The following is a 144,179-nucleotide window of genomic DNA, read 5'->3' on the forward strand; positions in this document are numbered from 1 at the left end:
TAGCTTGCATCACGGATTTACCCACCTGCCTAGACTTTCAGCTCAGCACACAATTCATTGCTTATATCCTGGCTTATATCCCCGCAACAAGTTTTTATCATCCATAGAGGGGCCTTCACTTTACTCCCTGACCACTGCCGGAAAGCACAAGGTACTTGACTTCAGTTTAAAGGTGTAGATGGGCCAGGTTGATTATTGTCTACCATTTTCACCATTCTTACTATTTGATCTTGATGCTATTGCAGCATGTGACCGACTTATCCTTGCATGTTACTGTGCTCAGAATTATTACTGTATTGACTGGCTCTAGCAGCTGGCCCCCAACTCCAATTACGTTGGCTTACCTGTTGGTCTGGCCACCTATCGGAATTGTATCTACATATTTTTGACTGCTGGAAGTTGGGATTATTGTTCCCTATGACGTCTCCGCGTCCCTTCCTGTTACCACCTTGTTGGTTGTTGTCGTATCCGTTCACATTTGGATTGTGATATGCAACAATATTTTTGGTTGCCTATAACCACCACTGCCATTTTTACTATTGTTGTTACGGTAATCGTTCCTCTTTTTCAATTCCCATTACAATCACTATTTATTTTATTATTTCCCACGTGTGGCGGAGAATTGTGTTATTCTTCTTTCAATCTTCCTGTTTAAGATCGAGAGAATCTACAGTGGCTAGAAATGTTTCTAAATCGTCTTCAGAGACGTTTACCAGCCCACTGGGATAAGTAGTTTCCGTTTAAGGATACGCAATACTTCTTTTGTGGCCATGGGTTCATCCCAATAACGAGTTTTGCTGATGTAGTTTTCAATGAGTTTATAAATGCTACAGTTTTGAGTTATACAATGTGGGATTGTACACCTCCTGGCTCTATCGTTCTTGGATGTGCGGGCTTCAACATTTGGCTAAGAATACATTCTCAAACTGTTCTAGGGTTGAACAGCTATCTGTCGTCTCTATAGCCCACAGTGCCACTTCATAGACATTGTGCAAAGTTACAAACTGTACCTTCTGACGTTCTGTCCAGACTTTGGGCAGAATATGTCTAAAACTCTTGAAAAAAGTAACGGGATGCGTAGTCTTTTTCTCACTGAGAAGGTCTGAAGTTGCCTATGTTTGATAATGCTTCATGTAATTTGATCTGTGTAGTTGGTTTTTGTTCCTTAGCGACAACTACTTCCCTCTCGGGAGCCGGACTGAAGTTCTTTCGATCCAGGAAAGTTATCGGCTTATAACAGCTTCAGTTCCCTTATCTTTTACGATCTTGCATCATATTTTGATCACTATCCTGCACACTATATTCCTTTCGTTCTAGACGTGCATTACGTCCTTTAATTTCATTTTTCCACTATGGAAGTTCCTCATCTAACGTTTGTTGGACCTGGTTTAATTCGGTTCTTAATTCGGTTGTAGATTCACCACTACTGAACGTAGCTTCAATTGTGACTCTTTGTATTACCGCTTGTACTTCAGTGGTCACGTGTTCTCTAATCTTAATCAACGTCTTTCTTTACTAACCACTGACTTATTTCAGTTCTTATTTTCTCAGTTTGAGCTTTCATGTGCTCTCCTACCTGCTGTGTTTGCTGTAGAGAAAACTAGTTTAATCTGCCAGTGATCTCCTCTGCTTCAGTATCCAGGACATTTAGTGCTTCCTGACACTTTTGTACCTCATTCATCACCTTGATTACTGCATTACATAGCCCACGATAGGTTCCTTCATAGCAGTCACCTCAGTTGATATGGTTCCTGGCTGTTCATCCAGCTTTTGTAATAAAGCTTCATTTAATTGACAGGTGGTGTTTTCATTTTGTAATTTTTCTCTAGCCCCCCTAACTTCGCATCACATTCTTTTTCATTCAGAGCTAATCTCTCTTCTCATTCCCTCTCCTCAAGGGCTAACGTTTCATTCATTTGCTTATCGCAATGCTCTATGTGTTGACTTAACTTCGCTAAAAGAGCTTCTTCACGTTCCTTTTCTCTGAGTTCTAATTTCCGAAAAAATAGTGTGAAGAAATCATCACCCTGCATTCGTGCCAGTGGTAGTTTAACTATTATTGGATTTAACGTTGCTTTCTCAGAAGTTGATGCTACTGATTTAGTATCATCCGCTAACGTATTGGATTCGGACTCGCTGCTCCGATTGCATTCCTATCATGTTTTCTTGGAAAAAGTGTTCGGATAATTCACTGCTCTTACTGTGTAATCCTCGTAAATTACCTAAAGATTCGGAATCAGACATTTCTATATCCTTTCTCGATTGCTGACGTGATCTAACACGCTTCAAAATGCTAAGATATACAAAATGTATCATGTAGCGTGTAAATCCATAGTCAGTTGTCGAGTCATCTGTCATTTGACTGCGAGCGAGAATAGCTACTTTTGCAGGGGAAATGTAACTCAGGCTTACACAGTTACAGTCTATTGCTGTTATACCCTCAAGGTACATACACTACTGGCCATTAAAATGGCTACACAAAGAAGAAATGCAGATCATATACGGGTATTCTTTGGACAAATATATTATACTAGAACTGATGTGTGATTACATTTTCACACAATTTGGGTGCATCTCGAGAAATCAATACCCAGAACAACCACCTCTGGCCGTAATAACGGCCTTGATACGCCTGTGCATTAAGTCAACCACAGCTTGGATGGCATGTACAGGTACAGCTGCCCATGCAGTTTCAACACGGTACCACAGTTCATCAAGAGTAGTGACTGGCGTATTGTGACGAGCCAGTTGCTTCGGCCACCGTTGACCAGACGTTTTCAATTGGTGAGAGATCTGGAGAATGTGCTGGCCAGGGCAGCAGTCGAACATTTCTGTATCCCGAAAGGCCCGTACAGGACCTGCAACATGCGGTCGTGCATTATCCTGCTGCAATGTAGGGTTTCGCAGTGATCGAATGGAGGGTAGAGCCACGTGTCGTAATACAGCTGAAATGTAACGGCCACTGTTCAAAGTGCCGTCAATGTGAACAAGAGGTGACTGAGACGTGTAACCAATGGCACCCCATACCATCACACCAGCTGATACGTCAGTATAGCGATGACGAATACATGCTTCCAATGTGCGTTCACTGTGATGTCGCCAAACACAGATGCGACCATCATGATGCTGTAAACAGAACCTGGATTAATCCGAAAAAATGACTTTTTGCGATTCATGCACCCAGGTTCGTCGTTGAGTACACCATCGCAGGCGCTCCTGTCTGTGATGCAGCGTCAAGGGTAACCGCAGCCATGGTCTCTGAGCTGATAATCCATGCTGCTGCGAACGTTGTCGAACTGTTCATGCAGATGGTTGTTGTCTTGCAAACGTCCCCATCTGTTGACTTAGGGATCGAGACATGGCTGACCGATCCGTTACAGCCATGCGGATAAGATGCCAGTCATCTCGACTGCTGGTGATATGAGGCCGTTGGGATCCAGCACGGCGTTCCGTATTACCCTCCTGAACCCACCGATTCCATATTCTGCTAACAGTCATTGGATCTCGACCAACATGAGCAGCAATGTCTCGATACGATAAATCGCAATCGCGATAGGCTACAATGCGACCTTTATCAAAGTCGGAGACGTGATGGTACGCATTTTTCCTCCTTACACGAAGCATCACAACAATGTTTCACCAGGTAACGCCGGTCAAAAAAATGGCTCTGAGGACTATGGGACTTAACTGCTGTGGTCATCAGTCCCCTAGAACTTAGAACTACTTATGCCTAACTAACCTAAGGACATCACACACAGCCATGCCCGAGGCAGGATTCGAACCTGCGACCATAGCGGTCGCACGGTTCCAGACTGTAGCGCCTAGAACCGCTCGGCCACGCTGGCCGGCCAACGCCGGTCAACTGCTGCTTGTGTATGCGAAATCGTTTGGAAACTTTCCCCATGTCGGCACGTTGTAGGTGTCGCCACCGGCGCCAAGCTTGTGTGAATGCTCTGAAAAGCTAACCATTTGCATATCACAGCATCTTCTTCCTGTCAGTTAAATTTCGCATCTGTAGCACGTCATCTTCGTGGTGTAGCAATTTTAATGGCCAGTAGTGTACATACAATAAATGAAAATATACCATGGGCTATCACAGTAACTTTCTGCAATATCACCACAATAACCATAGGAACATCCCCTAGTGCCTTACCTCCTTTAAATGCAGCAATAGGTCCTGGTTGTTTGTAATTTAGTCTTGTCCAGTAACATTTAGTTCCTTGTGGTACAACTTCCCTCATCAGTGCAAGGAAGGCTTCTCATTAGTTTTCCATCCAAGCATAAGTCCATGAGCATATGTAAAAAATATGCACAAATTAATTTCAACTACAATACAATGCAATAAATCAACATATTTTCTTTTCTGTTCTTTCTATTGGGCCATGCATTGGACGCCAATTATCATGAATTATACTTCTATTTTTTGTTTAAAATATTTATACTAAATAGAAAATATGAAATGTTCTGCTTTTATTAAAAATTAATTTATTACTATTTATTGAAAATAAATAGACTTAGCTAAGAAAGATTTTAAAGCTCCACTGTTTTACATGCTTGTGCAGCTGCGAAGCAAGTTTTCCTTTGTTCTCTTCCAACAAATCAAACAACAAAGGTGTGTTATTACTACTTTGTCCAGTGAGGAAAAACCATCTGATTGTTGTAACTTTAGTAGTGGGCAATATATTGTTGTTGTTGTTGAAAAATAAAATTCCTTTCAAGTGAGATGAGACAGAAGAATATACCGAATGCTCTGTCTCCTGTGCAAAATGTGCTGGTTGGGTAGCAAGTAAGAGCAGTAACACTATAATACTCCATGAAGAAGGTTACACTCAGTGCTGTGTTTCTGAGGGTATTCTCAGGGATGCATCTCCTTTAACTTCTTGAATACTCAGAGGAAGAAAGAGTTACATTCTATCATATTAAAGGTTACAAAAATTATACGCCAATTACATTATTAGCAAAAGCAGGCAATGATATTAGATTTCATCTATGTTTGGGTCATTCATAAATTGTACATTGGTATTCCTTTTACATGTCCCCACAATTAATCTTACAGCTTTTTCGTAATGTGATTGGAATGTCGACCTGTACGATATTACTGAATTCGTTTCACATGTGAATGTTAAGAGCCACAGAAATAAATAATACTCAAAAATTCGTCAGATTTTAAAATACCTTTTGTGGACTGCTTTTGTTGTTATGCAGTGATGTTTAATGTCGTTTGTTCACTTCTGTATTTGGTGTTGTAAATGTTAAGGGAAAGTGTGAAATTCTATTAGAGTTTCAGTGTCTAAACTAATCGTACACTTACAAAAATATTAAGTTATTTGAGGGTGATGATGAAAATGACAGAAGTAAAGCAGGTAAGGAAAAGAGTGGAAACGAAACTGCATGTGCTGAACACGTGACATTCACATGGAGCCCTACTAATGTAAATAGTGTTGATTGTGATCATCATGACAGTTGGACTACAGAACAAAAAGATTTCTGTAAGAAAATGAGTTGTTGATAGTAAAAAACAATAAACTGTGGTACAAAAATTGTAAGAAAGTTGAGAGACTAGGGCCAGAAAGCAGTAAATAAGAAATGAATACTTCACACCAGTGGTCGGCAATGTCGGTGTCATGATTTGGAGAAAGTAAAATAGACCAGATGGCATCTCTCTGAAAGAAAATCTTTTAACACAAAGGATATTCATCGCATAAAGTTGCTTTTAAAATATTATTTAAAGTGAGTGAAAAATCTCTGGAATTTTCCTGTGTTAAAACACTAGTTAATGACAAGTCAGTAACAGCTAATGTTTTCAGAATGGTCTACAGAGTTGCCAAAGGGAGTGAATCATTAAACGATTCTGAGTCAGAAAGTGACGTTCAGAAATTAAATGGAGTGGGCATGGGTCATATTTTTCATTCCAGAAAGGAAGGAAGATTAGGGTTGATATCAAAGTAATTAGAGACTATCTTTATTCCAAGTTCGCTTATGCCAACATATTAAGTCATACTGCAGCAGAAGCGAAAGCCATATTCATCAAGAATATAACTGAGTCACATAGCAAAATTCCCTTGGTACTTTTTGGAAGTTCAATAACCAGCCAATTATCTTCATTGATTACTTATGTTCTAAGAATGATACCTGGAACAATGGTTCAAGCTAATATTTACCTTGATTTCCTTAAAATAGAATACATGGCAGCTGAAGGTATGGATGATTTAAACACAAAAGGTTTCCACCAAGAGTTTTTGAATGAAAATTTAATTTATGTTGCTGATGGAGCATCAGTTATATTGGGGAAAAAGGAAGGCACAGCTGCATTGCAGAAACATGCTTTCTAACAAATTTTAAGTTGGCACAGTACCAATCATAAGCTAGAGCTATCTGTTGGTGATAGCAAAAGGAAAGGATTTCCTTAAGAAATCAATCATTCTAGCTCTTTCCTTGATAAGCTGTACACCCTCCACCATCATTTGACCAAACATGACAGAGAACTAAGAAGACATACAGGAAAATTTGAAATTCAAATTCTTAAAACTGGCTTAGTCTTGGATCCTCTGTGTGTTGCCTGCAGCGTTAGAAGTGTACAGCAATTTGGAGAAATTATGAGACCTATTTAAATTGTTTTATTGATGCTAAGAGTGTTATGATCAGAGACAACACTGACAGAAAACTTCATGAAGGACTTCTAAACAAAATAACAAGTATTGACTTCATGTAGGATCTGGGTTTAATGTGTCATGCACTACAGGAGTTGTCTGATGTCAGTTTAGAGCTCCAGGGTCTTGATATCACTCTTTGTATTCTACCAAAAATAAAATAAAATAATAAATAAAAACACAGCTCAGAGTGTTTGAAGAGAGAAAGGTAAACAGAGGTCCATATTATTATAAAGCTCTCAAATCAAAGGAACTTTCACAGTTCAAGGAGCTTTCTCTTCAGAAAGGAAATAAAAAGAGGTGTAATGCTCTAGCCCTAGTTCCATTGACCCAACTTCATTTTATGAAAGGTTATGCAAACAAAAAGAAGATATTTTTAAGTGATGAAGATGATATTTCTCCATGTGCTAGAGTACTTGGTACTTCTTACTGGTCTGACAATCTTGCAGTAACTATTAGTAAGTAAGAAATAAAACAATAAAAATAATATCAAAGGTTCAGATTAACTAGAAGAAAACAAATGCCCAGCTTCTCTACTGCCTCTGATAAACACAACTAGCTACATATCAACATCCTTAAGTAAATGTGAGAGGAAATCTTCTCAAATGAACCTAGTTTTAACCCCATGAAGAGCGTCACCATATCTCAATACTGTTGGCAAATTGATGTTCATCAAATTAGTAGGACCTCCATTATAGCTGTTCAACCCAACTCTTTATGCAGAAGTCTGTTTCCTGAAAGGAAGACACCAGGCTACAGATAGCAAAAGTAAGGAGTGAAAACAGGAGAAATGTGATAGTTACATTCTGATGCCAATCTGAAACCTGTTTCAAACTTCCAAGTTCATCTGCTAGGTACCCTTTTCAACCTTGCTTTTAGATATTATGTGTAAATCTGAAACATTTGCTTACTTTGAGGTAATATTAAAAGTATGTTATAATTTTTTACAGCAGTGCTCTGAAAACGTTAGGTATCCACAATGAATCTCTTAGAGAACAACCTAACTTTTTTCTAGAAAACAGAAATAGCAAAAAGGCATTACAAAGTCAGGTGTGAGGGAAGTATGCAAGCATTATGAAGAAACTGGCCCAACCAAAACCGATGAGTGGTCAGTGACTTGGAAAGTAAAATTTTGTCAACTGATCTGACTGAAAGCCCTAAGAGGTTTTGGTCTTACATAAAATCAGCAAGCAAATCGAATCCATATATTCGGTCACAAAGTGACCATACAGGCACCAAAACGGAAGATAACTGATACAAGGCCGAAAACTGAATTCGTTCTTCTGAAAGTTTTCATTGTGGAACATCGTGATGCAGTCCTTCCTTTCAACCTTCGTATGGACGTCGAAATGGCAGATATGGGATAACCGACCACAGAACAGTAAAGTAACTACAATCCGTATGGACCAGACGAGATACCTGTAAGATTCTACAATGACTATGACTATGCAAAAGAACTTGCTCCCGCTCTAGCAGCAGTTCGTCGTAGTTCGCTGGAGCAACGAAGGCTACCTAGAGGCCATTTTCAAGGATTGTACCACAGATGCACATAATTATAAGCCTGTATCGCTGATTTCAATCTGTTGTAGAGTTGTGGAACATGTTTTATGCTCAAGAATTATGACGTTTTTAGAGAATGAAAATCTCCTCTATAAAAATGAGCGTGGACTTCTATAACAGAGATCTTGCGAAACTCAGCTCGCTCTGTTCCTCCATAAGATCCATAGCACTAAAGACAACAGCGCTCATGTTTATGCCGTGTTGCTTGACTTCAGGAAGGCATATGACACCATTCTTCCCTGCTGTCTAGTGAAAAAAATACGAACTTTGCAAGTATCGGACCAGTCTTCCTTGCAGATGGAACTCAACACATCGCTCTTAGCAGAACAAAATCTACAAATGCTAAGGTAATTTCCAGAGTACCCTAAGGAAGTGTGATAGGACCATTACTGTTCACAATATATATATATATATATATATATATATATATATATATATATATATATATAAAAATGATCTACCAGAAAGCTCTTTAAGAATGCTCACAGATGATGTGGTTGTCTATAAGAAAGTAGCAGTGGTAGAAGGCAGTGTCTATTTGAAAATGACCTACAGAATATTGATGAATGGTACAGTCTCTTGAATGTAAATAAATGTAACATATTGCACCTACATAGGAAAATGGGGGGAGGGGGTTGTTTGGGTGGACGAGACCAAGCAGGGAAGTCATCAATCTCATCGGATAAGGGAAGGATGGGGAAGGAAGTCGGCCTTGCCCTTTCAAAGGAACCATCCTGGCCTTTGCCTGGAGCGATTTAGGGAAATCACGGAAAACCTAAATCAGGATGGCCGGTCGCGGGATTGAACAGTCGTCCTCCCGAATGCGAGTCCAGTGTGCTAACCACTGCGCCACCTCAGGAAGATAAAGCCGCTTTTGTACAACTACAGTATTGGTGAGTAACTGCTGGAAACATATATACGATAAAATATCTACGCATAACCATGCAGAGCGATCTTAAGTGGAATGACAACACAAAATAAATAGCAGGAAAAGCAGACGCCAGACTGAGATTCTTAGGAGCGATCTCAAGGAAATGGTACTGATCTGCGAAAGAAGTGGGTTACAAGGCGCTTGTTCACCTTATTCTTGAGTACTATTCATCAATATGGGGCCCTTAGCAGGTACAACTGATAGAAGAGATAGAAAGATAGAAAAGATCTAGCGAAGAGCGGCGTGTTTCGTCACAGGGTCGTTTAATGGGCGCGCGAGCGTTACAGAGATGTTCAACGATGTACAGTGGCGGTCGCTACAAGAGACACATTGTGCTTTATGGAGAGTTTTAGTTTTGTAATTTCGAGAGTGTACTTTCCAGATAGAGTCGGACAACATATTACTTCCTCCCACATACATCTCGCGAAATGACCACGATGAAAAAATTCTAGAAATGAGAGCTAATACAGAGGCTTACAGAAAATCATTCTGTCCACGCGCCATTCAAGGAAGGAGACATCAGTTAGTGGTAACAAAAGTATTCTCCGCCACATACCGTCTGTTGGCTTGTAGAATTTGATGTAGATAAAGATTCCAAGAGCCAGTAGAAAAACAGTATTGACTGACTAAGAGAGTTGTAGAAACTGCAGCTGCCTTTATCTGTAAGATCGTGGTGTGCCACAAAAGATGTAAATGGCATCTTGAAAACTTCAGGTGACGAAGTTTCTGATCGAAGGATTAGGTAAGAACTTTCTGAAACTGGCTTGTTAGCGAAGACTCCGAGAAGGAATAAGATGCAGAGGCAGAAATGCATGTAACAGGCATTTGCACTCTACTAGACTGAGCTAGAATAATTTGGCATGGCAACTAAGAACTTTACGGTCGCGCTTGAGAAATCATGGTTTCACGACAGAATCCGAGTAACAAGAGGCAACTTCAAGAGGCCGCCTTCAATTCATGGTTCAGAGTGATCAAATCAGAAGAGGTCTGGCTTCTGGTAGACTTAATGCTACACAGAATCGAGGCAGTGATTAAATCGAATAGATAGCCCATGAAGTACTTAGAAACATCCCGGTATCTTTTGTACCATATAATTTTTAACTTTCTAAAACTGTAGGATGGTAGGTATTTTCTTTGGTTTTTAGTCATATTTAAATAAATTTTTATATTTTAACTCAAATTTTCAAACAATAGATATTAGGATACGTTCCCTGAAAATTTGTAATGAATTGTAATGTATAATTCAACTAAAACAAAGTCCTGAATGAAATACTCAGTGAATCTATGCAAAGTCCTCGATATTAAATGCCATTGCTATGTAGTTTATTTTATTTATTTGTTTATTCATCCACAGACAGATTTCTTTGTATCAATATCATCACCACACATGCACATTATATATATATATAATGTGTGTGTGTGTGTGTGTGTGTACATACATATATAACTTATCGCTGAATTAAATAATACAGCAAGAGCCTGCTTCAAACAAGAGAAATATATCATAAGACTCCTCTGTTAATACACCTTGGATTGTGTGGAATAAATTACAAACTACAGTGTGTTGTGTTGCTTAAAGCATACTCCATCCTCTTTGTCTACTTTATAATTGGTCAGCCTCGTTATTTATTTGTAATTATTTTATGTTTTGTGAGATCTTTAATGGAGAAAAGACTATTTTTAGTAAATATTCTTTAAGCCATGTTTTCAATTTAAGGAGTGTTTTATGTTTTCCATCTCTTTTGGAAGTTTATATATATCTTGACTCGTTAGTAAAACATAGTGATCTCATTCTTTACACTATTCATTCATCTAGGTACAATTGATTGCTGTATCTGGTTTCATGATCAAGTATGGGTCTGTTTTCTGCATATTGCTCAATGTTTTTTCGGTATTAAAACTGCAGTCTGAAATATGTATTCACTTAAAACTGTCACAATACCTCATTTTATGAATAGCACAATGCAGTGGGCACTTTTGTGACTGTTGTTTATTATTCTGATGACTCGTTTTTGAAATTTGAACACATTTTCCCCATTCTGAGCGTTTGCACCCCAGAATACTAACCCATAAGTGATGATAGAATGTATGTGTGCATAGTATGTTGCTTTCAGGCATGAGATAGTACACATTGTGGTTGATATTCGTAAGGCAGAGTTTTTTGTACTAATTCTTTTTTTAAGTACTTTGAAACATACATTCCATTTTAATTGCTGATGAACACACATACCTAAAAATTTTGTGCCAGCAACACACTCTATGGTTTGTATTGTATTGTATTGGATTTTTTTATTTATGTGGAAGTTCATGTTATTAATCTTTTCCACATTACGAATTATTTTGTTATTATTTGACCATTTGCTGCTCACCACAAGTGCCTTTCCAGCTATTACTTTCAACAATTTTGTGTCCTATCTCTAATCATTATATTGTTGTCATTGGCAAACAACAAATGGTTCAAATGGCTCTGAGCACTATGGGACTCAACTGCTGAGGTCATTAGTCCCCTAGAACTTAGAACTAGTTAAACCTAACTAACCTAAGGACATCACAAACATCCATGCCCGAGGCAGGATTCGAACCTGCAACTGTAGCAGTCTTGCGGTTCCAGACTGCAGCGCCTTTAACCGCACGGCCACTTCGGCCGGCGGCAAACAACACATTTCATCCTTGCTTGACCTACATTGGGAAGTCATCGATGTAATTGAGAATCAGTATTGGAAATAACATATTCCCTTGAGAGACTCCAATGTTCAAATATTCTTGTTCTGAAAAATGTCTCACTGATTGAGGTGGCGGAATGGTTAGCACACTGGACTAGCATTCGGGAGGACAATGGTTCAAACCTGCCTCCAGTGACCCTGATTTTGGTTTTCTGTGATTTCCCTAAATCGATTAATGCAAGTTCCTGTATGGTTCGTTTGAAAGGGCACAGTCAACTTCCTTCCCCATCCTTCCATAATCTGAAGAGATCGATGTCCTTGCTGTTCCGTCCCCTCCCCCACCCCAATCAACCAACCAAAAATGTTTCATCATATAATTTGACTCACTGAAATTTGGGATATATCTACCTCTTCACTCCATCTTCTAGGTAAGACCTAGACCATTGACTTGCCACCCCCCTATTCCCAGTGCTTCAAGTTTATCTAGAAGTATTTCGTGATCAACTGTGTGAAATGCTTTATTGAGTTCTAGGAAAATGCCTGTTACTTATACTCGTTTATATAGAGGTCCTAAAATTACTTTTGTAAATGTTACTGTAGTAGTTTCTTTTCCTTTTCGGACCCAAAACCATACTGTTCTTTGTACTGAAGTTGGTACTCATCTAAATAATCCAAGTCTGCTCTTCATAAGAGTTTCTGTTATATTTGAAAAGGAAGGCAATAATACCACTAGTCTGCAATCCTCTGTGCTTTCTATATCACCTTTTCTATGTATGGAAAGAACTTTTATACAATTTAGGTAACCAAGGAAGCAACCTGATGAGAATGACTCATTTATAGTGTCAGTTAGGGGTGCTCTTATGCTGCTAATGCAGTCATTTAGTAGTCACATTTAAATTCAACTAGACCTATTGACTGTTTACTCTTTAATTCATGTACACTCCTACTATTAGATTATATGTAGCGTCCTTTTCCTTCCAATAGATATAGATACTGACGAGATCCTTCACGATGTACGACAAGTCGGAAAAACAATAATGAACAATAAATATTTACAATAAAAACAAATATCCTCATTTACCTTCCACAGATCCCAAGTAAAATGGCCTTGTGGATGTCCTGCAACTCAAGAAAAAGGTCTTAATACATATTTTCATTTAAAAGGTAAGAAATAACTCGTCTCAAAACATGTAAATGTTAAACAAATTCAGGTTCGTGTCATGATTCATGCATTATCAAATGAAAAAAAATCAATTTACAACACCATTTCGAAAACGAAGCCCTGTACAAGCACTGTTGCCACTACTGTAGAGGTCACTGATGACAGATTGTTCAGCAATAATTAATGTTGACCAAAGAGATACTATTGACAGTCGAGTCAGAGAGGTATAAACTGGTAAACAAAAGTTTCAAATACAAAACAAAAAAGTGCTCCAGAAAGCGCGAATAGTGATGACGAAAGTTTCAAATACAAAACAATGCTCCAGAAGGCGCGAATAGTGCCTGATAATTTAAGTCTGGATGAAATGTGGTTTTTTGCAATGTGAGTGCATGTCAGAACTGTGTAATTTCACGTCTATAGCATTAAAATTTCCATAAATGTATGATATCTCCCTATGTACATTTTATAACCCAAGCTGATTTCCAATTGTATTTGTCAAATCTCTGGTGGTGTGTTTAACCTTGTTATGTTCAAATTGCTCTGGTCTACGTATTCTCGATGTTTAACTGGATATAGATTAAAAACTGGAGAATGTATGTGACAGAATTGACGTTTATTTGCTAAAGCGTTTTTACGTACCGTACAATTGGTATACGTCTTCAGTATAAGATATTGCAGTGATGGTAAGTTATTTTTGCGCGGACAGTTTTCCATGCTATCATAGTAAATGTAAGAGTTTTTACCGTTTTGCGCATTATATGAAGGTGAAACATACCTATTCACAGACGTACTCGATACTGGAGTTGTTATGTTGATAAGGATGCATTCGAAATGTGAACTCTTGTCAAAAAACATTGTTTCAGAGCTAACTCTTTTTTTTTTTCTCCCAGGACTGACTATGCTGACGTTGGTGTAGTATCTTGAATGATGCTAAGATCCTCATTATGATACCACTTGGATCAAATCCGAACAGTGCCCAAAATGGGTCGGGCAATCAGTCTACGCCAGCACCAGTCAGCAAATCCGGTAGTGCCACCACGAAGACGGGGTCATCTGTAAGGCCAAATTACGCCCTCAAATTTACATTGGCAGGACACACAAAAGCTGTTTCGTCAGTGAAATTTAGTCCGAATGGTGAATGGCTTGCCAGCTCATCTGCTGACAAATTAATAAAAATTTGGGGAGCGTATGATGGGAAGTTTGAAAAAACTGTTTCCGGTCACAAGCTTGGAATTTCAGATGTTTCATGGTCAAGTGACAGTCGTTTGCTAGTAAGTGCCTCTGATGATAAAACTTTAAAAATTTGGGAATTAAGTTCTGGAAAATGTTTGAAGACTCTTAAGGGACATAGCAATTATGTGTTTTGCTGCAATTTCAATCCACAGTCTAATTTGATAGTTTCTGGCTCATTTGATGAAAGTGTTCGTATTTGGGATGTAAGGACTGGGAAATGTCTGAAAACACTGCCTGCCCATTCTGACCCTGTTAGTGCTGTACATTTCAACAGGGATGGTTCTCTAATTGTATCAAGTAGCTATGATGGCCTCTGTCGCATCTGGGATACAGCCTCAGGACAGTGCTTAAAGACACTAATTGATGATGATAACCCTCCTGTTTCATTTGTCAAATTTTCACCAAATGGTAAATATATTCTTGCTGCAACATTGGACAGTACGCTTAAGCTTTGGGACTATAGCAAAGGAAAATGTCTTAAGACATACACAGGACATAAAAATGAGAAGTACTGTATATTTGCAAATTTTTCTGTTACTGGTGGCAAATGGATTGTGTCTGGCTCTGAAGATAATATGGTCTACATCTGGAATCTCCAGACAAAAGAAATTGTCCAGAAGCTCCAGGGTCATACAGACATAGTTTTGTGCACAGGTTGCCATCCTACAGAGAACATTATAGCTTCTGCTGCTTTGGAGAATGATAAAACAATAAAACTGTGGAAAAGTGATTCATAGTGTAAAGTCTTCCCATGCTTTATCATCACTTTTGGACATTAAAATGTACTTGTATTATTTTTACAACTAGACAATTAAAAGTTATTGAGAAGATAGCTTGTAGAATTAATGTGTTATTTGTATACCCTTTACTGTGCTGCTCTCCCCCTTTTTCTCTCCTAAACCATTCTTTAAAGTGTACAGCTTATTTACTCTTCATATTGATTCATTAGTTTGTGGATGTAAGCAAATTTGTGTATTGTCACTGTCTTCATTTCCTCATAACTTTTTCTCATACAGAAGTACTCTTCATTATGTGGTTGTAGAAGATATTACTGACTGTGCAAGTTGCGACACTGAATTATTTCTTCCAATAGGAAAGTTATAGGCTGTGACACTTTCTGTAAGGTTGTATGCATTAACACATTACTTGCTAATCAATGTGATTCAAAGGGGTAAGAGGCTTAACATTCTATTATTTATTTTTTGAAAACTTCATGAATAGTAATATTTTGTATTAGATTTTAAGTTATATATTTAAATCATTTTTGTGATCAGCTGTAATGTTGCAACACGTATGTTGTACGACACTGGTACATTGAATAAAAGGTACATTTCTAATTAGAACCATAGTCAGACCTTACTTTTTCAGTCAGTTGCAACATGTAGATTAAATATGTTGGAAAGAAAAATTGGCATACTGAAAATAACCAATTAATGTTGTATGTACAGGGATTTAGCCTGTGATTTTAGAGAAATTATTTTGCTACCTTCATGGTTCTTCTTTTATCTTGTTGACAGATTTTAGTTTTCAAATTTTTGTTGTTGCTTTATGTTTTTATTTCCTTTCTTTCTCCATTTTATGTATTTAAATAACATGTGTTGTTTCTTTTTCATCGTTACACACTTGTTACCGTCAGTATTACTGTTTCTATCCTGTTTATGCTCTATCTACATTCAATTTCCATTGGGATATTTTACGTTTGCGACTATGTTTGTCTTTGTAATTAGCTGTTCATTCTGTAGCCGCTGTCACTTTTAGTGCATGTTTGTTTGCTGCAGAATAAATTGTTCTGCAGTTATGTTCAGTATTTCAGTCTCCTGAAGACAAATACATTAAAACTGCAATGAGTCAAAATGAAAGCTTCAAACACAAGGAGAGAATTTTATTTTTGCTGTAGGTTTGTTGCACGTCTTTATGTTTGTGCGCTTGCTAAGAGTCATGTTCTAGGGGGTTCTGTCTTGTGGAACAATTGTCAGTGAAGAGTTTCTCTTGTATCCCAAGGTGTTGGCCTTCTGCATCATTCTTTGTTCTCTCCTCCTCCAATTCTGCCAGATCTTGTGGACACTGATTTAAAATGTAGGCTGCTACGTACCACTGTAACCTCTTTCTGTTCTTGATCATTTCCCCTGATTGTCAGTTCTGATAAGTACTTATCCATTATCCACAGAGGATATACACGTCCCTCTCTCTCTTTCTCTGTCTCTCTCCCTGGATGCCAATAGCAATCCAGTGTGATTACAACTGGTATCTGGTGGGGTCAGATTTCAGTGTTCGAGAAACCTGAACTCATAGAATCTAAATATGTCTTTAGGAGTTGCTAGATGAGTATCAGTGTAAATTATCCCCTGAAAATCATCAGATATTCAAAATGCTCAGAGTTCAACATTTCTGAAATTGCCCTCTGTAAATTTTCAAAACTTCTTGAGGATGAGGTTCAGCAGAATAAGGTGAGAGCATCTCATTTCTGAATTACTGCAAGTAATGACGTCTGCAAATACAGGATCTGGCAAAATGACCTCCCATATTTCAAATGGGACTAACAAACAAAAAAGATGCAGGCAAAAAAACTTTTTTGTGAACAACAAATAGATCAATTTTCGTTCATTGGTTTTAGAAATTATATCCGTAAGTGGTGTCCTCCATTGTTGAGACTCTGAAAAAGCCTTTCCCAGAAGTTATCCATAGTTAGTTATGTCATTTCCAATAGAATGGTAGCCACTTCCTGGGTGATACCTCCTTAACTGCTTGCAGGTTTGCGGGGTGATATTTGTACACTTGGACCTGTAAGTGTCCCCTAAGAAAAAAGTCAACAGGTGATCAATCATGTAACCTTGGTGACCAGGCACCATCTTGTCACGAAGAGAGAACACATCCAAGAAACAAATGGCTCTAAATTTATAGAGAATGTGAAGAAGTGTGAATTGTCACTATGTCTTGTTGGAACCAGACTCGTCCCTCTTCGTGGGCCCCAACGAACTGGTTCAACTTAGGCCAGAGGAAGATCTCTATCCTGTGACAGTAGCGATTTGAATTACCTGTCACCATTACACCATCATCTTAAAAAAAAAATAGGCCTCTCATACCAGATTCACCAGTGACACGCCAAGCCATCACATGGTGACTATGAACGGGTCTTTGTTGAAGTACCTGATGGATTCCTGCTGCCAAATAGGGGTAATTTTGTAAGTTTACAGTACATGACAAGTGGAAATGGGCCTCATCAGAAGAAACTGAAACAGCACCAGGGAGAATGTTCTGAAGAATTTCCTCATACACAGCTCTGCGAGTTTCAAAATATCTCTCACTTAGTTATTGGGTAACCATCATTTGGTATGGGTGCACGTGAAGATCTTTGTGCAGGATTCTTCTTACACTCCTCTCAAATAATCCCCAGGGCAGCTGCATGTTTAAGTGCTGAATGCTTTGGAGATTGCTTGCTGGTTGCTCTTAACATGGCCCGCACTTTCTGACGTTGTTACAGTTCGAGGTCGGCCATTAGATTTTCTTTGGTGCAGAACCTGGTGCTCGTGATACCCAAATTCAAATAGTTTTTCTTTTTTTTTTCTATCAGAAACAGAATCATGTCAGTCACGTTCAAACGGAATATAAAATGCTTGCTGAGTAGCAATTCTCAGAACCACCATTATGAAAATACTCCTCTACAAAAACACACGATCCTCACCTAGCCAAGTGATTGCACCTACTGAAAATGGCATGTACATTGCTATCGATCAATACACCCCTATACCTGAGTACCTCCACTACAACTCAAACAGCACCCTCTCCAAATATGGAAGGGATTTTTGCTGGACCCTGCACTTGGAGAACAATGGTATATTGTGTTGACAATATGTCATAGAATTCTTAGCTACTAGAAAAGCCAAGCTAGAGAATATAGTTAGAGACACCCCTAACCAACATAATGTCCAGTCTGAAGCTCATGACACATATCTCATCTGTTCAAAATTAAGACAGGGGTAAGACAAGGCAAAGAGGGAGAGAGAATTTGAAACTCAGAACTGAAGAGTCAGATAATAAATGTACTTGGCATTGGAAGCAAGTTGGGAGGAATTATAGTCAAGTGCCTGGCATTTGTTGCTAATATTGCAGTATTATCAGAAAACCGTGTAAAAAAGTACCAGTCACCCTCTTAGAAAAGAATGGATTCCAAACAGTATGCAAGACCTCAGTTGAAAATAACCAAATTTATCTCATACAAGTACTAAAGTTACTTGAAACAGAGATTAGACAGTGAAACGTTCAAGAGGTTTAAGAACCTTTGGGAGACTATACAAGGGACTGGATTTGATGAGGTAGCTGTTGAGGATCAAATTGTAGAAGTTGAAAGGGCATACAGATTGATCAAAAATCTACTATACATAGGTCATCTTCAGAAGCGTCAAAATTAAGCACTACAGTACCATCGTCAAAACAATCTCTGTTTGCCAATAAATGCCTCTTGATGAACTATGGCCTGTAGGAGATATAGGTTTCTAAGAAAGAAAGTAGGTGCAAACTGGGGTGAAGTTGGTTAGAAATTGCGAAAAAAGAGTCCATCGGAATGTGGAAAATATTGGAGATGATGCAGAGATTGCAGACACCTGTACAGAATGAATGAAAATGGATATACAACTATTTCTGGAAGGAAGAGACATGCTATATGGAAGTTGGTAAAATTTACAAAAGTGTGGTTGGCTAGGGTGAATTTTATTGTGCCTCTTTGTAGAGCCAGTTCACTATTACGTAAATTGCTACAGTTCCTGACAACTATGAGTTAATCTCACTTGTTCGTACATAGTTTGTAGTGCACGCGCACACACACACACACACACACACACACACACACACACACACACAAAATGTGTCTGTGTTTAACCCTGCTGCTTTCCTAGGTCTTCTTCCTCTCTGCAGTCATATTGCCACTGTAGTCAATTGCTTCTGAAAATATTACTTTCTACTACTATGCTTGTATCGCATAATATTCTGTAATTAAAGGACCAAACATGTTCAAAAGAGGGTCAATGATGTTGGTGTAAGGAATGTGGTGATAAATGAAGCAGCCAATTTTGAAAACATCACCATGTACAGTTTGCTGCATCTAGTTATTGTCTTTGCTTTTAGAAATTAGTGTGTGAATAGGAACCCAGTATATCGACAGCCATAAGGAGTGAACCGTTACAGCAGGAATAAGTTGCATCACATTTTCTACTTACAGCTTACAAAAATAGTCCTTGCTATGTATAGTGAGCTTCTATTTTCAAAGGAGTGGGATGTAATACCTGCACTCGAACAGGAGCTGCTTCCTCACTCACTCAACCAATAAGAAACTGAAAAAGTGCATCATTATGAGAAATCAGTATTCAGACTTAGGAAACAGAGATCTGAAGAAATGGTTCTCATGCTGTGGAAGATAATATTGAACCGATGAAAGGAATTTGGAATGATCTACCTGTTTGTTGAGGTGAAATGAAATAATCACATAGGTTTAGACGTACGTAAAGCAGAGAGAAGACTTACGCTCATTGTTAGTATGCTGGGGAAATGCAGTATGTCTATAACCCATTCTAAAATATTATTCACATATATGGGACTAACACCAAATACTATTAACTTGGGACACTGAACATATTGAAAGAAGGGCAGCACAAGTAGTGATGTGTTTGTTTAACCCACGGACATGATGAAAATACTGAACTGGCAGATGCTTGAATATAAATGTTAATTATCCTGCGAAAGGCTGCTTACAACGTTACTATGAGTCAGGAATCTACAACTGCTCTACAACCCTTTACATATTGCTGCAGCAGGGACTGTAAAGACAATATTAAGAGTAATTATGACATGTACAAATGTATTCAAGCAGTCATTCTTCCTGTGCTCCATACACAAATGGAATGAGAAGCAGCTCTAATAAGTGGCACAATAGGAAATGGGCTCCGCTCTGCACCCCACAAGTTATTTGTGGCATATTCTTAAGTTATTGATTAACTTAACGTAACCTATTATCTTCTCCATAGGGTTTCATTTCATTCCCATTTAGCTTCAGTTCCTTCTGTACCTTATTTTTATTTTGACAAAACATTCAGTGGTGCCCATATGATAGGTGTTTTTTTTTTTGGGGGGGGGGGGGGGGGGGCTGTTTGTGGAATATTTTGGAAGATGAATGATGACTTGTAAGTAGCCATAACAAAGTTCCAGTTCCAACTCTGTTAAAAGCCTGCGCAATACTGCCTTTTAAAGCATTTTCTTGAAAGAAAAACACCTGTCTACACTTTTTTTTTTTTCCTTTCCCTGAGAGCCATATCCCTTGCCGACAGGTATGGGCACCCTTGAAAACTCTGGCAAGTATTAAAGTGGTATTATTTTCAGATGTATCAGGATTAATATTAACCATAAGTATGGCATATGGTAACTTTAAAATATGATCACACTGATATGGTTATAGTTTTCTATTTTATATTTTAAAAGATTCCAGCTTCTAATAATCTAGTTTTTGCTTAATATTAATTGTATTATTATTATATTGAGTTGTTACTGTTTTTAACCCTGGGGTGATTTTATTAGTAAACTAGTGGAGAAACTTGACGTTGCCAAGGTATTACTCTATGGGTACAGTTGTGTGTCCACACTTGTACGCGACACCTTCTGGCCTTGTGCTTAATGTGTATGACATCTTATCTTGTGAACTAAGTGTTGTGCAATATTACGTTGTAGGTACATTCAGCAGTGTATGCGGCTAATACTGTCTGCAAAATAAGTTGCAAAATGGAGTTAGTAGCAACATAGTAATAAATTTAATGTCGTGCTTGATTCACGAGTTTTTTACCCATCGCGTTCCTTACGAAATATCTCCAACTATGTGACACACAATGATGTAATTTTGCACTTACATTCAGTGGTACATGCACACACAGTCTATAAAAGTGTTGTAATGCAGATAGTAATAAAAAAGTAAAAATTATGTCATGCCACATACAGTGCTTTCGCTGCATGAATGCGGAAAAGTAGTAAGCAATAAACATGTTTCCTTTCATCATGTTGTAGGGGCTGTCGGTGAGATTTTTCTTTGTCTTTTCTTAAGGTTTGAAATCACGTGCATGTTGCTAAGTGCTCTCATTCCTAGATACTGGATGAATAAAGTCTGGGAACATACACGTCATGGACTACACTTCTTTTTCACCCATATCCCACCCCTTTGATAAGTAGGTGGTTTTTATACCTACAGTGATTGTTGCCTGACAGTAAGGTATATTTATACGAAGTTTGGTTGAAATGGGTCCAGGGGTTTAGGTGGTGGTGTGAAAAAACACACACACACACACACACACATCCATTTCTATAAGATGTATGGTTGTTGGACAAAAGAAGCTGTAATGTCACCGTAAAAGACCATTTTTGCTTTTACAACATTTCTGGTGTTTTGACGCATTTGGAAAAGTACTTTCATGAGATATCCAAATAACAGTAACTCCAAAGCAACATTTACTCTTGCAGAAGCCTTTTAAAACTGTGTTACATGGTGATGCACACATTTTAAGGATGTTTTTGTCACATAAAGATCGTTCTACATTACTCTTCAAGTTCAGCATCTTGTGGGGAGGGGGGGGGGGTTCCAATTTTGGTCAGTCATGGCTCATTTAACTCTGTGGACATGTCGATTAATGGATAAGTTAAAGGCACTTGTTAGCACACGAAACACTGGAACTGACATTCTCAAACACAGTATAGAATGATTAAAAAATAAATCAGTTACACTGTGCATTTAATATAGACATATATAATTTATTTATTTTAATCTGATATAGTTTACATTCAGGTAAATTCATGTGTTGCTACAATAAAATGTATACAAATATTTCAGGTTTAACTTTAACACGTATAAAATAATAGTTTCAATACAATAACTGCTACATTGTATTTCATAGATTCTTTGTATCTGAGTGACACTTTAATGAATATATATGTTCTTCAATGAAATATATATATGCATTCTTTATGATATGAACTTGTACAAAATAGTAAATTAATCAGACTCATTTTCACAATTTATACGTTCCTCTGCTGCCTCCTCCTGCTCCTCCTCCTCCTCTTCTTCCTCTTCCTCTTCTTCTTCTTCCTCCTCTTCATCATCACTTGTAAGATCAGGATCATTAGCTTGTGCCTCACATTTACTGCAATAGCAGATAAATAGATAGTGTTCCCTGTATAAAAAGAGAAGTTATTGTTTATCTCAGATTCTGAACTAGCATGTAGATTGCTTAGTGATGGTATATCCTGCAACTTTAATATCTTGGGCTGTCAATTCAGGTATAAATAAAACCTTTTAGAGATTTTTTTTTGTTCAATCCCCTTAGCAGTGATAAATAACACATAAAATAGATATAGATAATTGGTTCTAAAATTTGCCCCAGTACACGACTAAAATGTTTTGTATGATATTTACTAAAAAAGACATTTAGGGACCCACTATTTACCGTCTTTGAATCCTCAGTTTTTAGTATAAAAATATTGTATTTTGGATAAGGCATAAAAGTTGAGGGACCGGAAAAGTAAGATTGAAGAAGCTGCCAATAACCATGATACACTTAAAGTACACATTCTAGCAATTATGTATTAGGGCATCACCATTTATGTGAAATTAATCTAGGATTTTAATGGGAGTGTTACCAACAATACGATTTCATCACTCCTGGAAATTCATTACATTCTTTTCAATGTAGCTAACATGTACAATTATGCAGACTCACAAATATATCAAAAACTTACTGTAGATAATAAAACTACTAAAGAGGTACAATTGTCACAAGAGGCTCTTATAATTCAACCTACAAACTGTAACATTTTCATACTGTCAAGTATCATACAATATAGTCTCCTGGCATGTATTTTCTGTTTCATTTCACTTTAATAATCAAACTGTATTATTCTTATGACTTGTTACTCAATGCTTCCTCTACATGACGAGGGGTTGTTTCCCTTCATGTTGTTGTTTTTATTGCACATATAAATGGCAGTCATAGATAAAACCCACAAAGACAGTACGCTTTTTTCAGAGTTAGCTGAATACCATATCTATGTCCCTATGTTCTGAATGGAAGCCTGTGAGCATTCTTTGGAGAGAAAAAATTCCACTTTCTAACAAATAAAATGTTTTGTCTCATGCACCTATGTATTATGCATCTTATCACACGCAATTTTGCTACTCAGTTACACTGATATGTCCACCGGTGCAAAATGGCTATTTTTTTTATTTTTCCACAGTGTTACTTCAAATACTGAACTCCAATTAAAGTTGTATCCGTGAACGTCATCATAATATGCAGTAGGGCCTAGTTACAAAATTATAACACCTGTTGGTTTAGAAATGCATATTTTTCACGGAGGATACTTATATTCACCAAATACAGAATTGGCAAAAAGTAAATGCAGCACAATCATACGACAGTTGTTGCTACATAGGCCTGTTAACTGTTCAGGTATGCAAGTGTAATTTATCTAAGTTTTGTATGAGTTTATCAAAAGCTGATAGCGTTGCATTTTGCCAAATGATTTTTCAGAAGTAGAACTTTAATTTTTTTTGTTCTTGTCTGTGTATATGAAGTATGGCTTTTTTTCAGTTCCTTTAGTTGATGATGGTTGAAAACACCAAAACCAGCTGAATTAAAATAATTTATACAGTTGATTGGCAAATAAAAATGTTTTTCTATAAATATTTCATTGCTCTAGCCATAGCCTACATAAATTCTAAATATTTTAGTTTTCTTGAGAGTTTCCTCCTTTCATTATCTTTTATAATATTTTGAATGTTCTAGTGCTGTAATTCTTTAGCTAAAGTTGCTGATTCTCAGTTTCAGTGTCACACTCTTCTCCTCTGATATGCAACTCTTCCCTCTTATATTTAGATATTAATCACCATTTACAGAACAACAAATTTTGCAACACAATGGATAATTCTGTATCACTCATTAACTGCTATTAGAGCAACATGCAGGAATTAATCTCTAGATATAAAAGGCAATGTCCTGACTGACTGACTGCCACCCAGCCCAAATCACTAATGAGAGAAACTTGAAATTTGGAGAAGGTGTGGATCTTATACAGTGTCATTTAAGAAGGGATTTTTCAAAAATCCCACCTTAAGGGGTTAAATAGGAGATGAAAGGTTTTTTTGGAAAAATTTTGCTATGAGGCAGTTTTAAAGCTAGAACTATGAAAATTGGTGGTATTTATCTTCTTGGCCAGAAAAAAAAAATTGGGTGAAAGTTTTATATATATATATATATATATATATATATATATATATATATATATATATATATATATATATATAAAAACAAAGATGATGTGACTTACCAAATGAAAGTGCTGGCAGGTCGACAGACACACAAACAAATACAAACATACACACAAAATTCAAGCTTTCGCAACAAACTGTTGCCTCATCAGGAAAGAGGGAAGGAGAGGGAAAGACGAAAGTATGTGGGTTTTAAGGGAGAGGGAAAAACGAAAGGATGTGGGTTTTAAGGGAAATTTTGTGTGTATGTTTGTGTCTGTCGACCTGCCAGCACTTTCATTTGGTAAGTCACATCATCTTCGTTTTTAGATATATTTTCCCTACGTGGAATGTTTCCCTCTATTATAACCACATCATGTATATACAATTATTAAAGAACTATTAACATATTTTTAAAGGTATATATGTGAACAATGGTATTTGAATGCTTGGTTAAAAATAAAAAAAAAAATACGTGTTTCATTGTTTTTGGAATTGAACCCCTAAGGGGGTGAAATAGGGAATGAGATTTTTTACGAAAATATTTTATTATGAAAGCATTTTTAAAGTTAAATTTATGAAAATCTGAATTTGGCTTCTCAGTTAGAAATAAAAAATATGATTCACTGTTTTTGGAAATTCAACTCCTATGGTGGTGAAATGGGGAGGAAAGTTTTTATGGAAATATTTCATTGTCCAAACATTTTTAAGCAGAATCTATGAAAATTTGTATTTTTGCTCCCTGTTAGAAATAAAACATACACGTAACAGTTGTTAGAAATTCAACCCCTAAGGGGGGTGAAATGTTTTATGAAAATATTTCATTGCGGAGGCATTTTAAAACTCAATCTTTGAAAACAGTGTTTGGTTTCTCTGTTAGAGATGAAGAAATACGTGTTTCACTGTTTGTGGAAATTCAACCTAGGGTCACCCAGCCCAAACTGCTAAGTATAGAAACTTGGAAGTTTGGAGAGTGTGTGGATCTTATACTGTAGGCATTGTTTAAGAAGGGACTGTCTGAAAATTCCACTCTTAAGGGGGGTGAAATTGGGGTGAATGGCTTTTTTAAAGTACATTGCTACTAAGAAAATTTTGAAGCTAGAACTACAAAAACTTGGATTTGGTCGCCCACTTGGCGAAAGTGTTTCAGCATTTTTGGAAATTCAACCACTAGGGAGGTAAAATAGTGGGTGACAGTTTCTTTGAAAATAAGTAATTACTAAAGAACTACTGAAGGTTTTTAAGGTTACATCTATGGCAATTGGCATTTGACTTCTTGATTAGAAATAAAAAAAAGAGTGTTTATTTCATTGTTTCTGGAATCAACCCATAAGGGAGTGCCATAGGAAAGGAAACCTATTAAGAAAATATTTTGTTACATTAAAAAGAATTTGAAGCTAAATTTATGAACATTGGTATTTCACTTCTCAGTTAGATACAAAGAAATATTTGTTAGGGAATGAAAGTTGCTATGGAAATATCTCCACAAGAATGCAAAAAGCATTACTAACAAAAACTTTGGACTTCAGCAGCCATAATCGCTTTTTGGTCAGAAATACATTCAGAAAAGTCCATGCTTATATGATCTTTATTACAATGTAAAGCTTAGAAGGTGTTGCAATTAGTGGAACAACATAAAAATTCGATTAAATAAAAACAAAAATCTCTGCAGGCCATACAGTCAATGTGAGCGAAGCAGTGGGTGCTGACTAGTTCTGATATAATAATTATGCCGCAGTGGTGTTTTAAGTAAATAACTTAGTTTGTTGCTACTATATTTTATAATTACAGTTCTAATTATGTTATTCTTTGCCAATCTCATTGTGTTCCTCAGCCAGAAGTCTACCTTCCAATTGCTCTAGTTCATGAATTCTTTCCACCTTACTTACTTCATACTATAAACTAATTTAACTTCAGATGGTGCTTCTAAATTCAATCAAAAGACTGTACCAGAGGCTATTTTCTGGTCACTAAAACACACACTATTTCCCTTCAGTTGCTAGTTTAATTACCTATGCTAGAAGTCTTACATTAATTCTGTTGCATGTGCTGAGAATGAAGCTGACTTAAGTTTTATCTTTTTTCAGACCCTAACTAGGTGCTATAATCTCATGATTCACCCAAAAAAAAAAATCTTCCTTTGTTGTAGTGTTTCTTAAACTTTTTCTTCAGCTGAGTAGGTAAGTCGTAAATGTAACACACAAAATTGAATGACTTACTATTCATTTACTACATTTCAATTTCTGTTATAGTGTGATTTTCTTATGGGCATTAATACTTGCCGGTAGACAAGAATGAAATACAGCTGTTCACATAACATTGGTGAGGCAAAAATAATGGCAAGTGAAAATTTTCAAGCACATGACTGACAATTCTCATCCTATTGCAAACTTCATTGACTCAAACAAAACAGTAATTCTTCATTGCCCAATATGCACAACTTTCCTGCTGTTGGGCATTTATTTTGTTTATGAGGAGTATGGTAGCCTGATGTGAAACAAGTTTTTCATCTATCAGAATTCTGCCACAGTTTATAAAGTAGTGGGTGTTAATAAAATCATCCAAACTTTTTGCCCTTGCTTTTTTTTCTGGACTGTATGTGCAAGGTTTCAGAAATTAACACTAGCACAGAACCATTATTTGATGTGAGACCACAGAATATCTTAAGAAAAGATTATATTTTAGTTGTTTCAACATATCAAGAGTGAGTTCATTTTTGATGAGGGTAGAGGAAGGAATCAGTTGGGCCTTGTCAAAGACATTCTACGTCTGCTTGCATACTCCGAAAGCAGCTGTATTGTGGGCGGTGGAGGGAATCTTGTGCCACTAATCAGTCATTTTCTTTCCTGTTCCACTTCCCAATAGACTGAGGGTGAAGAAAAGACTGTCTCTGTACAAGTTCCAGTTTTCTTATCTTTGTGGTCCTTATGTGAAATGTACATTGATGGCAGGAGAATCATTCTGCAGTCTGCTTCAAATGCCAGTTCTCTAAATTTTCTCAATAGCGTTCCATGAAACGAACGTTGTTTTCCCCTCCAGGAGTTCCCACTCGAGTTCACAAAGCACCTCTGTAACACTCGCATGTTGATAGAGTCTACTGGTGACAACAACAGCAATCACCAAGTCATTCATCGATATTATAATAAAATGTGTGTTAATCAGTCATGGCATTTCATTTAGGTACATGTCCTCATTGGCACCACTGAACCATTGGGGTACAAAAAATTATACAAGTAAAACCAGATGTGGAATACTATGTCTTCATAGAAAAATACTACCCCAATCATCGTTTATTGATTGTGCTTGGTCCTAAATGAGACAAAGTTAAGTTTTATCACACAAAGTCATATCATAAAAACAAACTATTAAGAGTATAGCAGTTGACTCTGGGATGAAGCTCTTTTAGTTATCACAATCTCTGTTACCACATAGAAAACATGTTAATTTACCTGAGAATACGATGTCTGGTGTGCCTGCTCCTGTCCAGCACACATTCTTCCAAATAACTAACACATATTTCTTCACCTGGAGCAATATCTTCCAGGGCACACATTGCCAATTCAAAATTGCTGTATGGGAATGTTGGTTGTGCATTAGGTGTGCAGCTATGATTACAAGCACTCTGGAGAGTATAAAGTGCAGATCCTTCATTGTTTAGAAAACCACCACATTCTGCAATTATACAGAATATTACAGCCACACTACACTAAAAGCAAGTAGATTTAAAATGATGTCATACTGTGGTACCAACATTTTCCTGCTTGCATAAGTTTATGCTAGACAATGTGTTGTTATTCTGCTGTTTTCCTCTGTTAAAGAACAGAAATGGCAGAAGGAAAAATTGTTTATTACTATTTAATCTGCTCTTCTGTGTTAGTAAATAACTTGTAGGAACCTGAGGAAAACATTAAGACAAAACATTACACTTAATCACTTTACATCCAGGGCTTCAGTCTCTTTTACTAAGTATTTAGTCTTAGTTTCATATGTTCAGAATGACAAGTTTTATCTGTTTCTAACACACAGCTCTGCTCTGCTGTTTCTTATATTAGATTTCATCGTCATCCACAAGCATATGGCCTTTATGGTTACTAAAGAAACTCAGAACTCATGACATTAATGAACAATATGTTTGCAAGGGTAATTTACCCTGACAAACTGATTATTGTTCTCTAGTGGAAACAGTTATTTCCATCTGAACTAGATAATCCAGGAAATCACTGCACTACAGGGGTACAACATAATAGAGAATTGAAACCACACTTTATACTAGTTTATCCATTCATATGATCATCACATTTTGTAGATCCCATATCGAAGGTGGTGTGGAATGAGTCAAGGTAGCTATGAAGACAGTAAAGTATCTTTTAAAAGCTTCATTAATGATGCCATGTAGGCCACCCTATTTCAGCCATCATCAGGCAGCAAAATAACTGATGATGGCCAAAGTAGAGAGAATATAAAACACAAACTGGAATTACCAAGAAAAGCATTTCTCAAAAAGAGAAAATTGTTAATATCAAATATAAATTATATATCAGGAAGGTTTTTCTTAACTTGTTGGTCTGGTGTGTAGCCTTGTACGGAAGTGAAACACAGATGATAGTCCAGGCAAGAAGAGAACAGAAGTTTTTGAGATGAGACATAGAAGAATGATGAAGATTAGATTTGTAGGCGCACGCACGCGCGCGCACACACACACACACATACACACACACACACACACACACACACACACACACACACACACACCACCTCCCCATGCTGCACCTGTCAGTTTCATCAGGCTCATGACAGTTGGCCACCAGTCAGAGCTGCTGGCAGTAGCGGTCACGAGTGCTTGAGGTGTGCTTCCTTGTGTAAATGCGTGTGTTTGTTTTCGTTACTGAAGAAGCCTTTTGCCTAAAGCTATAAAGCTTTTGTTGTGCCAGTCTGCAACTCAACTGGTCATCTTTATGATGAGCAGCAATTTATCCTTTCCCTAATACTGTTGATATTCCAACCTGGAGTTTCCATTGTTTGAGAGGAGAAAGGCTGACAGACACATCCTGAGGCATCAAGAAAGAATCCACTTGGTAAATAAAGTTAAGTGTATGGGGAAAAACTTCAGTAGGACACCAAGAGTGGAAGCATGTTAAAATGGCAGTAGTTATGCAGACATGACAAGACTTGCACAGGATGTACCAGCATGGGAGGGCTGTATGAAACCGGTTTCTGGACTGAAAATTACTGCTGCTACAGTAACTGCAACATCAGCATTTCTTTAACCTTTGGCAATGATTTTTGAACACGGAAAATGTCAAGTTGCACCGTGTTCAAAATCCATGTTAAAACTGTACTCTATAACTGGCTGGTTAAGTTAACTCATGGGTCAGTGGAAGATAAGTGCATAAATATTGCAGTAGGACTATGTCTAGGACACTGGTTGAAGGCAGTTCTACCATAAAGAAAGTTGTTCTATCATTCAGTTAAGAAAAATAAAAGGCTTATGTCAGTATTAATTAAATTCACAGGTGCATACTGGCATCATGGGACAAGAATTAAAGGCTGCCCAGGAAGTTCAAAACTTAATGCTTTGTCATCTATTCCTCTGATAAATTACCTGAACAATAGCAATGTGGCAATGACAGTAGCCATTCATTCATCCATCAGTCCATCTTTTATAGACATACTGTGAAGGAGAATCGTCAGGGAAGCAGAATGAATCAGTAATATATTAAAAGTGGCTGCTAGAAGTGGTAAAAATTCCAAATCTTTGAAGAGATGTCTGCAAGATGAGCTATGATCTTTACGTAGTATCCTACTGCTGAATATTATGTAATGGGTACTCTTTCTTCACTAAACTTCCACAGAAAATAGTCCTTAATATGAAATGTAGGATCTTTATCAAATATCATAGAAACACCAAGTGAGATAAACAATAGCAAATCATTATTATTGGGAAAATAATTGCTTTTTCCATAATAGTATCTTTCAGGCTAACTGACCAGGATACCTGTAAAGATAACATTAAGCATATGTATAAATATGCTCCTCAGAAGTGATATAAGCAAGCAGACTATTATTAATGACAACAGTTAATGCATTTTGCAAGAACAGTTGGTAAGTGATGATTCAGTTAGGTAAAAACCCACATTGACCTTTTTGTTAACAGCCTGACAACTTAAAATCGTATGATAAACAATACCAACTTTTCAAACAATGGAAAATCCAACAAAAAGACTGTCACAAATAGAGCTTTAGGCCTGTAATGCCTTTGTCAAAAATACACACACACACACACACACACACACACACACACACACACACACAAAACTGCAGTCTCAGGCGACTATAGTGTGGCTACAGTTGCTTGAGACTGCAGTCATTTGTGTGTGTGAGTACGGAAGGAAAACGTGTAATAGATAAGAATTGTTATGAACTAAAACATGTTTTGATTAAAACTTTATTTAGCATGTTAAAGAACATTGCATTAAGGTGTGTCCTAAGATTTATCATTTGCTGTATTATTTGTAGCATTAATTCATTGGGTACAATGATGCATTAATTCAATGTGTACAATATTGTTCCCAATATGTATGTAATTGTACTGCTTGAAAAAAAAGAAGAAAGAAAGAAAAAAACTTATGACAAGCATTTGACAATATGTACATGTACTATGAGTATCTCAAACAAATCCCAGAAATACTGTTGTACATATACAGTGTAGTTACTTTTATTTTTTCTTAGAGGTCTTGAAAATAGAGCACTCTCATTTGTTGGCACACATAACAAGAGAAGAAAGAACTCAACAGTTGTATAGTTAAAAAAACCTCATTAGTTCAGACTTCATTAAACCACACTGGCTACTTTTTGGTCCTTTGAAATTTGGTTAAACGACATTCCACTGTACGCAAGATTATGTTCCATGGAATGAAAGTGACTGTGCTGAAGGTTGCAAATGGGAAATATGTCCAGTTGATAGAAAAATGTATTGCAACAATAACTATTAGTAGCAATACACAGCCCTTCAAATTTGTCATTTTACTAAAATGTAGCCAAAATGTTACTCTCAGTTGGAACTTCTTTTAAGGTATCATAAGTGGTCATAGACAGGAGAAAATCAGAGAGCTCCATATTGACGAAGCTATTCCAGTAAAGACACTCACAATGAAGAGTGCTCTGGACATTTGTCTGCCATTGAAGACACTGTTATCATACTGTCACCAATGAGATGAGTTCTAGTCGTCAATCTAGACAGTCACACTTAAACCTCTAGATGTCAGACACTCGGATCAGTACGGAACGTTTTATGTTGATAGTGTGTCAATCAAAACACCAATTTAGTTCATGCTATGTCCTGCCATCTAGTAGAACATGCATAAACAGTAATTAAAAGTAACACCAGAACTATGGAGGACAGGAAAATCTTATCCGTGAGTGTTTGTATTGTAGATGTCAGTGTGAGTGAGTTGGTAGAGCATGTATGTTGTTGTACGTAAGGTCCAGTGTTTTAATCTTACTAATGAAATTTTTTTTTAACTGTTGACATGTGAAACAGTTACCAACATTTTTCTGTCATGTAAAATGACTTTTCAGAGTTAAAAGACCTGTTTGGAGTGTACATCACTGTTCTTTTGGCAATCTGCTTTCGCTTTGTTAGTTGAAAGTAGCAAACCTGTAGAGAACATTTGTATAGGTATGTGAGGTGTTCTGTCAGACATGTGAGACAGAACAGACACTACTCATGATGAAGCAGTTAGTGCATTTGTAGTTTCACGGAATAAACATAAAAAATCAGAACAGTAGAACAAAGAAACAATTGCAGCATACTTCCGCACATGTGATGCAATTGTTTCCTTATTTTTCCGTTCTGACTGCATATTCTATAAAACTACAAATGTAATCTACAGGTTTACTACTTTCAAAGAAAGCAAAAGCAGACAGCCAAGAGGAGATTCCTGTAAATTCCAAACAGCACTTTTATATGTCGTAAACATGATGTCCCATGTAACACTTTCATGCACAATGCAGCGAGAAAAAGTTGTCATTATTTGGGTTTGAACCCAGGACTTTTGGTACAGTGATCTAATGCTCTACCAACTTCCCCACAGACATTATATACAATACGTCCTCACAGATACAGTTTCCACGTGCTCCGTAGTTATGGTGTTACTTTTAATTAACATTTACACACATTCTGTAGGATGACAGTACATAGTATGAACTAAATCAGAGCTTTGGTTCATACTGTATTGACATGCACCGTTTGGTACTGACCTGAGTGTCTGAAATCTGGAGATTTGGGTATCAGTTAAACTATGAAGCTTTTGTTGATTGCCAGAAGGATCTCTCCCAACCAAGGAACAATATTGTCAAGTATTAGCCATTCTGCACTAATTGTTGGATACTTTCAAATCCAGATTGGAGAAGAGGTTGTCTGACTGAACAGCACATAATTTTGGAAGAAGTGGAGAAAATGCTGCAGGTCATCACTGAATCTCCAGAGTGTGCTCTGTTCTCTCCTGTAGTCCTTGTGAAGGAGGAGGACAGCACGTGGCATTTCTGTATCAACTATTGATGACTAAATAAAATCACAAAAAAATGTGTCTAGATGTCTAATCATTATCACGTATTGAGGACATCCCAGACTTCTTAAAAGGAATGAAGTATATACCAGCTGTGGACCTGCACACACGCTGCTGGCAAATCCAGGGTGACCAGGAAGAGACTACTTCGTAACACCTAACGGGCTCTACGATTTCCATGTTAGGCTGTTTGGACTATGTAATGCTCCAAACATCTTAGACAGTACGATGGAAAACTTGCTTTGACACCTTAAATAGATTATATATATTTGCTATTTGGATGACAGTGCCATTTTTTGAAGGTAACTAAAGAACATCTAAGCCATTTGACAACCATGTGAACTGTGATCAGACTACAGGCTTGCACCTGAACCCAAGAAGTACCTCTTTGTCACCAAAGAAATAAAAATTGCGGGGCATCTAGTAAATGATGATGGCGTCAGTTCCGATTCAGAGAAAGTAAGAGCAATCACTGATTTTCTGATTAATTGGCACATTTGTGATGTGAGAAGTTTTCTCATATGTGCTCGTACTACTGGTGACTCAAAAAGGACTCTACACCAAGGTACAGCCCCTGCGAGAACTGTTGCAGGAAGTCATGACATTTTCCTGGAGCAAGGTGCAACAAAGATCTTTCTTCGTCCTTAAGGAGGTAGTAACATCTTCTCCAGTCCTAGCATTGTGTGACAAGAATCCCAAGACAGAACTCCACACTGATGCTGGCAGTTATGGGATAGGTGCAGTTCTAGTGCAAATTCAGGAAGGTGCTGAAAAGATGATTGCTTATGCTTCCAGAGTACTCATAAGTCCCAGATGACTTACTCCACAAAATAAGAAAGAGTTCTTTGCAGTTGTTTGGGCCATCAACAAGTTCCGACTGTGCTTATTTGGTAAACCATTCATCACACTCTATGCTGGTTTGATTATCCCTAACGACGTATTGGACCGACTGGTGAGATGGGCACTGAGGATTCGGGAGTATGTCACAGTGGTATACAAAATTCGATGCAAACTCAAGAACACTGACTGCCTAACAAGGGATCTTTTGGCAGAACACAGCAGCATGGATGACGTTTTAGTCATTGCTGCAATAAAAAAAATTCCAGCTGCACAGCAGAAAGATGGGTTGTTGTGCACTGGACTGTTTAAAGTATTTGTATTATGAGTGTCTTTTCATAACTGACAGTATCGTTTTATTGATGGCAACAAGTAAGGAAATTAATGCAAAAGTGAGAAATATGTGACTTTCAAAGATGACATGAAACATTAACATCCAGCAAGGGTCAGTCCCATCTCCGATACCCATGAGATTGGGCTCTTCATCAAGGTCTAGTGGTAGCTCAAAGGCAGGACCGATTTAAAAAATAATCCAAGAAATTACAGCTGAAAAAATCATTAGTTGAAATAACCAGTATCAGTCAGCCAAAGCAAGAGAGTATCTCAGCGGTTTGTACCCAACAATGAGCAGTAAAACTAGCAATATAAGTGAACCTCCACATAAATATGCTGTCCCAGAGCTGTACACAACTCTATGCTTGGCAAATTAAATCTGTAAAAGTCTCAGTTCTGTTTGTATGTTGGTACTTATAATACATGTACTTTCAGTGTTAACTGTTGTAAATCACTGATGACCCTTTCGAACATGGACTTGATTGTGTTTACTATGTCAAAATATGAACGTTTACTATGTCACAATATGAACAATATTTACGATAGAAGATGATCAGCTTACCAACCACTAAAGGAACAAATAATTAGAACACAGTGGCAACACAAACAAATTAATTATAAAATAAAGGTTGGACACGTAGGTTTCAGGTTTTTTTAATGTCCTTTCAACGGGATAAAGGGGAGGATAGAGAACAAGAGAAGATAGGTTTGTGTGTGCAACACATATCTTGATCGATAATTTCAAAATCTTTTCTTTTTCTCATACAATAATACATTTTGTCAGCCCATTTCTTATCTTTCCCTTTGTCTTCAAAAATAAATTTTCATACTTTCCACTACTGGTGATTCACCACATTTGTAATTGTGCGTTTTCAATAGTTAGAAAATGATCACAAATTTAAAAAATGAAAGGCAAGTCATATATTCTCGTATAAAATCCCATAAAAATATGGGAAAAGGTGCAACCAATTATCGTTTTTCTCTTAAATATCTTTTTCTGACTATATTATCTGTTCTGTTACAAATTTATGATGAAAACCTGCATTCTGCTGCTTCCTTTACAGTAAAGTTAATATAATGGTAACATTTACAACGATAGTCACAGGTCTAGTTATAAATTGCGAAATATTTATTCACAAACACATTAATTCACCATTTTGTGAAAGACCATATTCCTTTTATTGCTTTTCTATTTTACTACGTACAAGGGTTGAACGAAAAGTAACTTCTCCACCTTCATTAATTGTGTTTGGATGGGAATATTTTAATAAATCAAATGCAGAAATAATCCTTAGAATGTGATCTTCAATTACCAATATTTACTTTTCCACATAATCACCAGACAATTGGATATGTTTCTGCCAACGATGAACAAGTTTTCTGAAGCTATCACGGAAGAAGTCGACACACTGTTTCCGCAACCACAGTCTCACAGTTCTCTCAACATCTCCATCAGAAGCATAATGATGTCCCCGCAGATTGTCTTTCATTATTGGGAATGGATGGAAGTCAGATGGTACTAAATCTGGACTGTATGGAGGATGCCGTACAGTGGTGAGATTCAGTCTCTTAAGTTCTGCTGTGGTGGCACGTGAAGTGTATGGTTTGGCATTGTCATGCTGCAGGAAAACATTTCCCTTTTACTTTTGGACCCTTGTTAGCCATTGTTTCACAGTTCGCAGTGTTGTGATGCCACACTCTGAATTTATTGTCGTTCCACGATCAAGGAAATCAACATAGGTAACACCACCTGTGCCCCAGAATGCTGTGGCCATGATTTTTTGAGGGCTGCGTCTTGAATTTCTTTTTCTGGGTTGAGTGTTTGTGTCGATATTCCATAGACTGAGGTTTTGTCTCTGGGTCGTAATGGTATACCGACGTTTCATCTCCTGTTACAATTGAATGGAGGCAGACGTCACCTTCATTCTCGTAATGCGAGAAAAGTTCCTGGCAAATTTAGTCTGTGCACTTTCATTTCAGGAGTCAGCATCTGGAGTACCCATTGTACATAGATCTTCCGATAGCCAAGCAAAGCAATAATGTGATCCACACATTCTTGTGAAATGCCAATTGTGCTTGAAATTTCTCTCTGAGTGATACGACGATCATCCTGAATCAATCTGTCAACGTTTTGCTTGTGGAACTCAGTGGCTGCTGTCACAGGACGTCAAACTGTTTGTTTGTCATTCAGGTCTGATGTTCCCGCCTCAACATCTTTAAACTTACTTGCCCAATGACGCACAGTACTCACATCAACACAATCACCATAAACTGCTTTCATTTTCTGATGAGTCTCCTTTCGGGTGACACTTTCTGCTGTCAAGAATTCTATGACTGCATGTTGCTTAAATCGCATTGGCCGCCCGCCTGCGCAGGGTTCTATACTTTACACTGAAACAACACAACTGTTCAATGCTAGGGCTTCCCGCCAACTGGAGCTGTAGAGAAGAGGCTACGGAACAAGCCAGTACCTACCACATACCAATGCTGCCAACTTTGAAGAGTTACGAAGGTGGAGACGTTACTTTTCAGTCAACCCTTGTAATTAAAAACAGAGGTAGAAAGAGTAAGTCTGGATTCCTCCTTTCTGTTTTGTAACATTAATAACAACAGAGAAAGCAATTAGTTTGAATCATGTCCTGGCACCAGTTTTTTGATCGCCTTTACAGCTGTAACATCCTCTCTTACTTTAAACAGTTGGTCTTCCAAGGCAGAGAACACTTCTGGCTGTACCACTGAACTGAAAACATCTGACAAATTCAACGAATTTAGGCTTGCCTTTTCAAAACTGTTATTAGCATGATTACTGACTGAAAACTAAGGAGGAGTATTTACAACTGCAATTACGTGTTCTCACTCCTTCCTTATGCAGTAGAAACTACTTCATTGTAATGTTCTCACAGAATATCCGTATCTCTCAGGCCGTGCTTGTCTTTCCAGTCTGATACCTGTTCCTTTCATATAAGAACGCCGAAAGGTTACAATTGAGTTAAAATTTGTCCACCTTTCCCATATTTTACCAGATAAGCACCAGGTATTTCCTGAATACATTAATTATAACATTCTTCCACTGGAAAGAAACAAGGACAGGCTCACACAAATTACACTGATGTGCAAAATGTAAGGACAAAACTAACTATAGCGCAGATCGATTAAACTTGGGCCATGCATAGACCGAGTTGCTACAGTTTAGTACACTAGACAACTGAAACAGGTATGCAATCAGCCTAACAGAAATGACACTTTTATTCTAAGACAACATGTACACTAAAGCCATTGTGATTTATGTTCGTCCTGTGGACTTTACAAAAGATGGGACATGGTTCTTAATTGGGTATGTGATAACCATGGACAGCAATACATGCTCTGCAACGTACTCCCATGCTGGTCACAAGATTGGTGAGCAGTTCAAACAATGATAGGGAATTCCATTTCTCGACCAGTGTGTTTGACAAGTGCTGGCGGCTGTTGGTTCATATGGGCTTGCTGCAGTACATCTTTCCATTGCGTCCCACATATGCTCAATTGGATTTAAGATGGGGAAACCGACAGGCGAGTCCATTCACTGAATATCCTCTCCTTCCAAGAGCTGCTTTACCTGCACTGATTGATGCAGTTGTACACTGTCATCCATAAAAATGAAGCCAGGGCCAAAAGCACCCCTGGAGAGATGCATATGGGGAAGAAATACAGTGTCACAATAAAACTGACAGGAGAGTGTACCATGTTCAAAGATATGGAGATCACTATGCCTACGCAACATCGTTTATCTACACACCATAATACCTGGACCACCACAACAATTGTGTTCGACAGTGTTCCTGGGTTCATTAAATGTTACCACTTCTCACCATATGAGGGTACATAATGCATCCAGGTGTTATGATGAGGGGAGGGCATGCATGTGCATACTGATCCCCAAATCTTAGAGAATGACTGTATCGTAAAGTGCAGGTGGAGCAGCTCTTGGAACTAGAGGATACATGGCAATTGGACTGGCTTGCTCATTTCCTGACTTAAATCCCATTAAGCACATGTGGGTGCACTGGGGAGACATACTGTAGCATGTCCAGATGCACCTTTGTAATGTCTAGGGAGTCATCATAAATAGGAATGACTTCTATGTAGTTATTGTCTTTGAATGAAAGTGTCTTTTCTGTTCATCTTAGTGTGTATTTATTTCAGTTACCTTCTGTGCTACAGTGTAGCAGTTCTTTCTATGCATGGTTGAAGTTTCATTAATCTATGCTACTTGGCATCATGTGAATGTTACTTCTGTCCTTAAGATTTGCACAGCAGTCTACTTATTAGAACAGAAATCTTTACAAGAGCAGAGTGGACATTCATTTCAGCCATATACTACATTGATTTCTAATATTCCAGTGCCAAAAACAGAAATAAGAAAATGAACCTTGGAAATCAGCCAGTTTGAAGATATAATTACCATAATGTGATTTTGCACCACAATTTTTAGTAATTATAAGAAAGGTCTGCAGACATAACACTATTAATCTCTCTGATGGTCTTTTACAGACAGTAGCCCCTTCATTTTGACTGTCAGAAATTGGTCTTAGAATCTCTATCTCAAAAATAATTCACACTTTGTCAGTGATACAAGAAAAGTACGTGTACATGTACGTCTTGGACAGTTTCCAGCCTCTGGTCAGGTCTGTATGGAACATAGGCCTCTCCATTGTCTTCTGTCTTGCCACCATCTCTCCATCTTCACCTTGATCCAGTCTTCGCCTTTCTTCTGGATGCATTCCTCTACTCCTATCAGCCATTTGTCTCTCGGTCTTCCTCTTGGTCTCTTTCCTTCCAGTTTCATCTCGTGTATCCTCCTTGGTACCCTCTTCTCCTCTATTCTCTTAATGTGTCCATACCATCTCAGCCTTGATTTCTCTCCCCCCTCCTGTAATGGTTCCACCTTCATTAACTCTCTGATCCTATCATTTCTTAACCTGTCTATCTTTGTCACTCCAATACTGTTTCTCAAGAATTTCATCTCACTAGCCTGTACTTTGCTTTTCTCTTTTCCTTTTATAACCCAAGTTTCTGATGCATTTGTCAGGATCTGGACATAGTATGACCGGTATATAACCTTTTTACTGATTTGGGGTACATCCTTGCTCCATATCAGGCTTCTGATGCTCTCTGAAATGCTCCTTCTTTTCTCCCCTGCTTGTTTATTTCTCTGTCGTTTTTTCCATCTTTCTGTATCAGGCTTCCTAGGTACTTGAAACTCTCCCCTTTCCTCAATCTTCCACCACCATACCAAAAGTACTAGTACCGAAAGAAAATTTATGTCACATTTGTAGGAACTGAATAGAACAATTCTTGAATCGATTGCAGCACCATTTTGCATGACAATTTAGATATTATAAAGTAATGTGCCTGCGGATATTGCATTCACTGACAGAGTAAGGAAGCTGTGCAAGTGGATTGCTGTTGATTCATGCTTGAAAAATCGAATGGGGCATACAGTAAGGAAACACAGGATACAATGGCTGGTGGCAAGATGTAATAATACAACTATGAAACCGAAAACAAATGACAATACATTTTTTTGTTGCTGCTTCAATGAAAGCTCACTTTATTCTTCATTAAGACTGGTCATCGCTTCCTCTTGACAGTAAATGCTTAGTAACCACTGAACGCTTTGTAAAACCCAATACGCCTATTGTAATTCTTTCTTGGAATTTAAAGTAACTGAAACCAAGTATAAGTCATTTCATTTTGAGTTGTGACAACACACCACATCACATACCAATGAACTGTCAATATTTTGTGAATGGGAAATGTGAGAGTGCTGGTTCATTCACTTCATTACTTGACCTTGTATTCCGTGGCTTCTTGTTGTCTTAAGAACAAAGGAAACATATAATGGCACCATTTATATTGTATAAAAATGTAGCAACCTGCATCACTGTTTTGAATGGGGTTCTCTGAATGTAAGTGTCTACTAGTGCACTCCATACAACTCACAGTTTGAGAGAACAGCAGTTATTTAATAGCATCAATAGTGCCACAAGAAAGTCCATATGTCATATTTTCTCAATGCACAGTTTGAAACATCATGTTCTTTTTCATCTTCTGCTACAGTTCTGTGCGACAGAGAAGAAATGAGTGGGAGTGATGACTCTATTGTATCTTGCATGCTCCTTGATGAAGAGAAAGAAAAGGAAAAAAACTAACATAAAAGATTTTGGGTTTGCAACACCCACAGCAAAAGATATGGTCACTCCCTGCCTCCTCGACAATACAGGCAACATTATTTGCTGGTTGGCTTGGATGGTGTGGCCTAGCACACACATCCTCATTGTAAACACTGCAGAGAATGTGATTTTTTCGACTGCCCTAGTGAATGCATCCTTAAGAAAGGGGAGAGTAACATCTTTTGCAAGTGGTTCTAAGGAATGGAAAAGTGTATTTGTGCCCATAGGCATATTGGTAACTGTAATTTCTAATCATTGCAAAAATTCATTATAATTATAATTGATATTACAAAAACTTACATGGTCTATAAGATTTTTTACTACCTCAAGTTAATGTGTAATGTTAAATCTGGCAGTTTGTTGTTGTTTTCAAAGCCTTAATGTTTCTCACCTATCCTGGCACAGCATAGTATCATAGTTTTGATTTCTTATATGAGCAGGCCTGTAAACACAAGCATATTTGGGGTCTCCCTTAGCCAATAAAACACAGCACTAATAAATTTGAAGTGCTGCAGGCTAATAAATATGATGTAGTGCAGGCAATAAAAACCAAGTTCTGAAAGGATCACTTTCACTACCACAACAATCAAAAGGTATACTAGAGAAGTGAAATTATAGAGCATCAATAATTATGGCACTAAGCAATATCTTAATAAGAAATCTTGAAAGAAATTACCCAATTATAATACTGAGCTGTGTTCTAAAATTATTAAAATTAAAAATGCTTACCATCATCAAGATTTGTATAGAGTTCATCAATGAAAGTATCAAGGTTGTCCCTTTCTTCTTCAGAAATATCCAGCATGCCAGTATTCTTAACCCATTCAGTAAGAGGACTTGTACCAACTCCCTGGCTGTTTGTCCCCACAAGTGCAAACAATGATCGAAAGCCTTCTGGTGTAAACCACTGTGGTGCATGAAAAGACGAACTGATTTCAGTATTTAATTTTTGTTCTTAATGACATCTGTGTAAATATGAAACATACAAGGAAAGGAACAACTGTTATTTAGTTAATATTCTTCATAATGACACTGCATACATTACCATGTACTTTGAAGGAGAAAGAGGTTTACTCATGGATTTTCAATTTTAAACATTGAAATCAAGTTTTACACACATGTACAATACGGAAAGTTCTGGCCGCTAGTCACCATACAGAGGAGGCATTGAGTTGCAGATAGGCACAATGGAAAAGAATACTAGAAATATTTCAGCTTTCAGGCAAGTCATTCTTCAGAAAAACACACACACACACACACACACACACACACACACAGAGCAACTGCCTCCAGGTGCTAAGGCCCAGCTGCACAGCTGCATTCTTTTTCATTGTGCCTGTCTGTGACTTGATGTCTCTTCTTTGTGGGGAGTAACAATCTATCCTTTCCGTATTGTTGTTATTCTCTTCTGGACTTTTAGATTTAAAAATAAAATAATCAAAAGTGCATCTGAATATTATTTGAGGCTGCAGAGGAATACCCAATTACTCATTGGCAAATCAAGCAACCAAAACAAGTAGTAAAGCAATCCCAACAAGTAGTAACAAATAAATTTCTAGTTTCCAGCTTACAGATCTGTAAAAATAGTTCCCTAACCCTTTCCCTCCACATTTTTACTCATACCTCTAGTTTCTGTGTAGACTATCTTTTCTGTTATTAATTTACTGATTGCCTATAGCACAACCTAACTACTTCAAAGGTGAATTTTAGCTGTTTGAGGCTTGGAAACACGAATTTGCATTCAACAAACTTACATATAAAATGTTTTTCCACATTTTCCAGCCATTAGACTAGTTTTCATAAGTTTTTCTAATGGAATGAATCCACAACAATGGGGAGTGCCCAGTGATGTACGCCCATTAACAAATATAATTTTGACAACAACAATCATACGAAATGTAGTTGTGTAAGAAATGAGTGAAGTTTTGTACACTCTAATGGGAAAAAAGACGCACCATGAAGAATTATCCAAACAGGATGGAAATCAGTAGGTGTGATGTACAAGTACAGACAAACAAATGATTACAGTTTCAGAAAAATTAGGTGATTTATTCAAGAGAATCAACTTCACAAACTGAGCAAGTCAGTAACACATTGGTTCACTTTTCGCCCCTATGCAAACTTGGCTTGGCTCTGATCAATAGAGTTGTTGCAAATCCTCTTGAGGGACACTGTGCCAACTTCTGTCCAATGGGCACATTAGATCATTAAAATCCCGAGCTGGCTGGAGGGCCCTGCTGCCCATAATCCTCCACAGGTCTCATTTGAGGAGAAATCTGGTGACCTTACTGGCCAAAATAGGATTTGGCAAGTCTGAAGACAAACAGTAGAATCTCTCACTGTCTGCATTATCTTGCTGAAATGTAAGCCCAGGATGGCTTGCCATGAAGGGCAAGAAAAAGGGGCATAGAATACATTGATGAACTACTGTGCTGTAAGGGTGCTTGAACTACAACTGACAGTCAGGTCCGTATCCCACTGCTGTATGGGACATCTCCAGATGTGTTCGCTAGTCACTGGAACTCAGTTCAAAATGGGACTCATCACTGAAGACAACTGTCAATGATATTCCAGGCTGAATGTGTCCAACACTGGCAAATGGGCTTGTTGGCGTACAGTGGCAAATGGTAGATGGCACAAGGGGTGCTATGAGCTTAGCCCCCCTTTCTGTGAACCACCTATTAAGGGACCTTGTGGTCACTGAAGCACAAGTTGCACATCCAATCAGTGGTAATGACAAATCCGTGGCTCTGAGTGCCTCTATGACAACTCCTCAGTCCTCGTACTGTGTTGTCTCTGTAGGTTGATGGCTTCCTTCTTGATGTTGTGTTCGGCTATGGTTCACACATTCCTGCCAAAACTGTAGAATAGAGGCATTTATCCTGTTCAAATGTTGAGCGAATTGCCAGTTACTCCAACCAGCTTCTTTGACCCCAATTACATCACGTCCCTCTCAAATCCTGACGTCTGGGTATATTGCTCATGTGTCTATTTGCAAGGTGCAGTTACTGTCCAACTGTGTATATGAAATGAAATTAGCAAAGACTTTATGCCCTGATATCAATATGTCCACTGTTTACTATCCTTAGCTGCTATGCGCTAAAACTGCACTTTAGCATCACGCATTCATCCATCAGCCAACAAAGTACAGAATTTTGCATTTTCCGTTGATATGTTTATAAATAACAATTTGTTGCCACTTTGCATAGCTCCTTTGTGGTGCATCTTTCTTTTGTCTTATAGTGTATTAGAATCTATTAAAATGGTGACCTATCAAATCTCAATGAAATATTGTAAGTAAAGAAACAAGATTTACAATGCACACATGAATGTAAACATTTGAAGGAATGTACTCTCAAAAAGGTGTGTTTTGAGGCAACAGTTTGTTTGGTGGCATGTCACAGAAGGGACACCATTCATGTCAGTGTGTTGCGCCATTAACATTAGCATCATGGGCGCTATAGTTTTGACTTTATGCACTAGGAGTGCATAAAGGGACGAGCCGGCCTGCAAGTTAAGTAAGTATATTAATCAGGCCCGCAGGTCACCAAAGAATGCCCATGCCTGTCCTAAAGAATCAAACTCCCATGTACAAGACAGCCTCAAATGTCTTATTACTTTACGTATGAGTTAATATGTGAGAAAAAGCTCACAAAGGGTCTGAAATTATTCTTGAAGTTTGCTGAAAGTGGCTAAATGTTCTCAATATGAAACACTGGATGAATATATTCTGGGTAATTTTCACTCTATTTTAAGCGAAAGCTAATTTTTTTACACACCTCAATGTTTACGACATAATCTCTCCTGAACGATATATCATAGAATGCTATAATTTTGCAGCGACATTCAGTGGTATTGAGGACACTGTTTGCAGACTATGTCACACCTAAAATTGGTAGTAAAGAAATAATAAACTGCTGTATATCTGATGCTGAAGTTTTACTGCATGAACAGCAAAAATATAGTAAGGGGTAAATTTACTTCTTTCATCACTTTCTGAGCAGTGTCAGTGAGAAAAAGTTTCATAAAGGTTTGAGATTGTGTGCAAAATTTGCTGGAAGTTGCCAAGTGCTCTCACCCTCAAATGTGAGATGAATAAAATCTGGCCATTTGCGTTCCATCAGTTATGCTGCCTGAAGACAAACAAACAGTTTCTAAGTGTAATATTAGCCTTATTGTGTTAAACTTTTAACGTAACAGTATGATCAGAGTATATAAGAACTCTAAATTTGGTCAAAATTATGTGAATTATTGAAAATAAAATTTTCATTGCCCCTGGAAGGCATTAAATACACAAACTGAAACAGTTAAGAAACATTAGCTGTTTCCACTCCAGTGTTGGATATCACCTAAAATAATGATTTTCCACTGTGGCTCCAATACCTGTTAATATCCAACATGCTCTATTTGTTCCTTTTTCACCCAGGCAGTTCAACACATTTGATCACACAGTACTGACAGAACAGATAAAAAATCTACTCACCAAGCGACAGCAGGACATGCACGTAGGTTACACTTATGAAAGCTTTTGGAGCCAGTGGCTCCTTCTTCCAGCAGAAGGGGAAGGAATAGGGGTGAAGGAAAAGGACTGGAGAGATTTACCAAAGGGGTAGATTTCAGAAAAGTCACTCAGAACTGTGGGGCAGGGGAGACTTACCGGACGGGATAAGGAGGAAAGATTGATTGTTGGGGAGAAGGCTCCAGACACGATTTGGAAACCTCTGAACTTTTAAGGTAGAAGATGATGTAATATGCAAGAAAGACATTACTGTCAAAACATCGTGCACAAATTAACACGAGTCAAAAGTTAAGTGCATTGCACATAACAGATGTGGGAAGGGGACAGCAAAAAAAGACAGGTCAGAAAATGAAAGATGTAGAAAACTAACCCACCTCACCTTAATTTACATTAATTTTTGACTCTCTGCATTTCTTCACAGTAACTACTCCATTTTAGCTTCTTCATCTTTCATTTTCTGACCTGTCTATTTTTCACCATCCCCTCCCACCTTTGTTAAGCACAATGAACTTAACTTTTGAGTCTTATTAATTCATGCACAGTGTTTCAGCAGTAATCTCTGTCTTGCATATTATCCTGTCTTCCACTTTTTAACTCTCAGGTTTTCAAATCTCGTACGGTGCAGCCCCCAACAATCAGTCTTTCCATCTCATCCCGTCTGCTAAGTCTCCCATGATCCGTGGTTCTGGGTGACTTTTCCGAAATCAACCTATTTTCCTAAACCTCTCCAGTCCTTTTCCTTCACCCCTCTTCCTTCCCCTTCTGCTGGAAGAAGGAGCCACTGGCTCCAAAAGCTCACATAAGTGTAACTTTCTTTTATGTGCATAATCTTCCACCGCTTGCTTGTTGAGTAAATTTTTTTATCTATCCAATTACATAGTATTGAGTGAACAATGGATACAACAAGTAGTCAGCTCTGTTTAGAAAAGGTACATACTTACAACTGTCCAAGAGATCGTGCCCTTTTCACACAGTTTTTACTTGTGTGAAGATGGCAAGCAGAAGGAGTATAAATTAGAATGGTACTTTGGAGTGGCTCCTGGAGTATACAGGGAATGAAGGAGAGTTTACTGATGAAAAGTAGTAACAAGAATTCCTTCCTCTATGCAGTGATAAAAGAGTCCCAGTGACTCTGAAGTTGCTGCAGCTGAACAAAGTAAAAATAATGTACTGTCTATTGCATATAGCTGGTAGCTTTATCATGATGGTGACAGTCTGACAACTGGAATCCACAGTTCTTTTCCATTCTTGCTTTATTTGTGAAATTGTGACTGCAACAAATGTGTACAAGGCAGAAAAAAATCAGAAGGTGACTTCACTACTATCATCGTCATCATCATCTACAGTTTCCAGCTGCTGGCCAGGTCTGTTTGGAACATAAGCTTCTCACTGGTTTTCTATCTTCTCACCATCTCTCTGTCTCCAGCTTGATCCAGTCTTCTCCTTCCTTTTGCAAGCAGTCCATCTCTATTTCAGCTACATGTCCTTGGTCTTCCTCTTGGTCTTTTCTCCATTCTCTTTAATTTATCCTCCTGGTGATCATTTCTCATCCATTTACTCCCTGTCCACTTCATGGGAGACAGGCAATAGTTGAGGTAACAGACTGTAGAGTGGCAGTACAGTGCCTGTGCTCTGGGATCACTATAGGAGATGTGAAGGTCCTGCAGGAACTCTGAAAAGTGATGGCCAATGGAATTCTCTGATGAAGCTACGATAGGCCCAGCAAGCCAGTACTGGATAATCTCTTTTTTTTCAGAAACAGAAGGCGAGTTCACTATCAAAATATACAATATGGTACTCATAACAATGTGAGCCATGAGATTAAAGCATTTCTAGGTGTAACACAGAATCTGACTAAATTCAAAGATGAAATTAGGATGGCTATTCTACCAATGATTGGTTAGACAGAATCCCCATTCTTTGAGGGCGTTCTCTCTCATTTCTGATTTTTCCAAACATTCTAGAGGCTGTATTTGTTCTCACCAGTCAAATCCCAAGGTAACGTATGCACAAGATGCAGCAAAGTGAAGATTGTTAGTGAATATATTGATAATATATATAAAGAATTTTTGCATCACATAGAATGTGGCTACCGATATGAGCACAGAAGATTTCATTTATAGGTTTTGGTTAAAGTTAAAGAAGCCTCTGATTCATAAAACAGCTGGCATTTTCTCATATTCTATATTATGGTAAGATGAAAATTTGTCCTGATTTGCATTTATGTCTCTAATACGAATTCATTTGGCACAAACTCTGCAAGCTTGCACTGGTGATTCAGGCTTTTACATCTACACTGGCTGGTTCCATACAATCTCTCAGTTTAGGGAACTGCATAAAACAAAAAGACATAGGCAGCAACAATTATGCCACAGACGAAAGATTTTCTAACTGATTTGAAAAAGAAGAAACTTAAGCAATATGAACTGTGCGCAAATAAGTCTAATGTGTAAATGGCATGTCTATCTTTCCATCCAAAATGTTCATGACAGTGCTATGTACACTCTATTGTTCTCAACACAGTTGATCACTGATTGTGAAAGGAAACAGCCAGTTCAGTTTGAAAAGCAAACAAGGTTTGTGAAAGGATTTAAACTGAGTTCATAAGATCATGAAAAAATAGTTTTTCTGGTTTACTGAAGTTGTCATTACAAACAGCTACAATCTTTTTTCATTTGATAGGAAGGAAGAGGAAGCATGTAAGCAATGATATGAACAGAAATTCAAGAAAAAGGAGCAAATTATAACAAAGTGGATTGGTGGTTAGCAGCTTCCACTGTGAGTCATGTAAGGTCAACTTCATCCTGCTTCAAGAAGTAACACATGGGAAGTAATTATAAACAAAACTGGACAAAAACAGTTATTACTGTATGTACCCCATAGCAAACAATAAAATATTAGGATGAGCTCATATTTGTGCCTTTCTTATTTAAAACTACCCGTTCTTTACAGGTGATCAGTAACTCTATTTCTCAGCCAAAATAAATATCCGCAGAGGAGAACACTCTTGACAGCATAACTAGGAGTGGAAAGCATTAACAAACTGGAGCAAAGGATACCTCCAACTGATTGGCAATAACATCCCAAGCAAAATATTGTAGCAGTACATATCAGTGAGAGACAGGCGCAAGGGCCCATCAACAGACTCAATATTGCATTAAATGTCAGGGCTAAGTTTTACATGCATAACACCAATTTACAAGATACACACCTGCTCACAACACGGATCATACAAAGCTTCAGTGAACATCCCTCGCAAGGTTTCCAGTTGCTCTTTATACTCATCACCAAGTAACTTGTGAGCAATTTCCTCTTCATCATTCACTGTGCGATGGCAAAACTGAAAATAAATATTGATATATAATTAAGCTAAAAAAGTATAAAATGTATGTTTCTTTGACTGCAGACACTACAAGTTAATCATTATTCAAGGTCTCATTTTAGCAATGTCAAAAAGACAATTTAAACAATTACTGACAACAAACTGATTTGTGTATGTTTTATTCCTTCATCATAACTGAGGTTTATGTTTCTCATGAAGCAAGTGTTTGATACTTTGATGGGACATATGTTTTTATTTTACCACAGATCTGGCAAACTTCCACATTGAAATCACTGAAAGTTTTGCAAGTAATTCTTGTCTGTTGCTACATTCTTGTATGAAATTAAGATATGACTTTATATAACAGTTGATTAATGAGTGTTGAGAGAATTCTGGGAAAATTTGGTAATATAGTCTCATTTATGACAAAAGAGGCTACATATTTTACTATATACCCCATTCACAATGAATACTAAATAATAGAAAGACTAGGCATGTCTGCTGTGGTTTCTTAGATCTTTCCTGCACCCACCTACAGTAGTTTGACAAAATAAAAACTAATTCAGGGTCCTAGGGAGTCCTACAGAAACCTCTGCTTGCAACTGAGAATGCAATCCAGTATTGTGTCACCAATTCCCTCTATAACAATAGTAGAAACTCCTCAATAGAGCAACATGTAAAATAAGGGAAAGACAACCACTCACCTACAGCGGATTGATTTGTGGCACGTAGAAAAACATAACAGAAAGCAATACTCACACTAGCTTTGAGCCTTTGCTATTTTTTCTAAAACACACACACACACACACACACACACACACACACACACACACACACACAGAGAGAGAGAGAGAGAGAGAGAGAGAGAGAGAGAGAGAGAGAGAGAGAGAGGAGGGGGGGGGGAGATGAGGCAGTAGGAAACAGGTTAGTGTTTAAACCAGGGGGATTGTGAGAGTGCAGGATATGCTGGAGAGGATTCCCACCTACTTAGTACAGAGAAAGGTGCTGGAAATGAGTAACCAAATGGTCAATATAGTAAAGCAACTGTTGAAATTGTATGTGTTGTGGTATACAACATTTTCAGCAAATGGATGGTCAAGTCTGCTGTTTGCCACAGTTTGGCAGTGGCCATTCATGTGATGGCCAGATGGTTATCTCTCTCTCTCTCTCTCTCTCTCTCTCTCTCTCTCTCTCTCTTTCCCCTCCCTGTCTCCTTCTTAATTTCCACCTTCCTCTTCTTTCTCCCCTCCTTCTCTCGATATCTCTTACATGTTCTACTATCTGTACTCTTTTCACTTTGTTGTGCAGTTGTTGAGTCATCTGTCTACAGATCTGCCTCACATTATCCAGCTATCCCCCCCCCCCCCCCCCCTCCTTGCTTCACACATCCTCCCCTAACCCTCCCCAACTCCTTCTGCCTGGACAACTGCTCTCAGCAATCGATTATCAATTATCAGTTTTACCGCAAGAGTATGCATTTGGGTGTCTGTGTGGCAGTGTGTGCGAATGTGTGCACTTTTAGCAGATAAAGGGCAAGAGCTTGAAAGCTAGAGTGAATACTGTTTTCTGTTACTTGTTTCTATGCAACATACATCAGAGTTGATGTATAATTACATACACACTATACTGCTTTTACCACTGCACAACTGCCACTTCTGACAAATTTCACAGATTGTAAACATTTTTAAAGAGATCTCACCTGCAAGAAGAGATTTAGAGCACCTTCCTTATCCTTTGCTTGACGCACAGTAGCCACCATTTGAGCAAGAAGCATTATAGATGCTGTCTCTGGAGGATAGTGATACTGCCTGAAGAAGATAAATACTCATTAAAACAAATAATTATCACATGGGTTTTAATAACATGCATATTTAAAAATCAGGTTATTATATCAGCTTGTTCTGTACACAAATAGTATGGATTGTTAACAAAGATTCTAAATGGCACATTGTTATTCTCCATTATTTGACAATTTCACCTCATTTTGTGTGCAGAGACATTTACAACATACATCCTCAAAAACCAACAGGCATCGTGCAAGATGCTACTCATCTCGTGTCCCCTTTTTTTAGGATGGTGCCTAAAACTTACTTTCTCTAAATGTATCTTTCTCCACACAAATAGTATAACACACTTCCAAGTATGTAGGATGATCTTCTCCAATTATTTTATCATCTTGAGAAAATAAAATTTCACTTTTGTATAGCTGCTATTTCCTGAAGTCTATGCAGTTTATTTAGAAGTACTCGAGTAAAGATCTGTTTTCTGCAAGGTATTTGATGATGTTCCCTACCAGGGTATTTGGCACATTATATCCACATCTTTCACAATAAAGTCTTATGAAGTGAGACAACATTATCGTTTGTTGAGAAAAGCAGTGGAATATGAAAAAATCATAAGGCACCCTCTGTTTTACAGTACCTCAGCTGGGTTCAAATTTGTTTCCTCTTTGTCAAAACTGGAGATATAGTAGTATTATTAACAAAATTTTTCCTTTACTTTACTTAGAAAATGATTATTGTCTGAGAGTTTACTTTGAAACACTTATGTTGCACACATTAATAATATGTCATATAGTGGCTGCACCTTCGCCACTGTATTACTGAAATGTGGTCTCATCATGTAGTTCACATTTCGGAAACTTGTTTACTAATGTGTTTCATGTTACTGATCATATTAGCACTCACAAATATTTTTCACTGTTAATAAATCAATTATGTTGAGGGGCAACATTTATGACAGGCCTTTGAACAGAAGCAAAATATCTGCCTATGACAGAGTTACTCTCTCAGTTCTAAACCTCTCATCCAGATCCCTCTCTCCTCCAGAGACATCTGATCTACCAAAAGGCTTAACCTTTAGCCCTACGCCTAAATTCAACCACACTGCCCTGGTTAAAGATCTCCTCTCATTCACCCGGAACCTCAACTGGAAATATCACTTCACTACCCAAACACAGCCCCCAAATACTAGACCCAGTGTTGAATCCTGTCTAGAACAGTTCCGACCACCTTCTCAAAAGGATCCTCCTCCCCTCCCCCAAAACCATCCCTTGCAGACATTTCAGGAATTCCTCACATCCAGTGTTGCCTCCCAGTCCTTCTTGAAGAACATCCCGACAACCCCCAACATCACCCCAGCTGAATCCCGTGCCATTAAGGAGCTGAAAACAGACCGCTCTATTGTCATCCTTCCAGCGGATAAAGGCTCCACAACTGTGGTACTTGACCGTGTGGAGTATGTGGCAGAAGGACTGCATCAACTCTCCGACACCTCAACCTACAAAGCTGTTACCCAGGATCCCATTCCCTCCATCCAGACTGAGCTGCAGAAAATCCTAATAATCCAAGCTCCCTCACAAGGCCTCACAAAGGCTTCCATAGACTTACTCACTCCACCTGAGCCACGTACCCCTAACTTCCACCTCTTACCCAAGATCCACAAATAGAACCATCCTGGCTGTCCCATTGTAGCAGGCTTCAAAGCCCCAATGGAACGTATCTCAGCTCTGGTAGACCAACACCTCCAACCTACCACCCGCAGACTCCCATCCTACATCAAAGACACAAACCACTTCCTAGAACACCTCAAATCCATTCCCACTCCTCTCCCACCTAAAACCTTTCTTGTCTCCATAGATGCTACATCCCTTTACACAAACATCCCACATACCCATGGTCTCTCTGCCCTTGAGCACTACCTCTCCCAACACCCACCCGAAGATCTTCCAAAAACCTCGTTCCTTATCACACTTACCAACTTCATCCTCACCCATAATTACTTCTCTTTTGAAGGCCAGACCTACAAACAAATCAGGGGAACGGCCATGGGAACCAGGATGGCTCTGTCCTGTGCCAACCTCTTCATGGGCTGCATGGAGGAGGCTTACCTGAAGACCCAACAGCTCCTTCCCCTGGCCTGGTATAGGTTTATAGATGACATCTTTGTGGTTTGGACTCATGGTGAAGAAACACTCCTTAATTTCCTCCATAACCTCAACTCCTTTTCGAATCTGAATTTCACCTGGTCCTTCTCCAAAACCCAAGCCACCTTCCTGGATGTTGACCTACATCTTGTTGAAGCTCACATCCACACCTCTGTCCATATCAAATCCACAAACAAACAACAGTACCTTCACTTTGATAGCTGCCATCCATTCCACATCAAACGCTCCCTTCCCTACAGCCTAGGTATTCGTGGCAAACGTATCTGCTCCAGTGACGAATCCCTCAACAATTACACCAATAACCTGACCAGTGCTTTCCTCTCCCGCAACTATCCTGCAGACCTTGTCCACAAACAGATCTCCCGAGCAATACATTCCTCCCCGTCCAACAACAATGTTCCTACCCCCAGACCACACAGAAGCATCCCCCTTGTCACCCAATATTATCCTGGCCTCGAATACATCAACAAATTACTCCGCCAGGGATATGACTTTCTCAAGTCAACCCCTGAAATGAGATCATCCCTTGACAAAATTTTCCCCACACCACCCAGAGTTGCCTTTCGTCGCCCCCCTAACCTCCATAACATCCTTGTTAAACCCTACAATATTCCCAGACTACCTTCTCTACCCAGTGGTTCCTACCCCTGTAACTGACCCCGCTGCAAAACCTGCCCCATGCATCCCCCCACAACCACCTACTCCAGCCCCGCTACTGGTAAAACATACACAATTCAAGGCAGGGCCACGTGTGAAACTACACATGTCATTTATCAGCTGACATGCCTGCACTGCACAGCCTTTTACATTGGTAGGACAACAACTAAACTGGCTGAGTGCATGAACGGACACAGACGAGCTGTCCGCCTAGGAGATGTCCAATACCCAGTAGCGGAGCATGCCCTCCAGCATAATTCTAGGGACCTAGGAACCTGCTACACTGTATGTGCCATTTGGCTTGTCCCACCCAACACCAGTCCCTCTGAACTGCGGAGATGGGAACTTGCACTCCAACACATCCTTTCATCCCGCCATCCCCCTGGGCTGAACCTACGTTAAACAACCTCACTCCCATTTACTCTTCAGTCTTCTCCTCTTTCCCTTTCCTCTTTAGCCTTTCACGCATCTTTTCATCCTACATAATTGTGTTTATCTTTATACTATATACCTCTTTACTTCTGTATGCATCCTCTTTGGTTTGAAGCTGGCACAGTACTTACAGTAGAATATCTTTGGCTTCCCTCTGACAACCATGCCTCCATCCTTGCTACCCTCCCTGTTTTCCTTTCCCTGTTGCTTCATAACCTGGGTTGTGAGTAACTGAATCCATTTTCCCTTCTTCCCTTTCTTTCCCCTCTCTCCTCCCTGATGAAGGAACATTTGTTCCGAAAGCTAGGAACGTAAATTTTTGGTTCTGTTTTTTGTGTATCTATCGGCCGTACTGAGCTGAGGTAAGTACTGGCCAGCCCCTCTATCTCTTTCTTAGTATTTGTTTCACATCTTTATATGAGATTTTCCATTAATCATTTTGATTGAAGGGTAGTTCACATAGGGCTTGTGGCTGTAAGCTAACCAATTTTTTTGTGTTCATGATAATTTTTTTACTGAATGTTAATGTTGTGCACATTGCAATATGACTCCAGTGGGAGTTCATGATGCATCCATCATAAAAGACAGGCGTATCAGGAAGAGGGTGAGCTGATACAACAGCCTCTACAAACCCAGCCTTTACTCTGGAGAAGGATGGTTTCTTTAAATCAGTCAACTGCAGTGAGTCTCCAGGTTTATTTGAACATATTAGGAATTTGTTGAAGTTTATTGCCAACAATGCTTGATTGTGCATAAAATGTTCATACAGAATTGTCAATCCCAAGAAATGGTACCATGAAAAAAGATGAAGAGAACCTGTGATCTTTGAATGGAAAATCATGAGAAAGATCTTTGGACCAATCCACGAAGAGAACACAATGAGATGTAGGAAGAACCAGGAACTGTACGACATAATAAAGCAACTGGACCTCATGCAGAAAAAGAAAATGGAGAGAATAAGCCTGACATGGCACATTGACAGGAGACCAGGAATGTGGCATGCTAAAGCTGTGCTTATGGGAAAACTTGATAGAACTCATCCAATAGGAAGACTGAAGAAGCAGTGGGAGGATGAACTGCATATGTACTATCAGCAGTTGGGTGTCCATGAGAAATGAATCCAAAGTGCACAAGATCACCATCTATGGAGGAACAAAGTAAGGTCGGCACATCTTCAGGGCCTGTGATCACCGATACGTATGTATGTATGTAGTACGCATGCAAGAAATGGAGTAATTCATCTACTGTTGCGGCAATCAGAACTGAGAAAAAGCTTCCACTCAGTCTTGAGATGGATGGATTTCATACAAGTTTTCACTTCCATTGCCCCAAAGACACATTTTGATGGGATAATTACTAAGCCATGTTCTCACAGTTGAATGGACAGTTCCTATAGGTGAGCTAGATACCCTGGCACACTGGACATCATTAGAAACAAGCCATTAATGGGGAACTAACAGAACTCGGCCTCTAGTCATCTCATCTATGAAGCATGGAAAGCCAGTCCATGAAGCATTGGAAAGCCTCAGCAGCATTGTACAGTACAAATGCCATTTGAAGAAATTTGTACAGTCCAAATGGGAGTGCAAACAGTGGTTTTGAGTATATCATCTGCTGCAATTCATATACAATAGAAAGAACAGATGAGGTTGATTAGGGAGAAAATTGACTTGCTTTGAATATGTACAGCAAAATTTCAATAGGTCGCACAGGTTAATGATCAAGTATCATACTGGCGTTGAGCCCGTTGCTCTTCTTAGATGTAATATGGAGTGGCGAGGCCCAGCTACCTAAAGGGGGACTGATTCCAGGTATTAACATAACAGAGAGCCCTTTGGGGACAGACAATGAGGTAGGGCATGAACTGGTGGTTCTGGCATGGCGACAGTGTGATTTTCTGTTGAGAGTTTTACCAGTGTTTGAGTAGACAATGGACAACTGACTTCAGGAAGTTGACAAAGCAAGTCATCATATGATTAATCAATAGTGATCACTTTGTTTTCAGCATGGTTGGCAGAGTGCAGGAGTCCGTGAGTAAACAACTGTGTTACAGAGTTAAGCAGGAGTCTGTGGTGAAGATATGGGAAGAGGCTGCAAGCTGTGAAGAAATCTGCTTCAGCAGGTTGGTTGATGCTGTCAAGATGCAGCTCCAAATTTTCTATGATACCAGCAGATAATCTCCTTTGTGGGCAAATGCTTGTTTCTACTGAAAGAGTGTCATCGTTGTGACATGCACGTGGAGTCATTTGTGGGACTTTGACTTGTTTAGATAGATCATCTACTTTCATTTGCAGAGCTCTATATTTAGACTTTCTAGCAGTCAGTTCTAAATGCTGACTGTATTCTCTCCAAATAAACAAGGTATGTTAACTTTAGCCAGAACTTCCATATTATTAAAAATAGAACACATTATCACAAATACTTAATGCATGATTTAGGTTTCTGCAATGCCCTGTATTTCAGAATCATAATGGTAACTTATTACTTCGTGATGTAAAAAGCGATTTTCTGCAAGCACATGGTAAGTGAAACCCAACACTACAAATAAAGATTGTTAATTTTTTAGTCAACATCATGCTGTTTCTAGATAATGTTTTATTTATCTACGATAATAATGTAGGCCAAAGCAGTGAATTAAAATTTGTACTATCACTCAAATTCGAACCCAGGTCCCTTGCTTACTATGCAGCAGCAATGGACTGAGACATGAGTTGTAATTTGCATCACGGTGGGAGATGTAATCTGTGCAGCAGTGTTAGCCGCAGTAGTGTGCTTACATCTGCCTAGTAAGCAGGAGACCCAGGTTCAAATCTCGGTGTTTCTACAAATTTTAATCCATTGCTTTGGTCTACATTACTATCATAGATGAAAATGAGTATCAATATGTCTCAGGAACATCAACTATATATGATTAATAGTTTTATTTATCAAAATACAACCAATTTTGTCTGTTCACAACAAATGTAGGGAAAAATGCCTTGTGCAGTGAAGGCTCAGTTGGCACACCCAGATTTGACTTGCACTATAACCTTTTCATTTCTTACAATCTAGCTGAAGAGCTGCCTCTCATCTTCAAAACTTCTAACCTATATATTTAGCTCTTTTGTTAGCCCCATGCATTGTATATTCCTCATTATTACGATGTCAAAGAAGGCATGTTGTTTATTTTCCACTCTATTCTGTAACCTGTATCCTAGAGTGGATGTTTAGTTGTCTGAATAACAAACTGTAGGTCAACAGGCTGCTGAATCATGTCCTCTTTCAAGAAAAAAATTAACTATATTTAACTAAATTCCCGCGATAACACTTTTTTGTTGTTAGTAGGTTTAATATGAAATAGGTAATTACCAGAAAGTGGCATAACAAGACTGCCAATATTCTGAAGGAGTACATCAGTGATGACTTGCATCAAGTCTTTTATAAATAATAGAACTATGTTACAACTCGTCACACTATCAAAAAGATAACTAAAGGTGCTTCAAAGCAGTTTATAAAAGCTTAATACCTGTCTCATTTATGTAGTGTATGACCTTACTGGCATACCCTGCTTCTATATATTAGGTAATTCATAAAGCTTTAGTGCCTTGGTCTGAGCTGGAAAAAAAATATTCTGCATGGCTTTAGGAGGGGGGAGAGACACGGAGTGAGCACTGCTGTGAAACTTCCTGACAGGTTAAAGTGGTGTGCCAATCGGAGACTCAGAGCACTGCCTGGGAAAGGCAAAGATAGAAAATCAAGTGTGGTACACCAGTATGAGTCATGGATCTGTCTTTACAGTTTTATTCATCAGTATGTCTTGTAATACTTCATTTCTAAAGCAGCTGTGAAAGAGAAGCTGCCACCCTCTCTTTTGAAAGTTAAAGCACAAATATCAAAATTAATCAGCCAATGAAATATATTAATTGCAAACTGCCAGAGCAGCTAGTCAACTCACGAAAGACTTTGGCTTTTAAAAAGGGCACCAACTTTGGCCATTAGGAAGTTGAATATTGTACAGTCCCATAAATATGGCACCAATTGCCTCAAACATGAAACCCCTCCGCTGCCTTTGGCACTATACAGCCACATTTTGCCACCTGTGGGAGATGCCTACCATTGGCCTGGGCTGGTTAGAGTTGGGAGTGGTTCTTTCAGGTCACCCCCAACTTGTATTGGTATTTGGAGCTTGGAGCAGGCTGACTCAGCAGAAACCCTTGAAAGGAAAGTCTATAAATCTGCCAGCATGCCATTCTTCTCTCCCAGCTTTTTGCAGTCCTTAACTGAGCAATGTGGCTGTCCATGATCTCTCTCCATTGCTGCCAATGCATTGACATGAGACCTGCCTCCATGAAGTGAGCCATCCCACCATTAATCTCCCTTGCAATACATGTGCATGTGTTAGTGCATACATGCATTCTCATTTGCACTGTTTCATTTAATTTTGGAGTGTACCCTGTCCACTGCTAGGTGTTAACTTAAAATACTCAACATGGTTTTGGTTGTCCAACAATGTACTCTTTGCTAAAGTCCATAATAAACTTCAGCTACTTGGTTTTCAATGACAAATATATCTTATTTTGTGTAATGGTGGTAGGGATGAGTTACTTAATCCCTTACATGACATGATCACTATCAGCAAAATTACAGGACATGAACATCTGCAAGTAGGAAAAGAAATCTGCATTGCCCGTATGAGGCATAAATTATTCAGCCAGATCAGTTTCATGTAATTAATTTCACTTACACAACAAGATGTTCACCAGAAGCAGCATCTAATCAACACTTTCACCCCCAATAATACAGCAATGTTGGTGACCATGACAGTACCACCCCTCTCTCCAAATTTCACAAAAGCTCTTACGCATACCTTAATCGACTAACACTTCTGGAAGAAAGGTTTGGCTAAGCAAATTTCTGTATGATTCTTTTTGCCCCCTCCCTCCTTCCATGGGTGTTAGTTCAGAAAGGTATGCAGAAGAGCTTTGAGAAGTTTTGAAGTTATGAGAGTTACTGAATGAACTGAAGTTGTGAAGATACATCACAGTCCTCTGCGGATAGCTTACTCTGTAACGGCATTCACTGCACAAGTCGAGGGTCCTGGTTCAAGTTTCAGTTCAGCGTACATTTTTAATATACCATTTGTAACAGGAAGTACTTTAGCTTACTTCAATTAACACTTGTTCCATTACTAAAAGAGGTGTAAAATTTGTAGGAGTGGCTATACTATCCAAATTTTAATGTGAAGAAGAATGCGTGCTTACCAGTCACCCAAGCAGAAGTAAAAGAAACTGGGCTTGCATACACTTGAATTAAAAACTGATTGAATTTTTATTATGCAGAACATGTTTTATTAGGTTATGTCATGAAGATAAAGGGTGAGAGAAGAAATAGGGAGAGAAAGAACTGTACAAGTACTGGAGGGCAGGAAAATACTCCACCCACTGAATTGAGAGAAAGAGACGGGGCATAGGAAGGGGAGGGGAGGGGGAGGGGGGAGGGAGGGAGGGAGGGAGGGAGGGAGGGAGGGAGAGAGAGAGAGAGAGAGAGAGAGAGAGAGAGAAGGTGCAAGAAAGGCTACAATGCAATACCTCCAACATTAGTAATGAACTGTCATTAATAACCAGTTAAAAAACATAGGTTACAAATGGAAACAAAAAGCGGACAAATGGCAGAAAAAGATGGAAAAGAGAGTATAAGACGAGAAAAGAAAGAAAAGAGGTAAATGTTTACTGACTGAAAGAAAGTAGCATGTAAATACAAAATGACAGGAAAAAATGCTACGGAAGAGAGTAGAAAAAACAAAAGTGCAAGAAAAATTAAGCAAGGTGATAAACTGGATACGAAACTTAACTTACATTTGAGAGAATTGGGAATAAAATTGCTGTCAACATCCAGATTTAGGTTTTACAAGGTTCTTTAAATCATTTAGTCAAACAAAGAGATTATTTCTTTAAAAAGAAAGTGGCTGGTTTTCCTTCTCAGCGTTGTCAGATCCGAGACTGTCATCTGATTCAGATTAAATCAGGGACAGGACATTACTATCATTTCTTTTTTAGGAGTGAGGAAGTGGAAGTACCCTACATTGAAACCTGGAGGATTTTGGGAGCTGTGAGAGTGTTCGATAGTTACTGTAGCAACTACTTGCTGAGTTCAGAAGCATTCAAACTATTGATTTAAGTGGAGCGAGAAACACACACAAGGTGCTGATGGGAATTGTAGAATTAATAGAAATAAAATGACATCAACCAGTACTGAATTTGCTCACTGAGCCCAACCAACTTATGCTAGCAGACAACACTGTGTTTAGTGTATCTATGTCTATGAAAGCCAAAAGTGACATTGAATTAATGACCACTGAAATGATATATCCTCAAACTTGGAATTCCTTTTTCTATTTATGTGGTAGACGCATTAAACAGCTGTGAGGCATTAGGATTTGGTATTGGCAGGTTGCACAATACAGACTTTTCAATAGGGACATTCATGTGACTAAGAACTTTGTGGGGTGACAATGTTCAAGAGTGCCATAGGCCCTCACACACACTGCTTTTTAATGATTATATGACTGGTAATAAGTCAACCTGGAAGGTGAGGGAAGGGATTTTCAAGAAGTTTCAGTACATAACTGAAGGAAATTATACCTGTGGTCTAGCATCTCCTCATTACCAAATTATAGTACAGGATGTCTAGTGCAATAATACTTCTTTCCTATTTTTAGTAGGGTGTCATTCAGATTGGATGTGGTATTAATGGCTCACGCAGTTATTTATTTGCACTTGTGTTCATTAAGACGCAAAAACATTTAAGACTGTATGTCTATTCAGTCAGTGTTTCAGCATCATAATGGATCAACCCCCTACATGACAAACAGATTGTATAGTAACTGATCAGTAATGAGTGACATTTGTAAAATTAAGGACAATGGTGTATATACCTCCATGCAAGCCCTAACTTCTCTTATCTCCATGGTCTTTATGGGAAATGAACATTGGCAACAGTAGAATTGTCCTATAGTCAGATTCAGATGCCGGTTCTAAATTTTCTCAACAGTATTCCTCGAGAAGGAAGGCCCTTTTCCCCAGGAATTCCCATTTGAGTTCCTGAAGCATCTCTATAATACTTGCGTGTTGATCAAACCTACTAGTAACAAATCTAGCAGCTCACCTCTTAATTGTTTCAGTGCCTTCTTTTAAATCTGATCTGGTGGTCGAGCAGTAATCAATAATGTCGGACTTTTTTTATTATGGAAACTTGAGTTTAGGCTTCAATTGCAAGCAAATGAATAGGCCTTCACGAAAGAGTTATACCAATATTTTTCTAGTTTTATTCTGCATTAGGCTAATGGAGCTTTGTGGTTTTAATGTTCAATACATATTTTTTTATTTTAGATTGTAGTATGTATTGTCCGGTTTTGAGCGTCTTTGCTAGGAACTGTTCATTTTAAAACAATACAGCTTGAAATGTATTTGTTTGATGGTAATAAAATCTTAATATGCTATAGGCACATACAGTATATTGGTAGTGGAAATCTCAAGTTAAAGAACTTTTCAGTCACCCATAAAAAAGTTCTTATGATTTTTCTAAAGTAACTTTTTCTCAACCCACAATAAACATGTAACAGAAAGTGTGGGTTTATTTTGAAGGTCTCTTTTGTGGTTGTAAGAATTTACAACCACTGTGACTGTACAGTGAGAGGCGGATTTTATATAGAGAGTTGTTTAAAAATTCTGACTGGGAGTATCACCTCTGCCTTAGAGAATTTTCCAAAACAGTCAACTCCAGGTGCAGTGACTTATTCTTTGGTGCTATCCAAGATATGATATCACCTTTCAGTCATGACATGCTCAACTGATCGACTATTGTATGGCATAGCACTTGATCTATAAAAACAACTAACCTGAGCCAAGTTAATTTGGTCGTGGTTCCTTCTTTATTTCTGATGTGTAAAATTATGATGTATTTCCAAGCTGCAGATGGTGTTTTGAACCCTCTGCACCATTCATAAATTTGTTGACTGTATCCTCGGTATTGATTATAGTTGCCAAAACTGTTTTCTAAAGATTCAAGCACATTTTCTTGCCACACATACATCATTGTGTGATTCTGTCCACACCAGGTCTGTTCTGTAAACATCTTGTAGCCCTATGTTTGTAGCTCTCATTCTTCTAAATAAGGTATTTTGGCATGCAGCAGCCATCACAGCCTTCATTAGCAGTGGTTTTCTGTTAAGTTTTTTGAAACATAATCTCAAGTTTTTAAACACCTACAGAAGGGCAGAGATTAAAATATTGGGAAAATTTGCCACATTTTCTATCAGTTTCAGGTGGAGGTTTTTAACTGATGAGGAATACTTTAACCATGAAAAATTATGAATAGTTCTTCAAACTGTGCATAAAGTAAAATGTTGAGCTGGATTTTCGGATGCCCTGGACAAAGACATTGTTGCATAAAGTAAAATGTTGAGTTGGATTTTCGGATGCCCTGGACAGAGACATTGTTTCTTTCTTGACCTGGGTGACATATTCATTATTCTCTTTTGACTTCATCGACAAAAATTATATTCCATGACAGGGTGCCACTTTCTGATACAAAGAAACACATTGTCACCAACTTTTACACCCTCAATTCGAGAGAAATAAGCAGCATTTTCTGCTATTGCAAGTTCATCTGCTGACAGCAGTGACCTCGAAGGTATCATTGTACGATGGAGACAATCGGATAATAAACACAGCATTCCAGATAATAACAATAGCATCCTGTTTCCCAACCGTCTGGAGGAAGGTGAGGGCACACAGCAATGCTGCACTCAATTTCACAGCTGTGTATGCTGCTAATCGCACACAACCACTCTTCTGTATTATTCTTTACCAAATCCATATCACCATACCTGCATGTTCTTATAATCACAAAAGAGACCCTCGAAACAAACCCTCACTTTGTGTTATATGTTAAATCCTGGGCTGAAAAAAGTTGTTTTGGAAAAATCATAAAATCTTTTTTATGGGTGGCTGAAAAATTCTGAGACTTGAGATTTTCACTACCAGTATATGTGCCTAAAACATATTAAAATTTCATTAAGATTGAGCAAATATATTTCAAGGTATATAGTTTTACATTGAACAGTTCATAGTGAATACCCCAAAGTCAGACAACCCTTACTACAATCTATAACGAAAATATATACTTATCTAACAACCAAATCGCTCCATACAGCCTAGTGCAAAATAAAACAAGAAAAATATTGGTATAAGTCATATTGTGAAAGGTCTATTGGTTTGCCTGTAATTACAGTCTAAACTTAAGTCTCATAATAAAGTTGTGAAAGGATACGAGGGTGGTTTGAAAAGTTCACGGAATCACAATGAGAGGTCAGCGCTAACACGAGTTGTTCACATGATTTTCATAGGACTGTTGCGTGTAAACACAGGCCATGTCAGTGCTCTTGGAAGAAAGCTGTGGTGGTGACGTGGCTCTGTTGTTGTTCTCGTGTAGTTATTTGCGAAGGTGGAAAAAAAATTGAGATTCCAGCAGTGATCAAGTACTTTATAAAGAAAAGTATGAAAACAAGGGACATCATGCCAATTTCCAGAATACACTGGGGGACTCTGCTCCTTTACATTAAACTGTTCCCAAGTGGACAAATGAATTTAAATTTGGTCGGGAGAGATTAGATGATGACCCTTGCAGTGGTCGGCCAAGATGTGTCACTATTCCAGAAATCATTGCAAAAGTTCACAAAATGGTCATGGAGGATCGTCAATCGAAAGTGCATGAAATTGCTTGCACTTGTCAGATGCCATCTGAAAGGGCATATCACATTTTAACTGAAGAATTAGAAATGAAAAAATTATCTGCAAGATGGGTGCCGCGACTCTTGACGCTGGATCAAAAATGCACGAGAATGGACATATTGGAACAATGTTTGACCCATTTTAGGAGAAACGAACAAGGTTTTTTGCACTGGTTTGTGACCACAGTTGAAACTTGTGTGCACTACTATACCCCAGAGACAAAACAACAGTCAGAGCAGTGGAAACATGCTGATTCTCCACCACCAAAGAAAGCAAAGACAATTCCTTTGACAGGAAAGGTCATGGCATCAGTGTTCTGGGATGCAAAGGGGATTCTGTTTGTAGATTATCTCCCCACTGGGCAAACAATTACTGGAGAATACTATGCTAACCTCCTGGTCAAATCGCAACAAAATATACACGAAAAAAGGCCATGTTTAGCAAAGAAGAAATTCATCATCCAAGACAATGCACGCCCGTACACATGTGCTGTTGCCATGGCAAAATTGCATGAACTAAGGTATGAATTGCTGCCACGCCCACCTTATTCACCTGATATGGCTCCATCAGACTTCCATCTCTTCCCAAAACTGAAAATTTTTCTTGGTGGATGAAGATTCACTTCAAACGAAGAATTGGTAGCCACAGTTGACAACTATTTTGCAGGCCTGGAGAAAACTCATTTTCTAGATGAGATCAAGGCACTGGAACATCACTGGACCAAGTGCATTAACCTACAAGGAGACTACATTGAAAAATAAAAAAGTTTCAGTGACGTAAGTACTCTTTTTCTATTCCATTCTGAGAACTTTTCAAACCACTCTCGTAAAAAGGATGGCAGGTCTTTCAGACGCCAGAATGAGAGCGACCCATCCAAGTGACCTATCCTCTGTTTTATTCTTCCACCAATAACCCTTCTCTTTCCCTGAAGAAGGAACTACTAGTTCCAGGAGCTAGGATATTGTACGTACTCTCATACTTGTGTGTCAGTAGTACTGAAATTTCATCTCCAGAAGGCAATGTTGGCTCATAATTTTATAGTTGTCTCAAGTGAATTTTCCTTTTGATAAGATTAATTATGTCAAGTTCATGAAGAGATCACACAACAAAGATGTCACTGTCAACCTAAACCAGACTAATGACTGTGACTCCTTAGGCTTGCTTGGTGCAATCTCTTGAAAGTCTCTTCAGGTTTGCTGCCAGGTACTAAAATCAACTTGATTCAATATTTCAGTGATCCAACTGTTCACCATCTTCAGGAGAACGCTGCTTCTGCTGCTGAGTCCTGCTGAGAACTGATGTTCCAGTTCAGTGGGACTCAGCAGCAGAAGTAGCATTCTCCTGAAGGTGGTGAAAAGTTAGATTGCTGAAATATTTAATCAAGTTGATTTTAGTACCTGGTAGCAAACCCTAAGAGACTTTCCATACTAATGGCTGTCTCACCAGAAATGTAGAAAGCCTTCACCCTCTCTATACCTCTAGGCAACATGTTGCTAAGGGAGGAACCATTATACTGAAACCCTCTAATCTTCTCAGAGTTTTGTTCTTCGTGAGTTTACTACAATTATTAGTGAAAATTTAATAAAAAGATAAAGAATGATTTCTTTGGATTTCCCATGGAAATTTTGTGCTTAGCACTGATCAGGCACTGTACATGGGGGACAGAGGTAAACAGTGATGCGACATCAATGGTAACCAGTGGGATGTTCAGCTGGAGTAGAGAAGCTACTGATTTTAGGCAGTACTGAAACTGGCAAACCAAGCAGGTTCTTTCTACTGAGGGAAGCACCTCTGTGGTGCAACAGGATATCAACCTGTTCACAAAGCAGTTGTACTGAAACTTCTGTAGCTTTCGATTGTGGAAGGTTCTATTTAAGTTGATGAAAAAATTAAATTTTATTCAAAATTAACCACAAATTACCTGATACTGGTCGTTGATGCCTGAATCCCAACATATGAAAATTTCCAACATATGTTTTGCAGACAATTAATGTATATGCCACAATATCACCAGACAAGAAACAGAAGATTGTGTCTGCTAAAACTTACACAGCACCAATAATTCTATTACTTTACTCTCACTGAAACCAAACTAAATGTTTAAAATTTAGGTTGCTGTCTTGCTCTGTTGCCACAAACTTTCAGACCAAGTTAGATAACAAATCTCATCTCATCTATTCATCATCTGAAACATTTGAATTACTATAAAGAAGTGATTAGAAACTGTGTTTTGTGGTAATGCAGAGACAAAATAAATAGAATATAAGTACTTTTCTAGAGAGGCAAGAAAAGAAAATGGTATGAGAAGAATATAAATCAGAACTTTCATTGAAACTAATGCACCATTAACCATTTACTTACTTCCATGTTTCATTCATAACATCCAAAGGATTTGATGATCCAGGAACAAAGCATAAAATCTGGTGGTATTGCTCCCAAGCTTGTTCTTTGCATGCAGTGCTACAATATTTCATCTGCAACAAATGGTCCAAAAATGAGTTTCACAAGTATTAAAAAACACCAAACAAACAGCTGATGTACTTTCCCAACAGTATTAAATATGCAAAGCTAACAATTAGTAAAAAGAGAAAACAGGTCATTACTCACATTTCACACGAACTGCTACGCTGATGGTCACACCGAGTAAGATTGTAGGAGGAGAACCAGAGCATGTGGGGCAGTGACAAGGGTGGGAGGGGGGGGGGGGGGGGGGGAGTGGTGGCACTCCGGGTACAGGCTTTTTATTCATTACAGAGTTCTCATGAACATTTCAGTAATAACTGTCTGCAATTCTGCTAGACAATAGATTCAATATTATGAAGCATGACGGGATATTTTGTGGCTTTAGTCATTATTATCTAACTTAGGTTTGTTTAGTTCTCATGCTGTTCACAAGATATTATACTATTTCTTTCGTGTGGTGGCAGTTTCAACTCTGTCCTGCAGTAAAGACTGACATAAGTCTCTGCTGAGCTATGCTGAAGTGTCATCAACCTGTTCTCTTTCACTTTCTTGTACAGCTACTGAGCTGCAGAAAGTGTCCAGGACCAGCACCCTGGCCCATGTATTACTAAGCCAGTTCACAGCAGAACATGACAGCAGTATATGTACCAATCATCTGTCCCCAATTCCCCTAAAAACACCTCCCCCCCCCTTCCTTCACTGCACAATGGAATCACAACAATAGTTTTTTCATCTATGGACAAAGACGGCTTGTGATAGTTGAGTAATTATACATTCAGATTTACACACCAGAGTTATTGTAGTGGGCTATTGAACACATCTATGCTATACTGTGAATGTGTACATCTATACTCAATCTATGGATCCAAATACATCAACTGTAAGAAGAAAATATTTTCTGCACAACAAAGAGGGGGGTTGGGAAATTCTAAGTCAAAGATGACCTGTTTCGGAACTGAGACTTTCTTGATCTCCATGGGGTGCAACACAGCAGTGAAGGAGCTACCAACTCTGCAGTCCAGTTATCATGGTTACACAGTAATTTGACAGACTTAAGAGGCAAAGACTGCCCTGCTTCAGACATATTCAATTGTTAAAATTTGGTTCTACAGGCCAACTTGAGAGTGTTTAGCTTTCTGACATTCATCTAGTCATATACTGCCCCTGAACTACATGTCACCCAATCAACCTCAAAAGTACAGTCTTCAAAACACATTTTCTTCACGTCTAGTTTTGCCAGTCAACATTAAAAATAGAAAAAATAATAGTATTTAATGAACCTTTTTGCATGATTAGATGTGCACTTTCATATGCAGTTGAATAACGGTTTTCTAAGGTTTATTTCCCATTTTTCCTCCCTGATGAGTATTAATGTATCACTTTTTTGCTCGATAGTATTTTTGCCACACAACAGGATTTTGCAGAACACTCTATTAGTATTGTCACATAAATAATGTTTGTGTGAATATTTTCTACATGAATTTTGTATCTTGTTGGACACCTTGGATTTAATGTTATGAGGATACAATTTCAGATCATTGAATCAAAACGGTAGCATCCACACGTACTTTGCATGCACTATGCAAATATGCAGTGTGTTTAGTTGTCAGAGTAATCTAACTTAAAAGCAGAAAGGGTGTAACTATCAGTTGTTTAGGATGAAGATGTATCGCATAGTTCCTGTAAGATTCAGTTCTTTAGTTAGTTTACAAGCTCACTGAGTCATATCTGAAATGGTAATTTTAGAATTTTTGCCCTGCTGGGTCAGCTTCCGAAGATAACCATGCAAAAGATGCTGTACGTTGTTTAGCTAAATGACAATAAGAACAAAACATATAGGACAAATGTAGAAAAAAATCTTTAGATCTGACATGGGGGGGGGGGAAGAGGAGGAGGTTGAGGAAACTTGGACCAATGTAGATAGGAAAAATGTAAAACTTAGCTACTCAAAGAAAACGAAATCAGAGCATCAGTGGAGAACATACATAATTCCTCCCCTCAAGCTTTCACATGTTAAAACACTTCTGCTCTATTTCATCTTCACCAGCTTGCCTATTCAACATTTCTCTCTTGTACCCTATCTGCACCAGTTGCCCACATCAGTACCTGTCTTCCATAATATTTTATCAGCCTTGATGAGAAAACAGGGGAATAAAAAACTAAACCATTTCATATGTTCAACATTTTATACTCACTATTCATGCTGATGGTGGCACAGAGTAAGCTGGGGTAGGAAGGGGAAAATCACAGAGCACATCCAGTTGCGATGGGGGAGATGCAAGAGGGGGCTCTCTGGGTATAAGCTTTCTTAGTCAATATTTATCCTGTTTTGGCTCTCTAATTCATAGAGCAAATTTTGTTCTTTATATCTGCTGTCTTCTAAATATTTCTGAAGAATTTACATTGTTCCCTGATATGTTTCACTCACACATTACATGAAATATTTGTCGAATTTAGAAGCAAATGGTCTGCAATGTTAGTTCGTTTACATCACATCATAAGCATGATCGCAATTTCAAAAATGATTGTTTCTTTAGGATTTTGTCAAAGTATAACCATAAAACAATCCTGGCAAAATCATACTGACTCGCTCTCTCTCTTTTTCACTTTCATCTTGCCCCCAACACAAAGTTGGGACTGCAGTTTGGCAGGTGGACTGGGCTGAGGGGTTGTGGTGTTGTGTTGTGTTGAGTTGAATGAGTGATGGAAGAAGAGAGAAGAGAGATGGGGAGTGGGAGGACAGGGGGGGAGGGTTGGAGATGGATAGCTGACAGCTTGGAGAGAGGCATACAACATAGGAATGCAGGGGGGAAAGGCAGCAGGTGGACAGAATAGGAATGCGACAAGTGAGCACTAGAACTGCTGAGTTTGTGCAGCACACAATGATAATGACATGGGGGATTCAATTGAGAGCAGTTGACAGAATGAGAGACTGTAGGGAAGAGGGTATGGTGTAGGGGGTTAGTGAAAACTGAGGCCAGGAGGATTACGGCAACAAAGGATGTGCTGCAAGGATAACTCCCATTTATGGAGCTCAGAACAGCAGGCTGAGGAAAGGATCCAGATAGCATGGGTTGTGAAGCAGTCACTGGAATTGTGCACATTGTGTTCAGCCACTAGCTAGTCAGCTCTACTCTTGGCAACAGTTTGGTGATGGACATTCGAGTGGACAGTTGGTGTGTGGCCATGCCTACTTAAATGCTTGTGCAAAAGTTGCAGCAGAGTTGGTATACAACAAGGCTGTTTTCACAGGTGGCCCCTGTTTCTGAAGGGATACGGAAGCCTGTGATTATACTGGAATAAGATGTGCTGGTTGGGTGAATTCGGCAGGTCTTACACCTGGGTTCTCCGTAGACTCTCCCATTTGCTTCCTTGGTCTTCTTCAGCCCACATGCCACCTTCCTGGTCAACCTCCACCTCTCTCACTGTTTAATCTGTATTTCAGTTCATATCAAGCCCACTAACATCAATACTACTTGCATTTTGACAGCAGTCATCTCTTTCATTCCAAAAAAGTCACTCTCTTATTATAGTCTGCACAACAGTGAACAGCACATCAGCTGTGAAGATAATTCTTCTGCCAGAATGCTGAAGGTATCTCCAAATAAAAGGATCTTCCAGAGAGTATGGAACTTCAGCAAGCAGGTATCATACAGTTGTGTGGTACAGTCTGCACAATTACTCTCTACATTTGGGAAGACTTATGGGCTTTTATACTATAATTCATGTCACATTCTTATTCATGTGGAACATTAGAAATGTAGTTTCTTTTTTTAAATCATGTGCAGAGTCTCTTGATCTAAGATGTGCTCACTGCATGGACTCCTCCATTGAGAGCAGGTACTTAGCAAAGTGGCATAAGAGTCAAGGCATTAGAATTACAGTCAGAACAATAATGGGATCTTTCCTTCAAAAATGCCACAGCCTACTCCATGCCCTCCCTTTGTCTAATCTGAGCTGGAGTTCTGTCATATGACTTCATTATCAAGAGAACACTAACCCAATGTTCCTTCTTGGGGCAGCACTAAACATTGCAGATGGGGCATTAAATGTCAGCTGTGGGAACATAAAGAGCCCTATGAATAAAATATCTGTCATAGATTAGCACAAAAAACGAACTTCAATCAGGCTGATGTCAGGAATAAGTGTTGACTAACATTAATCCCAGATTATTTCCTCTTGAAACTGGATCCACTTTCGCACCAGTGGTGTGTACTTAACAAGGTGGGTGATGGAGCAATGTGCAGTGGCAAGGTGCAATCTTCCACATGGTGCTCCAGCTAAGCATCATTCTGACACATCTGTCAATTGCAAGATCTTCAGGGTGCAAATAGAAATTTTAGCACTGATTTTCATGCTAGTTTTAGTATGGTGAAGGTACTTAGCCATTGTAAAGTTCATTACAGCTGGGATGAAGCAAATGCTACAGTGATAGTTTTCCAAGTAAACAAATTTATCGAGGGCATGTTAGAAGCATAAACAGTAGCCCAATGTGGCACTTGTTCCAGTGCTGCCAGTTATCAGGCTATGCAACTGCTGGAGAGTGTGGTGTGGGATAAAGAGAGAGCACACTGCTGACACCAAAAAACACGTTCTCTCACCCTCTCTGCAGCGATTTACACACCCACCTTCTTATTCGCACACCACAAAAGGCAAATTTCATGGATAAAGTCAAGTTCAGCTGCAGTCATCAGTTCACAATCCAATAATGGTCTACATTTTGTGCAAACAAGAATTTTTGTATATATGAATGTGTGGTGTCTGTTTTTTGGACATGTCTGAAAGAACAGACACCACATGGCCTCTGCAGCTGTGATACATTGTTATGCACAATGAAGTTGGAGGACGGGAGAAAGGAAAGGAAAGGTGGGAATGGAGGAAATTGACAGGGACTACAGATAGGTGGTGCTTGGTGGGAATGTGGGTCAGCTGTGAGGCGTGCTGAGATAGTTCTTGCAGTTGTGATAACATTCTGTCCCCAATGGCACAGTAATGCACCTGCCTAGTAGGCAGGAGATCTTGGGCTCAAATCATGGTCCTGTACACATTTTTGCTCGTCACTGCTTATTCCACATAACATCTCACATGTCATCTGCATCGGGACATTACACAGAATCAGCAGCAACGAGTGAAAATGTGTACAGGACCAAGATTCAAACCCCCGATCTCCTCCTTACTAGGGAGGTGTGCTAACCACTGTGCCATCTGGGATACAGTGTTATCACAACTGTGTGCACTGTCTCGGCACACCTCACGGCCGACACACATTCCCACAGAGCACCACCTACTCTCAAGTCCCTGTCCATTCCCTCCATTCTTTCTGACATGTCCAAAAGAACAGGCACCATGCATTCATGTAATCGATTTGGCTACTTGGACAATGGATCCACCTTCTTCAGTGTGGATGCACAAGTATGTCCGACCTCCTTCGGAAATCTCAGAGTAGTGAGCACGAGGGAAATGAACAGGGACTGCAGATGCGTGGCACTCAGTGGGAATATGGGTCAGCTGTGAGGCATGCCGAGTCTGTACAGTTGTGATAACACTTGTCCCTGATGGAACAGTAGTTAATGCACCTGCCCAGTAAGTGTGAGAGCCAGGGATCAAATCACGGTCCTGTACACATTTTTGCTTGTCGCTGCTTATTCCACTTAAACATCTCGATGCAACTGACATCAGTAATCCCTTCCCTTTCCTTTCTCCCCCGTCCACCTTCAGTTTACATATAAAATATTTTTTTGATATTCAAGATCAACTTAAGGAAATTGCTGCTGATGCAAGCAATGAGCATAAGTTATAACTGCTTCCAAGAGAATATCTCATTACACACAAATGCTCTCTAGACTTGAACTGCAGAAATTACACATTTTATATCAAATCTCACATAAGCCAGTGTTCACAAGAGGATGAGAATTTAACTACTGAATACCATCTTCAAGTATAAACTGTTCTGGCAAAAGTAATGGTGCAGATGAACTGAAATAGTAAGTACATGTATGCCAATCAGCACTTATATCTTTATTAGCTTAGAAAATGCAAATGTATAACTCTGTGCTTCCTGCTCTGATAGTTTCTTTAGCACTGAATAACACTGGCTTTAAAACCTGTGAACTGTTGAAAATTTCATGCACATAGAAAGCCGTCTAAATTCATAGCCAATTATCTACAGTATATACATATGCATCGTACACTAGCAAACAGCTGAAAGCCCAATGCAGTACCACTATTGGAAACTGTATGTGTTCCAAGTCAAATCGTACAAGTGGTCCAACTACCAACACCAGAGGACCATGATCTTTTAGCTGCCAAATGATGTATGGTATTCGCCACGGGACTGACAACACTACATTTTGAAAGAGCAGCATTTTAAGTGCAACAACAGAGTATTATACAGAGTGTATCAAAACCAATCATCCAATTTTTTTAAAAAAAAACATAACTATTATGTTATTTGAGAGATGTGCATGAAAAACGTACTGTTGGAAAGGGCACTCCAGTTTTAGCTGGTTCCTGCAAGGTGGCAGCAATGTGTGCCCACTTCAGTTCTAGTAATAATTGTGAAGGGACAACAGAAAGCGTTTTGTGTTCTACATTTTGCAGTACTAGGTATGATGTGGCTCCTCCTACAGCACAGAGCATTAGATGATGGCATGAACAATTCCAAGAAACAGATTGTTTGTGTAAAGGCAAATTGCCGGGCCATCCCCAAGCATCTGACACACGTCGAACACATCCACAATAGTATCACAAGGAGTCCACAGAAAACCAATCGCCGTGCAGCTCAACAGCTCAAAATGCCCCCGATGTCCATCTGGAATGTGTTGTGTTGACAGCTACACACAAAACCATACAAAATTCAGCTACTGCAAACTCTTTGTGAAGGTGACAAATAACAATCTGTGGAATTCTGTAATTTTTTTCTTGGCTAAATGAAGGATGGCAGTTTTCTTCCATGATTAGTGTTTAGTGACGAGGAAACATTCCGTTTGAATGGAAAGGTTAACCATCATAATGTGAGAATATGGGGTACACAACAACCACATGTAGTTGTACAACAACAGTCATATGAAGTTGTAAACCCATTATTGGACTCAAACAATAAATCAATTTAAACTGGGGTTATGCTTGGACAGAAATACTGTACAAAAATTAGAAATAATGGTTTTTCTTTATGTTGTTGAAATAATTTTTTTAACTTTTCCAGTAATAATTTGTTGCAGTGTTTCTTTCCACATCTTTCCTTTGTTGTCCCTGGTTGCCTTATCAATGTTTTAGTTTTGAATTATGTCCTTACACTGGAACAACACAAGTTCTGGCAATATATCTTTCTCACTGTGAACAAATTTGAAGAGTGCAAATTTTTCTGCTTATTTTTATCCATCTTTACAGCACAAATTCCTCAATAATAAATACTTTGCAGCTATGATGTAAGATTAGTAACTGATTAATAACTGCAGTCGAACAGTGATAATCTTGTCAATGGCTTACGTAGATTGTATTTTTTTGTCTACACAGCAGCTTATGCATAAGACATTGGACAAGTCAAGTTATAAATATACAGCTGCAAGTCATTTCTAGGCATATATATTTAAGGTTACAACAATACACTTCATACATAAGTATTTATATAACACACTTACTTCATAAATTTAAATATTCTTCAATGGATTTAAAGCAGTGATGCTGTAAATATGACTTTAGAGATTTTCCAAAGATATTGACCTCAGCAACAGCTTTTATGTTTTCAGGAAGTTTGTTATAAAGCTTAACTCCCATGTGAAAAGCACCTTTTTGGCACAGAGCTGTGCTGATTTGAGTTATATGTACGTTTCTGTTTTGTCTGGTAAAATGATAATGTATATCACAGTATTTTTGCAGTCTGCAGTCCTTACCTATCACATTTAATTTAAAGGACAAAAGGGTTTCTACAAGGTTTCTACAATGTATACAGATGTTAATGGAGGAATACCAGATTTCTTAAACAGAGGTTTACAAGAGTCTCTACGCTGGCACCCAAACAAGATTCTAATGGCCCTTTTTTGTAGTTCAAATGTGCAGTTAGCTGTTTTAGAGTTTCCCCAGAAGGTGACCCCATATCTAAGACGAGAATGAAAGTAGGCATGATATGCATTCATTACTGTTTTCTCACTACAGCATGATTTTAATGAGCAAAGAAGGTAACATGTTTTGCTCGGTTCTGCATTGAGATATTCAATAAGCTTATTCGATCTGACGTTGCTCTGCAGCCAAAGTCCTAAGAACTTGGTTTCAGTATTGTTACCAACTGGTTCATCATTGATAAAGACTGATGGGATAAACATGTCCTTGTTAGGAACATTGTAGAATTTTAGTGCAATGGTTTTTTACTGTTTATTACAAGCTGATTACTCTGTGCCTAGCTGCTAAGTTGTTTCGTGACCATGTTTGTTGCCTGCTGTAACTGTTCAGTGTTGTCTCCTTTTAGTAGAAGCATGGTGTCATATGCAAATATGATTGTTTTATGTGCATCAGCATTTAAGTTTAGATCATTTATGTACAGAAGGGATCCCATTACTGATTCTGGGGGTACACTACATTTAATTTATTGATAGTCAGATAAGTGTTCAGTTACAGTATTCAGTTCAATATTTGTGTGCTTGATGCACACTGTCTGCTTACGATTAGCCAGGAAGGAACTGATCCATTTGTTGGACAGACCTCGAGTACCATATCTTTTAAGCTTTGATAGCAGAATTTTATGATCCACCATTTAAAAAGCTTTTGACAAATCAATAAATACTCCTCTTGATTCTTGTTTTATGTCCATCAGGTTAAGGATGGAACTGATGCACTTGTAAATAGCACTTGTTGCTGACCTCTTATTTCTGAATCCATGTTGTTCATTACATAGGATGCTGTGTCTATTTATAAATTTCAGAAGTTTGTCATACATAACTTTTTCTAGTATCACCAATGCCTGCAGACTTGGAATTTTTTAGTCCTTTTATTGCTTTATCTACTTCATCTTGTGAAACAGAACTGATGTACAGTGATCCTATACATGTACTTATTTTATATTCAAATATGGAACACGTCAGCCTCAGTTGCATATAGAAACCAATCTTTACCTAGGTTTCAGCCAAAATAATTTGGCCTTCTTCAGAAGCTATTGACAGTAAACTTTGGCATGCAATAGTTTAGTGTCAATAGCTTCTGAAGAAGGCCAAATTATTTTGGCTGAAACCTTGGTAAAGACTGGTTTCTATTTTCAACTAAGGCTGACATATTATATGTTTAATTATCACAGTTGCTGATGGGGCTGCAAGACGTTAAAAATTCTTTATTTTATATTCATTTGCTGCTCTTAAAGTTTGACTGTAACAAATTATCAGCAACACCTGTGAAAAATTTGTTAAATGTGTTGGCTATTTCTAAGGGATTTGTTAGTTTTTTATTTTTATGTGATAGTGTTATATTTTTGCAGGACTGTATTCTCCATATTCTTTTTTTATAACACTCCACACAGCCTTCGATTTATTAGCAGAATTATAAATGAATTCATCATTATGCATTATTTTTGCTGCATTTATTACTTTATTTGATATTTTGGAATATTTTTATAGTATGTGCATACTTTAGGTGAGGAATTTTTTTAGTTACATATTTCATGAAGTAGTCTTTTCTTCTGGCATGAAACCCTTATACGCCTTGTGATCCAGCTGTCTGTTCTAGAATTCCCCCGTATGGTTAATGTTTTCAGTGGGAATGCAGTTTCAAAGAAATGGGCTAATCAATGAAAGTACTGAATTTTTCGTTCACATCATTCATTTTGTACACTTCTGACCTTTTCTTTCTGTAATAAGTTTTTGAAGTAGCTTACATTATCCTGATTATAACTTCTACATGCGGTTCTGAAAGATATGTTGTTAATAATACGGCCTTGTACTTTTATGCTTAATATCTGAGCAAGATGGTCACCAAAACTTGCATTGACAATTTTTAGTGAGATGTCGTGTAAACTCTTCTTGACTAGAAACTGATCTAGAGCCATTTGGCAAGTTCCTGTTAGTTGGGTAGCGGCTTTTACTTCAGCCTTTAAATTATAGGATGTTGCAAGGTTCAAAAGTGTCTCCCTACTTTCACTATTTGTGAGGAAATCAATATTGAAGTCACCACATATTATCATCTCACAATCCATTTTATTTACTTTATTTAGCAATGACTCCATTTTGTTTAAAGTTCAGAATTTCCAGATGGTGATAAGTAAACTGCAGCAATAATCAGGTTGAACTGAGTAATTTTTACAGCTGCAATTTCATAATCCTTTTCGACATTTGTTCTAGTTAACTTAGGTAGGGTAATAAAATCTACATAATCCTTTGTGTAGATTGCTACCCCACCCTGCTAGCTGTTGTTCCTGCAGTAGTAAGCAGCCAAAATGAATTTGTTCATTTTCATATTATGGATTAATTCTAGGTTACACCAGTGCTCAGAAATGCATAACACAGAGAGATCGTTAAGTTCATCTGCTAACAGTACATTCATTTCATCGATCTTATTATGCAGGGATTGCACATTATGGTGATAAATTTTTAGATCGGGTGTATTCACAATTTGGTAATTGGGAATCATATTTACAGCATCACATACCTTTAGTTTAAATTAGAAACGTTAGCAGTGTTGTATTTTTGTTCTTCTTTCTGGTTCATTTTGCTTTCCTCACTGTTGTTGGAAGGATGTCCAGGAAGCTGTTAGATTTTTCTATTCCTTAGAAGTCTTTCTTTAATTATTTCACTAACACAATCATAAACAAATCTTTTCCCTTCAGAGTTCAAATGCATTCCATGCTTCGTGTGTCAGGCATGCCTATAGCTAATTTAGAGCTACACTGAACTTGCTCATTGGTCAACATTAGGTCATACACAATGAAGGAAATTGGTGGACTTGGTTCATTTTCTGAACTAAGGCAAAATCTTTCTAGTCAGTGAAGCTTACATACCTAGCCCTAAGAATAAAAAGTAATATTTATTCCAGATCTTTCATACCTCACAACTAGTGCATTAAAATCTTATTACCCGTCTTTAATGATTATGAAAAACATCTAATTGATTCAGAGTCTCCTAAAATGGCATTTCATTAATGGAACTGTGCAAACACAAAATGAAGTTTACAAATGTTTATGGTAACACAGAATAAACATGTTCAATTCAATATATAATGGTGGGGAATCCATTATCCCTAACAGGTTCAGTTGCTTTTTCCTTTCACTAAATTGTGTAAGCTCTCTCTTTTCTTTCACGAAAAGTATCTAAGTTCACATTCAAAATATGCACAATTTTTTCAACTTTCAGTAAAAACACATCCAGCAGAAAGCCTTTCAAAAGATAATCATTTTATTGGCACAAAAAATTTACCGAAGATTCAGGTGCTACAATGTGTGCTTTACAATCAAAATGTAGTAACTTACCTTGCAAACTGAGCACTCAGTATGGGTATCTTTCTTTGTTGGACAACATTCTGGATGTGGTAGAACAATATCATTTTTTGTAGAAAGTCTTCGAACATTCTCTTCAGCACCTTCCAGTGGCCTAGAAGTAACCATAATGACCTTCATTAAGAGTTAATGTAGCTATATATTTTGTGGAGAACGTTTCTTGCTTAGCTCATTTACAGTGTATTTGCTAACAGTATCCTATGCTGATGAACAGCTAATCTTTTCTCTATCCTTCCAACAGAATGATACTGTTCCCAATTTCTTTTGCTGTTACATTCTGGTGGATCTAATACTTCCTTTTTTACTTTTGTCATTTTTAATTTTTGGGTTATGCATCCCCTGTCACAATACTGACACATACTGCTAGTTTTCTTCATTTATAGGTTTCTCAACCAATTAGGATGTGTCCACCCCACAGACATAACACTGAATAATACAAAATCATGGTCACATGCAAATATATGATGTGTATTCGAAAAGTACTGAACCTTCTTCTTTCACATGGAAACCAATGAAGAGTGGGAGACTTTCTTCAATGAAGATGTGGTCAGGGACATTCATGTACAGTTGTGAAATTTTTCCTGCTAGCAGAAAGCATTAGTCGCTGATGACAGCCAATGAGTGAGGACACATATTGAGTACTTGTGGGAGTACAGCAAGTGGTAAAATGGGGACACAGACTGAGCAGAAATATTGCGTCAACTATTGTCAAAAGCTTGGTGATCTCAAAGTGGAAACCACCTGCAAGATTCAACAGGATTTTGAGGATGATGCAATGAGCAACTTACGGATAAAGGAGTACTACAACTGCTTCAAAGATGACCACACACCAGTGGACAGCAAACTGCATTCACACAGATAGTCAACAAGCCCAAATGACATAATTGATCAAGTACAGACTTCAACTATGAAAGACCATCTTATCATAATAAACAAAACTGTGAACAAGATAGGTGTAAGCCTTGGATCAATATACTTAATTTTGAATGACTATTTGTCCACAAGGAGAATATCTGCAAAATTCATACTGAAACTGCTGACAATGGAGAAAACACAATGCTGTCTGGTAATTATACACAATGCTGTCTGGACAATGCAGACAGTAACCCCAACTTTCTGAACACCACGATCACAGGTGGTGAGATTTGGGCTTATGGGTACAGCCCAGAAACCAAGATGTAGTCATCATAGAGGAAACATCTGACATCCTCAAGGCCAAAAGGAGGACACCAGGTCCGTAGCAATGTTAAGGCCATGTTGACCATTTTCTTTGACTCTCATGGGTGGTCCATCCTGTGTGTGCACCCCAAGACCAGACCATCAGAAAGGAATGCTACCAGGAGGGCCTTCATCACCTTTGTTACGCCATGTGATGCAAATCACCAGCTTTGTAGGCAGAACAAACTTAGCAGTTTCATTATGATAACACATCCACCCATTCTGTGCACCCGATTCTGATTTTCCATCCTAAGCACAGTATTTCTGCAATTTGTCAGGCTCCCTTCTTCCCCAACATGGCTCTGCATGACTTTTGGCTATTTCCCAGACTCAAAATGCCCCTGAAAGGAATGGGATTTGAGCCAGGAGAAGATATCATGCAGAATGTGTTGACCTGCTAACTACCATTCCGAGAGATGCATTCCAGAAATTTTTGTGACAACAGAGGGAGCACTAGGAGAAGTGTGTGCATTCTGAAAGAGACTACTTTGAAGGAGATTAGGGTTCTGTACCTACAGATCAATAAATGTACTTCTGCCAACCACAGATTTGATATTTTTTAACATACTTCACAAGCTGATAGAGAGCTAAAACTTCAAGAAAAACATTAAAATCATTGTTCACAATAGCGGGCAAAGTATTTCAGCAGAAAGAAGAAAATGTTAAGAGCTTTAAAGTCATGAAACTGTTTTCTCTCCAGAGGTTGATTTGAATACTAAGGAGCCATCAGCCTCCTTTGACTAGGCTACATGCCCACCCAGCCAATTTATTATGGAATCATAACAATGGTACAACCTGGAATTTTCCATATACACAATGCTTTACCTTCCCACATCAAACAAATATAAAAATATCTCTTCTTCACTCAATATTATATACAAGGGGTACATGATGTCTGTGCTAAGTAGTCCTGTCAATATAACTCAAGATAGGAGAGGAGAACATACGTAATGGCATAATAGCTCACATCAAAGCTACTGTAATACATTCCATTGCCCCCAAAGGACCAGCACTGCTTTACATCAATGAGGTATCACTTCAGTGATTTCAGTGGCATTATTTATTATTTATTATAAGACAGAAATGCTTGCAATGTCATTGATGTATCGCCCTTCAGGACAGAAGCTACTGTGTACAATTTCCTCCAAGAACAAAACAGGAAAGTATGAAATTGGGTGCATTGTTATCCCCTCAGCAGATGTAGTTCAGGTTTACAGAATTATGCAATATGGAAGTGATGATTTCTTCTTCTATGTATGACTATGGACTTCATAAGACTACTGCTGAAAAACAGATTGCTCCGTGGTCTCGCACTCATCCTGTTTCCCTTCTTATGCAGTGGTATGAACAACTTAGTTCTTCCATTCATCTGGGAAACTATTCTCCTACCACTCTCTCTGGAATGGCTTAGGAATCCTTTACCACCTCTGCTCCACCATACTTGATTATTTCTGGAGCTATCCCATCAGGTCCTGCAGCCTTCCCTATTCTACATGGTCAACCACCATTTCCACAGTCTCATGTTCTTTTACCTCTGCGTCCATTTCTTGGTCTTTCATAGTGTCGAACAATAATTCCTTCTTTGTGTACTCCCTCTGGATTTTTTAAAAACTTTTCTTCATAGTGTCTTCTCTACAACTCAAGCACCACCGGTTTCTCTGACACTAGCTTACTCTCACCCTTAACTGTCCTTGTTTGCTTCCCATATTCCCCTCTTAGTGCTTGTCTGGTTTTCCAGAAGCTCCTTGTGTTGCCCTGTCCTCAACCATATTTCCAAATTCCTCCCAAGATTTCCATTTAGCTTCCTTCACTACAAGTTCCACTTCATTCCTTCTTTCCCTATACTCCAACCTGTCTTCTCCAAATGAGATTTTATGTACCTTTTCCGGGTTTCTGTCTTATCCTTCACCACCTGCTTCACTTCCGCATTCCACAAACTTACTCTTTTCTTCCTTGTATCTTCTACTACCACCTTCCCATATACATCTTCTACTCACTGTAGTAAGACTGGTATCAACACAATCCACTTTACTTTAATATTGCCATCTTATTAGTTTTACTTAGCAGCCTTGTCATCACCAATTCTGCATACTGATCCTTTTTCTTTTCCTTCTGAAATTCCTCAGTTTAATCAACTTGAATTCTTTGTTTTAGGTTTAGCTGGTTTCCTGAACCCAGTGTCCATCACCAACAGTCTATGATCTGCATCAAGTGCTACTCCTCATACAACCTTCACATCCATGATGTAATTCTGTATACCCTATGGATATATAAGGTAATCGATAATGCTTTATTTTTTACATTCTGACTCAGAGGTAGTATTGTGGACTTGTTTGTGAGGGGAAAAAAGGAGTTAGCCAGTTGGTTTTCCATGCAGATTTCTATCAGACACCTACCTATATTGTTTTGGGTTCTCTCTCCACCATGGCTACCCATGCTACCACATGCTAATTTTTGGTGCTGAGTGATTCTACCACTAAAATCTCCTCCTATTATTAATTGATGTCTTCTGGCTCTCTCTCTTTGTCCACATTCTGTTGTAGCTGTGGATAGAATTATTCTTTATCTAGTATATTGGAACCTATGGGAGAATTCCCAGAGGAGGAAAGACTAGCTAGGTGATAGCCTCAGCCCCTTACTCTTTCACGTCTTCCTAGATGAAATAACAAAAACATGCAAGAGGTGAAGTCAAAGAACAAAGCTTTGAATGTGAAGACTACAACCAGTCTAACTGCAAACATTGCTTTATGCAGGTGATATACTATTGGTGGCTGAAACACCAGAAAAACTTCAGTAGGCTGTCGTGGAATAATACAAAACACTTGAATATCTTGGAGCCATACTACACAGTTAAGGAAGAACAGAACTAACAAAGCAGTCTCAGAATATTATCAGATGAATCACAGAAGAGTAGGGAAGAAAGGGGTAAGCATGAAAACTAAAATGTAAATTTATAGTGCATTATGGCATCAGTTACAGTGTATGGCATGGAAAGCCTGCCACTAGTAGGATTAATGTCATAGAAATGAAGTTCATGAGGGGAGCAGTAGGGAAGATCAGAAGAGACAGAGTTAGCAATGAAAGAATATGAGAAGAGGCTGGGCAGAAGAAAGCAATGCATCTGGTGGTTGAGGAGCATCGGTTAAGATGATACAGGTCTTTAAGAGAATGGGAGAGGAAAGAAAAGCTATACAAGTATTTGAAATGTGTGAACAGGGAACTGGATGAGGGAGACCCCCCCCCCCCCCTCCCAATCCACATGAGAAGACAGGGTCAAGAAACTGGGACAAAGGTGTTGAAAAACAATTACAAAAATGAAAAGATTGTGTGAGACTACAGAGGAATGGAAGAAATGGATGTAATGAAGCAACCCCAATGCTTGGAAGCATAAGGGAATCGAAAACGGAGAAGATAAAGCAACATCATAGCAAACAGAACACCCTTTTATTTGGAACTTTTTCTTGTACAATGGCTGATGTCTTTTTCTTTCTACTTCTTCTTATTTTGATCTTTGAATGAGCAACCAGCCATTCATTCATTAATGTCACAAAAATAAGCACTGAAAATAAAGCTCTTTAAAATAGTTTCATACACAGATACAAGAAGTTTCTGCAGTGCAGTTTCTAGTTTCATGTAATATAAAAAATTAGGATGCACTGTAGAGCAAATGATTATACTTTACTTTTTCATCTTGGATAACCTTATCTAGCACAAATTATTTAGTTATTCAAACAATAAAGTGTTAATTCCTACATGTGAATTGTTAGTCTCACCTCATGCAATATCCACATGCAAGATATCCATATGACGCATTCCAAGCAAACTGGCAACAAACTAGGGGTCTTTCCTGAAATAGTATGTCCCCTTTCTTGAAATGTTTTGTAGCAAACAATCCCTTTCCCTGTAACAAAAACAATATTGAAAATCTGTAGAACTGTAAAATTAAGATACAAAATGGTCAGCATAAATATGTATTTGCTAACTGTTTCATTACTTCCAGATACTTAGGCTGTTATGAAACACCCATTTTAATAGTACAGTTCTGTGATGCTATTTGAATACTTTGGATTTAAGTGTTTGATTTTAGTCAGAATGTCATTCAGTCTTGTCTACCGATCGTACACAACGCACTGTTGTAGTTGACACTGATGATGGGCATATATTCAACTTACATAGCTTCCACCATTAACATCACACTTAAATTTCTTAAAATTGTTGAAAATATTATTGAATTTTTACCTTCTGTCTTGCAAAATCCCCTGTCCCTCTGCCTTTAGCACTTCTTGTGCATCAAAGCTGGAAAAATATAATTTTATGGTACTGCCTGGTTTAAATTTATATATATGTGGGTCACTCCAAAAGAAATTCACACTATTTTTGTAAAAATACAGTTTTCATTCTGCATGTGTGAAAGTTTTACAGTGTGTAAATACATCCTTCCCGTTTGTTTTCAAACTTCATTCAACCTGTTCGCGTGATTGACGCTGTCACAGCATGTCTTCAAGATGGCTGCTACACTTGACATTCGTCAGAAGCAACGTGCCGTCATAGAATTCCTGTGCTGTGAAATCGAGACAGTGGGAAACATCCACAAGAGGTTGAAAAAGGTGTGTGGAGATGCTGCTGTCGATCGCAGTACAGTTAGTCAGTGGGAAAGCAGGTTACGTGATGAAAGCGGGCACGGCAATATTGAGGATTGTCTTCGCAGCGGCACGCCTCGTACCGCACACATGCCAGACAATGTGCAGAGAGTTAATAAATTGGTGACTGGTGACAGACACACCACAGTGAACGAATTGTCAAGCTACGTTGGGATAGGGGAAGGAAGTGTTTGTAGAATACTGAAAGTGTTGGCGTTAAAAAAGGTTTGTGCCAGGTGGGTTCCCAGGATGTTGACAGTGGCTCACAAAGAAACAAGAAAAATGGTATGCAGCAAACATTTGGAACAGTACGAGAATGGTGGAGATGAATTTCTTGGAAGAATTGTGACAGTTGACGAAACATGGCTCCATCATTTTTCACCAGAGACGAAGAGGCTATCAATGGAGTGGCATCATGCAAATTCACCCAAGGAAAAAAAAATTCAAAACCACACCTTCTGTTGGAAAAGTTACGGCTATGGTGTTTTTCGATTCCGAAGGACTCTTGCTTGTGGACATCATGCCAAGTGAAACCACCATAAATACTGATGCATATGTGACGACTCTGAAGAAACTTCAAGCTCGACTGAGTCGCGTTCGACCACATCGGCAAAAGCACGATGTTTTGCTGTTGCACGACAATGCCTGGCCACATGTCAGTCAAAAAACCATGGAAGTGATCACAAAACTTGGATGGACAACACTGAAACACCAGCCTTACAGTCCTGAACTGGCTCTGTGTGACTATCATCTCTTTGTAAAACTGAAAGACTCTCTTCGTGGAACAATGTTTGAAGATGATGACTTCCTTGTGCACTCTGCCAAACAGTGGCTTCAAGAGGTTGGTCCAGAATTTTACCATGTTGGTATACAGGCGCTGGTTCCAAGATGGCATAAGGCAGTTGAGGGGGATGGAAATTATATGGAGAAATGAAAATATTGGTCCTAAAGGATTTATCTACACACTGTAAAACGTTCAAACATGTAGAATGAAAGATGGATTAAAAAAAAAATAGTGTGCATTTCTTTTGGAGTGACTGTTGTACATCTTTTCCATCAGGCAGTCATCTCCAGATACGGTTACAATTGGTGTCAATCTCTTGTGTGGCACTGTTGTAGATTTTCTTAGGAAGAGGATAGTAAAGCTGAGGATCACCGGATGTGATATTTAATTATTGGTCCAGAATAGGGGCCAGTAGAGACTACGTCATTGGAAATAGAATTACCCATATCTTTGCAGAAGGAACCAATCCATCTTTTACCTTATACGACATGGGAAACACACACAAAAATTAAACAAAGTGGTCAGAGACTTCCTAATATTAATGCTTGAACTGTAAAGTAGAAAGTGGCCACTTTTTGAGTTAAGTTTTCTTACACCTGAGATAAAAATCATCCATGCAATCTTTGCCCCTTTCACCATCAACTACACACATTGCTTAAAAATAGATAGTATAATTGTTTTTTTAATTCATGGGTGACCATATTGCAGTTACCATCTACATCTGTAATTTGCAAACCACTGATAAGTGCATGGCAGATGGTGCACCATACTGTATCAGTTATAAGGTCTTTTCCTGTTCCACCCATGTATGGAGTGCAGGAAGAATGCCTCTGTGGATGTTGTAATTTATCTAATCCTGTCTTCACAATCCCTATGGGAGTTATCTGTACAGGTTTGTGTTATATTTCTAGAAGTCATCATTTAAAACCTGTTCTTGAAAAAGTTTGAGTATATCTTCAACTGTCTGCTGGTTCAGTCCCGTTAACATCTCTGTAACACTCTCCCACTGGTCAAACAAACCTGGCCACGCTTGCTGCTTTTCTCTGTATAAGCCCAGTACTCCCTGTTAGTCCCATCTGGTACAGGTTTCACACACTTGAGCAGTATTCTAAGATGGGTTGCATGAATGATTTGTGAGCAGTCTGCTTTGTAGACTGATTACATTCTTTCCTTGTAGCCTACCAATTAAACCAAAGTTTGCTACATGCTTTATACCCACGACTGAGCCTTTGTGGTCATTGATCATTCCATTTCATGTCCCTAAAAGTTGTTCCACACAGATATTCCAACTGAGAGTCATTGATACTGTTGTTACAAGACACTAAATTTTCTCTGTTTTGTGGAGGACATTTTACATTTCTGATCGTTTAAAGCAGTCTGCCAACTGTGCTCCATGATGAAATCTTATTAAAATCTGACTGACTATTTGAGCTACTGCTTTTCGGACTGTATTTCCTTGTAGAGAACTGTATCATCTGCAAACAGTCTGAGATTATCAATCATATTTTCTGCAAGGTCATTAAAATAAAACACGAACAGCAAGCGACCCAACACACTTCTCTGGGGCACAAGTGAAGTTACTACTACAGCCAAGATAATGTGCTGTGTTCTCCTTACAAAATATTTCTCAGTCCAGTCACAAATTTCACTTACTACCCCATACGATCACATTTTTCGTAAGTGTAGTTGTGGTACTGAGCCAAATGCTTTTCAGAAATTGAGAAATACTACACCTAATTGACTGCTCTGATCCACAACTTTCAGTATGTCATGTGATAAAGATAAGACAGATTTCAAATGAAATGGTTTTGAAATCCATGCTGGTTAGCATAGAGGTCATTTTGTTCTACAAACCTCATTATGTATGAGCTTGGAATATTTTCTAAGATTCTACAATGAATGGACATCAAGGATGTTTGACAGCAGTTTTGTTGATCACTTCTGCTATTTTTCTTGTAGACTGATGTAACCTGTGCTTTCTTCCAACTTCTGGGCAAGGTTTTTGTTGCAGCAATCTATTATATATTACAGTTAACAGAGGGACTAACATAGCTACAAAGTGGGCAAAAATCTAATATGGATTCCTCAGGCTCTGGGGGTTTGTTCAGTTTTAATGATTTCAGGTGTTTCTCAATGCCAATGACACTAATATCTACTTCACTTATCTTTTCAGTTGTGTAAAACTGATATTGGGGCAATGCTCTTGGGTGGTGTTTTATAAAGGAATTTTTGAAAATTATGTTAAGCATTTCTGCTTTTGTTTTGCTACTCTCAGTTTCAGTTCCTGTCTCACCCATGAGTGTCTGGACACTAACTTTTGTGTCACCAACAGCATTTACATGTAACCAGAACTTCTTTAGGTTTTGTGAAAGCTTTTTTGACAATGTTCTGCTACAGTAGTCACTGAAGGTCTTGTGCTTTGGTTTCTTGATAGCCAAATGAGTTTCATTGGCCATCTCTGTCTATAGCCCTATGCTTTGTTTTAAACCAATTATGCAGTAATCTCCATTTCTTTACAGTGATTGTGTGCCATGGAAGGTCCCTCCCATTATGAACTGTTGTACTGGTACGCATCTGTCTGGTGCATGGTCAACTATTCTTTTCAATTTTCTCCATAGTTCCTCTACATGGTCCTGCCCTGAGCTAAAAGTTTCGAATTCTTCATTGAGTTATGACACTACTGTCTTTGTTTAGTTTTCTGAACACTTAAATCTGTGTGTTTTAGTAGCCCTTTGTATTTTGGTATTCATTATTTTTAAAACTGCCTCATGGTCACAGATATCAATTTCAATGCAGATATCCTTAAAGAGTCAGGTCTATTTGATACAGTAGCTTGACAATAATTGGCACCTAAAACTTCATATATTATTGAAAATGCAAAGCCACACCTTTAGGATGGTTATGATCCCTCTCCACAAGTTGCTAAAATAATAAATCAAAATTCTTGGTTAAGGCAACAGTCTTCTTAAGTATACTGTAGACAATTTTTACACATGATCTGTAATTCAGGTACTTCCTTACGCTTCCAACTGCATACATGGAGGTGGAATATACTGGAACATCCACCATACTCATCTGATACAAGTTTGTGCAATTGCAACCTGTTTACCAATTTGAAGGAATCTCTTCATGGCACATGCTAAAACATAAATGAAGACATCATCTGTGCCATAGCTCCATCCTTCCAAGAATTCAACAGAGATGGATGTGCTGACAGTGAATGATGCCTTCCATCTTTACGGAGGAAGGTGACACATGAGATTATATTGAGGGCATGTAATACAATGAACATCTATCAGTAGCATCTGGTATGAATTATAACCAAGCTGCCATTACTTTTTATCCAACCCATGTGTAATCCTCAGTGAGAAGGGGGTAAATGTAATATAACTGAGTTACACCATGTACTAGGTTGCATGCTACACCGTGTGTGCCAACACATATTTAACTACAACATTGTGTATATTCATGCCTTTTAATTGTTATGCAGGGTTACCAGAGGGAATATTCAGGAATGATCATTTTAGGCAAAGAAAGAAGTCTAGTAAACACAAGTTCTAAAATGCTCAACTTAAGACCTACGAGCATTTTGTCATCTTCATTACTGTGAAACATCTCTTCTGCTAAAGACATGCTCATCACTCTTGAGGTGTGCACTTTAGAGCCCCATATTAACTGGACTTTTATGTTTTGAATGATTATTCCTATCATATCCCTGAATATTCACCATTCCACTTGTGACACCCTGTTTTTGTTTGTCCTGGCCATTTACACAGTTCTGCCTAAATGCAATATAGTATTTAACTTTGGACACAGTTTCTTTGATCATGTACTAGTCGTTTTGAAAAAATAGCCCTTAGGAGAAAATATGACATGCAAATCCAGTACATTTTGAATATGAAGATTCATTTAGAGACTAATTCATGATGGATGGATATCAGCTTTGCTAGCTATTGAGAGAATAAATACTTCCTTGCTTTATCTAGCATTAGCCCAGAAGCTGTCACATGACAAAAGGAAGTGAATAAAATCAAGGTTGAAGTTCAAAAAGACATCAACATTAACTTTATTAGAGAGATAACAAGGAATGGAAGAATGGGCAATATGAGGGATATATAGTTCATTAAGTTTGTTATTCATATTAGCACAGAAATTTTACAAATCAAATTTTATCTTGTGAGACACTTAACATGTTATCTTGGCTATGTTCAAGACATTCTCATTTGTTTCTCATGGATAACATGGACTAATGGCTAAACATTCAGCTGTGAAATTATCAATGGGTGCCAAACCAACATGGTAAGAAAATTACAACATCAAATGAGAGAGCTATTAAATGTTTTGGATTTGGCAGTTCTTTAAGGAATGGATATACAACAGCTTGAAATGTAAAAGAACAGAAAATTTAAATAAAGAAAAAAAGACATTTCAAGCATAAAACAGTATATTTTGCCATTATTTTCTTTATGACATTTATACAATAAAATACAGAAAATTACATAGATCTGGTCATAAAAATCATTACCATCAGAAAAATAATAAAATGAGGGAACACTAATGGCATAGATTACTCATTGTTGTCACTTTTATTGTTTGTTACCACCACCAGTTTCAATTGGACCCATTTCTTCAGTGCTGTGTGTCTACGTGAGCATTCATGGAAGATAGATGCCATAAATTTCAACAGACTGAATATTTCCTCCTTTTTGATAACAGGTTTCACAATGGCACATGGGAACTGTCATGGCCAAGAATGACTTAGCATCACTTTTTGTTAAGATTTGTTATGTGTCAAGCATCAACTCGGAGAATATGGCATATGATTCTGAATCCCAAAACCAGATCCATTGAACTAAAAGCTAATTTATATGCCTTTCATGTTCAACTTTTGAATTTTTTGTTGATATAAACTTAACCTGCTCCATTTCATGTACAAAAAAATGGATTTCATTTTCAACGTTGTCAAATTATACTGTACCTGCCAGGGGGTACATACAAAACTGTTTCTGGAGGCACATACAATAATTACACTATCCAACTTACTCAATAGGAATAATCATATGTAAAAAAACTTGTGACAAATTACTTGTACTTGCAAACTAACACTAAATATTCTACATCCCAGGATGGCACACTGTAATGTTGTGATCTCACTCAGTGCATAACAGAATAACAATGTCATTTTTATTGGCTGCATGAAGCTTTATATCTATATCTGAATAAAATCTGGAAATTAGCTTTCAACCTAAACACACATAAAATATTTTAACAGCAAATAGTTTCAAAACATCAATCAAGCACCAAATCCCACTGTGTACTGTGCTGAGATATGGCAATAAACTTCTCACCTGTATTTAAGTTTTAAAGGAAACTTCTGTACATGTTTTCGTTTACTGCCATCATCCACATATCATAGAGCCAAACTGGAAAGACAATGTAATTAAACTTTCTCAGAGTCTATTCAGACCTTTTCATTGAGAAAAATATTTCACAAGCTGTTGCATGCGAAAGAATGGTTGTCTTTGGAAATTTTGATTCTTATGATTTTTCACTAGAATTTGAGACAATGGCTTCCTGTTTCAGCCAGTAAAAATTAATGAGTCCATTTTTATTGTAATGAAAGAAGATGGTATAAAATATAATTGTATATTTTTCAGATACTTATGCACCTTACACATTGTTACTCTATGATATTACACCAATAATTTGTTTATTTTTGGAAAGTGTAATTTACTTCTCAATGTTCCCATTCTTATCCTACAGTGCTGTTTACACATTTCTGCTGCTGTTTTTGTGTTTCAAATACAGATTTATAAGCAGCAACTTGAAGACAGTCTGATATGGAATGGAGTTGAGGTGTATTGGCTTGTAGTATATGAAACAGAATAAAGCTGCATGCAGTGTAACGAATGTAGCTGTTTATGTGACTCGTATATAACTATTCATAGTCTTGAGATATATTCGTTGATACAAGTTTGTTACTTAAAGCAAAACAAAATACCAAGTAGGTCATAAGGTGGCACAGTGTTGAGGCCTTAGACCTGGAACAAAGGAGGGTTCAAACTTCTGCACAACCATCCACATTTAAGTTTCCTGTGGTTTTTCTGAGATTTTTAAAGTGAATGCTGGGATTGTTCCACTGAAAAGACCACAGTATTTTTACTGCTCTTTCCTTGTAGAATGAGCTAAATTTACTCTGATTAAAGCTGCTTGCAATAGCAGCACAATGCGGTCACACACTCACAAGGATTTTATTGACAGGAACTACTTTTTAAATTATCTTGTTCAGTTGTTATTTTGACCTCTTGATCAGCATACTTATGTAATCAGTGAACACATTAAGGTAACTTAAAACCTATTAAATATATGCCAGGTTAATATACACAGTGAATAAATGGAACCTAGCAAATTATGATGTTCAAAGCCACTATATTTTATGTTCCACCATTTGAGTGCATCTTTACCATATGTTGAGGTAATCATCTTGCTTATGCAGGTTAACCTCCCCCTCCCTTCTCTAAATCTTGTAAAGCAATCTCATTAATAGCACAACACCAACATTCCTTGTAGTATGTTATGATGTACACAGTAAGTCATTTTGGTGGCTCACAGAAAAAGCTAGTAATATCATTTTTGTCTTGTTTATCTCCCTCCATAACTTCAATACAGTGGTCAAACTGGTTCTATATCTAAACTTAATTTCTGAGACATGGTTCTGTATTCTATTGCAGGCTACTTTATGAAAACTATAAACTACAAGAAATGAAACTGATCTGTAATTAGAAGCGCAATGTTTGCTTCGTTGTTGTTATCTTTAGTCCGAAGACTGGTTTGATGCAGCCCTCCATGTGAGTCTGTTCTGTGCAAGTCTCTCTATCTCTGCATAACTACTGCAACATGTGTCCAGTTGAACCTGCTTATGGTACTTGTCTGGACCAATTATTCAAAGCTTTGTCTCAAGATGCAACTGTAATTGGAAATGGTTTGTTCCCACTTTTGTATTGCATTCTTTAAGTGTAAATACAGTGTCCACAAACTGCAAATTTTTAACAGGATCACACCATTAAGTCTGGATAAGATTTTAACTTATTTTTATAGAAACTTTTATAGCAAATGTGTTACAAAAATTATCATCATCTCTGGAATACTAATATGCAAGCATGCCTTTAATACAGATGACTAGTATTAGTGTGTGCAATATTAACCTGAGTAACATTAGCATGCATATATGGTTTAATTTTATACCTTGAACCTTCTGACATTGCTTGTTAAAACACATTGAAACTGATGCCCATTAACTTAAATTCATCTCCTAACCTTTTGCCATTAGTTTAGTTTATTCTTAACATTTCCCCAGAAAATGTTTGCTTAGCACTTTTTTGTCCCTATTTTCTCTGCTGCTCAGATGAAATTTTGAGCTCTTCATAGAAACATTTGAAATGAGTCAATTCTTGACCGCAGTCCATTTTGTCAAGCAAAACAGAGTTATCCTCTCTGGAGCAATTATATTCTGATCTACTATGTTAACCATTTACTCTCCATTTTCTCTGTTTTAACTTACACTTAACCACACCGAACTGCACTCTGTCTTAAGAAGTTAGTTTGAGACTGCCATGAAGACATTTCTAAATGAGTTAATCCTCTTTATCTACAGAGTCAGCCGACTGTAAGTCTGCAAAGCATTTCTGTAATTTCTAAATATTGTGGGTGTCATTACACTGCTTTTGATCTTTCAGCAGTTAACACCAATAATTCTGTTACAACTCATCCTGCATATCTTAAGACTAAACATTGTTACTCTCTGAATTCAGTAGACATTGCACTGATGTTACTGAATGCACTCATACATTTTGTAATGAATATAGTCTGTGGAAGACATATACGAGGTGGTCAGAAATGGCGTGAAAAGTTTGTAAAGGTGTTGCAGGGGAGGTTGAGCCGAGAAATAATTGTTAAGGAAAAAATTAAATACACTCCTGGAAATGGAAAAAAGAACACATTGACACCGGTGTGTCAGACCCACCATACTTGCTCCGGACACTGCGAGAGGGCTGTACAAGCAATGATCACACGCACTGCACAGCGGACAAACCAGGAACCGCGGTGTTGGCCGTCGAATGGCGCTAGCTGCGCAGCATTTGTGCACCGCCGCCGTCAGTGTCAGCCAGTTTGCCGTTGCATACGGAGCTCCATCGCAGTCTTTAACACTGGTAGCATGCCGTGACAGCGTGGACGTGAACCGTATGTGCAGTTGACGGACTTTGAGCGAGAGCGTATAGTGGGCATGCGGGAGGCCGGGTGGACGTACCGCCGAATTGCTCAACACGTGGGGCGTGAGGTCTCCACAGTACATCGATGTTGTCGCCAGTGGTCGGCGGAAGGTGCACGTGCCTGTTGACCTGGGACCGGACCGCAGCGACGCACAGATGCACGCCAAGACCGTAGGATCCTACGCAGTGCCGTAGGGGACCGCACCGCCACTTCCCAGCAAATAAGGGACACTGTTGCTCCTGGGGTATCGGCGAGGACCATTCGCAACCGTCTCCATGAAGCTGGGCTACGGTCCCGCGTACCGTTAGGCCGTCTTCCGCTCACGCCCCAACATCGTGCAGCCCGCCTCCAGTGGTGTCGCGACAGGCGTGAATGGAGGGACGAATGGAGACGTGTCGTCTTCAGCGATGAGAGTCGCTTCTGCCTTGGTGCCAATGATGGTCGTATGCGTGTTTGGCGCCGTGCAGGTGAGCGCCACAATCAGGACTGCATACGACCGAGGCACACAGGGCCAACACCCAGCATCATGGTGTGGGGAGCGATCTCCTACACTGGCCGTACACCACTGGTGATCGTCGAGGGGACACTGAATAGTGCACGGTACATCCAAACCGTCATCGAACCCATCGTTCTACCATTCCTAGACTGGCAAGGGAACTTGCTGTTCCAACAGGACAATGCACGTCCGCATGTATCCCGTGCCACCCAATGTGCTCTAGAAGGTGTAAGTCAACTACCCTGGCCAGCAAGATCTCCGGATCTGTCCCCCATTGAGCATGTTTGGGACTGGATGAAGCGTCGTCTCACGCGGTCTGCACGTCCAGCACGAACGCTGGTCCAACTGAGGCGCCAGGTGGAAATGGCATGGCAAGCCGTTCCACAGGACTACATCCAGCATCTCTACGATCGTCTCCATGGGAGAATAGCAGCCTGCATTACTGCGAAAGGTGGATATACACTGTACTAGTGCCGACATTGTGCATGCTCTGTTGCCTGTGTCTATGTGCCTGTGGTTCTGTCAGTGTGATCATGTGATGTGTATGACCCCAGGAATGTGTCAATAAAGTTTCCCCTTCCTGGGACAATGAATTCACGGTGTTCTTATTTCAATTTCCAGGAGTGTATGTTGTTCCATTTTGAAGTTATTTAGCAATGAAATTTAGTCAACCGGGTCATCGCACATGCAAATTCAAGCAGCCTGTTAAAGACAATATCACCAAATACGTTCTTTATTTGGTTTCCTCACACTGAACAAATATCCTTTTGCTCGTCTACCTTAAATTTATCACTTGCAAAAAAAAAGGGCACATTTCAACTGGTAATAAGTATTTCAATAAGTGGTAACTCTCAGATCCCCAGGTGCCTATGCATTACTACACTTTAGTGCATGCAGGTGCTTTAATTTGCATGGACAATGACCTGTTTGGCTAACTTTGGTGCTAAATAGCTCCAAAATGGCAAAATATATGAATTTTTTCTTAACAATTATCTCTCAACACAGCCTTATAAGCTTTTCAAACTGTTTCTGACCACCCCGTATGATACATTCACCAGGCAACTGTCAACTAATTTCCAAAATACTGCATTCAAACATACAAACTAACAGTTTCACTAGAGCATTTTTTATCACAAAAGGAGTATCCACAGTAATGTTCCTGCACAACTGACATCCATTTTTCCATTGTGTCACCAGAATATATTGATTTAATCAGCTACCTTACACTCTTGCTCACATTTTCCGAACTCCAAAGCTGCTGCTGTTGTGGAGGCTAGTTAACTAGCAGTACATATATTGCTTTTCAAACTATCCTTAAAAATATTTAATTCAAATTCTGCAAGCAGATGTGTTTTGGATTCTTTGGTCAAAGCCTGTTTAATTGGTAATCTGATGCTTTCTGCTAGTGAAACATTAGATTACCAATCAGTCTTTGGCTAAAGACCTCTAAACAGATACCATAAGCCCATGTGTCATGAAGTGGCAGTGAAAGTCCCCAAGATGACAGATGTCTATTGTAAAGAGAATCTGCATAAAGCTGGTTTTGCTAAACAAGTGCTCCAAAAATACTGACTAGATCAAAATTATTTGGGTCACTGGAAGTGTCCGATTCCACCAGTCTGCTTTGACTTGTGACCTAATGGTGGTGGTGTGTGTGACATCACTGCAGTGCAGTGGATATCGTGTTGTCTCCGACAGTGCTCCCTGTTGATTTTAATGTGTGGTACTGGGGTCAGACCTGGCTTGTTTATGTGTTTGGCATTTTTGTTAGGTCTGATTAGTTAGGTACTTGACATCGTTTTTTAATCCCTGTGTGTGTGTGTGTGTGTGTGTGTGTGTGTGTGTGTGTGCGCGTGCGTGCGTGCGCGTGGGGGGGGGGGGGGGGGGGTAGGGGTGTGTTTTGACCAACTTATATGATTTTATCAGAGGCTTTTGTTGGTAAGTAATTTTTGTTTTGGTTTTATTCTGTAATAATTGTGACATATTGTCTGTCGTATGTGTCTGGTATTTCAGTTGTGTTTTAATTGATCTAGCAAATACAGGCGTTTCGGTTCCAGTGGCATTCTGCAAGTTATGTAGGTGCGTGAAGTTTCTTGTTATTTTACTTGTGGACTACCAATAGGTATCTAGAGCTGTATTTGAGCTATATAGGTCAAGGGAAATGTTCAATTCCACTTTTCATCGTTGCAGGTGTTGGCTTTTTGGTATCAAGGGCTTTGTTTGAGCTATGTAGGTCAAGTGAAGAGTATTATTCCTGTTGGTTTTGTGGTTGTAGTGCTACATTTTAAGTTGAGATTTTTTTTTTGGACATGATTTGTTTTGGGATTGTGTGGAATTTGGTATTGTATTTTCATACATTCATCTTGTCCCCACCCTGCACCCCATATTTCCCACGGTTATCCCATTAGTTTCACTATATTATTGGAGTGAGATGTTCTTATGTCATTTAAATTTTTGTTCAGATTTGTTGGCATATGTACATAGGAACATCATTGCCATTTTGTATATGCTGGAAGTAGGTGTTTCCACCATATTTACGATGTCATGGGTCAAAGCAGACGGATGGAATCTGACACTTCCCTAATGCCAAATATTTTGGTACAGTCCATCTGCTACATTAATTGGACTATATTGGGCACTATGATAGTAAGAATCCTGTGCCCTGCACTTCACTATGGCATGGGCAATGCAAGTGTACATACAAATGACTTAGTACTGAATACGTATTACTGATAGAGATACTGCGAAGCACATATGGTTCATTGAGTCCAGTTTTCGTTTCTCTGCAATTACTCCATATGTCAAGATGGAGCTATTTTTCCAGCATTTCCGAAGACTTTGCGAATCTCCCAAATCTATAACATGTAACTCAGTAAACCCAAACACAGACACCTTAACAGTTGTTTCATTAGACAGCCAATATCAATGGCAAATTGTGTTGCAATCTAAATGTTAATACAAGTTGAATTTTGCAATTTTGATCAATAGATTGGGCTTAAATCAGTCTGGTGCATTATTCAGTTAAACAACACCTGACACTGAACAGTCCATATCTGCAAGAGCGAGAGTACAACTACTGCATGATAGGATTGAAGACAGTGAAGCACAGCACAACTGCCTTTACTCACTGCTGGTAGTACAGCAGTTCTTGTAAGGTAGCCACCATCAATAAATAACATCGAAGTTCATGTCACAACACCACGTTAATCTGAGGGCCCCGTTGACTGTACATGTGAAACTACACTCCAATAACATTCTGTTTGTAATGAGAAGCAAAACAATTTTTTGTTGCACTGGTAATTTGCACGAAGCACCTCCTGTGCAAAGTTTGCTAATTCCAATTACATGTCACACAAACAACACTGAAAAAAATATCTTCTCAAACACCAGGCAAAAGGCACATGACAACTCAGGGGGAATAGCCAGTACTATATTACTAGAGAACAATGGGACGAAAAGCAGCATCCATCGACCATGTCATATGTACTCTACACAGAGTAATAGGAAAAGGCCTAAAAGGAGGAAATTTTAAGAGACATTTGATGGAAATTTAATTAACACAATGTCCTCCTTTGCAAAAGATATCACTGCTCTGTAAATAAGAATACTACTTTATTTTCTTCTAATTTTTATCCTGCTAGCAATAAAGAAACCCTTTAATATAAAATACTCGAGTGGTTAATGTTTGATATGAAAAAGCGACTAAAGTAATTCATTTGAAACCTCCAGAATGACAAGCAATTATCATTCTTTGTACAAGTAAAGTGATCATTGAGTTGACCTGCAATTGCAATCACCATGGACATAATGTTTTCAAAACTTCATTCTTCTGGACCAAGACTTCAAATTTATGTGGCTGATGTGACTCAGTGTGGTGATTTAGTGTACTTCTAGAAACATTTGTTTAGCTAATCAGGGTGAAAAAATAAATATTTTACCATATGAAAATAATATCCAGTTTATTCCATTTTCTTTCTCAACATTTGCTTCCTTCCAGAATGAGATTTTCACTCTGCAGCACACACTCTGCTGCAGAGTGAAAATCTCATTCTGGAAACATCCTCCAGGCTGTGGCTAAGCCATGTCTCCGCAATATCCTTTCTTTCAGGAGCGCTAGTTCTGCAAGGTACACAGGAGAGCTTCTGTAAAAATTGGAAGGTAGGAGACGAGGTACTGGCAGAAGTAAAGCTGTGAGAACGGGGTGTGAGTCATGCTTGGGTAGCTCAGTTGGTAGAGCACTTGCCCACGAAAGACAAAGGTCCTGAGTTAGAGTCTCGGTCCGGCACACAGTTTTAATCTGCCAGATAGTTTCATTTGCTTTCTTCTTTGTCAACTATAATTCTCTGCAAATACTCAAAGCAAAGTTTAAAACTATTTATAAATAAAAATGCCGCAGACTGTTACATAAACAGAAACTTAGTCTTAAGTTGTCTTTGTAAAAACTTCATGGGGGTCTCCCCTCCCCCCCTAAATTACAAAAGTCAAAGTGTGCAAATGTCTTATTACTTTCTCCAAATTAACAGTCTGACACAGCAACAAAATTACCCATCTCCTTTCAAAAATACACACTGAACAACAATCTTGTATCCTATAGTTCAAATGTTCCAGTCAACAAACTATTGAAAACAGTCTGCCATTGATCAATATTTGTAAGTGCGCAGTTACAAAGAAGTTTCTGTATGAATTACAACTCTTAATTTTTATCGCATAACAGCACTCCTCTGTCAGACCCAGCCTTACTATTATATCAATATGTAACTAACCAAAGTGGAGAAAGCTAAACAGTTTTGCTGTTATCGCACATAGTACTTAGTTTACCATTGAGTTACATCCATGTCATTGATATCATCAATTCTATATCCAAAAACTGAATATGAACATGCAGTCTACTTTGGCAATTAAAACAAGAGTTCAATGTTAGGAGTCTTAGGTCTGAACGAAATTATCTGGCCAACACATAAAAGTATTAAACCAGTCTGATCATGCAAATCAAATGTAACAGGCTGTAATTCCTTTCTAAACCGAAATTACCCAAGTCACACACCAATTGTGGGACGCAAAAATTAATAAATAAAAAGACAGCCATTAAATCTCGTAATTTCTGACATTTTTTGTGGGAAACTATAGCGTCTTTGAAACCGTAGCCATACGAACAGGAGAGCAGAGCTCACCGCCAGTGTGGCACGCGTTAACAGCGGCTCCCTACGACAGAGACCGGCAAACGTAAAATATTTTATCTTCATACCTTTGGCTCCCCAATTTCTCTCACTTCCACACCCAGTTCCTCTGCTCCGGTGTCTTCCTTTTCTGTAGCCATCGGGAAGTCCTCACTTGAAAACCTATCACAGAAAATTACATTACGTGCGGTACCTTGCTATGGCACGAAGCCGGTACGGCGTATAAAATGCAAGTACGCATTAATCATTACAGTACATTAATGTATATTCTACTAATAACTTTCTATACGCGTATTAAATATTCAATACATTTTGACGCGCAACTAACAGGTAGTTATTTCGACGCAAGTTGTGATCTCCCAAGTAAGAAGTTCGCGTAACAAACGTAAAATGAGAAATGATCAAAATTCAAAGAAGGGGTTGCAAATTAGCTAAAGGCGCTAGAGAATAAAGTAAGAATTGTCTTTCTATCTAAAATTAATAATTGACAAGTCCCCTAACCCCCGCAAGCACTACGTCCAGCTAACTTCTGACAGCGCCGACAGAGCCAGACACGTCTCTGGCTACGAGTCCTCTCCCTCTGGTTGTCAATCTCGATATAGAGTACCTCACTTTCGTTCGAGGTATTGACATCACTCTAGGTTTGACAGTTATGGAAATATTATCTATGTGTATGTCTCAGTTTAGTGTAAAAAATTATCGGTAAGTTTTCAGTTACTTTGTAATCCATTGTGTGATTTCATTTTTAACGATACACACTTCAGCGTTTTATATTGGCAAATGTTGACGTCACGGGTGTCGAACGTACGAAAAGTTCTCAAATATTTCAGTAAAGAAATTTCACTTTAGATGACAGAGAGATTCAGAAAAATTATTATTTTTTTCAAATACCAATTCCTAGTACTAAATTGATTCAGCTATGTTAAGGTTTTGGGCAAACGCTGCTTCAGTTTTGAAGGCATATTACATGATTGTAAAATCTATTATTATCCTTTTCTAAGAAGCGTGAGGGTGTCAAGATGTGACGATACTGCGTCTATTTGTTTGAGACTACTTTGAATCCTGACAACACAGAAGATCGTTGAATGTATATTCCAGGTGTGTTAAGCGATTATTACTCGCGCAAACAAAGTTGGCACTCGGCGCGGTGGTTGATGGGAGCGACTGTAAATGGAAAATTCCTTTACGGTCGCTCCCATCAGCCACGCGCCTAGTGTCAACTTTGTTTGCTCTTGTAATCCATATCCCAGAGCTTATAGACTAGCGTTCCGCAATCATTGTTAAATGGTAACTGGAAACCACTGAATAACGTTGTTTGTGTACAGCCAACTATGCGGTTGGGTCTCATGACCGAATGAAAGTAAATTTTCTACACTTTATTGGTCGATGGTTACTTTTATTGCTGCTGCTTAAAATATGAATAGGGAAAGGACAACAATGGTTCAAATCGTATTTCTGTATTTGTTCAATCTGTTTGTTTAGTTACGTAATTTATGCCCACATTGGAGTACTATAATCAAACATTATACAACAGAGTCCACAATGAATAAGTTTACATCTTAACAGTCCTTACCCAAAAGATCCTCACTCGGAGTGATCTAGAGGCTCTTTCTTCTGCACATACAACATACGTCTTCTGTTGTGATGTTATGAATGTCAGTCATATGTATTTCTTCTCCAGTAGCAGCATCTCTTCTCTGTGTTCAATCTGATGTTTGTTAATGTTCATTTCATTTATATCCATACGTACTTCTTAAAACCACTTTTTTTTGTCTTACTGTTCCGAAAGTAGTCAAAAAGTTGTTTCAGGAGCATGGTATTTGGTAGGTGTGAAATGTGACAAAAAATACAACCCTTCTTTCTCGCATTGTATCTTCAATGGATTCATTTTCTTGGTAAACCACCGAATTGGGCAATAGTTCCCACTCACAATTTATTTGTTGTTTTTTACTGATAACCATTCTGAGTATTCTTGTAACAACTTTCTGCAGTTTATCAGTTGTTGCTTGAGTGTTTAGTTTAAATAAAGTTTCAGTTGCATACGTTGCCTCCAGTTTAACAGAAGAGGAATAATGCTGAAGTTTAACAGGTATTGAAAGTGATCTTTTGTGTAAGTTGGCCATGTAGTTCTTTGTGCACATTACAATTTTGATGACCTGCTGTCTACTGATGCTGTTTCACTGACATTCTAAGTAATCATCTCAGCAAGACACATAACCTTTTTCACCACCTTAATTTTTTGAGCATTGTGGAGTGTAATGTGGGATGTGTCAACTGGGAAGGTGGGTATCATTTATGTTCTCTCAAAAGAAATTTTCCACCCCTCCTTTACCACAAATCGTTCAAGTTCTTCAATCTGAAACTTTGCTTTATCAATACTATTTCCTAACAACAACAAATGATCTGTAAAAGCAAGACAATTAAGTCAAATCTCTCTTCCAATCTTAACCGATAGTGGATATATCTTGCAGTATGCATGCATAACATTCTATAGCACACAATTAAACAGTAATGGAGACAATCCATAACCTTGTCGAATGCTGTTGGAATGTCAAGACGTCCAGGGAATTCCTTCCCAAATCTTACTCTAGATATTTCTAAGAGTGACGTCAATGGGGTTGACAAGTTTCTGATGTAAACCAAATTGTGTGAGGATAGACAGGAGAAATGCACAATGGATACTGTCATTAGTTTTTTTTATATATATATATCGACGAAGGTGATCACTAGCTTGTTGCCGGCCGCAGTGGTCTCACGGTTCTAGGCGCTCAGTCCGGAGCCGCGCGACCGCTATGGTCGCAGGTTCGAATCCTGCCTCGGGCATGGATGTGTGTGATGTCTTTAGGTTAGTTAGGTTTAAGTAGTTCTAAGTTCTAGGGGACTGATGACCAAAGATGTTAAGTCCCATAGTGCTCAGAGCCATGTGAACCATTTGAACTAGCTTGTTGCTCCTGATCCTGCAGCGTTTCATTATCCATTTAAGAGTAATAATTTGATGAAGACAGCTTCATCCCAGACGAAAACCTCCTTGATATTCACCTAATTCACCATCAAGCTGTTTATGAATTCTGGAATCAGAACCTTAGAGAAAATTTTGTAAGTGGTATGCAGCAAAGACATACCTCTGTAATTATTTGGATCCAATGTGAGACTTGAGTTTCTCCTGGCATATACAACTTTCAAACAGCTTACGGGTATTCAGCCAGGTAATATTTTCAGCGACCGCCGATATTTCGGCGGGAGTACACCCTCAGGGCAGTTTGGCTTGAAAAGGGTGGGGTGTACTACCGCCAAAATATCTGTGGTCGGTGAAAATATTACCTGGCTGAGTACCCATAAGTTATGTGAATGTTTGGATCCAGTTTATCTCCTTTCTTGTGTAGTAGATGGTCTATTGCAACATTCCTCTGGCATTTTGTCAATATTCAAAATGTCAATAAGATGTTCATTGTAATTCAGAATAGTTTGTAGATTTGCACACTTGCAAAGTTCTACAACTAGTTGATTCTTATTAGATGCATTATAGAGTCAAATTCCAAGCAACATACAGGTCCCACAGTATTTAATTACTATTTGAAGTATTCAGCCAAAATCTTTGAATTGTTATAATTGTTATGTGCCATCTTTCTGTTCGTATTGTCCATCATAAGAGTAAGTGGAGTATATTTCGATTCATACTGTTTAAATGTGTGGTTGGAATCCCTCATCTTATCGAGACTGAAAGCATCCTTCATAGATTTTAGTGAGTCCTGATGAAATTCCATTTGACCCTTCTAATTTCTTCTTCTTCATTACTTCCTCCCTGGAACTTCCGGTTTTCTTTTGTTGATCACTTACTCAAACTTCATGCTGGTATGGGATTGCCATATCACATTCCCCCAAGCATGTTTCTTCTGTTTCCATAAGGGAGTAACTTCTTCAGCCAAGACTTTTAATCCGTTGATAATTGCTGGTAGATTGTCACTTAAAGGTGCTCTAGATTTCTTGTAATAAATTGGATTATTAATAATATAACTAGGATCATAACTTCTCTTTCTATTTGACTTTTGAGGTTTGTTTTTCCTTTCAGGTTTCAGTTTGATTTTGATTTTTGACATGTAGTGATCTGAGTCAATATTGACTTCGTGGAGGACTTTAACATTACAGATTTCCTTATGAAATTTCCAATACATGGCCACATGATCTATCAGAAACTCTCCTATCTTGACATTGGCACATTTCCAAGTCATTAACTTATATGGTCTTCTCTTAAACTTTGTTGCCTCCAAAACCAACTCATGTGTAGTACAAAATTCAATTAACTGTCCTCCATTCCTGTTTGTAAGTTTATGTGCTGGCCACCACACCAACACACTTCGAAATTTCTTCTCTCATCCTATCTTTGCATTAACGTCTCCAAGTAGAATTTTAATATTAGTATCTGGTATGGTCATTACCAACTGGTCAAGTTCATCCCAAAATTTTTGCACTCCATCCTTAACAGTTCTATTTTCAATATTAGTTGGAACATGATCGTGTATTGGTATGTAGATTTTGTTTTGCACATTATTTGTTAGCAGTACCATTCATGTGGAATCAGATGAAAAATCCTCAATGGAATCCAATTTTCTATTGTGTACCAAGGAACCCATCCCAAAATGGGTAAAATTTTCTATTGATCGTTCTCCTGGTGGTCCTTTATAAAGCTGATATCCTCCAGATTCGACTGGAACCTGATTATTATTACACGTCTCTTGAAGGGCTACAATAACTATCTTATGCTGATCTAAGATACCCGTTAGATGTTTCAACTTACCAGCTTTCCATAAATAACTGTTGCAAAATAGGAAAAACTTCTTGGCTGCTTCAATTTTAGCCTATTCTTGCGTGAAATATGTTGCATGCTTGATTGTTTATTCAGTGCATCGCTAGGTGCTTCGACTCGCCTTAGTTTTTTATCCAAATGGTATTTTCACTTGGATGATCTTGTTGTGACTGTCCAAACCGTTGGATTGTTTCGATAGAAGACCCCTCTGTTTGTTTCACTGTCTGATCAAAGGTCAAGTGTCTTCCAAAGTCGGTTTATAATTTTAGATGTGATCTAGAAAGGTGATGGATGAAATGTGGAATAAGCCTTCCTACAATTGTCAATTGTTACCACTTTTGGCTAGCATTCTTTGGAAGTGATTAAAATCCATCTTTGGTGTGTAGTGGAAAAAATGTGTTTTGAGGTATGTGGAGTAAATTTTTACCACAGTATAATATCCGCTCTGTTATGTATACTCATGAAAAAATGCTGTAATTGTGTGTTTTATGGTCATAGTCATATACTCGTGTATCACACTGCATTCCAAAAATTCGTAATGTTTTGCACTTTTTTCGAAACTTACAGAATAACAAATTGCACCCTATGGGGCACAGCAATCAGTTTAAATCAGTTTAATGAGAGGCACAGTGTAACACATTTACAATAACGTGACCAGAGTAACCTCTGCACTTGTAGCCGCTGACAATGATGAGAGCCAAAGTGGGTCACAGGTAGATCCTTCTATGTTATATACCAACTGAGGAATTTGCAACATGCTGAGATCTGGTTGGCCTTAAAAAAATTTTTTTTTGATGTTTTCCTCATGCTGATGAAAGGACGAGTAACCAAAAAATAGAAAGAATGGAATAGGTTGCATTACAACAGATAAAAAAAGTAAAAAAAGTGTTTGAAGATCGTTGAAGATGATGGCTGATGATACAGGAAAAGAAAACTAAAACTAGCAAGAGAAATCTGTTTACCAAAGAACACAGTTTGTCTGGAATAATGAAAGACAAAATGTGTGCCCCTTTACACTACGCAGACAATGACGACATTTAAGATCAAAATGATGGCAAAGAAGAAAATGTTAGACCAACTGTTCGAGTCTATTACGTTTTCATAGTTCCCTTGCAAGAACACAGATCACTATACAGTTAAAGTGATCAGGAACAAGGTGATGATGGTGACTGTGAAGTGAATTTCCCCATAGGTGACAAAAAATCCAAACATTTGTATACCCAAATACAGATGGTACAATATGTGTGTCAGAAAAAGTGAAGCAATGGCTTTTATTAAAATATTCCTGGGTATTATGGCATGGTTGGGCGAATTTCTTGTTGGTGGTTTTGAACAAGAAATTCGTCTGACCACAGCACAATAGTGTGGAATACTATAACAAATGTGACATTTACAGTTATTAAAGTTAATATTGTAGCAATGGTTGTACCAAAACCTGTTTTTGGGGGGTAAACCAAAAGGCAGCAGGGTGCCTTAAATGTTATACCAGTCTAAAAATTTTATGTCCAATGAATATTGAATTGTAAAAACATTGAAATTATTTTGAAAAATGTTAAATATTAATTTTCTTTAGCACATAATTGTAGCTTGTATTCTGCAGCAGTTGAATAAAATAAGTTACGCCAATATGAACGTAATTGCAATTGCAGGCTTTCTCAGCATATTCCAATGATGAACTTTTATTGGGTGATCAGCTGAGTGGTGGTGTCGTCTTGTTGCAATGTTTCAATGAGTTTTGTACCCATCATGGTCAAGCAAGGTGTACACAAGACGATGCCACCACTTGGCTGATCAACCAAGAAGAATTCATCAATATGAATGTAGTTTTTCATGTTTGTTATACTGCACCTCAGTATGCGTTACCCTCTGGCCCACGCTGGGGCACAATGTAACAGTTTACATTTATACTGAACATTCTCAGTAAATACACCAATTTCAAAGCCTCATGGAGTTCGTAAGTTTTAAATAATCGTTAAGGTCTCTTTAAAGAAAAATACATAAAAAGAACCATGGCTTTACAAGCATATTTTTTTATAAAGTTTAAGAAATTAACTTTTCTGTTAATTTGTGCTCCATCTTCACTTACAGAAAAAGTGAACTACCAATAATCATTATGGACCCTAAAAGCTAATCATATAGAGAGCCAAAGCATCAGCATCTAATTATTGTAATCTAGAAGAAAATAAAATCACAGTTATGTGGGAAAATAAAGTATTTTGGTTTCTGCTTCCCCAGTGGTGTCATCTGGGAGTCACAAATGGATAATATGTTGTGGTAGCACTGAGTATACTTCAACATTAAGTAATTATTGGTAAAGTGCTACAGAATTAACTCCTTGAAACAAGTTTTCTCTGATAGTTTTAGTCCAAAACATGTTGTATACATCGATGGAAATGAGAAACTGAAGAATTTACGTACAACATGTACTCAGAATACTATCTTATTCTCTGCAATTATTCCCATAATGTGTCTGTCACTATATGCAGGATTTCTTCTTTAGGTAGTCCAATAAAGTGTAGCAAAACGTGATTTTTACTGTCCACAGCTGAGAAGAATGCATACAGCAGCGACGTGGCTGCAAATGAGGTGATACGGTCCAACCAGCATGTTATGTGCTGTTCTGGAACATCGTCTTGAATGCAGTTATGTCATTATAATAGCTGTGACTGACTTGAAAAATTCGAATGACATAAACCTGTTAATTTGTCTATGGTAGAGTCGGTGAAAGAAGATACCTGTGAGGTGGTAATACTGTAGCCAGTTTTGAGTTGTGAATTGCAAACAGCTGCAGTCAATAGCAGCTAGCGACTATAGAACTGCAACAACACTGAGTTGCCATAGAGATGTATACGAGATAACATTACGTGATGGGTTGGCGAATATGCCTGAAACAGCCACACCAAGACCCTGCAACTGTCAGCGATCTTGTCTCACTGATCCAACTATAACCACCTCAGTAAACTGATACTTCTGAAATAATACGAGGGATATTCGGAAAGCAAGTTCCGATCGGTCAAGAAATGGAAACCACTGTGAAAATCTAATAAAGGTTTGCAGTGTCTCTAGTACGCCTATCGGTTGCACCGCTTCGCTCTTTTCAGTTCTGAGCACATGGTGAGCACATAAAGATGGATAGAAAGTAGTGTCTCCCGCCAAGTATGAGGTCCTGGTGAGAGATTTCGCCAGCTGTTATGCAGCCCACATTACAGTGCTGTCATATGGTTCCTACTTCGTGATAATTCTCGGTCGCAGTCTGCAGGGGCAATGAAAATGCTCCTGCAGCGTTTTCGACGGGAAGCGTTTGATCACCCGCTCTACAGCCCGTAATTGGCTCCCTCTGTGTTTCATCTCTGCTCACATTAACTACTGGCTATGAAGATACCATTTTCGCACAGACAATGAACTGTAGAAGAGCGTAGAGAATTGGCGGGAAGCAGAGGCGGCTGCCTTCTATGACGAGGTTATTGGAAAGTTGGTACAACGCTATGACAAATTGGTGACTATGTAGAGCAGTGGCTGAAAACTGTAGCTAACTGTTGCAGATAAAATATTTCTCATTATAACAGTGGTTTCCATTTCGTGATCAATCTGAACTTACTTTCCAATAGCCCTAGTATAAGTCAAATTCTCCATTTGTTTGTATGGAGTAATAATACTGCCAGTGTGCATTCCATTACTCAAACATGTTTTTTCACCATGATGTATGTATGACTACGAAGTCTTTCGCGACGGAGTCCTTGCATAAAAAGTTGATGATGATGATGATGATGTTTGGTTTGTGGGGCGCTCAACTGCGTGGTTATCAGCGCCCGTACAATTATCCAATCTTTGCTCAGTCCAATTTCGCCACTTTCCTGCATGATGATGAAATGATGAGGACAACACAAACACCCAGTCATCTCGAGGCACGTGAAAATCCCTGACCCCGCTGGGAATCGAACCCGGGACCCCGTGCTCGGGAAGTGAGAACGCTACCGCGAGACCACGAGCGGCGGACCATAAAAAGTTCTCGGTTTACTTGCCGCGTCAAATTTGGATAAAATCCCAAGCTTTCGATGACTACCTCCGTCATTTTCGTCAGGGGTAAAACTGACTGCCGTGGACCGGTGAGGCTTCCGCTTTTATAAGCAGTGGACGGCTTCTCATTGGCTGGACGACGTCACGGTGAAACCGATGCGTACTGAGGTGGCGGCCTCTATATCCATAAATTTTGTTTGCGCGCTTTATCCAGCGTTGCTTGCAGCGCCATCCATCGCAACAGGCGGAGAACTGCGAGGAATCTAAGAAGTCTCCCTCTGCGCTCTTTCTATATCAATTGCGCGCTTCCATGCATTGCTGAGTGCATAACCTGAATCTCTGTTGAAATTATTTTCACAGAGTCTAATTTCAACTGCTTCCCTGATGACAGAGTCCCAATAGTTTGAAGCGTAAGCAAGTAGTCTTGTTTCATCGAATAAAATCTTATGTTTATTTAACAAACTGTGCTCAGCCACCGCTGATTTTTCTAGATACCTGTATTTCAGGTGACGCTGATGTTCCACACTGCGATCGGCGACAGTTCTTGTAGACTGGCCCACATAACTTTTGCCACACTCGCAAGGAATGCTGTAAATTCCCAGTACTCTCAGGCCAAGATTATCTTTCACGGGTCAAAACTAAGTTTCATCCTCACAGCCCTTCTTCTGTCAGTTAAATAGGGAGGAGAGAATAGGTAGGTGAAAACTGCACATTGAAGGCCTCTATAAGGGAGAGAGCTAGTCTGAAGACATGACAGAAGAAGAAATAGGAGTCGCCAGTGAACAGATAGGAATCCAGTAACAGAACCAAAATTTAAAAGAGCTTTGGAAGACTTAAGATCAAAAAAGGCAGAAGAGGTAGAGAAAATTCCATCAAAATTTCTAAAATCGCTGGGGGAAGTTGCAACAAAAAGAGATGAGACTGGCGATATACCATCAGATTTTCAGAAAAACGTCATCAACATAATTTTGCAAACAGCAAGAGTCAACAAGTGCGAGAATTATCGCAGAATCAGCTTAACACTCAAGGATCCAAGTTGCTGATCAGAATAATATGCAGAGGAACAAGAAAAAAGATGATGATCTCTTAGATGACGATCATTTTGGCTTTAGGATATGTAAAGACAGCAGAGAGGCAGTTCTGACATTGTGGTTGATGATGCTGGCAAGATTGAAGAAAAATCAAGAGACATTCATAGGATATGTCGACCTGTAGGAAGTGTTTGACAATGTAAAATGGTGCAAGATGTTCGAAATTCTGCGAAAAATAGGGGTATGTAATAGGGAACGACAGGTAATATACAATACTAACGAACTTGGCAAAGCTTTGCAATTGTTAAATATGTCAGGGAATTTTATATATATGCCCTAATCTCTTTGTGCTCTCTCTCTCTCTGTCCATCTCTTCCTCATCCATTTCGCTGCCCATCTCTTCACTCCCCTCTCCATGTCCACTTCCTTTTCTGCTCTGTCCATTTCTTCTTCCACCACCTCCTTGACTTTGAGCTTTATTTTTTGTTACTGCAAACGGCACTTCAATTGGGAGTTGAATTCGCTTAAAATGTTTCATATCATTGGTGTGCTGGATATAACAGAGACCTCTCCAGCTACTAGATCTGCGAGGATAGTAGCTTCAATGACAGTGTTTTGCATAGTTTTAATCTGTGAATGGGTAGAATTACAACATCTCAGACGATTTAGATTCTGTGGTATTATTCTAATCATAGGCCTATAAGCTATAGAAACAACTTTTCTGTTTCTCTTAAAACCAACTATGAAGAAGAAAATCCACTAAAACCAACTGTGAAACAGAAAATAAAACTGCACATTGTTGCATACATAGTATCTGTTTAAAATTACATATAAGGATTGAGAATATATTTGAGGGCAACCATTTGTCTAATGGTTTGAATTCCCTGCTATCATAGTTAAACTGATTGTGAAAATGTACATTTTGACAGTACAGCATTTTCTTTCTGGCAGTTAGCTTAACAGAAAACCTACAAATTGTTGTTTAAAAATTATTATATCTATTAAAGATATATGACCAATGACCTTTCGAATGTTTATTAGAGTATCATGTAAAAAATTGAAGTAAATCAGTAAAGAACATTTCGAGATTTGTGCTATGTTTACTCTTTATATACTATGTTTCCATATACAATATATATTAAAACAACATGCTACCTATGTCCATCCAACTATCAAAAAAATGACTTATGTTCATCTGAACGTTTGATTAACATGTAAAAATTTGAGATAAATTGGTAATGAACTTCTCAAGATATTTGCTAACCATGTTTCCTTTTTACATATTACATCTATATTTAAAATATGTAGCTTATATCCAATCAAACGCTCAAAATAGCATCGTGAAAAATTTGAATTAATTGGTCAAGAACATTTTGAGGTCTTTCTTAGCAAATACCAAATACCAAATACTATACTCTTTATATATTATGTATGTGTATTTATACATGATATATATTTAAAAAGTGCAGTTTATGTCTGCCCTAAAGTTAATTAGAGCATCATGTGAAAATGTTAAGCAAATGTGTTAAATCTTTTCAAAATTTTTGGTAACAAACATTAAACTACTACTTCTCTTGATTTAGAAGTACAGATTATTGAAAAATGTAGCCTATATCTCTCGAAATATTTGTCCATTTGTCCAGGAAATTTTGGTAAATATCTCAAAAAGTTATTGACCGATATACACAGGGTGACCCACCTAACCCTGCCACCTCAGATATCTCTGGAACAACAAGAGATCTTCGAAAACGGTTTTCACCAGCATGAATGTACAGCAGGAGCTTAGGAAACCAAATACTATGCGAAACCATAAACAAACAGTGTTTTCAACACAAACTTGTGTATTTTTAAATGGACACCCCCTATTATTTCGTATGCAATCAATACCATGAAATGTCACAAAAATCATGGTGTTGTATTGTATGTTAACCATGGGCCTAGAAACGATGGAGAGGCTCCATCCCCGCAGCAGCCGCAGTAGTCCACAACCCCACGACAACTACCGCAGTCCACTTCACCCCTTCGCCGCCCCACACCAAACTGATCTTTCAGGGTTATTCTGTGGTTCAGCCCCTGGTGGACCCCCTCCCCCCTTCCCCAGGAACGTCTCACACCAGATGAGTGAAACCCCTACGTTTGCATGGTAGAGTAACGGTGGGGTACGCGTACGTGGAGAACTTGTTTGCGCAGCAATTGCCGAAATAGTGTAGCTGAGGCAAAATAAGAAGAACCAGCCCGCATTTGCTGAGGCAGATGGAAAACTGCCTAAAAACCATCCACAGACTGGCCGGCTCGCCAGACCTCGACACAAGTCCACAGGATGGATTTGTGCCGGGGACCGGACGCTCCTTCCCAATCCAGAAAGCCGTGTGTTAGACCGCATGGCTAACAAGGCGGGCAAATCATGGCACTGGTTGCATCACAAAACGTCAATTACATCTGAGAAATTGAGAAGCGAAGTTGACGCTTGAAATAAATGAAGCGCACAGCTAGCGCACGTCCTGAGAATCAAGCGTGCACCTCATGCTTCCAGTGTCAGGGGTTCACACAATGGGAAGGTATGCACAATCCACAAAAATAAACAAGTAACACATCTAAAGCAAAGTTACGTTTTGCAAATTGGAAATGTATGTTTATTCTAGAGAAGTGACAACTAGAGCTACAATTAGAGATAACACACTTGAATTCACTTTGCCGAACACATTTACTAGTGCCTTGTCGCCCACAGAAACTGTATTGTTGCGCATTACATCCAGCATAGAAAATACATCCACATCTTGACCAATGAAACTGTGTCACGTCAACATATGTTCGAAGCGCCCCCCGTTTTCATCAGTACCCATTTGCAGATGGGTAACAAGAGAGTGTTGCACAGACTGTAGAGTTTCTGTAGAGTTTACTGCACATGCTGCAGTAATATGGTATTGCATATCCTCTAATGGTGTCAAGTCGGGGGACTGTGCTGACCATCGCACAGTACTTCCCCAACCCATCCACCTATTTGGAAATGTCGCCTCTAGAACGTCTCTGGCAACTTTGCATTGTGTACGGGACATCAATCACGTTGCAACCACATTGATAGACGAGTTTCCAATCCTAGATCCTCCATGAGGAGCGCTCGTGTGAGTTGAAGAAATGATGCATATCGCTGTCCATTGAATGTTCCACAGTAAAAATAGGGACCTACAAAACAGTTAGCAATGATACCGCACCAAACATTGACACGCCACTGTCGTTGATGAGCAACTTGGCGAATCCAGCGGGGATTTTGCACGGACCAGTAGTGCATATTCCGCAGATTCACATTACAATGACTTGTAAATGAAGCCTCGGCCATAAAAAATGTACTGCTTAGGAGTACTGGATTACCTTGCAATTGTTGAAGTGCAAAACGACAGAAAGCAGTGTGGGATTCAAAGTCATTCCTGTACAGTTCTTGCTGCAGTGAGGTATGAACAGATGAAACCGATCCGATGCAAGATTCTGCACACACTACTGTGGCTTATTCCTACACCTCGTGCAATTTCTCGTACACCCACCTGAGGATTGTGCGCTACAGCTGCCCGAACAGCAATTTCGTTTCCATTGCCAGTCGCTGGCCTTATACGTCAACTTTTTGTGGGAGCCCAGCATCCTGTTTCCGTGAGTGTCTTGCAGATGTTGCCAATGGTTCGACGTGACTGACACCGCCGATCTGGGTAGCGTTCAACATATAGTGTCACAGCTGCGGCTGCATTTCTGTGATATTTGTCATAAACTAAAATAATATCTACTTTTTCTTCATTATCGAAGGCCAGCATGTCGACTAGATGACGGCAAATGTAACAAGCCACAAGAAAACAGGTTTTAATGTGGCAACGTATGTGAATTACATTACAGTATGAGCCGGCCAGAGTGGCCGAGCGGTTCTAGGAGCTTCAGTCTGGAGCCGCGCGACTGCTACGGTCGCAGGTTCGAATCCTGCCTCGGGCATGGATGTGTGTGATGTCCTTAGGTTAGTTAGGTTTAAGTAGTTCTGAGTTCTAGGGGACTGATGACCTCAAATGTTAAGTTCCTTAGTGCTCAGAGCCATTTGAACCATTACAGTATGAGAGCAGTACAGCAGACGAGATTAGAAGACATTTGTATACTGAAGGTAGAGCGTGCCGTGGTGGTATTGGTATGTTTACGGCAGGATACAGGCGCCAGTGCGGGCAACCCCTGCACTGAGCACAGTACTACTACGATGTATTACGTCAGAAACTGTGACGCCGTTGCTATCCTTCAAACGCCACGTATTTCAGAACTTATGAGGTTTAGAAACGTGAAACTAAGTGTATTACCACTAATTGTACCTCTAGTTGTCATTTCGCAACAATAAACGTTATGCACAGAAAATCCATCATATTGATACCGCATTATTTGACACATTATAAGAGCTGGATCGGTTCAAGTAAGGTACAGCTCGAGAAGGGGCTACACTTTGGGAGTACCATCAGTGAAATTTGGGCCAATGGTGTGTTGTCATACATACCATACCATACACTGTTGTTGTTGTTGACTTCAGTCCAGAGACTGGTTTGATGCTGCTCTCCATGCTACTGTATCCTGTGCAAACTTCTTCATCTCCCAGTACCATTTGCAACCTACATCCTTCTGAATCTGTTTAGTGTATTCATCTTTGGTCTCTCTCTACGATTTTCACCCCCCATGCTGCCCTTCAATACTAAACTGATGATCCCTTGACGCCTCAGAAAATGTCCTACCAAGCGATCCCTTCTTCTAGTCCAGTCGTACCAAAAATTTCTCTTCTGCCCAATTCTATTCAATATCTGCTCATTAGTTATGTGATCTACCCATCTAATCTTCAGCGTTCTTCTGTAGCACCACATTTCGAATACTTCTATTCTCTTCTTCTCCAGACTATTTATCGTCCGCGTTTCACTTCCATGTATGGTTACACTCCATACAAATACTTTCAGAAACGACTTACCGACGCTTAAATCTATACCCGATGTTAACAAATTTCTCTTCTTCAGAAAAGCTTTCCTTTCCATTGCCAGTCTACATTTTATATCCTCTCGACTTCGACTATCATGAGTTATTTTGCTCCCCAAGGAGCAAAACTCATTTACTACTTTAAGTGTCTCATTTCCTAATCTAATTCCCTCAGCATCTTACGATTTAATTCGACTACATTTCATTATCCTCGTTTTGTTTTTGTTGATGTTCATCTTATATCATTTCAAGACACTGTCCATTCCGTTCAACTGCTCTTCCAAGTCCTTTGCTGTCTCTGACAGAATTACAATGTCATCGGCGAACCTCAAAGTTTTCATTTCTTCTCCGTGGATTTTAATTCCTACGCCGAATTTTTCTTTTATTTCCTGTACTGCTTGCTCAATATACAGATTGAATAACATTGGGGATAGGCTACAATCCTGTCTCACTCCCTTCCCAACCACTGCTTCCCTTTCATGCCCCTCGACTCTTATAACTGCCATCTGGTTTCTGTACAAATTGTAAATAGCGTTTCGCTCCCTGTATTTTACCCCTACCACCTTCAGAATTTGAAAGAGAGTATTCCAGCCAACATTGTCAAAAGCTTTCTTTAAGTCTACAAATGCCAGAAACGTAGGTTTGCCTTTCCTTAATCTATTTTCTAAGATAACTCGTAGGGTCAGTATTGCCTCACTTGTTCCAACATTTCTACGGAATCCAAACTGATCTTCCCCGAGGTCGGCTTCTACCAGTTTTTCCATTCGTCTGTAAAGAATTCGTGTTAGTATTTTGCAGCTGTGGCTTATTAAACTGATAGTTCGGTAATTTTCACATCTGTCAACACCTGCTTTCTTTGCGATTGGAATTATTACATTATCCTTGAAGTCTGAGGGTATTTCGCCTGTCTCATACATCTTGCTCACCAGATGGTAGAGTTTTGTCAGGACTGGCTCTCCCAAGGCTATCAGTAGTTCTAATGGAAGGTTGTCTACTCCCAGAGCACGCGTTTGCACGCGTTCTACACTCCTGGAAATGGAAAAAAGAACACATTGACACCGGTGTGTCAGACCCACCATACTTGCTCCGGACACTGCGAGAGGGCTGTACAAGCAATGATCACACGCACGGCACAGCGAACACACCAGGAACCGCGGTGTTGGCCGTCGAATGGCGCTAGCTGCGCAGCATTTGTGCACCGCCGCCGTCAGTGTCAGCCAGTTTGCCGTGGCATACGGAGCTCCATCGCAGTCTTTAACACTGGTAGCATGCCGCGACAGCGTGGACGTGAACCGTATGTGCAGTTGACGGACTTTGAGCGAGGGCGTATAGTGGGCATGCGGGAGGCTGGGTGGACGTACCGCCGAATTGCTCAACACGTGGGGCGTGAGGTCTCCACAGCACATCGATGTTGTCGCCAGTGGTCGGCGGAAGGTGCACGTGCCCGTCGACCTGGGACCGGACCGCAGCGACGCACGGATGCACGCCAAGACCGTAGGATCCTACGCAGTGCCGTGGGGGACCGCACCGCCACTTCCCAGCAAATTAGGGACACTGTTGCTCCTGGGGTATCGGCGAGGACCATTCGCAACCGTCTCCATGAAGCTGGGCTACGGTCCCGCACTCCGTTAGGCCGTCTTCCGCTCACGCCCCAACATCGTGCAGCCCGCCTCCAGTGGTGTCGCGACAGGCGTGGATGGAGGGACGAATGGAGACGTGTCGTCTTCAGCGATGAGAGTCGCTTCTGCCTTGGTGCCAATGATGGTCGAATGCGTGTTTGGCGCCGTGCAGGTGAGCGCCACAATCAGGACTGCATACGACCGAGGCACACAGGGCCAACACCCGGCATCATGGTGTGGGGAACGATCTCCTACACTGGCCGTACACCACTGGTGATCGTCGAGGGGACACTGAATAGTGCACGGTACATCCAAACCGTCATCGAACCCATCGTTCTACCATTCCTAGAGCGGCAAGGGAACTTGCTGTTCCAACAGGACAATGCACGTCCGCATGTATCCCGTGCCACCCAACGTGCTCTAGAAGGTGTAAGTCAATTACCCTGGCCAGCAAGATCTCCGGATCTGTCCCCCATTGAGCATGTTTGGGACTGGATGAAGCGTCGTCTCACGCGGTCTGCACGTCCAGCACGAACGCTGGTCCAACTGAGGCGCCAGGTGGAAATGGCATGGCAAGCCGTTCCACAGGACTACATCCAGCATCTCTACGATCGTCTCCATGGGAGAATAGCAGCCTGCATTGCTGCGAAAGGTGGATATACACTGTACTAGTGCCGACATTGTGCATGCTCTGTTGCCTGTGTCTATGTGCCTGTGGTTCTGTCAGTGTGATCATGTGATGTATCTGACCCCAGGAATGTGTCAATAAAGTTTCCCCTTCCTGGGACAATGAATTCACGGTGTTCTTATTTCAATTTCCAGGAGTGTATTTAGCGACGAAGCGTCATTCACCAACAGCGGTAACGTAAACCGGAACAATATGCACTATTGGACAACGGAAAATCCATGATGGCTGCGACAAGTGGAACATCAGAGACCTTGGAGGGTTAATGTATGGTGCGGCATTATGGGAGGAAGGATAATTGGCCCCCATTTTATCGATGGCAATCTAAATGGTGCAATGTATGGTGATTCCCTACGTAATGTTCTACCGATGTTACTACAAGATGTTTCACTGCATGACAAAATGGCGATGTACTTCCAACTGATAGATGTCCAGCACATAGCTCGCGTGCGGTATTGAATAGCATATTTCATGGCAGGTGGATTGGTCGTCGAAGCACTATACGATGGCCCGCGCGTTCGCCGGATCTGACGTCCCCGGATTTCTTTCTGTGGGGAAAGTTGAAGGATGTTTGCTGTCGTGATCCACCGACAATGCCTGACAACATGCGTCAGAGCATTGTCAATGCATGTGCAAACATAATGGAAGGCGAACTACTCGCTGTTGAGAGGAATGTCGTTACATGTATTGCCAAATGCATTGAGGTTGATGGACATCATTTTGAGTATTTATTGCATTAATGTGGTATTTACAGGTAATCACGCTGTAACAGCATGCGTTCTCAGAAATGATAAGTTCACAAAGGTACATGTATCACATTGGAACAACCGAAATAAAATGTTCAAACGTACCTACATTCTGTATTTTAATTTAAAAAACCTACCTGTTACCAAATGTTCGCCTAAAATTGTGAGCCATATGTTTGTGACTGTTACAGCGCCATCTATCACAAAGCGAAAAAAGTGGTTCAACTAAAACATTCATGTTTCTTTTCGTACTACACGAATAAGTAATAAAAATGAGGGTTCCTATTTTTTTAAAAATGTAGTTGATATCCGTTTGGCCTATGGCAGCGTCATCTAGTGGGCCAACTGTAGCACTATCTGGTTTCCCCCTTCAAGCTAGACAAGTTTCCTTCTTTGTAGTTTTTTTTTTTTTACGCTTATTTCGTGAGATATGTGGTCCAGTCACGATCAATGGACCACCCTGTGTACGACATATTTTTAAAACAATATGTAGCATATGTGATGTTGTGACAGGGAGGTGACAGGCACTCTACAAAAGGAACAAACTTAAACAGAACTAGGATCGTACACAGTTTCATCACCAACTTCAACTGACTTCAGTGAAGCCATGAATAAACCATCTGACATAGATATCATTTGCATTTTGTAAACAGACAACCCATGGCACACTTAAACTGTCCAAACTGCAGTCGTTATGATGGCGTCATAAGACCACATGGCAATCGATCCAATCTTTCTACAGGTATAGCCTCATTGAACACTATTTTCTGAAACATTGCAGAATGAGTGCTTCATAACACTAAGTGCGCTGGAGAAACCTAAGAAAACAGTCAGTAATGGTCGTTCGACCGCCATCATGATATGAGTGTATGGGTGGTTCCTGGCTAACACTAGACCCACAGGCACAATCTAAAACATCACACAAAATGATTAAACTACACTAGCATTAGTCAAAACGAATGTAATGAACCATCCCCTACTCCTGGTGGAACTAATGCCATCAGCGAGCTAATCTATAAATTTCAACCGAAATTAACTCTGAGAGCCACATTCTAGCAGAAACGTCTGTACTCACCAAAGCCTTGAACAGGAATACCCTAACCCCAGAACTTAACGTCCCCCACTGGACACTGAGTCCAAAGCAAAAATCTTATAATGAGGGCTGTGTTGCCCAATCTTCATCGCCTATTACACAACACGCCACTCTCTAAGCCAATCGATAGGACAGCAAAAAGTACAGGATGTAACAACCACAGTGCCTTCAGGACAGAGGAATTTCTAATGCCTTCTGGAAGCTTCTACAGATGATCTCCCACACAAGTCGAAAGACTGAGTCTTGAAAATGGCGGGAAAGAGCGTGAAAGTCTTTGTGGCTCGTGCCCTCCATGCAAGTTTTAAGGAAGCCAACGAATTTCCCTTGTCCCCACTGTGAAGGAAAATAATCTAAGCATCACCTCAAACTCGCTACAAAGACGCCATTTCACTGTTTTCATGCAAGTGGCTACATGAGGAATTTGGATATGGAAGGAGGGCCACTGATCTCAGCAATCACACCAGGAAATTAAGTACAATAATTTCTCCATCAGAAATCCTTTCCGAGTTATCGACAAGTGACAGAACGACGCCGATTATACGAAGATTAAATGTCCCCTACAGCTCAAAAACGAAGTTATGAAAGATACATGCAAGTAACATCCACATTACGAAAGGTACACGCAAGTAACATTTACCTTTCATCACTTGGATCCCCACAGAAAAATTTCCACAGAGATTCATTTTTTTAATAAATGAAGAGGGCCAAGAAAATTTGTTAGATTCTTCATCTCTGGTTGCAAATAGATATGGAGGTGACTCTAGCGCCAAATCATATGTTTTACATTTCCTTTGCAGTGAACATTGACTTAGCGTAGGCTATAACATTACATGAATTGTCAGTTATTATAGGATACAATGGGTGCATCATTCTATCATAACACATAAAGAGCAAACATTATTGACCATCCCAACTGGCCTTGAACCACATGATCCTAGTCTCCAATTACTTGACAGTTCAAATGGTTCAAATGGATCTGAGCACTATGGGACTTAACTTCTGAGGTCATCAGTCCCCTAGAACTTAGAACTACTTAAACCTAACTAACCTAAGGACATCACACACATCCATGCCGAGGCAGGATTCGAACCTGCGACCGTAGCGGTCGCGCGGTTTCATACTGTGGCGCCTAGAGCCGTTCGGCCATCCCGGCCGGCCCACTTGACAGTAAATTCAAATACAAGTCACTAGGTTAAAGAACAAAGTATTCAATCTTAGGAAGTGAAATAAAGATAAAATATCAGGCAGCACGTAGCGTGAGAGCACCTTTCTGATGACTAAGATTCAAGTGTTACATATTGCAGAATCAAACATAAGTTACACATTACAGTATAAAAATAAAGTATTCAACAGCAAAGAGTTATGTGAAGGTAAAATATCAGGCAGCATACATCGTGCAAGCATCTTTTCTGATGACTATGATTCTACTGTCACAGAGACCTCAGTAATTAATGCAACTGATATATCTATAAGCAGTATACACACAAAGAGGACTGTTTAAGTCTGCCTGAGACCACAGACATATCACCCAATTATGTCTTATACCTAACCATTATATGAATGACAAATTAGTAGCAATCATTATGGGCAAGGACCAAATGAGATACAAATTAGATCACATAGAACAACACAATAACTGACTGAGAGGAAGAAAGAGAATGGTTTTAGCACGGTGGAAGGTACACGCCATTAGGACAGTTCTTTATGCACTTTCATCCATGAACGAGCACCAAATGGAAACACATTAAACTTGAATACAAAGAAGAAGGACACAAAGCACGCAATGTATAAATATTTAAATCAACCAAACAATAGCAAAAATCTTGCTCATGAAAAAATACACTGGACTGCACAAAGTTTTTCATTGAAGGGAAACCGGGATGGACACAAATGCAGATTACATTGGATTTACAAAGTAGTAAAGGTAAACATGACCCTCTTGGTACTCAGTTGTAGCAAAGTCAATGGTAATGCTAAATCATGCTTATTGAAAAAATTTTCTCTTTCGCAACACTTCATCCTACTACTGAAGCATCGTGCACAACATTAGATCGTAGTACTTCACTGCATGCACTTGTTACATAAAGAATGATTTGAAGAACTATGGAGATGATAGGGGTGTAAACTATATGAGATGTAGACTTCACAGATGTGTCTCTTATGAACTCAGAGATTACCAAGTCCAGATGCTCAACATCGCCTTTTAAGTTTACACCACTGGCAAATTTTACTCTTTCTCACCGATTCCGTCAACAGCTCATCTCCACAACACACTCACATCAATGGAGGGTATATGTCTCTTACAGATAGCTTATTCAATGTTCATGCCTCACACAAAGAGCACACTGGTTTTGTAAACAGCGTTTAGTTCATCAATGATCACTTGATTATGTTTATGGCGGAGGCTCTCAGAAAGTTCCAACACAGCAGAATTCCCACTGATAAAGGTATACGTTTCTATATTTACAGTTTATATCTTTCGTCTAATGCAGTATTAACTGTCCTTGCTGAAAGAAATCCTGTCCGTTCACTTACAGAACTCAGGGCACATGACACACAGAATGGCAATAACGTTGATTGTTCGTTATTTCTCGACACAGCATCTTGTTCACAGAACACAACAAATAATGTGTGGGTTAATGTCTAGGGCGAACTTCTACACACCAAGTCGCAGGATTTCGCCAGTGATTGGATGATAATCTCAAAATTGTCCATTGCCTACAGATGATTAATAATCTCAAAACTGTCCATTGCTTACAGATGACCAAAAGTTAAATAATGTTTCACATCGATACTTAGAACATGTTCACGGCCAGATTTTTATATGGACCCAAGAAAATTTCTCTGTCCACCATTCTGCAGAGGTAGCATTACCTGGGCTACCTCTGTGTTTGTCAGCGTGCTGTAGTCTCAAAGGGCAACCAGTTACAACTGTTGGCCTGAAGTCATCAGCACAGGGCGTCTTGGAAGAGAGGTTTCTGCTGATGCCTCATTTTTCCACAAAGTGCTTTGGTGGCTCGGTCCTGTGAAGGCAGACAGCCAGTGTCATGAGGAGTTAGTCCACTACAGGGACGGGGAGGCAGCTGTCCGTTGTGTATTGTTCCCGTGGCGTGCCATCCCTATAACTGGCCCATTGACAACGTACTCGGCTGCCTTGGTGCGTTGGGGGCAGAGGTCTGGTAGCTCGAACAATGTCCTGCTAGGCTGGTAAGTCAGGCATGTAGGGTGACCCTAGTCATCCTCGGGAGGAGGCAGGATTCCTGGTTCGCTGAAGATCCATTCCCGGATGTGGGGGCCACACATCCACTTCTCTGTGTCGCGTTGGCATACTGTGGAATAAGTTTAGAAAAATGCCTTAGCATCAAGATATCCAAGTGTGAATCAGCCCCCAAAAATACGCCGATACGACTCATCCATAAAGCTTTTTTCTCTGGAATCTCACTAAAGATTCGCGTTACATCGAAGGAAGAGCAGATTAATCTAATTTCTCTAGTGCACCTTGCATGAATAAGGCACAATTAATTTGGATCAATCACTTCTTTTGTAATCAAGAATTGTATAATGGCACCAGAAACAATTTTTATTACCATACAAATTGCCGTGATGAATGTGGCCATATCCATAATAGCCAGTCTTTACAATATATTTACACAATTTGCACTGGCATACACAGAGACGTCGACGTTCAGTACGGAATCTGAGATACTGAAAACTTGTTATTCTGCTTTCATTGCATCGCCTTTGGAGAAAAAAAGGTCGAGTTCTGACGAAGCTGTACAGTGCGTAGTCATCCTAGGGACTGCACGCAAAGCCATGATTGTCTCTCTTTGGTGGCAGCATCAGTAGTCACTTCGACTTTTTAATAAAAAGAGATACTGTGTGCACTGCCTTATTACCACTTGCTTCCCCTCCATACGCTGTTTCCCAGTGGCCTTGGGCGTTGCACGTTATCAACTGTGGAAATACCAGCCAACTACGAGCCTTGAACTTTTATTGTGTCCGTCTTACAAATCTCTGAGGAAAGTTGTTCTCTTTGTACAACAGTTGTCTATTGAAAGCATTGCACTCTTTTGTATCTGCAACCTTCATACCTTACTGAATAAATGTTGATTAAACAACAGAGTATGTGCTCGCTTTAACTTCCCGGCAGTTTAAAACGTGTGTCAGAGCAGGACTCGAAAATGGGACCTTTGCCATTCCTGGACTAGTCCTCTACCAACTGAGCTATCCAAACACAACTCAGAGCTTTCCTTCCACCAGTACCAAACGGGTCATGAGTCGTGCTCGGATAGCTAAGTCGGCAGAGCACTTACCAGCGAAAGGGGTTCGATTTTTGGTCCGGCACTGTTTCAATCTGCGAAGAAATTACACACATTTCTGCCAAACCGCGCAGGCGGAAAAATTTAAAGACGGAGGAGAAAAGCAAAGAACGGCAAGTGTTTACTTGCGGTCGCCTCCAGCGCGTTTGGTGAAAACACCTCTGACAAAGTGATTGGCGTGCTCTTCGCCCACCGACTTCTTTTTTTTATTATATTTCCCTTTCTTTCTTGGCGTTTCAGGACACTGTCTTCGGAATTAATTACAGAATCCTAGACACTGAATCTTAATACACGCTAGGACTAGACTGGAAGACCACCAGAAGACATATTCATGTTGCATTGTCGCCAGCCTTCGTACAAATATAGAGCCCTTGTCAAATGACAAAGGCTGTTCTGTTTGCTGGCATAAATATTTTAAAAGGACTATTTTTGGAGAACCACCCGATATCTAAACTGTAATAACTCAGGATAATGGCAGAGTCTGCCAAATATGATTAATGCTAATGATGAGGCTTGTATTTGACTACCGGAATCTGCTGCGACCTCGTCATGACGTACAACCAGCATGGAACGCCGTGTCCAGGGGTACTCTTTGCGCGTTACGAGTGACTACTCTCGGTACTAATCTCTGTGCTCTAGAGGGCAAACGTCATCTTCACAGACAAAAATTCGGAAATTATTCAGGAGTATTTTCTGAGTATTTTGGTATAAGGGAGTCGAGGTCTCAGGAGGCTAGTTGCGCAGTAATTACATTTCGTTTTTTCGTTTGAATTCTTACCTCCATTTGTCTTTGCATCTGTTCTGCACAGAAAACACACTGCCTGAAAAAGAAGTGGGGCACCCAGAATGGGAGGAGGAAACGAAGTGAAACTTCACAGCCTGAGAGGGTATGTAACGTTATTTCAGTGATTACAAAATTTAGTCAGATTTACATGAACTTGGCAGTATAATCCCACTTATCGATACGACGATACATAGCCGTAGAAATGGATGCAAGCACTGATTTGGTTGGGAAGGATGTCATAAAGCTGTTGTACCCTCTCGTGAAGCAAGCTGGCCCAGAACTGTTGTAACTGGTCTTTCATACTTGGATACTGGCTCTGGGATGGAGTTGACACCCGAGTGGATCCCACGTATGTTACACTGGTGACGGATCTGGAGATCTCGCTGGTCACATGAGTATCTCTGCACCACGCAGACAGTTCACAGAGGCACGTCCCACGTGTGGACAAGCATTGTTCTGTCGAAAAATGACCCTGTAGCACTGTCAGATGCGAGGTAACACATGAGCCTGCGGGATGCCCCTCATGTACCGTCATTCTGTGAGAGTTCCTTCAGTCACTACCATCCGTGATCTGAAGCCATACCCGATAGTAAGACAATGTTCCATGAGCGTACTGACCTCCAAAGCCATGAACACGGTGCACTCACCAGCTAACGCCATTGTGACACTGAACTCTCTCCCGTGTGCTTCTTTTCAGGGGTGTATTCGGCCCTGACTTCATTTTTATGGACGACCGTGTGCGGCCACATCAAACACCGGAAGTGGAACTCTTGGAACGAGAGAATGTTCGGCGAATTAACCGCCCTGCTTGTTCCCCCGATTTAAATCCCATCGAGTACGTATGGGATTTGAGTGGGAGAAGTATGTCCGCGTGCACCAGCGACCATCCAGCAGTCGTCAACCGCCTGGTGGAGGAATGGAACGCGCTACCACGAGAACTCCGTACCGACCTTGTGGCCAGCATGGGAGCACATTTTAGAGCACGCACTGCCATCTGCGGCGGTCTCACTCTATTCAGAATGGTGTCCCGCCTTTCTATATTACTTGGCAGTGACACACTGTTCGAAAGTTACTTTCATCTTCAAGTCTTGCAATCCGTTGTAGTAATCTGGATGTGGATGTCAAATGGCTACTGCGCTAATGACGCCGGCCGAAGTGGCCGCGCGGTTCTGGCGCTGCAGTCTGGAACCGCGAGACCGCTACGGTCGCAGGTTCGAATCCTGCCTCGGGCATGGATGTGTGTGATGTCCTCAGGTTAGTTAGGTTTAACTAGTTCTAAGTTCTAGGGGACTAATGACCTCAGCAATTGAGTCCCATAGTGCTCAGAGCCATTTGAACCATTTTGCGCTAATGACGATAATTATGCTGGTATAAGTCTCATTTCCTCGTGAGTTACTGAGTTTGACTATAGCAGAATGAAAAGATGTCTACAATGGCCGCCTTTAAAAATGCTCCTGTGCCCTTCAACGAATTCTTCTAACTTCATGACGCTTGAAGTAATATTTAATGTGTGTAACAACAATTTTAAAAAATGGTGCCAGTTGTTTCATACCCTTATATAGTCGGCCGTCGTCCTACGTCACATTGTTTGTATTCTCGATGTTTTCATTCGTATATACAATCTTGGGACATCCTTCACATGGATCATCTTGAAGGGAAATACAACCAAATTTCAATTCAGCTGCCCATATCATGATTCATTTAAGCAAAGCACACACAGTACGACCATTTAAAAATCTCGTATGAACAAAACTATTCCGTAGGACTGAAGCTTTAATTGCGCTATAATGCATTGTGTGCTATGTAAAAATTTCATTGTTATATACCATCCAAAAAGTGCCGAGACATATTTTATTCCTGGAATATAAGAACGTCAGCTTTGTAACGGCGTTGGCAGCTTGGACTAACGACTGTAAACAAGGGAAGTGCATTCGACCAGTCGTTTGTGAGCAGGCAATGTTAAGAAGTAGACCTGCGGTCGTAAGTATATAAACATTGTTGTGTCACAATCGCAGTGAAGCAATACCTCTAAATGAAGTTCAATTCAAATGGTTCAAATGGCTCTGAGCACTATGGGACTCAACATCTTAGGTCATAAGTCCCCTAGAACTTATAACTACTTAAACCTAACTAACCTAAGGACATCACACACACCCATGCCCGAGGCAGGATTCGAACCTGCGACCGTAGCAGTCCCGCGGTTCCGGACTGCAGTGCCAGAACCGCTAGACCACCGCGGCCGGCCTAAATGAAGTGTTCAAGGCATTATCCAGAATGTTTTGAAGAAAAGAAAAATGTGTGCGAAGCTTTTCCCACACATCTTCACCTCCCGAACAGAAACAACGATGCTTGGACGCTAGCTGCGACTTGATTGAAACGCAAATTCGGACAGTTCTTTTCTGAAACAAATTTTCAAGCATGACGAGACTTGGTGCTATCAATACGAACCGACCACCAAAAACAAAATTTAATAAATGTAAAGGAAGGTTCAACGCTTTGACGGCGTAATCGCCATTCAACCCACTGTGTCGCGTTAATTGAACAACATTCCAAAGAAATACTTTTCTGAGAGTTTCACATGGTTGTATGAATACTCTGTGAGTTGTGTCCAAGTGAGAGGAGACTCTGTAGAACACCTTAAACATTAAAACCACCATCTTAAGCCGCGCGGGGTGGCGGAGGTTGGAGTCCTCCCTCGGGCACGGGTATATGGTTATGTGTGTTATCCTTCGCTAAGTTAGGGTTAAGTAGAGCGTAAGTCTAGAGACCGATGACTTCAGCAGTTTGGTCCCATGGTCCTTACTCCAAATTTCCATCATCTTAAATTTTCTCTGCTTTTTACTATTTGTCTCGATATTTTTCGTGTGACAGGGTACAAGCCATACCCGTGTCAGACAGAGAACTTTACACTTTGCCCCCGTGAAGTTCCATAAATATACACTAAAACTCACTTATCCCCAATTATCACCTGTGGTTACCAGGCAGCTACGGATGCAACAAGTCTTATGTTCCGTCACAGTGCAGCTTGCACAAGCGACATATCCCAGGACGGAGTCAACCTCCAAACCACTGATCGTGACCAGTAGATACAACAAAAATGTAACCCTTACCAGTCATGACTTGAGGAGTACAATATGATCCGATAAATCATTTTTCATCTTACGAGTGTAGGATTCCGTGGCAGTAATAATACTTTTCCGGGTATTCTGCGTTCTCAAGTTTCTCAGACCAAAGTTTCGACCACTAAGCAAAATCATAAATATACCAACCTGACGAAGGCCATTTGCAACAACTACCGAAATTTTGGTCTAGGAAACAAACTGACAACGCTTTCACACACCCAGAAAAGTTTTCTTGAGCATTCATTTCTAACGTCTAGTCGGATTTATGTGCGATTGACCCCGAGACAAACTTATGTGCCAAACTACGAGGGGCATTTCGCAAATAATGCACACTATTTTTTTATTTGCACGTTTACTATTTTCCTTGTCTGTTTACAGTCCTTCAGTATAGTATCCCTGCTTCTCTATTGCTGAATCTCAACGTCTCTGAAGCTCAATCCAGAACACCAATTCTGTTTATTTGTTGAATGGCCCGGGTAATGGTGGTAGAAAGCTCCTCCAGAGAAAGATAATGACGTCTATACATAGGGCACTTCAATTTCGGGAACGAGTCGAAGTCTGACGGAGTGATGTCCGGATTCTAAGGGAGGATGCGGCAACACTTCCCATCAGTATTCCATCAGTTTTTGGACAACAATATTGCTGATATGCGAGCGAACATTGTCGTGGAGAATGAGTGGCCCAGTCTCGAGCAACTAAGGTCGGGTTTTGTACATTTTTCTGCTCAACTTTTGCAGGAAGCTACCATAATACACTTGCTCCACATACGAAGGTTGGAACTTAAATAGTGGCCACTATTTATTCACAACCGATACAAAAGAGTTACATGTTTGCACCTTTTACTGTCATTCAAAGTAGTCACCAGCGTTGTGTAGAACCCGTTGCCAGCGATGTGGAAGGCGTAGTATATTGTTAGCAGAGCCTGTTCTGTTGGTGGTGCGAATGGAGCGGTCTAAAGTTATGGTGATTTTCGTGTACGACTGTGACGGTGTTATCCTAACGCATTACGTTCCTCCACGGCACACCGTCAATGCACAGTATTACTGCTCGTTTTTGGAGTATCACCTGCGACCAGCTTTGCGAAAGAAGCAGCGACACTTTCTGCGCAACCCACCCATCATTTTGCACGACAATGCGTGGGCGCATACAGCGCAAGCTGTGGCTGCTCTCTTCGGTCGATGGGACTGGGAAGTACTGTACCATCCACCGTACTCCCCTGACTTCAGTCCTTGTGACTTTGATTTGATTCTGAAGATGAAGGAACCATTTCGTGGCATTCGCTTTAGAACTGTTCCAGGGATTCGACAGGCAGTAGACCGCTCCATTCGCACCATCAACAGAACAGGCTCTGCTAACGGTACACTACGCCTTTCACATCGCTCGCAACGAGTTCTACACAACACTGGTGACTACTCTGAAGGACAGTAACGGGCGCAAACATGTAACTCTTTCGTATAGGTTGTGAATAAATAGTTGCCAATATTTAAGTTCCAACCCTCGTAGGACGCTTACCGAGCCAGTTGGCGCGGTGGTTAGCGCACTGCACTCGCATTCGGGAGGACGACAGTTCAAAACCGCTTCCGACCATCCTAATTTAGATTTTCCGTGATTTCCCTAAATCGCTTCAGGCAAATGCCGGAATGGTTGCTTTGAACGGGCACGGTCGACTTCCTTCCCCAACCCGATGGAACCGATGACCTCGATGTTTGGTCCTCTCCGCCAAATCAATCACCAACCACCAACATTGGACGCTATCTGCCATGATGATTCCTTGGTGATCATAAGCAAAAGTCATCACTTGCTTGCGCTTTTATGGAGCGCATCCAAATTTTCTTGGACGTGCAGAATCTGAGCTCTCCACTCATCGGGCTGGGATTTCAACTCCGTTCCAAAGTCTCTGAGCTACGCTTAATCAATTGCGACAATTCGACACAAGAATCCTTGACCTTCACAGTCGAATCGTTGTTTGAGAAAGGTTGCAATGTCCAGGCGTTTCTGCTTCTCTTCAGCTGTCAAACAGTGTGGGACCCATCTCGCAGAAATTTTTCTGTTCCGCAAATCATTTGTCAGAATACCGAATACCGATGTTGGGGGAATTCCTGTGGGAGACTTCCTCACAACTCGCATTGCGATCTTCTTCAAAAGCAACTACCACAAGTTTCACACTTCGTTTATCTGTTGACCTTTTTGGCCTTCCGAGTCTTGTATTATCGTCTATGCTCATAAGACCCCTCACGAAAACTATTAACCCAACGTGAAACTGTACTGCGGTTCATTGTAAACCCACCACAAACCTCACTTAACGCACTGTGGATTTCTATCTTGTTTTTAAGTTTCGATCTGATGTACGACCTCTGGTCTTCAACAGTCACAGTATCTGATACCCCTGCAGGATCCATTCAAGCTCTCACCAATGTTATGTTAGAGTACATAGCGGATAAATAAAAACACGTACTTCTCAATTAATAGTACGATGGTGGCCTGTATTTTTCTTAAGTAATGCTTATTCATTTCACGAATAATCTCACGTGTGCGAGATAACCCAGAGACACACTGGTAGGTTTCCTTCCAGAATTTCTGTTATTTGTACAGTCCTCCATGCAAACGCCCCATAATGCATATAGCATGTACAGGGAAAAGAGTTGAACGTGGTGAAATGATTTGGCTTGTGTTCAGGAGTTCTGGCTGTGCAACGGCTGTGGCGAACTCAACAATAGCTGCGCTGCAGAGAGGAGGGGGAAGAGGGAAGGAGAGAGGAGTGGGGGCTGGACCCTTTCAACTAGCCATCGTCCAATTGCTTGATTGCCGCTTCTTTAAGTGACCATCACTTCGCACGGGCGTTCGTTCCCTCGGCAGCCGAATCACTGCAGACGTTTCTCCCGCTTTGGATATCAGCGTTTCGCAGAAACAGGGCAAACAGCCACGCGGCAGCCTTCGAAAAATCTTGCATCCGTGTACGCAGTTACGCTCATCGAATTGTTGTTGAGTACATGGCAAAGAAGTGTATTTTTTCCTTATACAGGATGTTTCACAATTCACGGTACACACTTCTAGAGGTTGTAGAGGGGACTTACTAGATCAAGTTTTACACAGGAACCCATGTCCGGAAACGGTTCGTTTCCACGTTACAAGGAAAACAAGAGCTACTCAGTCGCGCGCTAGACTTACGCAGTTCGCCTGTTACGGAAGGCGCACATTCACAAATGGTACGATGACGCGATGTAACGTGGTGTCCTCTGTTTTCATGTATCTTGTTCTCACGCTTCCCGGTGATGCATCAGTTGACGTTACGGTGATTAGTACTGCAGTAACAAGATGCCTGAGATGTTGTTAATTTACGGCGAAGCTCACAGTAATGAAAGAAAAGCTCGAAGTCTGTACTACGAGCACTTTCCAAATCGTGTGACTCCATCTCAACCCATGATTGCCAGAGTAGAACGGCGGCTGTAGGAAATCGGGAAATTCACAGGGTATAGAGCAGGCTGTGGTGCTCCAAGAAGGGGCGGGGAGCTGTCGTATGGAAGAGGAAGTGCCTCATCAAGTTGAAGAGAACCCGTCGGCGAGTACTCGAGCCACTGTACGTGACTTGCACGTGTCTCACTCATCTGTCTTGAGTGTCCTGGATGAACAGCTACTCCGTTCGTATCACCCTCAGGAGGTACACGCCATGCTCCCGGCGGATTTTGTGCCACGTGTCAGTTCCTGTACTTGGTTTTTACACCGTTGTGTGGATTTTCCTCAGGTTCCAAGGCGAATTTTGCTCACCGACGAAGCACATTTCAACAAGGAAAGTGGTTTGAACGCTCAAAATAGCCGTACTTGGGGTAAAGAGAACCCAAAGCCACATGTAAACGAAGATTTCAGCACACCTTTGGCATCAATATCTGTGCCGCTATCTGCGATAGTCGTATGATTGGGTCGTACGTCCTTCCTCTCCACTTAACGGGTGCCAGGTACTTGATATTTCTTCAAGTGCTACCGGAGTTTTTGGGAGATGTGCCATTGGACATTTGGCACGAATTGTGATGCCAGCATGATGGCACGGCAGTACATTTTGCAGTTCCTTTCCGAAGCCACATGAACGTAGTCTACGGTGACAGGTGGCTCTGTCGAGGTGAACCACATGCTTCTCCACCAAGATCGACACATATAACCCCTTTACAGATTTCCTTGTGGAGCCACATAAAAAGTCTTGTTTACGAGACCCCTGTCCAGTCGGAGGAATGTCTGGTTCAACAGATTATGGCTGTGGCAGAAGTGATTTACGATACACCACGCATGTTGGTCGGAGTTTATGAGAACTTACTATGTAGCTATACCATGTGCATCGTACTTGGTGGTCGTCATATCACAATAAATAGGAGTGAAATCTGTACACTTTGTTTTCCTTGTAACATGGAAACGAACCGTTTCCGGACATGTATTCCTATGTAGAACTTCTTCTACTAAGTCTCCTAAACAACATCGATAAGTGCGTAACATGAATTGTGAAACATCCTATATGCCGTGTACAACTCATAAGATGTAATATTCCTTGAACGGTCGACATACGAGACGAGTTAGTGACGTCACTTACTGCTATTTCACGTTGCGGAGCCATTTCCTCATGTGAGACACAAATTTCGGCAATGTGCCACGTGAAGTAGAACCAGTAGGAAGCAAGAACGCTCCCTACGTGACAAGCAGAAAGCAAGGCGCCTTACTGTATGTGTTGGTTACAGGAGAGGCCCATATTAGGTGGGTTTTACGTTATACGTTACACTCTACGAACATATATTGTTTCTGAGCACGAGCACATTTAATGTGTCGAGAACTAATCGGTGTGGTACGATTTGTTGAAATAAAATGATGGTTAAGGCATTTTCGTATTTAGTTACTTCGCGTTACAGCTCTCGTGTAATGAGAGTGAGCCGATTTAAGGCAACGACCCATCTAAGTTTCATGAAAAAGTATCATTCTTGTTAGGATTTTTTATAATTAGACGTCAGTTAACAACATCTCGGTGATTAAAGCTTTTAGAAGACTGTAACATCAATACGAGGTAGGTAGTAGCAGAGTTTTAGTATGTGTAGCTGGGTGAGATCACGTTATGTAACTGAGGACGCAATGGTAGAGGATTTGCGCCCTGCTGTATACAATTTGCTTTTTGTTTTTTCTTTTCCATCTTCGCGTTTTCTAAGAGGTTGCGCGACTTTCCTGTGAAATTAGTAGAAATAATTTCTTTAATATTTGATACTAGCTTAGCACCCGCTGCTTTCCTCAAGCAGACTGTGTGGACTACAGACACTTTTTTGTGTTTTTATTTAATAGAAATTTTATGTTGTTCACAAATTGAAACACGTTCTAAGCGTTTCACGCTAATTTGGACCATATGACTATGGTATTTTCTGTGTTCAAATGTGTGTGAAATCTTATGGGACTTAACTGCTAAGGTCATCAGTCCCTAAGCTTACGCTCTACTTAACCTAAATTATCTTAAGGACAAACACACACACCCATGCCCGAGGGAGGACTCGAACCTCCGCCGGGACTAGCCGCACTGTCTATGACTGCAGCGCCTTAGACCGGGTCTTTTCTGAATGTACTTCGGACCAAAAAGCAATTCTGGTAACTGGAGTCCAAAGTTTTGTTAATCCTGCCTTTTGCGTTCTTTTGAAGTTATTTCCGTAGCAACTTTCATCCCCTAACAAATATTTCTTTATATGTAACCGAGAAAAGAAATCCCATTCTTCATAAATTTAGCTTTAATTTTTTTTAATGTAACGAAATATTTTCTTGAAGATTTTCATCCTCTATTGCACTCTCTATTTCCAAAAATACTGGATCACGTATTCTTTTATTTCTGAGAAGTCAAATACCGATTGTCATAGATGTAGCCTTAAAAATCCTTTAGTAGTTCTTTAGTTATTATTTATTTTCAAAAAACTTTTCACCCAATGTTTTACCCGCTTAGTGGTTGAATTTCCAAAGCTGTTGAAACATGTATTTTTTTATTTTCTGACTGAGAAAAGAAATACCAGTTTTTGTAGTTCTAGCTTCAAAATTCTTTAAATAGTGACACCCTTCCCTATATCACCTCCTTAGAAGTGAAATTTTGGACAATCCCTTCTTAAACGATGCCTACAGTAAAAAAATCCACATCGTCTCCGAACTTCAAGTTTCTACACTTAGCGGTCTGGGCTGGGCGGTGATGAGTCAGAGAACCAGCCTGACCGTATTGCAGTCCCTTAGGGGTTGAATTTCCAAAAAAAATAGTAAAACATGTGTTTTTCATCTGTAACCGAGAGGCCAAATACCAGTTTCCAAAGATTTAGCTTTAAAAATGCTTTCACAATGAAATATTTTCATAAAATCTTTCACCCCCTTTTTCACCTCCTTAGGGGTTGAATTTCAACAAGCGGTGATTTGTATATATTTTATTTCCAATAGAGAAGCCAAATTCTAATGTTCGTAAATATAGCTTCAAAATGCTTGCGCATTAAAATATTTCCATAAAACCTTTATCCCCTTTCACACCTATAGGAGGTGAATTTCCAAAAACAGTGACATGTGTGTCTTTTATTTATAACACAGAAATCAAATAAAAATTTTCATAAATTTAGCTACAAAATGCTTGCGCAACGAAATATTTCCATAAAATCTTTCATCCTCCATTTCCCATCCATAAGGGTTGAATTTCCAAAGACAGTGAAACATGTATTTTTAATTTCTAATTGAGAAGCCAAATTTAAATTTTTATGGAAGTAACTTTAAAAATGCTTTAATAATAAAATATTTTCCTAAAAAAGTCTCATCCACTATTTCACACCCTAAGGGGTTCATTTTCCAAAACACTGAAACATGTATATTTTTATTTGTAACTGAGAAGTCAAATGCCATTGTTTACAGATGCATCTTTATAAATACTTTGGTAATTTTTTACTAATGACACTTCGTCTGCAGGCCACGAGTGGCCTACCGGGTCCATCCGACCGCCGTGTCATCCTCAGGGGAAGATGCAGATAAGAGGGGCGTGGGGTCAGCACACCGCTCTCCCGTCGCTGTGATGGTATTCTTGACCGAAGCCGCTACTATTCGGTCGAGTAGCTCCTCAATTAGCATCACGATGCTCAGTGCACCCCGAAAATTGGCAACAGCGCATGGCGCCCTGGATGGTCACCCATCCAAGTGTCGACCATGCCCGACAGCGCTTAACTTCGGTGATCTCACGGGAACCTTTACTAATGACACATTTTCAAAAAAATCTTTCACCCACTATTACACCCCCGTAGGTCAAATTTCCAAAAATGTTGAAAAATGAGAAACCAAACACCAATTTTCGTTAGCCTAGCTTCAAAATTGCATTAATAGCGACATTTCTTTAAGAAAAACCTTTGTCCCCTATTTCACACCCTTAGGTTCGGAATTCTGAAAAATCCATTCTTAAACGACGCCTACTGTATAAGATCCACACCTTCTTCAAATTGAATGTTTCTAGCGGTTTGAGTCAGTCAGTTAGTCAGTCAGTTAAGACATTGCCTATTATATATAGAGATTACGTAAACAGAACTGCACTCACTATCAGGAGAGAGTTTTTTCGATTAGGCGAACTTTTATAAACTGATATCCTTACTGAGCGGACAAGTATCTTTCATTTTTGTACTATTACATGATTGACGTTTTTATTTATGTGTACCACAGACGGAACAAGATGGTCAAGTTTTAATAAATGTAAGAATTCTGAGCGCGCCCATTTTCATGAACAAACCATATAGATTGCGACTGTGCGACTGGTCCCGGCGGAGGTTCGAGTCCTCCCTCGGGCGTGGGTGTGTGTGTTTGTCCTTACGATAATTTAGGATAAGTAGTGTGTATGCTTAGGGACTGATGACCATAGCAGTTATGTCCCATCAGATTTCACACACATTTGAACATTTTTTTTCTTTTTTAGATTGCGACTTCCGAGTCAAATAAAGCTGACACCTGCAGCTGGAGAGCGCGTTAACCGGCTCGTCCAGTGTGCCGACTGCACTGTCTCGTCAGCTGTCTCGTCCCGTGTGCTGACAGCTTGACACTCCGTGAACAGTGCATACTATCGAAATGAAGTTTACGGCAAATTTTAGTGATAAGAGAGGCTTATTATAGTGTGGCTAATTTTCTTTGCTTTTGAATCATTCTGGGTAATGAAAAAATTATGTTTATGGAACAGTATTCTTTTTAACCGCAGTTGTAAGCTCTTCCAAATATGAGTTCAGTGATAAAACGCTCATTAATGTCGACATTGAAACTTTTCGCAAGAGTGGCTGAGAAATGTGCTGAAACTGAGGAGAAAACTACCTCCTCCATAAATATGGAAAGCGAAGAGTTTGCAATAGAAGAGATTTGTTTCACAGTATCGGAGCTGAAGAAGTCTCACAGTTCTTAAGTTATCCGTTTCAGACCACAAGTTTACTAGGTATTTTTGCTTCGAATGGTCGTTCCTGCCGTATCCCTGAATAATGACGATTCTTCCTCAGACACTCTGTATAGAAACGTCTTGTAATGAGTTAGGTATTAACAGTCTGTCGTCAAGGTTTAGATGCTAGTAACTACGTGTTTTAACGAGATGGATACATGTGTCGCATATTCCGCGTGGAGGTAGTATTGGTCAATAATAGAAGAAACGTTCCTTTCATTATACGTCCGAAAACCGATACCTGTTGAGATACGGTCCAATATGCCCTCTCATTCCCACCTGTCACTAGAAGCAGTACTGCATGCAGCTGCCACGTGTCCTCTTGGCAGTGAATCACTCACTCGTTCAAATACACCGGGCTCCATTCGATGCGTTGGTCACTCGCTCCTGTAACATCAGCACATTGTCGATGGGCTATGAATGCACCGATGCCTGCAAAAGTCCCCATGGTCAGAAACACAACGAATTCCGGTCCGGTGAACGGGGAGACCATACACAGTAGTGAGATAATCTGTTTGGTAAAGTATACAGCTTTACGAGCCCGTCATCGATAGCTCCTGACCACTCATTACTACTAAAGCGACCTTGACTTCTAACCTCCATGAATGCTCGATGATTTGCATCTGTAAACATGTGCGTATTCTGATAATTTACTATGCCATCTCTTGTGAATCCTACATGATCCTCAGGACTCCCGTCCATGAATTACGTGAGCTCGAAACAAGTCCGCCAAAATCTGACCGAGACTCATTTAAAGGAGTGAGAGGGCTACGAAAATCTCACGTCAACTTTTTAATTTAAGAAATATACATTATTACAACGGATAACATATTGTTTTATAAAATAAGTCCTGGGCATAGACAATATCAAAGGGACCACCAGTCTTTATCGCCTCCCTCAACTGAACTGAATGTCTTACAGGTCTGCACGCACGGGATTCCCGATTTGAAACAAGTGCCACACAAGTGTCAGATTTCAGTCAGAGAGTTCTCCGCCGCCCCGGTCATTATCGCTGCTTGTCAGCCAGTGTGTTAGTCGTGATATTCTACAACGCGTATGAAACCGATGTTATTGTGTTCACCATGAGTTTGTATCAATACTTTTACAATGCGTATGTTAAGCGGCTTGCTGACAAGTCGAAACGAATCTACCAGCAAGAAATTAATCGTCATTTTTATCTGTTTTCCGTCTTTCCCCTAGTTCCTCTAAATTTTAAATTTGTGGAGGTATGTACCGCCAATGGAAACTAAATGAAGGCTGTTTCTTTATTGCCGTACATGTTTTCGCTTCTTTTATTTGGGAAGCATCATCAGTGGCGATTTCCAACGCTGTTAACACATGTGTGTGGTCCTGGGCATGTATTGGTAAGTTTTCATACTCCAGCTGGCCGATTTCTGGCGTTCTTCCATCCACATTTGTCACATCGCATGTTTCACTTTCACCTTCCATTTTGTGATCAACATATGCCATAGAATTTATGATCACTGTTTTTAAAACTGGGCAGATTACATGGCGGATTTAAATAAGACTGACATTAATTTTACAAAAGCTGAGAAGTCTCTACTGGAAAAGGCTTAAAGGATAATGTCACACCTCAGTTATATAACCAAAACGTACTCGAAAATTTTCTTGCTGATTTAAAATCAGGCCTAGACAGTGTAAAAATGTATTGTTCCCTTCAGACTTGAGTAGCACATGACGTTTGTAATATTGTCAGCAAAAACCTAACTAATTCTCTTAACATTGTTAATTCCGACAAAAAACAAAGCTTGTAGAAAAAGATGCTTTGGTAACGGAGGCTGATAAGGGTAATACCACTGTCATTGGTAGCAAACAAGAATATGTCACAAAAACTCTACAGTTCTTTCAGGAAAACGATATTTCCGAGCTACATGAGGATCCCATGCCAACTTCGCAGAAATAAGTCAGAATGGCAATTAACGATACCAAATGTCTTCTTTAACCCTTTCAAAAAATCAGCTAATCAACACGAATCCGCAGCCGCCTAAGTTACGAGCTCAGTTTAAAGTATATATATATATATATATATATATATATATATATATATATATATATATATATATATATATATAACTATACGATCCGCCCAGTTTCGAACAGTACGAACAGTGCCTGTCACGACTTAGCCAAATTCTTGCAAGACATATTGAAAAAATTGTTCTGTTTCCAATAATCAAGATTTACTTAATAAAATTAAAGACGTTCACTGTTATAGAGATACGTGATTACTTTCTTTTGACATTACAATTCTTCATACAAATGTCCCTGTTCTTGCAACCTCAGACATAATGGAAAGAATTTACGTTCTTCAAAAAAAGACTTATCTGATGAGAAAATCACCGATCTTATGAATTTACTTCGTATTGTAGTGAAATATAGTTATTTTGAGTTTAATGAAAAACTGCATCAACAAGTAGATGTCCTTGCAATGGCGAACCCCATAGCAGAATCCCTTGAAGATGTGTTCATTAATTCTTTAGAAGTAAAATTTTTGAGTAATTTCTCAGCGTCAACTCTAGGATTTCTTCCATAAGTTAGATACGTCAACGACAGCTTGATCATTTACAAAGTGCCTAGCGACGGCATTGCTCGCCTTTTTAATATGTTCAACGATTTTCATGAAAATATTTCTTTCACTTGTGAACGTGAAAATGAGTTCTGATAGTTAAACTTTCTAGATCTGACTCTTACAATAGTAGACGACAAAATTAGCTTCAATATCTTCCGTAAAGAAACGCGTTCTGATCAAATTACACCATTCACTTCAGTACACCCCCATTCTAATAAGAAGGCCTTTTTGCATTCAGCTATTAATAGAGCCCTTTCTAGTGAAAATCGCAATTCTGAAATCAGTCTGATTAAAACTATTGCTGTCAATAATGGCTATGACCCTTCTAATGTAGACAATATTTTTAATAGGAAAACCAATAAGAGAATCACTACCCTAGGTCTTTCTAATAATGAACCTAATGAACAGAAAAAATTTTTCCCTATACCATTTCTGGGTCCAATTTCTTACAGCATACAGCGTCTGCTTCAAAATAAATATAGTTGTAGAATAGCCTTCTCTACTAATAATTCTTTAAAAAGTAACAACAAACATAACTTGAAACCTACGCTTTCCCCTTGACAAAATTCTGCTGTTTATAAAATTATTTGCGGCTATTGTCCTGCCTATTACATAGGGCAAACAGGCCGAGCTATTTCGATAAGATTCAAGAAACTCCTTCTATGCAAAAAAGGCACCAATGTTCACAGTTCAACTTTAGCTGACCATTTATTAATCACAGGACATAATCCCAAAGATGTAAAAGACCTCCAGATCTTACACTCGGAGAAAAAAGGCTTTAGGCTTAACACCTTAGGAGAGCTAGAAATTTTTAAACACCTATCTCTGATGGACGGTCTCATTCTGAACTAACAGTTGCAATTAGGCAGAAAAAGCTTTTTCAAGGTATAGAGCCGCTAATTAAAAATAGCCTGAATGGCGATACTCTCCTCAGTGTAGTCTCTTAAACATCGTTTTCCCTTCCATTTTCATGTTTTTCTGTACATTACTTGAACTGGATTTTTGTTTGTAAAGAAAGACTATTACGTTATGTTGTAACTTCATACACTGGTCCCAGTTTGTTACCTGTAATGTTTAAATTGTCTTTGCAATGTTTCATTTGCACTTGTCTGTAATTCGATTACTTCTTGCAAGATGGCGCGAATCAGTTTTCGTGTCCACCTCGTGGCTGACTTAGGCTGTCAGCTGTTTCGTGCGACGGTAGCGGCTGTGTTGATGCAGCTCTTGGCCCTAAGCGACCTCGCGGCTGCCATTGAATTTCCATGGAATATTTTATCCAGTTGACAAACATGCTTCATTTTTACATTTTAGTTTTCGTTCTTGTGACAATTTTTACTTGACGAGAGCACTTTTGCTCAGACGTTTTTCACCCATCTTGTCATAACATGTAAGTACACTCTGTCTGTACAATATATGGACAATCCTATTAAGTATATTGTATTTCAAGCCATGTCATTCAATTTTTTATGTAGTCCTGTGTAATATTTTTTTTATTCTGATTAAGACTGCCGTAGTGCAGTCGAAACCATTGTCAATTTGACAATAATTTTGCGCAACTGAGGTGGCTATACAAACATCCTGTAATTATTTTGTATTTGCTTATTTGGGAAAATTATTTGCAAAAACCAACATGTGAAGAGAGCCATTTGGCGCTATCAAGATAATTAATTTAATTGAACTCATTACAGAGCACCATCAACAGAGCTATCAATTTCACAGAAAAATGCATTATGACCACCTGGTTGCCGGCCGATGTGGCGGAGCGGTTCTAGGAGCTACAGTCTGGAACCGCGCGACCGCTGCGGTCGCAGGTTCGAATCCTGCCTCGGGCATGGATGTGTTTGATGTCCTTAGGTTAGTTAAGTTTAAGTAGTTCTAAGTTCTAGGGGACTGATGACCTCAGAAGTTAAGTCCCATAGTGCTCAAAGCCATTTGAACCAAAGTCGCTTATCTCCAATGGTTTTCCCACTTGCAGCTCAAATCTTCGCTAGGGTGATCCTCCGTCCGTGTCTGCTCCGCTTTCATACTTTTGATACCGCGTCGCGTGCCCACAACGTCACCAGGCGATATCTAACGTCGCCGTGGGCAGCGGTCATAATGTTTTGATTTATCGATGTATGCTTTAGGTATTTTTACTGATATGAAACAAAAGCAACATATCAAATAAATTAAGTTATTTAAAAATTATAGAGTACCCGACCTGCGAGGGGATGGGACCCCACCACACCTCACCAGATCTCACCAGGGGGGGGGGGGGGGGGGGGGGGAGTAGGGCCCAAATTAAAAAAAAGGACTTACGTAATTAATAGACGTTCCCTTATCATTCCATTCACAATATTTAGAGAAATAGAAGAATAGTTCAAATGGCTCTGAGCACTATGGGACTTAACTACTGAGGTCATCAGTCCTCTAGAACTTAGAACTATTTAAACCTAGCTAACCTAATGACATTACACACATCCATGCCCGAGGCAGGATTCGAACCTGCGACCGGAGCAGTCGCGCGGTTCCGGACTGAAGCGCCTAGAACCGCTCGGCCACCGTGGCCGGCGAAATAGAAGACCATTTGCATCTGCTTGATAACGATATCACCCCTCAGCCTTGGCCTTTAAATTTACTTACTTTATCTGAAAAGCTATGTCGAATTTTTTTATTTTAAAACAACTTTACGTGTGTTACGAAATATTACTGCCTTTCAAATATCTTTCGGTGTAACCAAACGCTGCTCAAGATTTCACCATTGTAGCAAAGAAATCACTACTGAAAATAATAAAGTTAAAATAAATTGAACAGTATTCCAGAAATCGCCTAATGCCGTCACCAGTCAACTGATGTAGATGTTGGTTTCAACGTCATGACGTAACGTGCGGTCTGCTTCATTTGTTGTCTAACAAGATGTGGCGGACCAGTGCCAAGTACAGCGGGATGTTTCATTACCGGGCTGTTTCCTAGCCACCACGGGTTCATCTCCTTTGCCTACCAACGTAATTCTATCAAGGATAGATTTTTCTACAGTTGTCATAAATTTCTCGCGAGTATACTTGTCTCTGTCACTTTGCCCCGTACTCCTGACATTTTTGGGTGAGACACTTTCATAACATTCGATTCAACTTGATCTCACTTCCCTTTTCAGTCCTGTGGTGTGAGCCTCGAAGTAAGAAGCACAGTCAATGTGCTTCCATCTTCGAGGTTCAAATCACGACCCAACCTGCCTGTTTTTCTTGGGTTCGGTCGGCCGGTCACTTCCGTGCTTAAAACTGATCTCAAGCAGGATCCTAACCACCTGAACGCACAGGACGCTATCGAACGCTTAACCGCCGAAGATAGCACCACTACCTCCCTTTTTTTTAGTCATCAGCCTTCTAACAGGTTTGATGCGATCCGCCGCGAATTCCTCTCCTGTTCCAACCATCTGAGAGTTGCACTTGCAACCTACGTCCTCAGTCGTTTTCTGCGTGTTACAATCTCTGTCTTCCTCTAAAATTTTTACTTTCAACAGCTCCCTCTAGCACCATGGATGTTATTTCTTGATTTCTTAACAGATGGCCTGTCATCCTGTCCCCTTTTCTTGTCAGTGTTTTCCATACATTTCTTTCCTCGCCGAGTCTGCGAGCAGTCTCCTCATTCCTCAGCTGACCAGTCCACCTAATTTTCAATATTATTCTGTGGCACCACATCTGAAATGCTTCGATTTTCTTCTGTTCCTCTTTTCCCACAGTCCCTATTTAGCTAGCATACAGAGCTATGCTCCAAACGTACTATCATACACAAGTGTCCGAACGACCTGAATCGCATTTCGCTTGATTTGCATCCGGCCTACGTCACTTAGCTGTCTTGCGGGTCCTCCAATCTCTTTGCAGAACAGTCGGTTGACTAAACAAAATGGATATCAGAAGTGATCACTAGAGAACACTGTTCTTTAAGGTAATCAGGCCAGATGTAAATCAACACCACAATATCGTAAATACAAGGAAACCCGTCATTAGAGATGAAACAATCTATTACGGTAAGTGACATTTCAAAATCACTACCACACTCACCAGAATTTGAATTAACTAACTCCGTCACGTAAGTCACTTCTGTGATCTTTACGCAAAATTAAATATTTTTATGAACAAGAGATTTTGAGGCAATATTTGAACTCCTAAAGATCTATGATAATTCGGAGTACTATTGCCCTTTAAAAAGTTTTTTCAACTTGTGAAACGTCGTCCCTGTATGTTGAACTAACCAGTTAAAAGCAACACGATTAACAGCGCAAGCCTCTATGGAATACGCATAATTATCGTCGAACCACCAGTAATTTCTCCGTACTCGTGATTGAGCAATTATTTGTGGATATTTCTGAACTGTAAACGACGTGATGAACTTTTTTGTTCTGGATCTGGTTTGAACCTGACCGAGACTCGACCAAGGCCACGTTCGTCATTGGTGAGCAGGAATAAAGAGTAGTGAAATATTAGAGTTTTCACCAGTATCGTTTGGCAAAGTTTGCACGTGTTTAAAATGAAGTAACGTGGACTCGAACTCAGTACATAATCAGATTGTTAACTAAATAAAATCAGATGTTAGTATCTAATTTTTTCACCAACAGCGAAATTTCTGAATTTTAAATGAGGATACAAGTTTTTTCCTTGAACGGGAGTCGAATCCGGCACCTACCGCCTTTAGTTTCTATCTTTGAACAGTTTGCTCACCAGTAGTGAGATGTGTGCATGTCTGACTAGAAATAACGGCACCATTCGTTATTGGTAACACATGAAGAGACATTAAAAATGAAAATTATTTATCACTAGTAGTTCGGTGTGTATATGGTAGGGCTTGAAATGAATCCATGAATATTTTTGAGCTGGACCACGTATGTGCCTTTTGTGGAGACCTAGAGGAGTTTGCATTCTTGGAGAAAATAACGAAATAATCGAACTGTACCATTCTGTGTGGGTCAGATACCACGAAAGAAGAGATCCAAATTCGAATCCTAGTCCAGCACCCTCTCCCCCAAATACTCCAACTACCACTCCAGCAACTAACAAAGCAGTTCTATGTTAATTTAGCTTAATATAATTTTTCTTTATGTAACAGTTTTCTGTGTGCATAAACGCCTGATGACGAGCAAAACATGCATGAAATGCGTTGCAGTATGTTAAACAAAACATAAAATAAGTAATGAAATTGCTTCTTTCTGCCATAGTCTTTACGACACCAATGAGAGAATGTTCACGTTATTGATTCCTCAGTAGCCGAGTGGTACTAAAACTGTAGCCCTAGCCTAGGCTCAAATCCTGCTGCTGCTGCTGCTGCTGCTGCTGGTAAGCTTCTATGGGACCAAACTGCTGAGTTCATCGGTCCATAGGCTTACACACTACTTAACCTAACTTTAACTTACTATAAGGACAACACACACACCCATGCCCAAGGGAAGACTCGAACCTCCGTCGGGGGGAGCTGCGCGAACCATGGCTAGGTGCTCAAGACCGAGCGGCTATCCCGCGCGGCAATCCTGCTGGAACAGTCTTACTTTTTTCTTCTTATCTATCTTAATTGATAAAGGCTGCAACGAATTTAACAGTTTCCTACAAAATCCTTTAAGTACTGCAGCGCTGTGTAGGTCAAAAAGTAGTTCTTCACAATCGTCAGATGACTGATGGAGTATACTAGGTTTCACTGATTATTACTTATTAATTCACAGATGATTCTCTATCGCTTATTTTAACAATTTTTCGAATAATGGACCTGGAAGAATGGAAACATTGGATGACCGCCATACTGAATGCTGGATTTACTTTATCTATTTCTCTTCAGAACAACTGCAGAATACACAGTCAGAAAATTGGATAAGAAGCTGGTTAATTTAGATATAATTCTGTGGTCGGCTCCATAATTTGTGAGACATCCGCAGTGGGTGTGGCGGGTGGGAGGACGGAGAGGATGAGAACGATGTTGTGGTAGGCTATAACACTCGTTTATCGCCCCAGTGACGGAGTGACATTAAGTCGCGAGTATAGAACATTTTGCAGCGATTAACTGGCATATAATGAGATTGTGTTGTGTGTAGGGTGAGGGGTTAGTGGTGTTGGTGCTATTCACCCATTGTTGAGCAACTCTGTCACAGGTGGAAATTAAGTACCGGTATGGCCTAAATTCTGATGTGGTGGTAGTTTGGCGTCATGATTCAGCAGCATGTGTAGTCTCTGCAAACTCTTGAACCGTCTGCCCATCTGCGCCGCCGCATCAGAACTCGATAATTCTCGTATGATTGTTGTGGCAGCCTAGAGGCGTCGTTAGTATTAAAACGTTAGGGGCTAAATGAATAACACTCCGCGCGAGCGATGCATAGAATTTCAGTACCACGCTCAACTTCGTGAACCCGTTGTTACTTCGGGTAGATGATAAGTATCTTTCTTTTAGTGCTTATGGACTGAATGACAGTTTTACTCAAGGATGACTTATTCTAGACAGTACTGTCAGCGTTTTGTGTTCCTTGTTCTGCTTTCTGATGACAACTGCTTCTCCTTTTGCGTTAGCAGAAGCTGCGTACACTTGCTACCTTAATTTTCAACGAAATTTTAAGCCGGTATTCTCTTTCGTTTATTGTGGTTTTCTGCATAGTAGCCTTTCCTGTTCGAAACTGCCACTGACTTCGATCTCAAGAAAATTATTTTCTAGGTCTATTATTACAAAAAAGATGTTTTCTACTCATAACGTTTACAGTGTAATTACTGGATATGTTCTACAAATGTGAAACATTTCTGGTGATAACCTTTTTAGTTTCAGTGCCCTTAAAATAGGAAACCACAAATAATTCTGACGGTTATCGACTTGTGTTGTTCATTTTGCAGTCGCCGCACCTGAGTATTACTAGTGAAGACGATATAGTCCCTAAACCCAGTTACAAAAACAAAAATTACACTCATTGACAAATAATTTAGGTATTTCGGAGCTTACAGACAGGAACTGTAGTTCACTTCCTAGACTGCGCAAGGCTGGTGTTCTTCCGGGTAGAAGTGTACCTGACTCTATGCAACAACGCAGGATATCCAGAATGAGATTCTCACTGTGCAGCGGAATGCGCGCTGATATGAAACTTCCTGGCAGATTAAAACTGTTTGCCGGACCCAGACTCGAAGTCGGGACCTTTGCCTTTTGCGGGCAAGTGCTCTGTCAACTGAGCTACTCAAGCACGACTCACGGCCCGTCCTCACAGCTTTACTTCTCCCAGTATCTCGTGTCCTACCTTCCAAACTTTTACAGAAGCTCTCCTGCGTACCTTGCAGAGCACTTGTCCACGAAAGCAAAGGTCCCGAGTTCGAGTCTCGGTCCGGCACACAGTTTTAATCTGCCAGGAAGTTTCGACTCAGGATATGTTTGGTAACCCTGTGACCGACGAGTTACTTCCTAGATGACACAGAACTAGCCTACAAAATGCACTTGATACACTATCATTTCCATTAAATAATCTGCGTGATTTTCCCATAAGGTATGAAATAAAGCTATCAGTTCATAGTTCTGGGTGCAAGAAAGTCATTCCATCTGGCAATTGTGATTAATCTCGTCTTTTACGTTTCGAGCTTATAATTATGTCCTAGCCAGCAGTGGACCAACAAGGTAGAGCACAAGATGCAGTATTCCGCTAGGTGTGATGTAATGATTTTCCTGTTTTATTTATTTTATTTATGAAATATCACATTTCCACATTATTTCATTGTGACACAGGACAGCAAGTACACACTGACCGTTTAGAGGTCAAGAATGAGTAAAATCTTCCTAATTCGTGCTGGTACATGCTCGTTTTGCAGATACTTCGTTTTATTAACATAGACTTTCGTCGTAAGGTATCATGTTAATCTGAATTTCATTTGAATTAGTGCAGTGCATATTTTGATAGAATTGTACTCAACAGTAAATATCAGAGAGAAATTAATCATCAACAATATAGTCTCTTGCATTATCTAAAACAGTCTGACAACGCTCAGATACTTTACCAATTTCACGAGTGTTGAAACCTACTGGATCTGAGTTAAAGAGGTTTGAAGTGTATTTTTGTCCAGATAGGTATTTTCCTGACTCTTTTTCAATAAGGGGCTTGAAAGGTAAACATTTGAGGACATAAAATCAAAGAATAAGTGCTTGAGGGATTTTGTTAGTGAAATCGGCACAGTGCGTTATCGTGTTGTATCAACACGTGCTGAAGTTTTGAAGATCGCTTTTCTTACACTGCGACCGAGTATCATAGTTTTTGCAAAAAATACCAGCTGCAGGAATGCATTAACAGCCATCTCTTTGACATTTGTTGCTTTAAATTAGAGTACTACTGCTCCCGGCTTCTGAACCATGCCTATTGAAAGCAAACGTGGCACGACACTTTA

The 144,179-nt window shown here is 39.4% G+C and overlaps 2 protein-coding genes across 6 annotated transcripts; one reads left to right on the forward strand and one right to left on the reverse strand.

Annotated features, from left to right (window-relative positions):
• The first annotated feature begins 13,127 nt into the window (after positions 1-13,127).
• LOC124795643 (WD repeat-containing protein 5) lies at positions 13,128-47,856 on the forward strand. 3 transcript variants are annotated; one of them, XR_007016724.1, is made up of 2 exons: positions 13,128-13,347; positions 47,626-47,856. XR_007016724.1 is itself a non-coding variant. In XM_047259719.1 (2 exons), exon 2 carries the CDS (start codon positions 13,911-13,913, stop codon positions 14,934-14,936), a length of 1,026 nt encoding a protein of 341 aa, XP_047115675.1. In that variant the 5' UTR covers positions 13,184-13,347; positions 13,857-13,910; the 3' UTR covers positions 14,937-15,031. The 3 variants fall into 3 exon arrangements, 2 of the variants coding, with proteins under 2 accessions (XP_047115675.1, XP_047115682.1); XM_047259719.1 differs by lacking the exon at positions 47,626-47,856 and adding an exon at positions 13,857-15,031 and having other exon boundaries at positions 13,184-13,347; XM_047259726.1 differs by lacking the exons at positions 13,128-13,347; positions 47,626-47,856 and adding exons at positions 13,492-13,649; positions 13,857-15,031.
• Positions 21,961-98,184, reverse strand: LOC124795619 (histone-lysine N-trimethyltransferase SMYD5). 3 transcript variants are annotated; one of them, XM_047259701.1, is made up of 10 exons: positions 98,094-98,184; positions 97,661-97,754; positions 81,998-82,125; positions 76,980-77,100; positions 65,432-65,544; positions 49,965-50,073; positions 48,155-48,283; positions 41,154-41,331; positions 27,922-28,144; positions 21,961-22,400 (listed from the first exon to the last, which is right to left on the reverse strand). In XM_047259701.1, exons 2-10 carry the CDS (start codon positions 97,730-97,732, stop codon positions 22,223-22,225), a joined length of 1,251 nt encoding a protein of 416 aa, XP_047115657.1. In that variant the 5' UTR covers positions 97,733-97,754; positions 98,094-98,184; the 3' UTR covers positions 21,961-22,222. The 3 variants fall into 3 exon arrangements, with proteins under 3 accessions (XP_047115657.1, XP_047115665.1, XP_047115650.1); XM_047259709.1 differs by lacking the exon at positions 98,094-98,184 and adding an exon at positions 97,921-98,087; XM_047259694.1 differs by lacking the exon at positions 98,094-98,184 and adding an exon at positions 97,902-98,087.
• Between the last annotated feature and the right edge of the window lie 45,995 nt (positions 98,185-144,179).

Source organism: Schistocerca piceifrons, chromosome 1 (genome assembly GCF_021461385.2).
Source record: "Schistocerca piceifrons isolate TAMUIC-IGC-003096 chromosome 1, iqSchPice1.1, whole genome shotgun sequence".
Taxonomy (NCBI): domain Eukaryota; kingdom Metazoa; phylum Arthropoda; class Insecta; order Orthoptera; family Acrididae; genus Schistocerca; species Schistocerca piceifrons.

Excerpts from the sequence above, each read along its gene's own strand:
- LOC124795643 (XM_047259719.1), top strand. The coding sequence starts at position 13,911 with ATGATACCACTTGGATCAAATCCGAACAGTGCCCAAAATGGGTCGGGC.
- LOC124795619 (XM_047259694.1), bottom strand. Across the intron at positions 48,284-49,964 it reads CTCTAAATCTCTTCTTGCAG|TTTTGCCATCGCACAGTGAA; the intron begins GTGAGATCTCTT and ends ATTTATTTTCAG. Across the intron at positions 28,145-41,153 it reads CTATACAAATCTTGATGATG|AATGTGGTGGTTTTCTAAAC; the intron begins GTAAGCATTTTT and ends GTATAATTGCAG.